This window comes from Salvelinus fontinalis, chromosome 33, assembly GCF_029448725.1.
Source record: "Salvelinus fontinalis isolate EN_2023a chromosome 33, ASM2944872v1, whole genome shotgun sequence".
Taxonomy (NCBI): Eukaryota; Metazoa; Chordata; class Actinopteri; order Salmoniformes; family Salmonidae; genus Salvelinus; species Salvelinus fontinalis.
This window is the reverse complement of record NC_074697.1, coordinates 18,238,997-18,383,175: the sequence shown is the minus strand read 5'-3', so window position 1 is coordinate 18,383,175 and position 144,179 is coordinate 18,238,997. Positions and strand designations below refer to the sequence as shown.

Here is a 144,179-nt window from a genome sequence, read left to right as displayed (position 1 = left end):
TACACTACTGTTCAAAAGTTTGGGGTCACTTATACATTTCCTTGCTTTTGAAAGAAAAGCACATTTTTTGTCTATTAAAATAACATCAAATTGATCAGAAATACAGTGTTGACATTGTTAATGTTGTAAATGACTATTGGAGCTGGAAACAGCTGATTTTTAATGGAATATCTACATAGGCGTACAGAGGCCCATTATCAGCAACTATCACTCCTGTGTTCCAATGGCACGTTGTGTTAGCTAATCCAAATGTATGTTTAAAAGGCTAAATGATCATTAGAAAACCCTTTTGCAATTATGTTAGCACAGCTAAAAACTGTTGTTCTAATTAAAGAAGCAATACAACTAGCCTTTAGACTAGTTGAGTATCTGGAGCATCAACATTTGTGAGTTTGATTACAGGCTCAAAACGTCCAGAAACAAAGACCTTTCTTCTGAAACTCATCAGTCTATTCTTGTTCTGAGAATTGAAGGCTATTCCATGCGAGAAATTGCCAAGAAACTGAAGATCTGGTACAACGCTGTGTTCTACTCCCTTCACAGAACAGTGCAAACTGGGTGTAACCAGAATAGAAAGAGTGGGAGGCCCTGGTGCATAACAGCAATAGGACAAGTACATTAGAGTGTCTAGTTTGAGAAACAGATGCCTCACAAGTCCTCAACTGGCAGCTTCATTAAATAATACCAGTCTCAACGTCAACAGTGAAGAGACAACTCCGGGATGCTGGCCTTCTAATCAACCTACCAGGGTGTTTACAAACATTACAGGAACAAGATCATCCACATGTATCGATCACATTTTTACTAATACTGTAGAACCTAGCTCTAAAGCTGTATCCGTACTCATTGGATGCAGTAATCACAATATAGTTGCTATATCCAGGAAAGCCAAAGTTCCAACAACTGGGCCTAAAATTGTGTATAATACAAAAGATTTTGCTGTGACTTATGTGGATGATGTTAAAAATATTTGTTGGTCTGATGTGATTAATGAGGAGCATCCAGACGCTGCACTTGATGAATTTATGAAATTGCTTCTTCCAATTATTGACAAACATGCACCTGTTAAGAAACTGACTGTTAGAACTGTTATCGATCCATGGATTGATGATGAATTGAAAAACTGTTTAGTTTAAAGAGATGGGGCAAAATGAGTGGCTAATAAGTCTGGTTGCACATCTGACTCGCTTACTTACTGCAAATTGAGAAATGATGTGACTAAACTCAACAAGAAGAAGAGACTGTATTATGAAGCCAAGATCAATGACATGAAGAATGATGTAAAAAAAAAAAAAAAACTTTGGAGTACTTCAAATAAATTATGGGCAGAAAGACAAATTCAACTTCATTTTTTGTTGCCAATTATTTTAATTATTATTTCATTGGCAAAGTGGGCAAACTTAGGCAGAAAATGCAATTGTATTCATGCATAAAAAAAATAATGAAAGAAAAGCAGTGCAAGTGAATTTTGTAAAGTTAGTGTGGGATAATTGGAAAAAATATTGTTATCAATCAATAATGAAAAGCCTCCTGGCATTGGCAACTTAGATGGAAAGCTACTGAGGATGGTAGCTGACTCTATAGCCACTCATATCTGTCATATTTTTTTATCTGAGGAAAGTCTTTGTCCTCAGGCCTGGAGGGAAGCCAAAGTAATTCCGCTACACAAGAGTGGTAAAGCGGCCTTTACTGGTTCTAACAGCAGACCTATAAGCTTTCTGCCAGCTCTTAGTAAACTGTTGGAAAAAATTGTGTTTGACCAAATACAATGCTATTCCGCTGTAAACAAATTAACAACAGAATTTCAGCATGCTTATAGAGAAGGGCACTCAACATGTACTGCACTGACACAAATGACGGATGATTGGTTGAAAGAAATTGATAATAAGAAGATTCTGGGAGCTGTACTGTTAGATTTCAGTGCAGCCTTTGATATTATTGACCATAACCTGTTGTTGAAAAAATGTATGTGTTATGGCTTTTCAACCTCTGCCATATCGTGGATTCAGATTTGTCTATCTAATAAAACTCAAAGTTTTCTTAAATGGAAGCTTCTCAAATATCAAACATGTAAAGTGTGGTGTACCACAGGGCAGCTCTCTAGGATCTCTACTCTTTTCTATTTTTACCAATGACCTGGCACTGGCATTAAACAAAGCATGTGTGTCCATGTATGCTGATGATTCAACCACAGCTAATGAAGTCACTGAAACCCTTAAAGAATTGCAGTCTGGTTTTGGAATGGGTGGCCAGTAATGAACTGGTCCTGAACGTCTCTAAAACTAAGAGCATTGTATTTGGTACAAATAATACTTAAGTTCTAGACCTTAGCTGAATCTGATAATGAATGGTGTGGCTGTTGAACAAGTTGATGAGACTAAATTACTTGGCGTTACCTTAGATTGTAAACTGTCATGGCCAAAATATATAGATCCAATGGTTGTAAAGATGGGGAGAGGTCTGTCCGTAATAAAGAGATGCTCTGCTTTTTTGACACCACACTCCAAAAAGCAAGTTCTGCAGGCTCTAGCTGTCTAATCTTGATTATTGTCCAGTCGTGTGGTCCAGTGCTGCAAGGAAAGACCTAGTTAAGCTGCAGCTGGCCCAGAACAGAGCTGCACATTTTGCTCTTCATTGTAATCAGAGGGCTGATATTAATACTATGCATGCCAGTCTCTCTTGGCTAAGAGTTGAGGAGAGACTGACTGCATCCCTTCTTGTTTTTATAAGAAACATTAATGTGTTGGAAATCCCAAATTGTTTGCTTAGTCAACTTACACACAGCTCTGACACACACACTTATCCCACCATACATGCCACCAGGGGTCTTTTCACAGTCCCCAAATCCAGAACAATTCAAGAAAGCGTATAGTATTATATAGAGCCATTATTGCATGGAACTTCCATCTCATATTGCTCAAACAGCAAACCTGGTTTCAAAAAACAGGTAAAGCAACACCTCACAGCACAACGCCTCACCCCTATTTGACCTAGATAGTTTGTGTGTATTCATTGATATGTAGGCTACGTGTGCCTTTAAAAAAAATGGATGTAGTTCTGTCCTTAAGCTGTTCTTGTCTATTGATGTTCTGCATTATGTCATTCTGTATTGTGTTTCATGTTTTGTGTGGAACCCCAGGAAGAGTAGCTGCTGCTTCTGCAACAGCTAATGGGGATCCCAATAAAATACCAAATACCAAAAAATTATATTGTGACCCATCTCTGTTACATAGCCAATCATGTAGCTTGGTAATTGGATGCCAAGTGGGCAATGCATGCCATCCCTATTAGTGCCTTAGAAAGTGTAGCATAATCAGAGCGTCATTATCAATAGGGTGAGCACACATAAGGAGTTAGGTCATGATAGGTCATGGTTAAAGGACCAGCGCAGTCAAAAACGTGATTTTCTGTGTTTTACAGTGTACATATTTCCACACTATGAGGTTGGAATAATACTGTGAAATTGTGAAAATTATGCCTTTTTAGTGTAAGAGCTGTTTGAAAAGACCACTTGAAATGTCAGCCTGTTTTGGTGGGATGGAGTTTTGGCCTGCCTGGTGGTAAATTAGTTCATAGACCAAACCTCTGTTTTACCCTCCCAACTCAGACCACTCACAGACAGTCCAAGCTAAATTCTTGCTTGAGAAATTGCTATTTTTGTTTCTTTTTGACCATTTTAATTGAAAACAATCACAGTAAGGTACTTAAATGTTACCCAGAAATGATTTGACATTGAGATAAAATCAGCTAAATTGGGCCTTTAAAGGGTGGTTTAGATAAATCAAAAGAGTTTTTACAGTTGTGTGAACAATATGAATAAATGCATTTATCATTTACTAATAATTTCCATATGTGTAGTAAGCCATATGATATGGTTTATAAATATTAATAATGGAAGTTAAGTGGGTATTTCTTTATGATTCACGTATACATGTATCAGACACAGGATAGCACAATACAGACATTTGTTTATATTTAAACAGTTTTTTGGGAGTATTAAACACTTTGATTTTGTGTGAAGTGAGCTATCCTGGGGGATGAATAGAAAGTAAATGTAATGAATAGAAACAGAGTTTTATGAACTAATAATTATATATTTTTATGATACAAATATAATACCCTGGAAAATAAAGTTTATAGTCTGATTTGGAGAGAATAGCTAAGAGCATAAATTATTGATGGGAATCAGGTTTCCAATCCCAAAGCTACCATGGATGAAACAAAAGTGAGAGAAAGAAACGCAACAATGGACCCGAACACTTCTACATCACTAGATTAAAATGCTGTCGGGTGTCTACTGAATACCCTTTGATGGGAGGACAATTCACAGACAAGAGAAAACAACATCATAGAAATCCCTGGCCTTATGTATCTGTGGTGTTGTACTTCTTGGTTGGTTTGGCAACCGTGTGCTTTATCAGAGAACCTAGCTTTACCCAGGTGTGCACACACTGCATTCAGAATTTGAAGGTAGAATTGATTTGTTGACTTTGAGCTCTTGCAAGGAGACCTTGAGGATGTTGTGAGGTAAAAATGTGTCTTCTGGCACCACCTGCTGACTACTACACAACATGACATCTGGTTGGCGCTAGAACTGTAGACAGGAATCACAAGTTTGTTATAATCCAAAGTAAATCATGTTTACTTTTTTCTGATAAGTCAGCTGTTCAGAGAAGAGTGAAAGCATACATAGTGTAGTCCTTATAGATAAGTGTTTGGGACCCCACAAATGTAGTATTTGTAATTGTATCTGCATGCTACAGATGTGGAAGACTGATGTAGAATCCTTTATGCAGATCTGCCTGTTTTATGATACAGTATCAGAGTATCATTAAAATAAGGAAAATATTGTATTAATAATAATAATTAGATTGTTATTATAAGTGTATTGCTGTGCAAATGTGTTGCCTATTTTATATGTAACCTTTATTTAACTAGGCAAGTCAGATTAGAACAAATTCTTATTTACAATGACGGCCTACCGCAGTCAAACCCGGACAACACTGGGCCAATTGTGTGCCGACCCTATGCATTAGGCCGGACTAGGACATCATACCTGATGATCATACACCAGAGGCTAAACATGAGTGAATTCAAAGCCAACAACAGAGACACATTTTGTGACCAGACTACTACCAAGTGCATTGAAAGAATTGAGGAAGGAATTTGTTTCCTTTGTTCATTTGAATATTATGAAGATAACAACAAGAGATTTCGCAGATGCAGGAACACAGAGAGGCAGACTCACCACCAGAATATAATGGTCGGTCCAGATTAGTAGCTCAGTCCTGAGTAAAGTTTGAAGTGATAACTCCCTCTAAAACTCTCAGTCACCAGACAGACAGTCATCTAACTGTTATTAGACCACAGATTCTTCAGCTAGCTAGGCTATAAACCAATACCACATCACATGGATTAGATTAACCTCTAGGTAAATCACCAGGCTACAGGCCTTGATATTATAGATAGTTCTCCCTTATTTTGCTCAAACTGTGTGTGAAAAGATGTGGCCTTTTTACAGTGTCACCTACAATTAAGGACTATATCTATGGACTAGTTCTAAATAGGAAGGTAGCCCTACTATGTGTCCTTTGAGTGAGGGAAGTCCTTAAGTAATTATGTCACTGAGGTTTACTTTATTTGGATAGGACCCCTGAGTGAAGGGACAGACTGATACAAGAGTCCTGCTGACTTGTTTTACAGAATCCTAATTCCTAGTGTCCTACCATGATTAAAGTGTGTTTCACTGTGATGTATTTTCTATGACCACTGCATTCCAACACAAATCTGTTCCAACATATTTGTTGTTTTATAATAGAAACTGCCTTGATATCCCTGCGTTTACCTGTGAAATCATGTACTACGAATCCCCAAATGAAATTGCTCAATTTAATAAAAAGGTAGTCCATTGTGGACATCAAATCTGTCTTCAAATTAAAGTTCTTCTTCTTCTGAGATTTTTATATGGCAGTTGGCAACCAAAAAGTGCATTAACGCCACCAACTGGACTGGATTGTAATTCCATTACACTGTGAACAAAAGGGGAAATAAAATCACCCTTCCATGTCCAACTAACCCTTCACTCATTAACACCCACCAACCCATTCCACTACTTGAACCCTATCTGCTCCTACACCATGCTAATGGCCTGGGAGGACAAGACACGACCACTCAACACACCCTGTAACTGTTCTGAAGTTAAATCTCGTACAATCAAGTAGCCTACTTCTCTGCAGCTGCCACCACAACATCTATTTTCTGTGATTACATTCAACTTCTGCGGTACAGTTGATAACCACTGCTATAAAAGCTAAGCAAACCTTACTGAAGCATATATCACTCATTGGCCTATCCCTCTGCGCTTTTGTACCTTTTTCCTCCAGCATCTTCACAAGGTCCTTTGCTGTTGTTCTGGGATTGATGTGCACTTTCCGCACCAAAGTATGTTCATCTCTAGGAGACAGAACGCGTCTCCTTCCTTAGCGGTATGATGGCTGCGTGGTCCCATGGTGTTTATACTTACGTACTATTGTTTGTACAGATGAATGTGGTACCTTCAGGCATTTGGAAATTGCTCCCAAGGATGAACCAGACTTGTGGAGGTCTACAAAATGTTTTCTGAGGTCTTGGCTTATTTCTTTTGATTTTCCCATGATGTCAAGCAAAGAGGCACTGAGTTTGAAGGTAGGCCTTGAAATACATCCACAGGTACACCTTCAATTGACTCAAATGATGTCAATTAGCCTATCAGAAGCTTCTAAAGCCATGACATAATTTTCTGGAATTTTACAAGTTGTTTATGTATGTAAACTTCTGACCCACTGGAATTGTGATATAGTTAATTATAAGTGAAAAAATCTGTCTGTAAACAATTTTTGGAAAAATTACTTGTGTCATGTGTAACAGTATAACTTTTACGTCGTCCCCTCGCCCCGACACGGGCGCGAACCAGGGACCCTCTGCACACATCAACAACTGACATCCACGAAGCATCGTTACCCATCGCTCCACAAAGGCCGCGGCCCTTGCAGAGCAAGGGGCAACCCTACTTAATGTCTCAGAGCAAGTGACGTAACTGATTGAAATGCTACTAGCGCGTACCCGCTAACTAGCTAGCCATTTCACATCCGTTACACTCACCCCCCTTTCAACCTCCTCCTTTTCCGCAGCAACCAGTGATCCGGGTCACGGCACCAATGTAACAGTATAACTTTTACGTCGTCCCCTCGCCCCGACACGGGCGCGAACCAGGGACCCTCTGCACACATCAACAACGGTTGCCCACGAAGCATCGTTACCCATCGCTCCACAAAGGCCGCGGCCCTTGCAGAGCAAGGGGCAACCCTACTTAATGTCTCAGAGCAAGTGACGTAACTGATTGAAATGCTACTAGCGCGTACCCGCTAACTAGCTAGCCATTTCACATCCGTTACACATGCACAAAGTAGATGTCCTAACCGACTTGCCAAAACTATAGTTTGTTAACAAGACATTTGTGGAGTGGTTGAAACACTTAGGTTGGAGTCATTAAAACTTGTTTATGTAAACTTCAACTGTATCTGCCACTATAAAGCTATAAGTCAGAGACAGACACAAAACTGATAACTAAGCTTAGCTATACCTCATAAGAATGTGTCATGACGTGTTGCCATGCATAAATTACAGTATTGTGATAATCTGATTCCATGTGAGGCTAAGTTATTTACAAGATGCATTCTTTCTCTCACTCTCATACGAGCTAGCTAGCTACTTCTCTCTGTCACTCACACACACATTTACACACAAACACACACAGCTTCAATTTAACAAGCTTAGGAAACACCATCCAGTGGGTTAACATTATTTGTTATATAGCTAGCTAGCTAGAAAAGCGAAGTGGCCCATCTGGTCAGCATCTAAAACAGCTAACCAAGCTAAATCAAACTTCATGATTTGCGATAAACTTGAGTTTAACTTGGCTAGCTAGCTAACGTTAATGAGAGATTTGTTTGAAATGTCTCTATTCTTTTGTAACTTTTGTGAGTGTAATGTTTACTGTTCATTTTTTAATGTTTATGATCTATTTCACTTGCTTTGGCAATGTAAACATATGTTTCCCATGCCAATAAAGCCCCTTAAATTGAAATTGAGAGGGAGTTAGATAGCTAACCACAATGGAACCGAATTGAATGTAATCTATCTAGCTAACTAGTTTGTTTAACTAGCTGCTGTTAGCATATAGCTTGCTACAGTTAACTCGTTAGCTAGCAATACCAACTAATTACAATACTGAACCAACCAACCAAAACAATTAAGCAATTTTAGCAGCAAGTGATCACAACATCAGACCTCATACCTTCCTTTCTGTCCCCTGGACTACACTTGCTAGTCATTCCACGTAACATAAGCTTCCACTCAACATACCATAGCAATCTGAGCTGTTGCTACACATTGTGTCCCCTACCGTCTCCCTCCCTCCACTTCGCCACAACAGTCTTCCAAAGAAGTTTGAACTGAAGTTTGCACTTACAATTGTCCACTCTCCTCCCCTCTGGATGAGGGCAGTAGTCGGGTGAGTTGCTTCTGCCGTTTGTACATTGCACGTTGTTCACTGTTGCAATTTGTAAAAGTTGAAGTGAACTAGGCTACTTGTAAACGTTAGACAGTGTTGTAAAGTACTTAAGTAAAATACTTTAAAGTACAACTTAGGTAGTTTTTTGGGTATCTGTAATTTACTTTATTATTCATATTTTTGACAACTTTTACTTTTACTTCACTACATTCCTAAAGAAAAGTATATACATTTTACTCCATACCTTTTCCCTGATACAAAAAAGTACTTGTTACATTTTGAATGATTAGTAGGACAGGAAAATGGTGAAATTCACACACTTGTTTTTTTTTTTTAAATGTCTTTATTTTTATTTCACCTTTATTTAACCAGGTAAGCTAGTTGAGAACAAGTTCTCATTTACAACTGTGACCTGGCCAAGATAAAGCAAAGCAGTGCGACACAAACAACAACACAGAGTTACACATGGAATAAACAAGCATACAATAGAGAAAAAAGAAAGTATATATACAGTGTGTGCAAATGGCGTGAGGAGGTACAGCAATAAATAGGCCATAGTAGTGAAATAATTACAGTTTAGCAAATTAAACACTGGAGTGATAGATGAGCAGATGATGCTGTGCAAGTAGAAATACTGGTGTGCAAAAGAGCAGAAAAGTAAATAAAAACAATATGGGGAGGAGGTAGGTAGATTGGGTGGGCTATTTACAGATGGGCTATGTACAGCTGCAGCGATCGGTTAGCTGCTCAGATAGCTGATGTTTAAAGTTAGTGAGAGAAATAGAAGTCTCCAGCTTCAGCGATTTTTCCATTGGCAGCAGAGAACTGGCGGTCAAAGGAGGTGTTGGCTTTGGGGACGACCAGTGAGATATACCTGCTGGAGCGTGTGCTACAGGTGGGTGTTGTTATCGTGACCAGTGAGCTGAGATAAGGCGGAGCTTTACCTAGCATAGACTTATAGATGACCTGGAGCCAGTGGGTCTGGCGACGATTATATAGCGAGGGCCAGCCGACTAGAGCATACAGGTCGCAGTGGTGGGTGGTATAAGGGGCTTTGGTGACAAAACGGGTGCCACTGCGATAGACTGCATCCAGTTTGCTGAGTAGAGTATTGGAAGCTATTTTGTAAATGACATCGACAAAGTCGAGGATTGGTAGGACAGTCAGTTTTACGAGGGTATGTTTGGCGGCGTGAGTGAAGGAGGCTTTGTTGTGAAATAGGAAGCCGATTCTAGATTTCATTTTGGATTGGAGATGTTTAATATGAGTCTGGAAGGAGAGTTTACAGTCTACACCTAGGTATTTGTAGTTGTCCACATATATATATACACGTCCAGAGTAGTGATGCAAGTCGGGCAGGCAGGTGCGGGCAGTGAAGGGTTGAAAAGCATGCATTTGGTTTTACTAGCGTTAAAGAGCAGTTGGAAGCCACGGAAGGGGTGTTGTATGGCATTGAAGCTCGTTTGGAGGTTAGTTATTAACACTGTGTCCCAAGGGCCAGATGTATACAGAATGGTGTCGTCTGCATAGAGGTGGATCAGGGAATCACCCGCACTTATCAAGAGAACATTGCTGGTCATCCCATACTGCCTTTGAACTGGTGGACTCACTAAACACTCATGCTTTGTTTGTAAATGATTGTTGGAGTGTGCCCCTGGCTATCTATAAATAAATAAAATAAGGAATTAGAAAATATTTATACTTTTACTTTTGACACACATATATTTTAGCAATTACATTTACTTTTGATACTAAAGCATATTTAAAACCAAATACTTTTAGACTTTTACTTAAGTAGTATTTTACTGAGTGACTTTCACTTTCACTTTATTCATTTTTTATGAAGGTATCTTTACTTTTACTCAAGTCTTGCATGTGCGAACAGCATTTATTCTTTCTATTCCTGTTCCATTCTTCTTTGTTAGAGAGACTATTGGGACTAATCATATGGTAACCATTTCAACAACTTGTTTGTCTAGAAAGGTCTCTGTCCTGTGTGTGGTTGGTGCCCTTTGCTCTCGCACAAACACATGATAGGCTAAGTGCAACTCATTATCAGGAAGGTGTTCCTAATGTTTGGTATACTCTGTGTATATTGTTAGCCATAGAAGCTACAGGCAACCTAAGAGACTGCATGCAAGTTAGCTAAATGCAACTGAATCAAATGGTTTTCCTGCGCATAATGAGAATTCAATTGTTGTAGGTTACTGTTTATCCCTCATTCTCTATGACATAGACAAGAAGAGGAAACTGGTCGCAGCCTGTCGGAACACGTTTTGGAGGACACCATGAATAACAAAAAGAGACGGACCATTGCAAAGACGCTCAATCCAAAGGTTAGTCAATGGCTCTCTGTAATTCTAAAGTTAAAGGAACATTGTATGTATTCTCTTCATTTTGAAAAACCCACATTGACACAGATGTTTTATGAGTTATGTGTATTGCTAATTTAATGTAATCATAATGTAACTTTGTAAAGCGTTCATTGAGCCTATACAGTATATAGCCCATATTACGACTAATGTTGATGATTAAACATGTTTTTTCTGTCTTTGAAATCTACTATTCTTATCAAGTGTCATATAAACAATGATGTCGTCAGTCATCTATCATCGAAAAGATCCGTACATTTGGCAATAGAGCATATTGTTTCTTCTAACAACTTTTTAAACACTACAAATAACACAAACACACATTTTGTGTAGGCCAATTCTTATACGCCATGGTTGGATTTTAGACTAGATGAAACTGTAATAACCTTATTGTTGCAGAAACCTAAGTGGAACAAGAATCTCCTTGGCACCAAGCCATGCATTAGAAAGATTTGGGGCCAATCTTGCCGACTGTCAGCATCTTGTCCCCAGTGTAGGGAGAGGCTTCTGCGTTCCCCCCTCACTGCCACGCCTGGACAGATACTACGAGAACACAACGACCCAACCACAAGCAACAGAGAAACGAGTAAGCCATTTAACAGTCAGATGTTTTTGTAAGTGTCAAATGTGTAGTATCCAACTCTCTCTGTCCTCTCTCTAGGTCTAGGAGATCAACCAACCACTGAGCAGACAGAAGCGTCACTACCACTCCCATCTTCTTATTTTTCATCAAACTGCCAGCTTCTCCATTCCTCCATTTCGCCACACCCCCTACCACCCTGCACTCATCCCCACCTTTTCTCTCTGTCGTCCACAGCTTCACCACACAATCCCTCTCTCCCATCCTCTGTTTTATCTGACCCTCCTTCTCTCTCGTCACCCATTTTACCAGTCTCCCCATCCCTCATGTTACCACCACATGCTCCCAGCCATTCCTACATTGCCCAGTCTGGAGGCACTAACTTTGCACCTCAACTCAGCAACAACTTCTTTGCGGGCCCTGTTAATATTAGCATGCCATCTCAGCAGAGAGGTAGGTGTATCTGCTATGATTCTAATCAGCATCTGAATGGTTTCTAACAGGCATTTTCATGGTTCATGACATTTTAAAATTACTCATATGAATAACATTAGCTCCATTAGGGAGACCTTGTGCTTTTCTTTCTAATTTCTTATAGAATTTGTCCCTCTCAAATACCAAATGATTTGTATCCTAAACAATATTTATGTTTTGTATATTCCAGTAGACTTGTCACAGGCTCCACAAGGCAGTGATCAAGGGTAAGACAAATATCTTTTTTGCTATTTTACACAAATATACTTGATAGATTACAGTATATTATGTAAATTACTAGTGTACCTTTAGTAGCAGTAACAGTATTAATAGTAGCAGTAGTAATAGTAGCAGTAGTAATAGTAGCAGTGTTAATTAGTAATAGTAGCAGTAGTAATAGTAGCAGTAGTAATAGTAGCAGTAGTAGTAATAGTAGCAGTAGTAATAGTAGTAGTATTAGTGGTATTTATTTTTTTATAAATAAAAAATGTAAGTAATTTACAGACATTTTTATTCAGAGCGACTTACAGGAGCATTTAGGGTTACGTAGCGTGCTCAAGGGCACATCGGCAGATTTTTCACCTAGCCTGCTCGGGGATTCGAACCGGCATCCTTTTGGTTACTGTCACAACATTCTTAAACACTAGGCTGCCTGCCCTGAACTGGATCAAAATGGAGTCATCATTTGTATTCTGCATTTAATTGTAGCACCATAAACTGACTGCGTGTTTTTGTTTTCATCCTGTGCCTACAGTAAGTGAAGGTTGGCCTGACATCCTTTTCCTGTATCTGGTGCACATCGAAGCTAAAGCAGAGCAGGCACAAAGAAGACCTTCTACTGCTAAGTAGATATCCATGTTATGCATTACTGGAAGACTTGACAATATGATTATTTGACTTGTGCTATTTGTCATCACCTCATACATACTTCATCTGTGTTTTGTGTCCCTGTAACTTCCTCCTTGCAGAGGATGGTGTCCTACAGAGAGTCAAAGCGAATCTTAAAGCCAGAATGAAAAGTTGCTGTGAACACCTGTTTGAAGGCAACTCCAGAAATGAAACTCCTCTCAAAAATATTTACACAGAACTCTACATCACAGCAGGAGAGACTGAAGGGGTCTGTAATGAACATGAGGTGTTGCAGATCGAGACAGCATCCAGAACATGCACATCAGACGACACTCCTATCAATTGCAATGACATCTTTAAACCTTTACCTGGACAGAACAGAATAATCACAACTGTGATGACCAAGGGCATTGCTGGGATCGGAAAAACAGTCACAGTCCAGAAGTTCATCCTTGACTGGGCAGAAGGAAAAGCCAATCAGCATCTGGATTTTATATTTCTGCTTCCATTCCGGGAATTGAATTTGTTCAAAAAGCAGTCCAGTCTTCATAGCCTTCTGTGTGGCTTCTACCATGAACTTGGAGATATAGAGGATGCAAATACAATTGCAGGTTGTCAAGTTCTGTTCATCTTCGATGGTCTGGATGAAAGCCGATTTGCACTTGATTTTAATCAAAACGAAACATTGTTTGACATAGCAGAAGAAGCGCCCATTGATGTCCTATTGACAAATCTCATTAAGGGGAATCTGTCACCCAGAGCTAGCCTCTGGATAACCTCCCGACCAGCAGCAGCCTATAAAATCCCCAGGAAGAACATTACAAAGATGACAGAAGTGCGTGGGTTCAATGAATTGCAGGAGGAGGAGTACTTCAGGAAGAGATTCTGTTCGGATGCAAAGCTGGCCAACAGAATCATCTCACACATAAAGACAACAAGGAGCCTCAACATCATGTGCCACATTCCTGTCTTCTGCTGGATCACTGCTACAGTTCTATGGGAGAAGTTCAGAGATGACTGCAAAGAAATCCCTAAAACCCTTTCTGAGATGTACACACACTTCGTGCTCATTCAGACAAACCTGAAGAACCAGAAGTACCATAACATCGAAGAGACAGATGCGCGGAGGATCTTGAAATCAGATAAAGAAATCATTCTAAAGCTGGCCAAGCTAGCTTTTGAACACCTGACGAAAAGCAATTTCATATTTTATGAGAAGGATCTGAGAGAGTGTGGCATTGACATCAAAAAAGTTTCAGTGCAATCTGGATTGTGCACAGAAATCTTCAAACAAGAGGTTGGGCTCTACAGCAAGACAGTCTACTGCTTTTTGCATTTGACCATCCAGGAGTACTTTGCCGCACTGTATTTGCTTTACTGCTACACAACTGATAACATGGAGGTGCTGAAGTCTTTCCTCAATGACACGTTGGTTGAGGAAGACTCTCTGTTGAGCAAACACATTGGATACCATTTAGATGCTTCACAGAGAGATGGGCCTGGAGAAAGTCTGGAGTCTGACCAATTGGAATACTGTGAAGAAATCTCCACTCTGGAGGAAGAGCCTGAGGAACATTGTCTTTTGGATGATGAGGCTGTAGAAGGGTCTGACTCTGAGTCTTCAGAGCTGGTTCTACATGAAAAACCAGCCTTTCATGTGTTACTGAAGAGCGCAGTGCTCAATGCCTTGGAGAGTGAAAATGGACATCTGGACATTATGCTCCGCTTCCTTCTTGGCCTCTCACTGGACTCCAATCAGATACTCCTACAAGACCTACTGCCAGAGATGGAGAGCTGTGCACAGAGTGTTGAGGAAACAAAAAAATACATAAAGGAGATGCTGAGGTATTACAAATCGCCTGAGAGATGCATCAACCTTTTATTCTGCTTGGCTGAAATCAATGACAATACCCTTCTTGAAGAGGTTCAAGCATACTTGAGGCCAGGAAATCATGGAGGAAAAAAGCTCTCACCTGAACAATGCACAGCTCTGGCTTATGTACTAATGTCAGCTGGGATTCTGCATGAGTTTGATCCAAAGAAGTACAACACTTCTGAGGAGGGCCAATGGAGGATGATTCCAGTTGTGAAGTGCTGTATAAATGCCCTGTGAGTGTTAAGTAACTTTCACACATACCTGTACATTTGTACAGGAAGTAAGTTTGAATGTATACTCACTCTGTATTTACCCTGCCATTATAGACTTTCTAACTGGAACATCACAGAGAAATTGTGTGGAGTAGTGGCTTCAGCTCTCAAGGCATCAAACTCCCCACTGCAAAAGCTGGACCTGAGTTACAATTACCTGCAGAACTCCAGTATGGATCTAATCTGTGCCGGGTTGAGTAGTCAACACTGTAAACTGAAGATATTGAGGTGAGGAATTTTGTTTGTTACACTTTTTGGTGTAATTATATGTAGTCTATTACTCATAATCTGACCATGATTTATTGTCTCCATTTCCAAAGGCTAAATCGATGCAATCTAACAGCGGAATGCTGTTCAGCTTTGGAGTCTGCTCTTAGCTCAGACTCGTCACACCTGAGAGACCTGGACCTGAGTGACAATGATCTCCAGGATTCTGGTGTGAAACTGCTCTCTGCTGGACTGCAGAAATTGGAAACATTGAGGTAGGCCCTTTTGTTTTCAAAATTAGAAAGGAAAATAGATACGTTTTGAAAATCAGTGGAATCATCACAGTTATATTAGCAAATACCAGTCCAATTTTACTACACAGAAAGGAATCTCACAAATGGTTTGTGTCACGATCGTCTTGCTGAGAGAGAGTGGACCAAGGCGCAGCGTGTGCAAAATACATTCTCTTTTATTTTTAGAGAAAGGAAAAAAACACGCAACGAACACTTTAACAAACTGAAACAAAACAACAAACGATCGTGAAGCTATAGACGTAAGTGCACACACAAGCTACAAACGTACAACATAGACAATTACCCACATTAACCTAGTGCCTATGGCTGTCTTAAATATGGCTCCCAATCAAAGACAATTAATGACATCTGTCTCTGATTGAGAATCATTCAGGCAACCATAGACACAGCTAGACACCTACACTAAACACAAACCCATCTACTCTACTTAACCCCCTAAACCATACAACCACCCTAGACAATACAAAAACACATACCTTCCCAGTGTCACACCCTGACCTAACTAAAATAATAAAGGAAACAAAGAGTACTAAGGCCAGGGCGTGACAGTTTGGTACTTAAACATTTGGCCATTTCAAGATTTCTCTGACCTCTTCTTGCAGGTTGTCATCCTGTGGCGTGACAAAGGAAGGTTGTACCTCTTTGGCTTCAGCTCTACGTTCAAATATCTCAAACCTGAGAGAGCTGGACCTCAGTGACAATGACCTGTATGATTCAGGCGTGAAGCTGCTGTCTGCTGTACTGGGGAATCCACATTGTAAACTGGAGACACTGAGGTAGTTAACTTATCACCCAATAAGAGATTATGAAATTACCATACACAGCACATTTCATTAGGTTATATTTAGAAATAAGTTATCCATTCACATATGTCAAATATGCAGGTAGATGTCTTCTTTTGAAATAGTGATGTCTTCTCTTTGGAGGCTGTCTGGCTGTATTGTCTCAGAGGAAGGATGTGCTTCTCTGACCTCAGCTCTGAGGTCAAACGCCTCAAACCTGAGGGAGCTGGATCTGAGCTACAATCACCCAGGAGACACAGGAGTGAGACTGCTCTCTGCAGCACGGGAGGATCCACATTTCATACTAAAGTAAATCAAGTAACTTGAAAGTTCTCCTTAGTCCACGGCTAGGCTTAATCTGTGTGTGCAGGTTTCACTGAGTTACAGGTCACTAAATCACTGTTCCTCGGCTTCCCTTACAGTGTGGAACACAATGAAGAGTGCTACTTAAAATCAGGCCTGAAGAAGTGTACGTTTGACATTGTTAACTTATCCTCCTGTCTCCTATATGCATAAATTAATCTTGGCACGTCTACCCTCCTTCCTAACCTCAGTTCTTTCCTGCAGATGCCTGTGCACTCACACTGGACCCTAACACAACACACAGAAAGCTGTCTCTGTCCAACAGCGGAAGAACTGTGATATGTGAGGCTGATGATCATCCGTACTGTCCTCACATCGAGAGATTTGATGACTGTCCTCAGGTGCTGTGTAGAGAGGTTCTGACTGGGCGCTGTTACTGGGAGGCTGAGTGGAGTGGGAGAGCGGTTAGTGTAGGTGTGGCATATAAAGACATGAGCAGGGTTGGAAAAGGACATGACTGTTTGCTCGGTTACAATGACAAATCCTGGAGCCTGAGACTCCTCAAACGCAGACTATATATCTGTCACAATAATACGAACAAGGTCATACCTGCACCCTCTTCCTGCGCTGACAGAGTTGGGGTATATCTGAACTCTTCACAAGGCACTCTATCCTTCTACCTAGTCTCCTCTGACACACTGACCCACCTGCACACATTCCACTCCACCTTCACTGAACCCCTCTATCCAGCATTTTCAGTCAATGACTATTCATCAGTGTCCCTGTGCTAGGTCTAGAATGAGGAGTAAAGGAGGGTGATGTTGAATGTTTACTAATAAACTGCTGTTCGTCTGAGTCCATGACAGAGTCAAGACCATATCCTGTTCAAGGGTGATCAGTTGGCCCGAGAAAATACATGGAAATACTCAGTTCATATTTTCTATAATGGTTTGATATTTTTTGAGTTTATTAAAAAAATTACAAACATTTCAGTGTTTTGAACGACCTCCATTCCTGAAGTGTTCGTATCTCTGAGGTCCTACTGTATTTATACTGTATATTTCTTATTCAATATAGGAAAGAGGAAGACTTTGTTTTACAGCGTTACGCTAGTTCTGTGAAAGTATGACCTATTCTGTATAATATGTCGTTGCGTTCAGATACAAGGGGAACTTCTCCTTTGTTTTGTTTCTTTACATTGTTATCAGTGTTCGAGGTGTTTTTATTTTTGAATAATGAAAATGGAAATTAAATCTATTAATTCTACTGTATGCATGATTGTGGTCTTATGTGTTATAATACACAATAAATATGATTTTTAACCAATAAAAAGTTATTTAATTTCTTAATCTCGTTACCTCAACATGTTTTGTACTTTCATCTCACCAACCGTTAGGAAAACATACTCGCCCTCGGGGCTAGAGTGAGAAAGAGGGAGAAGAGCGTCAAAGGCTGGGCTCAGCAGGTCTTTTTCAGAGCTGATCTGATAGGTCAAAATACCAATTAGTGAAAAAAAATATCAGAATTGGGCTGCCTGTCTGAACACAGCCTAAGAGTTACACGAAACAGCTCACACAGAGATAGAAGCCGACATATGAAGTCAGCCATGCTTGACTTGCACAGCACCATCTGTCTCCCTCCAACTTTTAATGAGATATGAGGAGACTAGAGCATAGGGAAGAGGCTGGATTCATTCAAGAAGACATCTTGTTTTTAGACTAGAGCCCATCTCATTGCCTACTGGGTAGTTTTACCACATAGCGGAAAGATAGAGGAAGGAAGCAGATATATCCCCAACACACCCTTTGATAACAGACAAGAGGAAACAAAGTAATAGAAATCCCTGGCCTTTTGTATCTGTTGTATTATACTTATTGGTTGGTTTGGCAACCTGTGCTTTAGCAGGGAACTTCGTTTGACCCAGGGGTGCACACACTGCATTCAGAATTTGAAGGTTAAAATTGATTTGTTCACTTTGAGCTCTTGCAAAGAGGCCTTGAAATGTAAGGTAAAAATGTGTCTTCTAGCGCCCTCTGCTGACCACTATACACAATGACATATAGCTGATGGCAACAACTCAAGACAATACTCACTAATTTGCAATTAAGAAAGTCATGTTTACTTTTTTGTGGTTAAATCAGCTGTTCAGAGAAGAGTAAAAGCAGCCATGTTGTAGTATTGTCAGTGCTATCTGGGATCCTTGACGTCCCTACCCTAAACTTAACCATCTTAATGTTTTATTTTTTAAATATTAAAACATACAATCTACCTGCAGTGAAGCCGCTCAACATTTACACTACATTCAGTCATCTAGCAGACTCCCATCCAGAACGACCTACAGGAGCAACCAGGGTGAAGCGCCCCGGCCAAGGGCACGTTGACAGATCTCCCACCAAGTCAAAACGGACCCGAACCAGAGACCTATCGGCCACCGGCCCAAGTTCCCAACCGCCATCTTAAATTTAAACTTCAATGTGGTTGGGATGTCCCAAGGGTCCCAGATAGCATGGACTGTTGTAGTACCCACATGCTATGACTGTAGCCTCCTTTTGCAGATCTGCCAATTTTATAATACAGTATCAGGGTATTGTTAAAATAAGGAAAATATAATATAATAATTACATTATTAACATTGTATTGGATATAAAAAATATTAACAAAGTATCGTGCAGATGCAGAAAAACAGACCGGCAGACTCACCACCAGAACAAATTGATAGGTCCAGGTTAGTAGCCTAGTCCTGACTGAGGTGATAACTCCCTCCAAAACTCATTCACCAGACAGACAGACAGACAGTCATTTGAGTGCTATTAGCTTCTGCAGCTAGCTAGGCTTTAAACCAAAACCACGTCACATGGATTAGATTAACCTCAAGGTCAAGTAACCAGGCTACAGGCCTTGATATTATGCAGATACAGTAGCTACCACTTATTTTGCTGCTGTAAACTTTGTGTGGAAACATATGGCTTTTTTTACAATGCCACTTAAAAGTGGAGGACACGTCTAGGCTGTGACCATATTGTGAGGGGAAGTCCTTTACAACAATGTCAAATGGATTGACTTTGTATAGGACCTTCATGGTAGACAGGGGTCCCCTGAGTGAAGGGATAGACTGACAATAGAGCCCCTTCTGGGCTGGTTTTACAGAATTCGAATTCCTACTGTCCGACTATGATTAAATGTGTTTCACCATGATAATATCTTCTCTGACTACTGCACTCAAAAACAAAAACATCTTGCTTTATAATAGAACCTGCCTTGCTATCACAGTGGTTGCCTGTGAAATTGTGCAATATAACACAAATCCCCAAATAAGTATTCTCAATAGAAAATAAACAAATATTTGTTATTATTAAATTAAAATCTAAATGTATATGTATGCTGGAACATTGTTACATTGTGGGAGGCAACCCATCTACCTGGAGCAGCTATTCCCAAAACCGGGGAACACAATGCCGTCGGGAGTACGCCAAATAAAAAAGTGATTCACATTTTTTTTAAATAATAATAATAATACTAATAAAAATATATATTTTTAAATCTTCATATTTTCACAGTCCATTTATATTTTCCAACGGGGCTATACATTTGGGGGAGTTTTTTTTCTCTCGCCCGAGTAGCCTCATTTCACTGCCAAAAATAAAATGAAACCATCTAGCGTGTTCAGCGGAATAACAACACAATGTCAAATACAGGTAGCCTAGTCAAATAATTAACATCCAATCACATGAACTGTTATTCTCTTGGGGGAATTCCACTAACAGTCAGTATGTAGCCAAACGTAGCTGCTGCTCATTCCGTTTGCTCGAAAATTGATAAATGGTTATAAAAAAGTAAGGCCCTACTCTACTGCTACTGCTACTACCAGCAGTACTACACCTGCACCTGTCGACGACACAAGTTCTTCTGCTTCCACGAGCACATCCAATGTAAGCATCAGATATTCTACATTTGTTGTTAGCCCAGCTAGCATGGACACTGAGTTGTGAATCTGATGCAGCCGAAGAGCTACTGCCCCCTGTAAGAAATTGTAATAGATACTGGAAACTTGTAATAACAACTTCTCAACATAAGCCATCTTTTATACAAAATACACACACCCCCGTTTTCCCTTGGACATATGCTGGTCTCATTAGACACCAACCACAGACACACACAACTCCCCTCCCCCATGAACAAGTCTCTGTTAAAACAACTCCACACACACAACCACACACACACACTATATTCGAAGTTGGAACTCAAGACAAAGAACTATGTTAAAAGCCAATGGAACGTCGACACCAGGTCCGCACAGGACTACCCACGACCCAGATCGACCAATCGGAAGGCCAGACTACAAGATCAACCTACTTTGCTTGTTGCCTATATAACCTGTACAAACTGTTTAGAGCGGCCTCTTTTCCGACGATTCCATACGAATCAGACAGAAGGGGCCGTGCTGCACGATTTACTAAGATATTTTTACATGTGATTAAACGGCTTTATTATACAAATATCCACCTCGTCCTATGTCTCCACTTGATCTCCTGTCTCCAGTAAACGTTTTATCAACACCCCTTACCCGGGAAAGCACCGAACAACAGACAGGGAGGTTGGACCATCGAAGAAGCGCAAATATGATGAGAACTACATTGACTTGGGGTTCACTTATATTGGGAGTAGTGCCTTTCCTCAGCCACAGTGTGTTATAAACTCAGCAAAAAAAGAAATGTCCTCTTACTGTCAACTGCGTTTATTTTCAGCAAACTTGTGTAAATATTTGTATGAATATAACAAGACTCAACAACTGAGACATAAACTGAACAAGTTCCACAGACATGTGACTAACAGAAATGGAATAATGTGTCCCTGAACAAAGGGGGGGTCAAAATCAAAAGTAACAGTCAGTATCTGGTGTGGCCATTAAGTACTGCAGTGCATCTCCTCCTCATGGACTGCACCAGATTTGCCAGTTCTTGCTGTGAGATGTTACCCCACTCTTCCACCAAGGCACCTGCAAGTTCCCGGACATTTCTGGGGGGAATGGCCCTAGCCCTCACCCTCCGATCCTACAGGTCCCAGATGTGCTCAATGGGATTGAGATCCGGGCTCTTCGATGGCCATGGCAGAACACTGACATTCCTGTCTTGCAGGAATTCACGCACAGAACGAGCAGTATGGCTGGTGGCATTGTCATGCTGGAGGGTCATGTCAGGATGAGCCTGCAGGAAGGGTACCACATGAGGGAGGAGGATGTCTTCCCTGTAATGCACAGCATTGAGATTGCCTGCAATGACAACAAGCTCAATCCGATGATGCTGTGACACACCGCCCCAGGCCATGACGGACCCTCCACCTCCAAATCGATCCCGCTCCAGAGTACAGGCCTTAGTGTAATGCTCATTCCTTCGACGATAAACATGAATCCGACCATCACCCCTGGTGGGACAAAACCACGACTCGTCAGTGAAGAGCACTTTTTGCTATTCCTGTCTGGTCCAGCGACGGTGGGTTTGTGCCCATAGGAGACGTTATTGCCGGTGATGTCTGGTGAGGATCTACCTTACAACAGGCCTACAAGCCCTCAGTCCAGCCTCTCTCAGCCTATTGCGGACAATCTGAGCACTGATGGAGGAATTGGAATCTTGCGCAGACATTTTGAAACAAAACAAGCCAATTTGAAAAATTAGCCACAGAAGTTTTTAAGACAACTTTCGAGTAGTAAGACATACAGTATATGAAAGCAACAGATACTGTACCATTAATAAGAAGGGGCTAGAATCATCATATGGACAGGCAAGCCCCATACTATTGTGGAGGACTTAATTCTTCTTGCTGCAACAAATATGGCTGGGACAATGCTGAGGGGAAAAGTAAAAAAATAAAACAGACAATGACTTCATCAAACAACACTGTTTCACGACGCATCAGTGACATGGCAACAGATGTTTTGAAACAATTACTGCTTCGCATACAAGCCAGTGAACTCTATGCGTTACAGCTGTATGAGTCAAAAGACATGGCAGGCCTGGCACAGCTCCTTGTATATGTCTGTTACGTTTATGGGGGGTCAATTAAGGAAGACATCCTCTTCTGCAAACCACTGGAAACCAGGACCACATGAGAGGATATTTTTTAAGTACTGTACAGCTTTGTGACATCAAATGGACTTTGGTAGTCAAGATGTGTTGGTATCTGTACTGATGGTGAAATGCGCATGTGTAACAGTATAACTTTAGTCCGTCCCCTCGCCCATACCCGGGCTCGAACCAGGGACCCTCTGCACACATCAACAACAGTCACCCACGAAGCGTCGTTACCCATCGCTCCACAAAAGCCGCGAGGGGCAACACTACTTCTAGGTTTCAGAGCAAGTGACGTAACTGATTGAGACGCTATTAGCGCGTACCCGCTAACTAGCTAGCCATTTCACATCCGTTACACATGCAAGCAGTTGCTCCCGACGCCCTTTGGGTACACTGCAGCATCCACCAAGAGGCTCTTGCTGCCAAGGGAATGCCTGAGAGCTTGAAAGACATTTGACACTTTAGTGAAAATGGTTAACTTTGTTAAAGCAAGGCCCCTGAACTCTCGTGTATTTTCTGCATTATGCAATGATATGGGCAGCGACCATGTAATGCTTTTACAACATACAGAAGTGCGCTGGTTATCAAGGGGCAAAGTATTGACACGTTTTTTTAATTGAGAGATGAGCTTAAAGTTTTCTTTACTGACCATAATTTTCACTTGTCTGACCGCTTGCATGATGACGAGTTTCTCACACGACTGGCCTTTCTGGGTGATGTTTTTTCTCACCTGAATGATCTGAATCTAGGATTACAGGGACTCTCCGCAACTATATTCAATGTGCGGGACAAAATTGAGGCTTTGATTAAGAAGTTGGAGCTTTTTTTCTGTCTGCATTAACAAGGACAACACACAGGTCTTTCCATCGTTGTATGATTTTTTTGTGTGCAAATGAACTCAAGCTTACGGACAATGTCAAATGTGATATAGCGAAGCACCTGAGTGAGCTGGGTGCGTAATTACACAGGTACTTTCTCGAAACGGACGACACAAACAACTGGATTCGTTATCCCTTTCCTGCCCTGCCTCCAGTCCACTTACCGATATCTGAACAAGAGAGCCTCATCGAAATTTAATCAGAAGCCACTGGCAGATTTCTGGATAGGGCTGTGCTCAGAGTTTCTTGCCTTGGCAAATCGCGCTGTTAAGACACTGATGCCCTTTGTAACCATGTACCTATGTGAGAGTGGATTCTCGGCCCTCAATAGCATGAAAAATAAATATAGCCACAGACTGTGTGTGGAAAATGATTTAAGACTGAGACTCTCTCCAATACAACTCGAAATTGTAGAGTTATTTGCATCCTTTCAATCACACCATTCTCATTAACCTGTGGTGAGTAATTCACAATTTTTGATGAACAAATAAGGTGTTATATGTAAGATGGCTAAATAAAGTGCAAAATTAAGAGCTCTTTGTCACTTCCCACTAGCCGGGTGGTGACAAAAACTCACACTCATTATTATGTTTAATAAATGTATCGTAAAGTGTGTGTGTGGCAGGCTTACAATGATGGCAAAAAACATTTGAGAGTGCGCTGACCATGGTGCTAGAGGGGGTACGCAGCTGGAGGTTGAATGTTTGAAGGGGTACGGGACTGTAAAAAGTTTGGGAACCACTGTTCTAGAAAATACATGGAAATACTCATTCTTTTCGATAATATTTTGAATCCCCACCCCTTCCTGTACATTTAAAAATTACAAATATTTCAGTGTTTTCAAACGACCACCATTCCCGAAGTATTAATATCTCTGAGGTCCAAATGTATTTGTACTGTATATTTCTTATTCAATAAAGGAAAGAGGAAGACTTTGTTTTACAGCTTCGTGCTAGTTCTGTGAAAGTATTCAGACCCTTTGACTTTTCCCACATTTTGTCACGTTACAGCCTTATTCTAAAAATGGATGAAATCGTTTTTTCCCCCTCATCAATCTACACACAATACCCCATAATGACGAAGCAAAAACGTTATTTATTTTAGCAAATGTATAAAAAATAAATGTAATTTATAACATTTACATAAGAATTCAGACCCTTTACTCAATACTTTGTTGTAGCACCTTTGGCAGCGATTACAGCCTTGAGTCTTCTTGGGTATGACGCTACAAGCTTGGCACACCTGTATTTGAGGAGTTTCTCAAATTCTTCTCTGAAGATTCTCTCAAGCGCTATCAGGTTGGGTGGGGAGCGTGACCCAGGGGCGAAAATCTGATATCAACCTTGGAGGGGACAATTACATTACATTTTCTCAAGAGCAATTCCTGAGGGGGACAACAAAAGTAGTGCTGTAACACATAGCCTACGTTGTAATATGTTAAATGTATATTGAGGGACCATAATTCCTACAACTGAATAATTGATAGGTACAGTAGTTAACTGAAGGGTTTAACCAACTTGTTCAAATGTTTAAATCATTATAATACTACTACTAATAATAGTTATAGCAGTGCTCCTTACCAGTCCAGTATGTATGCAGGTATTTGTACTTACAAACAGCAATATCAAGAAAGGCCAGTAGGTGACAATGGTACTGTACACTGTATGGGTGCAGTTTTCATAAATACAATGAACATGGTGTGATCTCATCTAAAAGAGTCTCCATTGAGAACCATCACAAAGTTAGTCTCCGTATTGAATTGACCTTTTAATTAGACTTTTTCTGATACATTTATATAGTCATTAAATGTGCCACTGGCCTGAGTCTAATACAATATCTTTACAAGAACAAAAAGCTTAAAATAAGTACAGTTCTAAAAGCAAAATAACTACTTCAATGAAAAACCCAAATAAATCAAACAAAATATCCTTCAGTCAGTGTCTCAACTCTTCAAACAGCAGCTATGGACAAGTATGTCGCACAAAGTATGCAATTTTAAATAAAATAACATGAAATAAATAATTTGTAAGTGTACTGTCGTGTACTGTCATGTACTAAAAACTACTCTCCTCTAGGCTGCTTAGTACCCGCTCATACTGCCCTAGCACAGCTCTAATAGCAGTATTCCGCACAGTCCACCTTGTTGGACATAGGGGTTTCCGGGTGGGCAGATGTGTTTCTTTGGACGTGGCAATTGATTCAAACATGCTCTTAAACTTTCCTGACTGGCCATAGAGGACACCTAACTGATGGACCCAAGAAAGGGGATCCCGGATCAGTGGGGAGGCTGAGCAGCCAGCCTGTGTAATCAGATTTACACAGTGTGCTCCACAATGGACATATAGGGCTAATGGCTGCTGCCTTCTCACAATTGCCTGTGCACCTGTGTATTTTCCTGCCATGTTTGAGGCACCATCGTAACTCTGCCCACGTAAGCCAGACATGGGCAAATTGAGCCTCAACAACACTTCAGTTGCCACTTTCGCAATGCCCTCGCCTGTTGTCTCCGACACCCTGTATAGCCCAATGCCCTCGCCTGTTGTCTCCGACACCCTGTATAGCCCAATGCCCTCGCCTGTTGTCTCCGACACCCTGTACAGCCCAATGCCCTCGCCTGTTGTCTCCGACACCCTGTACAGCCCAATGCCCTCGCCTGTTGTCTCCGACACCCTGTATAGCCCAATGCCCTCGCCTGTTGTCTCCGACACCCTGTATATCCCAATGCCCTCGCCTGTTGTCTCCGACACCCTGTATAGCCCAATGCCCTCGCCTGTTGTCTCCGACACCCTGTATAGCCCAATGCCCTCGCCTGTTGTCTCCGACACCCTGTACAGCCCAATGCCCTCGCCTGTTGTCTCCGACACCCTGTATAGCCCAATGCCCTCGCCTGTTGTCTCCGACACCCTGTATAGCCCAATGCCCTCGCCTGTTGTCTCCGACACCCTGTACAGCCCAATGCCCTCGCCTGTTGTCTCCGACACCCTGTATAGCCCAATGCCCTCGCCTGTTGTCTCCGACACCCTGTACAGCCCAATGCCCTCGCCTGTTGTCTCCGACACCCTGTACAGCCCAATGCCCTCGCCTGTTGTCTCCGACACCCTGTATAGCCCAATAAACTCCTCGTGAGGGACAAGGTCATGGTCAACATAACGCAGACAGACACTCTCCTGTTCAGCACCAGAGACATCTTGAGTACCATCAACAATTAATGAAAATTGTACAATCGGAAGAGACCTAATCTCAGCTGCAATGCCTCGAATGATTGTATTGGCCATGATGTTCAGAATTTCATTCTGTGCTTTGGGGCCTCTTGAAACGTCAGCACTCTGTTGGCAAGAGTTTGCGGTTCAAAAATTGTGGGTGTGGCTGATATGGTTTTGTGCCATCACTGAGGTAACTGGACAATGCTGTGCCACTGTCCCCTATACTGGTGCTGCTGGCAACAAGGGTGACACCTGGTCCTGCCGTGGCTGTGACATTGTTCTCTGAAGTCTCTCTCCCTGGCTCTTTCCCTTTCACCACCCTCACAGACTCAGTCTGTCTCCTAGAAAAGAAATAAGGTGTTTGCCGTACTCCTAACTACCGGTACCCAAAACTACACAATTAATCACAACAGCAATACCATAGTCATAAACAAATCTTAGTTTAGTCATCAGTTTAAGTTGAGAGCGGGGGTATCCATGGCATTTTCCAATTATGTCCCTATTTTACAAGTAAAAAAAATTGAGAACCTTTCATAATGTTGCCAAACAAAGACTCAACAAACTTACCTGAGACTCCCTGTCTCTGCCAGTCTGTCCCTGCATATCTGTCCCCAGCTCTGCTGTCTGTGTGCCATCTGTTGCCTCCTCTGCCTAATGACATCATTGTGAAACATTCCATTAGCATTTCACTTCTTTCTTATGAACATTTTATCAACTCGTCTTTGAGATATTAGGCTACTAGAGTTCTTACTTTGCGTTTTGGTGTACTGAAAAATACTCTGATGTCCGTCTTTTTACTTTTTTCTGCGATTTTTCTACCTGGCTGGCTGGTCGGTCTAGCTGCACACACACACATTTACACAACATATGCTACAACCTTTTCTAATTTTAATATAGTTTGTTTCATATTGGCTGGCTTCCAACAATAGCTGAATTTGTAAAGCTAGCGAGCACCAACTCCGTTTCTGTGGTGTTTGCTATAATCTTAAAAAAAAAAAGGTGAAATAAAATAAATGTAAAAAAGTTCACTAGCGACAATTTAGCTTTTGCAACGAGACCATTAAATATATTTAAGACAATGGTATAAGAGAGTGTAGTTCTGTTCAGTTTGGACTTCAGTTTATCGCTAACCTTATCACAGGGACTTTGAAGCACTACAGCTGCATGCTGATCTTGGAATAAACTGACGATAGCAAAGATTCCATCTTTGACGACGCCACATTAATGGAATAGGTACTAGCTAGCTTGCTAGTTAATGTTTGCTTTAGTTTGCGCGCTAGCTCTGCAAATTCAGCTAGTGTGTGAACCCTGCCAACATAAAAATGTAAACATTGCTATGGCGCGATTGACTGGATTAACCTCACGTCAGTTATGTACATGTGCCTTTCGGACAGTAGATACGAACCCTCTATTACCTTGCCAGCTAAAGAACTGGCAGTGGATCAAACCATTGTGAGGCAAAGGGCGGGGTGGTCGCAATCTTTTGAAACTTAAAAAGGCGCTATTAAGTGTCTATAATCAGCACAACTGCTTTCATTGCGTATTATTAATATTATTGAAATTACATAGTTATGTTTACAGTGATAGATTGGGGGGGACAAATCATATTTCTCCCAGGATGGGGGGGGGGTCGTGTCCCCCCCGTCCCCCCTGGGATTTCCGCCTATGGGAGCGTCACTGCACAGCTATTTTCAGGTCTCCAGAGATGTTCGATCGGGTTCAAGTCCAGTCACTTGCTGGGCCACTCAAGGTCATTGAGAGTTGTCCCCAAGCCACTCCTGCGCTGTCTTGGTTGTGTGCTTAGGGTCGTTGTCCTGTTGGAAGCTCAGCCTTCGCCCCAGTCTGTGGTCCTGAGCGCTCTGGAGCAGGTTTTCATCAAGGATCTCTCTGTACTTTGCTTTGTTCACCTTTCCCTTGATCCTGACTAGACTCCCAGTTTCTGCTGCTGAAAAGCATCCCCACAGCATGATACTGCCACCACCATAGTAATGGTGCGTGAAACGTATGAATACTTATGTAAAGGCGTAAGGCATCTGTTCTTTATTGTTAATAAATGTGCAAAAAATTAAAAAACTGTTTTCGCTTAGTCATTGTGTTATTGTGTGTAGATTGAGTTTAAACAATTATTTTATCAATTTTAGAATAAGGCTGTAATGTAACAAAATGTGGAAAAAGTCAAGGGGCCTGAACTTTCCAAATGCTCTGTTCTGTATGCTATGTTGTTGCGTTCAGGTACAAGGGGAGCTTCTTCTTAGCTTTTTTCTTTATATTGTTCTCAGGGTTATTTTTATTTTGGAATATTAATGACAATGGAAATCCTATTAAAACTGTTATCAAACTCAATGTATACTGAACAAAAATAAAGCAACATGTAAAGTCTTTTCCCCATGTTTCATGAGCTGAAATAAAAGATCCCAGATGCATATCTGTATTCCCAGTCACGTGAAACCCATAGATTAGGGTCTAATGAATTTATTTAATTGACTGATTTCCTTATGAGTTCCTTCTGCAGTCAGCACACTGTCTAATTAGCATCAAAATCATTAGCATCAAAAATTAATTGGCATCAAAATCCATCTGTTTAAGCTAGACTTGTTTTTTCCCCCCATGGCCTGCGTCTCACTCCACCGCATCTGCCGATGTCGGCCGTCCACACCTGAGGTGGAAGGTGGCCTAGCTACAACCCGGAAATTGGTCTTCTCATGAAAACGCTTTGGGCAATGAACTACTAGTAAATATGGAACAAAAATATAAAATGTAACATGTCAAATCAAATTTTATTGGTCACACATATGGTTAGCAGATGTCAATGCGAGTGTAGCGAAATGCTTGTCGTAAAGTGCTAGTCCCAAATTTCATGAGATTAAATAAAAGATGGAAAACAGAAAGGAAAATGCCACACACTGCTGCTCATGCTCCCAGATGGTTTTATTTATAACAAACGTGTCGACCCTTTGGTCTTCATCAGGCACCCCAAAAATGTTCCATATGCACAAAAAGCTTATTCTCTCAAATGTTGTGCACAAATTTGTTTACCTCCCTTTTAGTGGATCTGGATCAAACGGAAGGACCCTTGCTGGGCTATAATTTCATGACCCGCCCCACCCCCACCTGAGAACCCAATTCAGATCCCTCCAACTTGAGGGCATATGAGGTATGTGGTCAGCTGTAGGGCTGGCTCAGGGAAGAGGACGCCCCTTCCTTGCATAGTCCCGTGGGAAATCTTAATTGGGCATGGGACACAAGCTAAGGCTTGATCACCCTTTAGCTGGCCACCTTTGATGAGGGTGTTTAGTGATTAAAGGCCGAAACACCCACTGATTCGAAGGCACACTACTGAGGATGTGTCCCAAAATTGACATCTTAACCCAGTCTAAGAAATAAACCTCCCATGCCACTGTCAACATTATGGCAAATATCATGTGAGTGCATACCATCTATTGGCACAATGGACAGCTTTAATATCTCGTCCCGTGTTTTATGATTCTAGTGAGCATTTCTCCTTTGCCAAGATAATCCATCCACCTGACTGACTGGTGTGACATATCAAGAAGCTGATTAAACAGCATGATCATGACACAGGTGCACCTTGTGCTGGGGACAATAAAAGGCCACTAAAATATGCAGTTGTGTCAACACAATGCCACAAATGTCTCAAGTTGAGGAAGTGTGTAATTGACATGCTGACTGCAGGAATGTCCTTCAGAGATGTTGCCAGAGAAGTATGTTAATTTCTCTACCATAAGTCACCTCCATTTTAGAGAATTTGGCAGTATGTCCAACCCGCCTCACAACCGTAGACCACGTATAACCACGCCAGCCCAGGACCACCACATCCGGCTTCTTCACCTGCGGGATCGTCTGAGACCAGCCACCAGGACAGCTGAGGAAACTGAGGAGTATTTCTGTCTAATAAAGCTCTTTGGTGGGGAAAAACAAATTCTAATTTGCTGGACCTGGCTACCCAGTGTGTGGGCCTATGCCCTCCCAGGCCCACCCATGACTGCACCCCTGCCCAGTTATGTGAAATCCATAGATCAGGGCCTAATTATTTTATTTGAATTGACTGATTTCTTTATTTGAACTGTAACTCAATAAAATCTATGAAATTGTTGCATGTTGCGTTTATATTCTTGTTCGGTATAATTGCTCACCCTTTTGTAAAGGAACACAGTTCAGGTTGAGTTTGTTCCTCACTCAAGCTATGCTGCTCTCACTTCACCACCTGGATCAGTTGGAATAAAAGGAAAAAACAAATACAAACAGTGATAGAATGGGACCGAAGATGTTTGCTCTGAGCATTTCTCTGTGAAAATACAGAAGGGCTTGAGGGGTCATTGCTACAGCGACAAGACAAACGATTAGCACCACTGACATTACTTATGATAATTTGCTAATAACTTTTTAACCCTTTGGAGAATCTTGGTGTGTAATAGCAAATCACTGAGTAGATTTTTTGAGTGGAGGTGAGTTGCAGCTGATCCAGGGCCTTCAGGGAAGTGGAATGTATTTGCATTCTTGGTTGTTCTGGTCTTCCAGTTTAATCCAACGTAAAAGATTAAGGTAAAAAAATCTGCATTGTTGTACAAACAAGCTGATTTGGTGTTACCAGATCATAAGTGGCATTTCCTGAATAAAGAAATATATTTAAAAAAATCGTTAAAATGTTTTTATTCAGTCATTCATACATTGTTTGTGCGCTGTCATAAATTATTTTGGTATTTGACAATTGAAATTTGGTCTCTTGATTTATTCCATGAGCAAAAAGCTGAGAAAATCTTGTTCCAAATGTGAAATTTGAGATAGATTTAGGAATAGACTAAATACTGAATGACACCATAGAATTTGATGGTATCTGACAATTGAATAAAACAATTTTATTGAAACGGAATAAACATAAAAAGTTATGAATACAAACAGAGAAACTGCTATGGCTTCCCAAAGAAAACATAGGAAGTTATTGTACCAGCAAAAAAAAGGATAATTTACCTCTAGAAATGCTAGACACACTTTTAGGTAAAAGTGATTTGTGAGTTAAAACATACGTCCCATGTAACAGTGAGAAAGGATTCAGAAAAACAGTTACATTCACATCTAGAGGCCAAAATACAATTCCAGCAGATTCTGGGGGTCTGACCACTTTTCTCTCTCAGTGATGTTTATTTTCTTCGTGAGGGATGGAGAATAAAAAGTCAAAAGAATTGCAGCCAAATGTTTTTTTTCGGGGGGTATTTCTGTTGTTGTACTTTTGTCAAATGCCTTTTTCATGTGTCTTCTTCATTACCTTAACCATAGTTACCGGAATAGTCGCCACCTTGCTGCTGGGCGATGGGCTGAGACCCCCAGTTCTACTAGTTGGTCTGCCGGCGCTTTGAGTCAGGCTGGACGAAGACGTCTGCCTTCCTCTTCCCGCCCCCATGGTTCCCCCTGGCTTTTCGGTTACCGCGGCCCCTCTGTGGCTGGAAGGGTCCCCCACGGGCCCTTACTCTGCCATCCCTGGGCCCTCCAATGGGTGGACCCCTCTGCGCATAGCCCTGTGTGGGTGGTGGTCTGCGGGCCCTGGGTGGGGGTAGGCCTTCCCTGCTGGGCAGTCTGCCATGGCCCCTCATGCTGTACAAGTCCTCGTAACCGTAGTGGGGGTCCTCATAACTGTAGTAAGGGTCCTCGTAACCGTAGTAGGGGTCCTCGTAACCGTAGTAGGGGTCCTCGTAACCGTAGTAGGGGTCCTCGTAACCTCTGCGGGGGTCGTGATAGTCAAAGCCGTAGTAGTCATCGTAGCTGTTGTAGTCTGGGGGATAGGCGGCATAGACCCTGCTCCCTCGGCCACGGACCCTATCTGCTGGAGGTATGCGTGGCGGTGGGTGGTTGTAATCAGCATCATTCCTGCAGAAAACATATCAGCTTCAATGTAATCCCATGATGGGAGATCTACTCAATCAGATAATAGATTAGTAATTCCCAGTCTCTCTGTAGCCTCACCTTCGGTTTCTGGTGGCCTGGCGCTGAGCATTTCGTGCTTTCTTCCTCTTTGCCATTCTTATCTCAATCTCCCCTCCCCCCAGCTCCTTCCCATTCATTTCTGCCATTGCCTAAGACAAACAGGAAAATTGTTACATAGCCGAAGCAAGGCAAACCCCCTCCCACAAAAAACTGAAAACAATATGTTTTAACCCACCTTCACAGCTGCGTCCTTGTCTTCAAAGTGGACAAAGGCGTAGTCTTCTATCTTATTCAACCGGTCCACTTTGCCAAAGGCAGAGAAGGTCTTCTCCAGTAGCTCCTCTGTGACTGAGGCGGCCAGCTTCCTGACAAACAAGACCTTCACCTGCTGACTCACACAGACATCAAAGTTCAACTCAGTTTAGAAAAGTATAAATAAAAGCACAAGTTGAATAAAAGACAACAGAAGTGGAACACAGAGGGGGTAAAACAAAAACAAGAGATGGGGAGAGAAAGAAAGAAGTGTGAGAGCGAGTGAGATCCACAAAGTGAGAGAGAGAGAGATGAGACTCACCTGGGCCAAGGCACCCGCATTGCGCTCAGTGACCGGGTTAGCCCACTCCACAGTGACCGGGTTCCCCCACACTGTCACCGTGTCACTCATTAGGCAGAGGCGGGCCTCGGCTGCAGACTTGTGGTCCTCGTACTCCAGGAAACAGAAGCCACGGTTCTTCTCCTTGTCATCCGTCTGGGGGTAGAGGATCACTTCCTGAAGCCCCTCTGGAGGAAGAAGGAGAGTCCCATCACTGATATCTGACCAATGATGACCCAAAGAATATAAAACAGTGTAAACAAAATTGGTCTGCACTTAACTGACCTGTGACTTTGCTGAAGTCCTCCAATATATTCTCTCTGGTCTTGTTCTTTGGGATTGATCCGACAAACAGGCGGTTGTTTGCTACGGATTTGCATACTCCAAGGTATTTCCTAGACCGGATTTCATAGTTGTCACACTGAAAACAAGAGTAGAGGAAAGATGGCTTTGTAGGGTTGAAAAGGTAGCTGAAAGTGGTCCGACAACTGCTCCAATGAAATATGTATCACATCTTGGGTCGGTTTCTCAGACACAAATTAACTCTGGCCCTAGACTAAAAAGCACACCCAATGAAGATTCCCTATTGAAAGCGATTTTTAGTGCAGGACCAGGCTTGATCGGTGTCTGGGAAACAGCCCCTTGGTTCTTAGAAGATAAACTAAGACTATAGACTGGCTGCAGGGACTTACAAGTTTCACTGCCTCAGTTGCTGCATCCTTGCCGCAGAAGGTGATGAAGGCGTAGCCCCGGTTCTGACCTGACAGGGGGTCCATCATTAACCTCAGGTCCCAGATTGGGCCCGCCTTCTCAAACAAAGGCACCAGCTCATCTTCATACAGGTCCCTGGGGATCTTTCCCACAAACACCTAAAGGCAGAAAACAGAGCCTGAGTGAGGGTTACACAATGTGATCGGGGAAGACTGCTGTAGTGTTGCTATCAACTTTTCTGTTGACATTCTTCCAAAGTCTTGCAAACTCATTTATCTTCCCTATATCAGTCAATGGCTTGCCACGATGACCATGACCCTTTCAAATAATGTTACTTGAAAACGAAGCAACTCCGGCAGCTTTACCTCAGTTCCAATCCCAGGCTGTTCACCTTTAAACACTTCCTCTGGGGGGGGCCCTCCGTATTTCCTCTGTTCGGTGGTGACGTCCAGGGTGTATCCTGTCCGCTCCAGCAGTGCCTGGGGAACACGTAGACATCAGCATAACCACTACATAACTACACAACCTGAGCAGGTGTACAGACACACACAGGAAGTTCTATTGACGCAACTGAATGAACTTTCAAACTGCTGCATTTTACCTTGATCTTGGACTCAGCAGGAACCTTAGTGGATTCTTGTACTTTACTTCCTTGCTTTTCCCTCTGTCTGTACGTCTTCATAGCTGCACAAAGAAAAGCACTTTTGTTCTGGAAATTAAACCACAGCAGAATTGATTTATGTATTGGTGTTATGAGCAGAGGAAAAATGATAGACCTCAATGTCAACTTCTTAGACTCTAATGCATCATCGTTTAAACTGACTTCCATTCATTCTCGTTCATTCAGCTCCCCCTGTAACTCACCTGCACATGAGATAGGTCACTTTCTTTGAATTGTGAGAGTACAGACAGCGCTCCCTCTTCATTGAATGCCCGCAGAGCATCGATGACCCCCTCTTCTAGGTCAGCGTACGCCAGCAACCCTGTGGGTACAAGACAGATTACTACTATTACAAACTGGCCTTTCATGGATCCTCGAGCAACATCACGTATCTTTAGAAAATAGATTAGACTCAGCCATTTTATGACCGATGCCCCACCGGTTGAGAATATGTTGTCGAGACTCTCAGCCACGTTCTGCCGCAGTCCAGCATCGATGAGTGTCTGGTAGTTCTCTGTGTGCTCGCCTTCGGCCGCGACTTCCATAGGCTCATTTTCCTCCTTCATTGGGGCAGAACTCTCGTTCACCTCGGCAGCAGCCATTCTCCTGGGAGAAAGGGGAATAGAGATATGATAAAAAACAGAATTTCAGTTAAAATGTTGCTTATTAGAACATAATATTTGACATTCTAATCTAAAACACAATCATATTGTTTCAACTGCTTTTTACAGATCATGACACAAGTAACTTGTAGAGAACACAAACGCCGCCATTTCTAACATGCATATTTGCAAATGCTGTCCTGTTGCAATAGTTACTCCCATTACCTATCCCCCCGAAAGTACTCAACAGTTCGCAAGAATATACCGTTATGCTTGTTAACGCTGCAGCTCAGTGTAAACAAGCGTAACGGTTGGTATCTTCTGGCAATCTTAACAGTTTGTATCTTTCAGATGGTAGCTAAAGATGTTGTAAATGCATCAGAAATGCTTAAACATTCATTTCAATGCGAACAACCGTGGTCTGCAATAACAAATACCTGGATACAAGTTAAAGGTACGTTTATATCGGGGGCATGCTAGCTACAGTACCTAGTCAACTAGTCAAGCCAAAGTACTGTATATAAAATGTTGCGCTAAAGATGGCTTTGCGGTGTTTTTCTTGACTTAGCACCGTCCCGCCCCCTTCCAACAGCCAATGTTAGCTAGCTAAAAGACTCGATTGCCACAATTTGGAACTTTCACAAACAACCAAATAATCGTTTTAGCGTTAGAAATACCAACATTAAAAAAACATAACCTAGTATCAAGATTCATAAGCTTGGCTACGCAAATAGCTAGTTAGCAGGGCTAACGTTAGCTAGTTAAAGCCAAGGCCTGTTAGCTTGCTAGACACCTTTCAGAATTCGAATAAACCATCTGCCAAAAGAGGTGAACAATTAATAGTTAACAAACACTTACCTATCTTTTCCAGGAAAATAACAGTATCGTAAAATATATTTTTTCAGCGGTTACCCAGAAGAGTGATCCAATATGGCAAATATGAATAAGATGTTTGAGAAGAGTCGAAGCGAGAGGGATTACTTCTTCTTCGATAGGGTTTAACGGCGGTTGGCATCCAATGTTAATGGTGCATTACCGCCACCAGCTGGACGGGGTATTGAATAAGCAACTTTTTAAAAAACATTCCGGGAAAGATGGAAAACGACATCATACAAAATAAAACATCCCTACACAGGCTACATTCACCAACAGGATTTATTGCACCGCCTTGGCTGTGAAATCATGAAGACCCAAAAAACGTTCAGCGGCATTCACAATGAATCCAATTTTCGTAGACTTCTTCTCCAATTGTGCTGTACAGTTTGACCATAGCAATAAATAATACAAAGTCCACCTTTTTAACATGTAGCATTTCACTATCCCTTGGTTGATGAGAAACATTCACAGGTCGTGGTGGCTCTACTATCATTACTTCTTCCCCGCCACTGGTTCCTTCCAATTTTCTCACTGCCTCCAGATAGGAGACACCCTTGCAACCTCATTCTCCTTCACCCTAACAAGGCACACCAAAAATTCAGGCGCATTCAGGCGCAATTCAGGCTCCACAGTTGCAGCATTTCCCTTCATCTGGCATATACTCTTCCCTTCTGCACACACTTGACACAAGACAAAATCTTTTACATTAATGACACTGAAGGGGCTTGTGCACAAAAGCTCTTACAGGATATCTCATGAATCCTAACTTCATGTGTTCATCAAAGAACAGTAGCATGGATGAAGTGAACTTCTTTTCTCCATCCACCATGCAGGTGCATCACTCCATCGATGTCTTCAGTTATATCCTCTGCTTTTATTTCTTACACCACCCCAGAAATAACCCCATTGATAGGCGCCCTGCTACGAAAATCCATGCAGGAAACATTCCACTCCACAGACCCACAAAAAATCGAAATGAGACCACTTCTTGTGACTCTCACCGACTCCACACTTTCTTCCAACACATTCCAGATTTTCCTGGAGATGTTAAACGGATTTCCAAGTCGCATTGATTCAAAACCCTGACTCCAACTAAAAACAGGTCTAGCAGTTCCCTATTTTCCAACATAGCTTTACTACTAGTTTCCCTTTTTCTTCGCCACTGTAACCTACTCATTTTCACTTTCTGTACCATTAGCTTCACTTGACTCACTAGCAGTTTCAAACAAAACCTCAATTTCCACCATCTTCCCGGGCCCCCAAAATCTGTCAGCGAAAGATTTCGTCTTCTATGATATAATGGCGGTCCACAAACAATCGTTTAAGTAAATGCCGCCACCTACTGTGCTGGAATGCACGATCAATCATGATCTGCCCAATTCTGTACTACCATGAAAATAAAATAAAAACAAATAAATCCCTACTGAGGTATACTACACCGTCCCCCTCCCCAATGCCATGAAACATTATCATGCTGAAACACTCCACCATTAGGATTGTTCAGCATGCCAACAACCATTTCAACAGTAACATCTGTTACCCCAATCTCTCTTTTGCAGTCTCCACAATAACCTTCAACCTGGCATTTCTGCTTTCCACAAACCGAGTCGTATTGATAACCTTACCAATAAAAGCTATTCAGTCAACTTTACTCATTATCAAAGTGTCCTTTGACACTGCACATTCATGAGGACACGATTTCTGAACAGACCACCAAATCTTGCCAGGACCAGCAGAAACACAAGCCCCAACATTAGGTCCACTTACTACAGGAGCAGCCATGGAAGCTCCATCAATCCACACTGTTGTTTCACTAATCTGTCTTACAGCCTCTGCATACGATAGATCATGATTAATTATATATCTCTGAACCTCTCTCTGCACCTGGAATCCACCAAATGCTGCACCATGTCCCCCCCACAATTACAAGACTTAACCTTCACATTGCTCCCATATTCACCGTAAGCATGTTCCCCTCCACATCTCTTCCTTCCTTTACAATAAACAGTTACATGTCCCATTCTTTGGCATTTAAAACACCGCAATGGGGATGGGACACATTCTCTGACATTGAAACTAAAGAATCTTATCTGTACTTTCACAGGCATAACCTTCTCAAACTTCAGAAGCACTGATAGGATTTCACTTCTTTGAACTATTCACTTCCTGTACTCCGTGTTCACACATGACTGCGTGACCAAGCACGCCTCCAACACCATCCTTAAGTTTGCTGACGACACAACAGTGGTAGGCCTGATCACCAACAACGATGAGAGAACTGGCAGTGTGGTGCCAGGAGCAAGACGAAGGAGCTGATCGTGGAAGACAGGAAAAGGTCTGAACAGGCCCGGGGCTGTAGTGGAGCGGTTCGAGAGTTTCAAGTTCCTTGGTGTCCACATCACCAACAAACTATCATGGTCAAAACACACCAAGACAGTCGTGAAGAGGGCACAACAACACCTTTTCCCCCTCAGGAGACTGAAAAGATTTGGCATGGGTCCCCAGATCCTCAAAAAGTTCTACAGCTGCACCATCGAGAGCATCCTGACCGGTTGCATCACCGCCCAGTATGGCAACTGCTCGGCATCTGACCGTAAGACGCTACAGAGGGTAGTGTGTACGGCCCAGTACATCACTGGGGCCTACTGTATATAGTAGGTAGTGTCGGAGGAAGGCCCCAAAAAATTTCAAAACCAGTCACCCAAGTCATAGACTGTTCTCTCTGCTACCGCACGGCAAACGGTACCAGAACGCTAAGTCTAGGTCCAAAAGGCTCCTTAACAAGCTTCTACCCCCAAGCCATAAGACTGCTGAACAATTAATCAAATGGTCACCCAGACTATTTACATTGACATCCCACCCCACCATTTGTTTTTAGACTGCTGCTACTCACTGTTTATCTATGCATAGTCACTTTACCCCTACCTACATGTACAAATTACCACAACTAACCACTACCCCCGCACATTGACTCAGTACAGGTACCCCGTGTATATGGCCTCGTTATAGTTATTTTATTGTGTTACTTGTTATTTAAAAAAATGTCTGTAGTATATTTTGTAAATATTTTCTTAACTCTAGTCCTTGAACTGCGTTGTTGTTTAAGGGCTTGTAAGTAAGCATTTCATGGTAAGTTCTACACCTGTTGTATTGGGTGCATGTGACAAATAACATTTGATTTGACATATTGTTTCAGCACAGCTGTTGCTACACCAACTTCTCCATTTCGTCAACACTTTTTATTTTTTTATTTCACCTTTATTTAACCAGGTAGGCCAGTTGAGAACAAGTTCCCATTTACCACTGTGACCTGGTCAAGATAAAGCAAAGCAGTGTGACAAAAACAACAACACAGTTACATTTAAACAAAAGTACAGTCAATAACACAATAGAAAAGAAAAATGGAAAAATATATGTACCCTGTGCAAATGTAGAAGAGTAGGGAGGTAGGCAATAAATAGGCCATGGAGGCGAAATAATTACAATTTAGCATTAATACTGGAGTGATAGATGTGTAGATGACGATGTGCAAGTAGAAATACTGGGGTGCAAAAGAGCAAGAGGGTAAGTAATAATATTTCGGATGAGGTAGTCAGGTGTGCTATTTACAGATTGGCTGTGTACAGGTCCAGTGATCGGTAAGCTGCTCTGACAGCTGATGCTTAAAGTTAGAGAGGGAGATATAAGACTCCAGCTTCAGTGATTTTTGCAATTAGTTCCCGTCATTGGCAGCAGAGAATTGTAAGGAAAGGTGGCCAAAGTAAGTGTTGGCTTTGGGGATGACCAGTGAAATATACCTGCTGGAGCGCATGCTATGAGTGTTGCTATGGTGACCAGTGAGCTGAGATAAGGCGGGGCTTTACCTAGCAAAGACTTCTAGATGACCTGGAGCCAGTTGGTTTTTATTTAAATTTAACCTTTATTTAACTAGGCAAGTCAGTTAAGAACAAATTCTTCTTTTCAATGACGGCCTAGGAACAGTGGGTTAACTGCCTTGTTCAGGGGCAGAACGACAGAATTTTACCTTGTCAGCTCAGAATTCGATCTTGCAACCTTTCGGTTACAAGTCCAACGCTCTAACCACTAGGCTACCTGCCGTCCGTTTGGCGACGGACATGTAGTGAGGGCCAGCCAACGAGAGCATACAGGTCACAGTGGTGGGTAGTATATGGGGCTTTGGTGACAAAACAGATGGCACTGTGATAGTCAGTTTTACAATGGTATGTTTGGCAGAATGAGTGAAGGAGGCTTTGTTGCGAAATAGGAAACCGATTCTAGATTTCATTTTGGATTGGAGATGCTTAATGTGAGTCTGGAAGGAGAGTTTACAGTCTAACCAGACACCTAGGTATTTGTAGTTGTCCACATATTCTAGGTCAGAACCGTCCAGAGTAGTGATGCTAGTCGGGCGGGAGGGTACGGGCAGCAATCGGTTGAAGAGCATGCACTTAGTTTTACTAGCATTTAAAAGCAGTGGGAGGCCACGGAAATAATGTTGTATGGCGTTGCAGCTCGTTTAGCACAGTGTCCAAAGAAGGGCCAGATGTATACAGAATAGTGTCGTCTGCGTAGAGGTGGATCAGGAAATCACCAGCAGCTAGAGCGGCATTATTGATATATACAGAGAAAAGAGTCGGCCCAAGAATTGAACCCTGTGGCACCCCCATAGAGACTGCCAGAGGTCCGGACAACAGGCTATCCAATCTGACACACTGAACTCTATCTGAGAAATCGTTGGTGAACCAGGCAAGGCAGTCATTTGAGAAGCCAAGGCTATTGAGTCCGCCGATAAGAATGCGGTGATTGACAGAGTCGAAAGCCTTGGCCAGGTCGATAAAGACGGCTGCACAGTACTGTCTTTTATCGATGGCGGCTTCTCACCGCCATTTCCGACTCCTCGGCTTGAGCAATCACCCAGCTCAGGATCGAACCCAGATCTGTAGCTACGCCTCTAACACAACTCTGACCCTTGTCACCTCGACCTGCCTCTCTCGCACCGAATAATTCCGATTCCCAGCAACATGGGCACCCCTACAGTTGACACACGCAACTTGTTCCAACGAAACGACACATTCCTCTGTCCCATGCCGTCCTGCACACTTCTCACATCTTGGAATCTCCCTCCTACACACTGCTGCAACATGATCATAAATGTGCCACCTGAAACACAGCAGTGGGTTCAGCACAAAAACTCTAACAGGATAACTGATACTGTATATCCTAACATGACTTTGTCAGGTAAAGACTGATTAAAAACTCAAAAGTACAGACAGTGTCTCCTTTGTTTCACCCACTCGCCACCGGGTCTGCCTCGCTCCAAACGATGGGCGTCACAAACACTGGGAATCTTGAACGTCAACTGATCCACACTTAACACTCCCCAAGAAACCATTCCTTTCAATGGTGCCCTGTTTCTAAGAGCAACGCAAGAAACAGATGTTGACCTGAGCTGTGTGGCATAGAGCACCAGCTCTATCTTGGCAAAAGAAATACAAAAAAAAACATCACAAGTCTATCTTGGGTTACCGATTTAACAGTACCCAACTTCTTTCCCACCCAACGTGATACCACATATGAATCAGCCAATAGGCAAGGATCCACTTTCTCCAAGAATCTTACTCCCACTGGGCCAAAATAATCTTTATCATAACCATCGGGACAAGACTCTGGGATTTTCAGCACACTTGCCACTTAGGTAATTCCCCCTCACTCTCATCAACTTCACCATCTGCACAATAGGACCATGCCTTACTTAGCGCTTTTTTTTACGCTTTATGGTCGCCATCTTCTTCTGTGTGTCAAACATACTCATAATGCCGTCCTCATGGACATTGCCCATAGCCTCGGCTCCGACCTCAGTCAAAAAAAATGCACCTAGCTCACGAAAATAAGACCACAAAGTAAATCATTTTTTGTATGGATGTCAATGAGAATCGTTGTTTTCTTCTTCTGTATAATAGCGGACTGCAAACAAGCATTAGAGGTGCATGCCGCCACCTGCTGCACAGTGGTAAACTATAGAAAAAAATATCCAGTCTAGGAAAGGGGGAAAAACATAATACAAAATACTAAAATAGACACACAAAAAAGCACCCCACTCCTTCAATCATATTCCAAAACAAGTCCCATCCCTGTGCAGAAGCAGGGGCCGTGAGGACAGAAACATCCTTTGACAGGATTTCTTCTTAGTTTGTGAAGTGCAGTTCATGACCATAGTAATTAATTATACAAATTCCACCTCTTTCACATGTTATATATCAGGATCCATTGATTGCCGAAAAACCTTCACTGGTGCAGTCTCCTCTTCACTGGTGCAGTCTCCACTCTTCTCAACACTTCCAGATAGGAAACAAACTGCACAGTCCTTATTATCGCAACCTCTGTCTCCTTCACCCTAACATGAAAATCCAGGGACTCGGCGCATGTTCGCCACCACAGTTGCAGCATATGACGTCAGCTGGCATAGGATATTCTTCCTGTCTGCGTACACTTGATACATGCCCAAATCTTTTGCATGTATTAACACTGGAGGGGCTTGTGCAAAAAGCCTAGCTTTACATGAAAAGGGAGATTTAGCAAAAAAAAACTATAATATGGACAAAGTGGGTCAGGCAATGTGCACCAATCATTTCACCTACTTCCTCAGGTATATCATCTGCATCCATTTCATGCAAAACCCCACAGATAAACCCCATGCTTCAGGAAATCCATGCACAAGGCATTCCATTCAAAAATCTTTTTGGAGGCATAATGCACACTTCTGTTCCGCGGACACAACAATTCTGAATAAGACCAGCTTGTGACTCTCACCGACCCCACCTCACCCAACGCATCTATGACACTCCTCGTGACTTGCTCAAAACCCTCACTCCGACTAAACGAATCTAGGGATTTCTTAGTTTCCATCACAACTTTACTTATTTTGTTTCCTTTTAGTTTTTCACGACTGTAGCCCCCTCGTTCTCGCTGTCTGGTGAGTGTCAATTTGCAACTTGAGACATATTTGATAGAATTAAGCACTGCACGTTTAAGACCACATTTACCCATTGTTCTCCCTTTTTACATCTGGTCTCAACAAGAGATGGGTTACCGTTGTTTGATACTGTTTTCCTTCGTTTATTTGGCGTGGGTTACGGCCAAACAGTAGCCTGTGTTGAGTTTGGTTAATAAACCGGGAATTCATATACACAATCCTCTGTCTGGACATTTGTTCATTTATGCTCTAGCCAGGTCATTACAGTATGTTTATGTAGCGCCATAATACCATAGAAGTAGGAGAATGGCCCCACCTAATCGGTCATGGCTAAAAGGGATACAGCATTTGTTGTTGCATCAGAGCTAACCCTAACCCTTTTCCTAAATGTACCTAATTCTCCTAACCTGCTACGTTAGTTCTCTAACCTGCTCCAAAATTCAAATCTGACAAAAGATGTAGCCCATCTAGTCAAAAGCCACATGATCTCACATCCTCCAGCCTGCCTTCCATCTTTGAAGACAGAAAATCTGTGCAAAAATCAGAATCTATATCACAAAGAGATTTGATGAGTGTCCACAGGTGCTGCGTAGAGATGGTCTGACTGGGCGCTGTTCCTGGGAAGCTGAGCGTAGTGGGAAAGAGTTTCATGTAAGTGTGGCATATAAAAACATGAGCAGGGTTGGTAAAGGCCGTAACTGTTTGCTTGCTTACGATAATAAATTCTGGCGCCTGAGACTCACCCATTTCTCCTTCTCCCAAATCCAGTCAGCTGATGTTCTGAAAGAGCTGCAAAATCTGGACCCCTACAAATCAGCCCGGCTAGACAATCTGGACCCTTTCTTTCTAAAATTATCTGCCGAAATTGTTGCAACCCCTATTACTAGCCTGTTCACCCTCTCTTTCGTGTCGTCTGAGATTCCCAAAGATTGGAAAGCAGCTGCGGTCATCCCCCTCTTCAAAAGGGGGGGGGGAGACACTCTTGACCCAAACTGCTACAGACCTATATCTATCCTACCCTGCCTTTCTAAGGTCTTCGAAAGCCAAGTCAACAAACAGATTACCGACCATTTCGAATCCCACCATACCTTCTCCGCTATGCAATCTGGTTTCAGAGCTGGTCATTGATGCACCTCAGCCACGCTCAAGGTCCTAAACGATATCCTAACCGATAAGGTAAGAAACAATACTGTGCAGCCGTATTCATTGACCTGGCCAAGGCTTTCGACTCTGTCAATCACCACATCCTCATCGGCACTCGATAGCCTTGGTTTCTCAAATGATTGCCTCGCCTGGTTCACCAACTACTTCTCTGATAGAGTTCAGTGTGTCAAATCGGAGGGCCTGTTGTCCGGGCCTCTGGCAGTCTCTATGGGGGTGCCACAGGGTTCAATTCTTGGACTCTCTTCTCTGTATACATCAATGATGTCGCTCTTGCTGCTGGTGAGTCTCTGATCCACCTCTACGCAGACGACACTATTCTGTATACTTCTGGCCCTTCTTTGGACACTGTGTTAACAACCCTCCAGACGAGCTTCAATGCCATACAACTCTCCTTCCCTGGCCGTCAACTGCTCTTAAATACAAGTAAAACTAAATGCATGCTCTTCAACCGATCGCTGCCTGCACCTGCCCGCCCGTCCAACATCACTACTCTGGACGGTTCTGACTTAAAATATGTGGACAACTACAAATACCTAGGTGTCTGGTTAGACTGTAAACTCTCCTTCCAGACTCACATCAAACATCTCCAATCCAAAGTTAAATCTAAAATTGGCTTCGTATTTCGCAACAAAGCATCCTTCACTCATGCTGCCAAACATAGCCTTGTAAAACAGACCATCCTACCGATCCTCGACTTCGGCGATGTCATTTACAAAATAGCCTCCAATACCCTACTCAATAAATTGGATGCAGTCTATCACAGTGCCATCCGTTTTGGTCACCAAAGCCCCATATACTACCCACCACTGCGACCTGTACGCTCTCGTTGGCAGGCCCTCGCTTCATACTCGTCGCCAAACCCACTGGCTCCAGGTCATCTACAAGACCCTGCTAGGTAAAGTCCCCCCTTATCTCAGCTCGCTGGTCACCATAGCAGCACCCACCTGTAACACTCGCTACAGCAGGTATATCTCTCTGGTCACCCCCAAAACCAATTCTTCCTTTGGCCGCCTCTCCTTCCAGTTCTTTGCTACCAATGACTGGAATGAACTACAAAAATCTCTGAAACTGGAAACACTTATCTCCCTCACTAGCTTTAAGCACCAGCTGTCAGAGCAGCTCACAGATTACTGCACCTGTACATAGCCCATCTATAATTTAGCCCACACAACTACCTCTCCCCCTACTGTATTTATTTATTTTGCTCCTTTGCACCCCATTATTTCTATCTCTACTTTGCACATTCTTCCACTGCAAATCTACCATTCCAGTGTTTTACTTGCTATATTGTATTTACTTTACCACTATGGCCTTTTTTTTGCCTTTACCTCCCTTATCTCACCTCATTTGCTCACATTGTATATAGACTTACTTTTCTACTGTATTATTGACTGTATGTTTGTTTTACTCCATGTGTAACTCTGTGTTGTTGTATGTGTCAAACTGCTTTGTTTTATCTTGGCCAGGTCGCAATTGTAAATGAGAACTTGTTCTCAACTTACCTACCTGGTTAAATAAAGGTGAAATAAAAAATAAAAAAATCAAACTGGCCCAATAATGAGAGCATGGTCATACCTGCACCCTCTTCCTGCGCTGACAGAGTTGGGGTGTATCTGAACTCTTCACAAGGCACTCTATCCTTCTACCTAGTCTCCTCTGACACACTGACACACCTGCACACATTCCACTCCACCCCTCTATCCAGCATTTTCAGTCAATGACTATTCATCAGTGCCCCTGTGCTAGGTCTAGAATGAGGAGTAAAGGAGGGTGATGTTGAATGTTTACTAATAAACTGCTGTTCATCTGAGTCCATTACAGAGATGGAGTCTAGACCATATCCTGTTCAAGGGGATCAGTTGACCTAGAAGATACGGAAAATAATGCGCATTTCCATGTAATGGTTGAACATTTCAGCGTTCTGAATGACCTCCATTCTCAACATGCTTGTGTCTCTGAGGTCAAGTTTTTAATCCCAAACCACCACCCCTCTAACCCCAGCAGGTATTGGGATAGAGAGATATTAGTCGATATACGAAGTCAGCCATGCTTGACTTGCGTCGCACCATCTGTCTCCCTCCAACTTTTAATGAGACACCAGGAAGAGAAACGAGACTTCAGCATAGGGAAGAGGCTGGATTAATTCAAACAGACATCTTATTAGACTACAGCTCTTCTCCAAGGTAATGTTCTGCTGTGTATTTTTGCCACATAGTGGATAGATAAAAGGGGCATGGTGTGAGGTGCTGGAGTAGCTCTGCTTAACCTTCTATATTTCCCACTGCAACGCCGGTGTGATTTGTACTTCTAACCCCTTTTAAACATTGTGTGTTTGAGCTACATACTTCTGGGTTGTACCATTGGATTCATCCATTTCTTCTGCACCAGCTTTGTCAGTGTGATTAACGGGGGCCGGGCTAGAGCGGTGTTTGTGAGACAAAGGCGGATCCCGATGCCCCCCCCTGTCTTTTTTTACAAAAAATGTCCGTAGTTATCTAAAAGCTATCTATGAAAAGCTGACTCTCACGAACATGTCTTTGACGCTCAAGTGTCGTTAGAAGGGGTTCAACTACATAGTAGATCATAGGAAATCCAAGGACATATGTCTATAATAGTGTAATAGGATCATAGTTCCTGTAATAAAACTCCAGTGGTCCTTGACTAGTTGGATATTAATTTACCACTGAGCAATTTCTGTACGTACAACAGTCATCATTTTTAAAACAGGTTTTTGCTTTCTCTGACATTAGTAACAAAAAAACAAATGAATGCAACTGTATGTCAAATTGTTTTGTTCTACTTTGTTTTCGTGACAATAGAATGGTAAACCATTGAGGCCAAATATAAAGGGCTGGACATTCACATAAATGAAAGTCAGATAAATTAAAAGCAATTTTTTGTTGGGGTCTCAGGTTAATAACCCTTTCGATGCTCTTACAATTATGGAGATAGCTGCTCATAAAAAAAAACACCAATCTACACAGAGGATTTACCAGTCTCAGCTTTAATGTGCTCCGTCTTACGCAGCTTCTAAGCTTTTTAAGAAGCACATATTCTTAGATCACATTCTTTCCCTTATTATCCTTGCCTACTCTGGGATTATTACAGGGCAGAGTAAAAACCAATTGATAGATTGTGACAGGAGGCCAATTTAGCATGTCTAATGATAAGGAATGGGTGATATTTTCAAAGGATTTTCCTGAGGCTGTTTCACATGAGCCCTATGCATTCAATCACTGCTGGATAACAAACTCATAGATATAACTCCTCTGTTATATATAAAATAGGCTAGGTCTGTTCCATGTTAAGTCAGATACTATCAAATTCAAGCACAACATGTTAAGGATAACTTCACAACTTTTCTTTCAGACTCAAATGTACAATCTCTTGTACCTCACTGAAGGACACATCCATAGCACCAGTCTCTCAATGTAAATATCTGCATAGCACCACAGAGACAATGACCAAGGAGAGAGCACACAAATGGGTTTCCTAAAACCACTCCTCATGCAAAGCAAGTCAGACCTTGTGCAACAGGGACATACAGTACACTTAGGGGACAGTAGGGACTCTGTGCTGTTCAGTGTTCCTAGAGGATGCTAGGTGACTCCTGCTCCATCTGCATATGTGTAAAGGTATACAATGCCAGCAAATAGAGTAGAGCAAGGGTATTCAACTCTTACCCTACAAGGTCCAGAGCCTGCTGGTTTTCTGTTTTACCCGAATTAGTTGCACCCACCTGGTGTCCCAGGCCAAAAGCAGTCCCTGAGTAGAGGGGAACAGTGTGGAAAAAAGCAGTGGAACTGGCTTCGAGGTATAGAATAGTTTGAGGGGACTGGAACAGCAAACAAGTCTTTCAGTTTTCTTTATTAACTGAAAAGGCTCATTGTCAAACATTATAAGGCACATATTTTCCTCATCTGCACAGATGTCATACTGAGCAACTCAAAAGTACAAGTTGTCAGTAGCTTAAAAAGGTACGAAGTGTGTAGCGCTGGGATTGTACATGGAATACAGTGTCATTATGTTCTCCTGTGACATATTCACAATCTGTCCAGTACAAACACCACATTCAATCAGGACAAAATCCTGAGTTGCATTCAACTATTCGAACAGACAAGACCAATTGCTGGCATGTTAAAATACGTTTCTTTTTCTTCAAATCACACATTTGTGGATGTATACATTCTACAGACATAGCTTGGACTGCTGGCCTTTGTCATATGACTTTAATCTTAAAACACATTGCTCAACAATGCCAGTAGATTAATTAAGTCACACTTCCTCAACCTTTCGCCTGATTAAAACATCCCCAGGTCAAACTTTGCAAGCTATGCCCTAAATGTCCTTTTGTAAACAGGAAATTGAAACTCTTTAAGACAGCACCAGAGCCAAAATGAATCCTACCGTCGTTACAGAGCAATTGATAGACATGTAATGCAGTGTTTCCCAAACCTGGTCCTCCAGTACCCCCAACAGTACACTTTTGTTGTTGCCCTGGTCAAACCCACCTCATTCAGCTCATTGAGGCTTGATGATCAGTTGCATCAGGTGTGTTTGTCCAAGGTTACAATAAAAATGTGTACTGTTGGGGGTACTCGAAGACCAGGGTTGGCGAACACTGATGTAATGGATATAAGTTCCGCCCTTGAGACAACATGGCTGCCTTAGTTGCCACACATCTTCAGCCATCAAAAGGCACCTATGAAGCCACTACCGTAATACTTCATTAAATCTGAATGTTTTGCAGCTCAATTATCTCGTGGCCAAACAGCATTTGGGAGGAAGCATCAATTAAGACAAATGGCAGGTCCCTGAGGACCACAGACAGATTGATATGAGAGAAAGAGGGACGAGAGCGAAAAGGTGGAATGGGGTGAGGATGGGATGAGTGACCAGAAAATGTCTATATGCATGCTAAGCTGGCAGTCAGGGGGAGGGGTGGTTGGGGTCATCCTTTGGGTGCAGCAAGTCTCTGGGTAAATTGGGACCCAGTCCATAGTGGCAGGGCAGGGGCATGCATCCCCATTGGGGCCCAGCCATCTTAGAGCCGGTCCCTACCCTTCCCCTTGGCCCAGATCTATTAGATATTGCTCCTATGGTGGAATTACTACTACACTGCTAAGGGCTCTCCAACACTGTTCCTGGAGAGCTACCATCCTGTAGGTTTAAGTTCTCCAGGAACAGGTGGAGTGAAGACCTACAGGACAGTAGCTCTCCAGGAACAGCGTTCGAGAACCCTGACACTGCTTATACCTATTAAGAACCTACAGACATACTAATATTGAGTTGTTAGGGCCAAGGTGAGGGGTTAGGGCCAAGGTGAGGGGTGTGGAACTGGTCACTACTCTATGGCTCTGGGCATGGTGGCCACGTAGACAAAGACTACGATGAGCAGCACCACCACAGCCAGCGTGGGTAGAACCACTGTGGCCACCTGCGACCGGGCCTCCTGCATGGCCGCCTTACGCTCCTTCTTGTCCCTGGACGTCTCCTTCTTGGGTTTCCCCTTCAGCTGCCTCATGGTGGTTCCCTCCCTGGGTGGACACACTGCAGCACTCAGCTAGGCTCTGCCAAATCTATCAGACAAATCCTGCAGGTGCAGTGACTGCCTCCACAGTTCTGGAGGTGCAGTCGGTGGCAGTCCACTTGCTTGCCAACACCACTGGCACACACCTGTGAGCAGGAGGAGAACATGCATTAATGAACATGTTGTTTTCTATCAGACAGTCTGTCAATCACACTATGAACTAATAATGGGGTTGGTTACTATACTTAACTAAATCAGGCTAGGACTATGTATTAAGATTAATTTATTGCCATCTTGGGTTAAGTCTGACTTGGACTTAAGTGAGACAAGAGAAGTACATATCTATATTACACAGTTGGCCAAATCCACAAAAGTGGTCAAAATGACCACTCCTAAAAATGCTACTAATTGACCGTTATACAGTTCATCCTTCTGTGCCCCGCCCAGCACGTCGGTCACACCGACAGTCATTGCACAAAATAGTACGCAGCATCATCTGGATATGTGTGCAACAAAAAGTTCAACATTCACCTTCTGCTACCATTTCTGTCAAGCCATCTGTACATACAGTTTGATGCATATGTTCGATAAATCGAACATATGCGCCACACTGAAGCCACTGCAACTGCCTCCGCAATGCAATGCTGCAAGTCAAACGCAACATTTCATTGGAAATTAATGTAATTCTGGCATACCAAAATGCAATGTGATCGAAGCGTAATGGCAACGCTTTCACGCAAGATCTCAGAAGAGAAATGACACCCGTCGCTATGGCAACCACACACAGGGCAGCAGAACTGCTGCACATTGTTGTTGTTACTTAACGTACAAAAAAGAAAAGGGTCACTTCAGACATCTTGGATGCTGCAGTCCAAGCTACATAAAGTGATGCAGTGTAAATTTCCTCATTGTATAGGCAAGGCCTTCATGTCATATTCTCCTTTAGCTAATATACTGTGGATTCTGGGAAACTGGTGAAGGCCAAGGCCCATTCTCAATATTCTGCAGTGTTGTAGTGCCTGAAACATTCTAGGAGGTTGCTGCAGACAACCTCCATCGGACTCCTTTGGGATGAATTGGAACGCAGACTGCGAGCCAGGCCTAATCATCCAACATCAGTGCCCGACCTCACTAATGCTCCTGTGGCTGAATGGAAGCAAGTCGCCGGAACAATGTCCCAACATCTAGTGAACCGCATTTCCCAAAAGAGAGGAGTAGTAAGAGGGGTAGCAAGAGGGGGGCAACTCCATATGAATGCCCATGATTTTGGAGTGAGATGTTCGACGAGCAGGTGTCCACATACTTTTGGTCATGTAGTGTATGTGTAACAGGTAGATACCAAACCACCTGGTGTTCAGCAAGATATAAAGCTTAATTTACAGCGGTTGTCCACACGGGTAGATAATATGTGCACAGCATGTTGTTAATATGAAGCCACTTAGTTACCACTTATGTTCATGTAGACCGTAAGTATTTAGCTAGTTCGCCTTGTCTTTGGTTCTCGACGAGAAAGGTCCACAAGTAGTCGACAGGAATGCCACCATAAAAAAGTGTAATGTCACGTAATTAGTTGATAGTTTTCCCCCTTACCTTCCTCGTAGTTCAACAACTCCTCTACATGTGACCGACTAATATAGGCGATAATGTAATAATTCATCGTCAGCGTATATTTCACAAATCATTAGCCTGATAGCAACTAACTACGTTAAGAACTTCAACGCCGAAAACATGGTTTCGATTTTCGTGTAGCCTAACGGTAGCTAACTAGCTTATCCCCTAATGTTAGCTAGCTGGAATCCTGTAGCCAGCCATAACGTTATTGACGTTGGCTCATACTTGCTCCACCTCTCCCAGTCGAAAATATAACGAGATTGCTAGCCAAGTAGCGTTACTTCAAGATACTTTTACTTACCTACTCAATTAACAATATCCACGTGTCAATGTTTTGTTTTCACAAAAGAAAGGAAAATAACATCCACCTTGAATTTGTAACGTTATGCACTTCGGTTTTGCCCGTGTGATCTCGTCCAGTTTCACCAGGCTTCTGTTGCTCTGCTACTCACTCCGCAGACTGCCCCTTGTACCTATGTCTATTGCCGCGTTCTTTACTGGTCGGGACTGGGAAACTCGGACATTTCCGACTTGCTATAACTGCTTAAACGCGACACGTGTATACAGCAACTACAACCAGTTAGCAAGTCTGAAGTTTCCTAGTTCTGACTAGCAAGTGAACGCGGCATGTGCTCTGAACTCGGGCGATTACGTGGCAAACTGCAATAGAGCTCAGACAGAGGATGAGGCTAAATAGACTCACCAGTGCGCCCTATAGGGCAGGAGCGACATAGAAACTGTAGTACATATATGTTTTCCTGTTTCGCACCTCTAGATGGGGTTAAATGTCCAGTGTTACTAAGCAAAAGTTAGATTAATAAAATGGCGCGAACACTTCGCGTTCTTAGGAAACTATGCAGTATTTTTTTTTAATGTATTGCAACGACCCTGGGTTTATAATCACGGAAATCGACCCTGCAGCACAAGCATGCTTTTCCGGCACAGTCGATAGCGCGCCGGACTTCGGGCTAGAAGGTCGAGGATTCGAGACCTGCTCCCTGCCTGTTTCATTACAGTATTATTTCTTACATTGTTACCCCATGAATTCTTAAGTCTTATTACATACAGCCGGGAAGAACTACTGGATATAAGAGCAACGTCAATTTACCAACATTGCGACCAGGAATATGACTTTCCCCAAGCAGATCCTCTCTTCGGACCACCACCCAGGACAATGGATCTAATCCCAGCAGCTGACCGAAAACAACAGTGACGCAGAAGAGGCAGACTGAGCGGTCTTCTGGTCAGGCTTCGAAAACGGGCACATCGCTCTACACTCCCAAGTATACTACTCGCCAATGTCCAGTCTCTTGACATCTGAGATTGTAACATTGTTTGTTTCACGGAAACATGGCTCTCTCGGGATATGTTGTCAGAATCGGTTCAGCCACCGGGCTTCTCCATGCATCGCGCCGACAGAGATAAACACCTCTCTGGGAAGAGGAAGAGGAAGGGGTGTATGCTTTATGATTAACAACTCTTGGTGTAATCATAACAACATACAGGAACTCAAGTCCTTCTGCTCACCCGACCTAGAATTCCTTACAATCAAATGTCGGCCATTCTACCTACCAAGAGAATTCTCCTCAGTTATTAGTCACAGCTGTGTACACCCCCACCCTCCCCTCCCTCAAGCGATCACCAAGACGGCCCTCAAGGAACTTCACTGACTCTATGTAAACTGGAAACGATATATCCGGAGGCTGCATTTATTGTAGCTGGGGAATTTAACAAAGCAAATTTGAGAACAATGCTACCTACATTTTATCAGCTAATTGATTGTATGTGTAGAAAAGGCCCATGGAGTTGGTGGAATAATCCTTTAATTCATGGCCACTTGCTCAGCTGGGCCAGAGCGCTTTAATTAGGTCAGGTGGCAATGACCGACAGATCTCATCCCCATAAAAGGAGGAAAACGCCATCGCCTGATCTCGCTGCTTAACTCCGTCTGCTCCAGAAGTTCTGTGCGTCCATGAATCCACGTAAGTCCACCGACTCTGTTACCTTTCATCTGAACTATCTGTTGCGATCGGGAGTGTGGGCCATCAGTTATTGTTTATAGTTATTACCGCGCAGCTTGGAGGGCATGCTTCAAACATATTGTGTAATGTGAATTGTCAAGGATCACGGCCCTACGGATCCTCATAGGCCAATTATGCAATCGATATGGTTAACATGTAATGAAATTAATTACATGTACACATGAAGACAATTGAAAGGGTGAAATGAGAAACGTCATTGTTTGCTAACTGATCGACTTTGATATCAAACTAATTGGGATTATAGATTGAATCACCATTCACGGTTTGTATTCTTTCATGATTTATGATAAATAGTTACGAGCCTAAATGACTCACGGATGATTACTATTGACTTCTTAATGAACTGGATTGTTGAATTCCATAATTATGTTAATCATGAATGCTTGTTATGATTTGATCTTTGTGATTATGAATTTGATTGGATACATGGTTTTGTTTCCTTTGTTATGCAGCACAGGCTTCTCAGTAAATATACCACTTTATGGTTAAAGGAATTCCTGCCTCAGTCTCATCCATTCCTCTGTCACCTGACACGTGACCACTTGTTCACCTTCACTGTCAGTCATCCTACCTGTCCAGCTACCCACACAGATTCCACTAATCTTTCAGTATGACACGTAGGGCTAATACTCTCGACCCCTACTACTCTAACTTCCGCAATGCATACAAAGCCCTCCCTTTGGAAAATCCGACCACGACGCCATCTTGCTCGTCCCGGCTTATAGGCAGAAACTCAAACAGGATGTACCAGTGACGAGAACCATTTGACGCTGGCCTGACCAATCGGAAGCCACTCTCCAAGATTGTTTTGATCACGCGGACTGGAATATGTTCCGATCAGCCTCAGAGGACAATATTGACCTATACACTGACTTGGTGAGTGCGTTTTATAAATAAGTGTATTGGAGACGTTGTACCCACTGTGACCATTAAAACCTACCCTAACCAGAAACCGTGGATGGATGGTGGCATTCACGTAAAACTGAAACTGAGATCCACTGCAAAAGAGAGGTCTGGAGATATGGCTGAATATAAACAGTGTAGTTATTCGCTCTGCAAGGTAATCAAACAAGCAAAATGCCGGTACAGGGACAAGGTGGAGTTGTAATTCAACGGCTCAGACATGAGACGTATGTGGCAGGGTCTACAGGTAATCACAGACTACGAAAACAAACACAGCCACGTCACGGACACCGACGTCACGCTTCCAGACAAACTAAACACCTTCTTTGTCCGCTTTGAGGATAATACAGTGCCACCGTCGCGGAACGCTAACAAAGACTGCGGCCCCCCCTCTCCTTCTCAGTGGCTGACATGAGTAAAACATTTAAACATGTTAGCCCACGCAAAGCTGCAAGCCCAGATGGCATCCTTAGTCGCTTCCTCAGAGCATGCGCAGACCAGCTGGCTGGTGTGTTTACAGACATATTTAATCACTCCCTATCCCAGTCTGTTGCCTCCACATGCTTCAAGATGGCTACCATTGTTCCTGTACCCGAGAAGGCAAAGATAACTGAGCTAAATGACTACCGCCCCAAGCACTCACTTCTGTCATCATGAAGTGCTTTGAGAGGCTAATCAAGGATCATATCACCACCACTTTACCGGCCACCCTAGATCCACTTCAGTTTGTATACCGCCCCAACCGGTCCACAGATGACGCAATCGCCATCACACTGCACACTGCCCTATCCCATCTGGACAAAAATTATACCTATGTAAGAATGCTGTTCATTGACTACAGCTCAGCATTCAACACCATAGTACCCTCCAAGCTCATCATCAAGCTGGAGGTCCTGGGTCTCAACCCCTCCCTGTGCAACTGGGTCCTGGGCTTTCTGAAGGGCTGCCCCCAGGTGGTGAAGGTAGGAAACAACCTCTCCACTTCGCTGACCCTCAACACTGGGGCCCCACAAGGGTGTGTGCTTAGCCCTCTCCTGTACTCCCTGTTCACCCATGACTGCGTGGCCCCGCATGCCTCCAACTCAATCATCAAGTTTGCAGACTACACAACAGTAGCAGGCCTGATAACCAACAATGATGAGACAGCCTACAGGGAGGTGATGGCCCTGGTGGAGTGGTGCCAAGAAAATAACCTCAACGTCAACAAAACCAAGGAGCTGATCGTGGACTTCAGGCAAAAGCAGAGGGAGCATGCCCCGATCGACAGGACCGCAGAGGAGAAGGTGAAAAGCTTTGAGTTCCTCAGTATATACATCACTGACAATCTGAAATGGTGCACACAGTGTGGTGAAGAAAACGCAACAACGCCTCTTCAACTTCAGGAGGCTGAAGAAATTCAGCTTGGCCCTCAAGACCCCCACAAACCTTTACAGATGCACAACAGAGCATCCTGTCGGGCTGTATCACCGCCTGGTATGGCATCTGCATCGCCCGCAACCGCAGGGCTCTCCAGAGGGTAGTGCGGTCTGCCCAACGCACACTGCCTGCCTTTCAGGACACCTACGGCACCAGATGTCACAGGAAGGCCAAAAAGATCATCAAGGACATCAACCACCCGAATCACGGCCTGTTCACCCCGTTATCATCCAGAAGGCGAGGTCAGTACAGGTGCATCAAAGCTGGGACAGAGACTGAAAAACATCTATCTTAACCCTGCACCTTAGAGGCTGCTGCACTGTATACATGGACATGGAATCACTGGTCACTTTAATAATGGAACACTATTCACTTTATTCATGTTTACATACGGCTTCACTCATTTCATATGAAATATATTGTATTCTATTCATTCTACTGTATTTTAGTCAATGCCACTCCGACATTGCACATCCTAATATTTATATATTTCTTAATTCCATTACTTTACTTTTAGACGTGTGTATTGTGAATTGTTAGATATTACTGCACTGTTGGAACTAGGAACACAAGCATTTCGCTACACCCACAGTAACATCTGCTAAATATGTATAAATATACAATAAAATGTGATTTGAGAGACATGCAGCGAGGGAATGGCTGGAGCGACACATTCACTGTAGTACAGAGATGTTCTCCTGTCTTGTGCCTGTAGATGGGGTAAAAGGTCCAGCGTTACTAAGCAACAAGTAGGAATGGTTGGTGAGCTTCTCAGGATACGGTAAAGGAACTGGGTAGTAAACATAGTATATGTCTGTGAATAATTCTGCCTTCAAGTATCATAACACACTGACCTATATTCAACGTGGTCTTCTAGCCTCCCTACTCTTCTTCATCAGGAGTTACCGAACACTACTGGAGAGCTACTGGAGGTGCAGGTTTCTGTTCCAGCCCAGATTAAACCCCTTAGAGCAGGGCGGAAACAAAAGCCTGCACACCCAGTGGCTCTCCAGGAGGGGTTGGCCACTCCTGATCTAGGTTCCATGAAGAAGGAACAGAGGTTGGTGTCATTAATAAAATAGATAAAATTACCAATAAAGATATAGAATATCATTGAGTTCCATGCAGAAGGAACAGAGTGGAGTCATTAATAAAATAGATGAAATGACCAATCAACATGTAGAATATCATTGATTTTATCATATGATTTAAGTACAGTGGTAAAATATGAGGAAATACATGAATATAGACAGTGTTACATGATCACACAGTAAAGGCACTAGGAAAGGCACTCATCTTGCTTTCCATTTTACCAAGCATTTTGGTTAGTGATGACAAGTACTGTTAACACATTGTTTCCAGTAGGCTTTATGGAATTGATAACCAAAGCAAAGTCTAACAAGTATAGCTGTATATGTAATACATAGATTCATGTTGATATGTTAATAACAACCAATACATTGAGATACATAAGTGCCCCTACATTAAATGACAGTAGGCTAATATAGGTAAGAGGTTGATAATTAGGCTTGTTCAGACCAGTACAGTAGCTAGTTCCACCATGTTGCTTTGAGGAGGGGACCAGGAGCAGGTGGGTTTGCATGTATATCTTACCCCAGGTAGAGTAGCAGGAATGTGGGGGACAGCCAGGGTGAACGTCTCAGAATCCCAGGGTTTCTTTCTGCACCTGGCAACCCAGAAGGGTGTTCCCAGCCTGGACACACTCGGACACACTGGCTGCTGAAACACACATTACCAGGACAGGGATCATTTTATTTTATTTATTTTATTTTACCGTTATTTTACCAGGTAAGTTGACTGAGAACACGTTCTCATTTGCAGCAACGACCTGGGGAATAGTTACAGGGGAGAGGAGGGGGATGAATGAGCCAATTGTAAACTGGGGATTATTAGGTGACCGTGATGGTTGAGGGCCAGATTGGGAATTTAGCCAGGACACCGGGGTTAACACCCCTACTCTTACGATAAGTGCCATGGGATCTTTAATGACCTCAGAGAGTCAGGACACCCGTTTAACGTCCCATCCGAAAGACGGCACCCTACACAGAGCAGTGTCCCCAATCACTGCCCTGGGGCATTGGGATCTTTGTTTAGACCAGAGGAAAGAGTGCCTCCTACTGGCCCTCCAACACCACTTCCAGCAGCACCTGGTCTCCCATCCAGGGACTGACCAGGACCAACCCTGCTTAGCTTCAGAAGCAAGCCAGCAGTGGTAAGCAGGGTGGTATGCTGCTGGCACAATTATCATTATACTGTGGCATTATGGGGACAAGGGTGGACAAAATGCATCTTCAAACACTTGTTAGAAGACAAAATACCACAAACATTGTATTGTGAATGATTATACTCAAAATACAAATATTTGTAATTTAAGTAATACAGTGGATCCCAACCAGGAAATTGCTTTCACCTAAACAATTTATTTCCAATCAGGTGAGACGAAGGCCAAGAGTTTAGATGCCAGGTCTATGAGAGTGAGCTATAGCTACCTTTCTGAGCCTGGATCCATGATACTGCCTTCATGGCCAGAAACTGCCACTCCTCCTGAGCCTCCATCTTGAACCCATAGAGCCATACCAGGGCTAGAACCGTGGCCCACACCTCCTGGTCCACCTGAGTGAGTGAGAGAGAGAGAGACCGCGAGAGAGACAGAACCACACACAAAGACAGATGGAGTGAGAGAGTAAAGGAAAGAGAAAGAGAGATGATGAGAAAGCGAGGAAGGAGGCAGAAGATAAGGATACTGAATCATGGGAATCATGGTGAGATTCAGTTCAATGGTCATCATGCCTTTGTCCAGAGCTGATGGCCTTTCTACAGAGCATACATGCAGATACTCTGTGTGAGTGCAGAGTCTTGCAGCACGCTCATATTGCTGAGTCTCAGTTTATTTCTGTGGACCTACCGGTGCAGGCTTTGGCTTGGCCACCTCCTCCTCAGTCTTCCCCAGCACCTCAGCCAACGCTGCCTCCAGGACCCAGGAACCAGAGGCCTTCTGGAGGGAGATCAGCTGGAGGAGAGGGTCCATTGCAGGATCAGAGGCTGGGGCTGGACAGTCAGAGTCTGATGGGTCAACAAATGGTCAGAATGGTTACAACTGATCGAAACGGTTACATACCTAATACCTTAACTGTTCTATTATAGCACCAGTGGCTAACTGGGTCACCCTAACCCTATGTCACGCCCTGACCGTAGAGAGCTTTTTATGTCTCTATTTTGGTTTGGTCAAGGTGTGGTTCTCAATCAGAGGCAGCTGTCTATCGTTGTCTCTGATTGAGAACCATACTTAGGTAGCTTTTTCCCACATGGTTTTTGTGGGTAGTTGATCTTCTGTTTAGTGTTTTGCACCTGACAGGACTGTTTCAGTTTCGGTTATTCACTTTGTTGTTTTTGTTTAGTGTTCAGTTTAAATAAAAAGTAATGAACACTTACCACGCTGCACTTTCGTCCCATTCCTCTTCCTCGGACGACGAAAACCCATATACCCTAAAAACAGTGCTAAAGTCCTTATACTGGGCTTAAGTAATACAATCACAATAAATAGATACGCTTTGGGGAGTATCAAACTGTGTTACAATTCCCATGTGAATAACAGGTACTTGAAATGAGGTTAACACAGACATGAACCTTTAAAATTACCTCTGTAGTTTATGTCAGAGTCTGATACATCATCACCAGAGTCTGATGGGACAACAAATGGTCAGAATGGTTACAAATGACCGAAACGGTCACATACCTAGTACCTTAACTGTTCCGTTATAGCACCAGTGGTTAACTGGGTCACCCTAACCCTAACTGTAAAAACAGTGGTAAAGTCCTTGTGCTGTAAAGTACCACAGACCTTTTCCCAGTAAAGCTCCCTTTAGACCCCTGTACATCCTCTGGTGCATAGCCATACTACCCTGCATCCTCCCTGGCATAGCCGAGCTACGCAGCAAGGACATGGTCCTGGATCTCTGACACAACACTGAGAAAGAAGGAAAAAAACAACACACAGGTCACTGGGTACAAACGTATAGGAACACACACAGAACACATTTATGAATTAGCTCGCACCTATAACACATTCCACACTATACATCAAATCTGAATTAAATCATTTATTTGCACAGCCTCTGTCACACACACACACTCACTCACTCACTTGGCGTGGGGACTTGTCTGCGTAGCATCGGTCCTTGCACAGCCTCTCCATCTACTTTGTGGACAGCGATGAAGGCAGTAAAGGCACTGCTCACTCCTGATTGAACACTGAGCTCTACCACCTTCTCTTTCACTCCCTTCTCCCCATCCCCCTGTCTCTCTTCCATCTCCAGGAAGCGGATCAGGGTTCGAGCCCCCAGCCTGTGGACGGTCAGTCTGGAGAGGAGGGATAGAGAGATTAAGATGGTGGAGTGGGGGGATAGAGAGGTATAGATGGTGGGGTGAGGGAGAGGAGAGATAAAGATTAAGATGTTGGAGTGGGGGAGAGGAGGGATAGAGAGATTAAGATGTTGGAGTGGGGGAGAGGAGGGATAGAGAGATTAAGATGTTGGGGTGAGGGAGAGGAGGGATAGAGAGGTATAGATGGTGGGGTGAGGGAGAGGAGGGATAGAGAGATTAAGATGTTGGAGTGGGGGAGAGGAGGGGTAGAGATTAAGATGGTGGGGTGAGGGAGAGGAGGGATAGAGAGGTATAGATGGTGGGGTGAGGGAGAGGAGGGATAGAGAGGTATAGATGGTGGGGTGAGGGAGAGGAGGGATAGAGAGGTATAGATGGTGGGGTGAGGGAGAGGAGGGATGGAGAGATTAAGATGTTGGAGTGGGGGAGAGGAGGGATAGAGAGATTAAGATGTTGGAGTGGGGGAGAGCAGGGATAGAGAGGTATAGTTGGTGGGGTGAAGGAGAGGAGGGATAGAGAGATTAAGATGGAGTGGGGGAGAGGAGGGATAGAGAGGTATAGATGGTGGGGTGAAGGAGAGGAGGGATAGAGAGATTAAGATGGAGTGGGGGAGAGGAGGGATAGAGAGATTAAGATGGAGTGGGGAAGAGGAGGGATAGAGAGGTATAGATGGTGGGGTGAGGGAGAGGAGGGATAGAGAGATTAAGATGGAGTGGGGGAGAGGAGGGATAGAGAGATTAAGATGGAGTGGGGGAGAGGAGGGATGGAGAGGTATAGATGGTGGGGTGAAGGAGATGAGGGATAGAGAGATTAAGATGTTGGAGTGGGGGAGAGGAGGGATAGAGAGATTAAGATGTTGGAGTGGGGGAGAGGGGGAGAGGAGGGATAGAGAGATAAAGATGTTGGAGTGGGGGAGAGGAGGGATAGAGAGCTTAAGAGAGGAGGGTTGATGATGGGATGGGGGTATCAAATCATACTACATAGCTGAAATGCATTAGTAGTGCTGGCACTGTTTCTGTTAATGGAGGGTCATGGCAGTCTTGTCTGTAAGTGGTGGCACATTCCCTTAATGTATCTGACCAAGGCCTGCACACTGTAAATAGTATAAACAGTGTTGTTTTTACCCAGTGTCCTCTGTAGGCTTGAGACTGAAGCTCAGCTGGTTCTCAACAGGCTGCTCAGCTAGGCTGTACTTCACTGTCACTGAGCCCTCTGTGTCCCCTGAGCTCTGAGATAAGGAGATAGAGAAAGACAGAGAGGCAGAACGATATAGAGAGAAAACAAGGAAATATGGGGTTGAGTGAAACACGTGGACCGTGACCAAACAAATAGTTATGACCTTTCCAGTGCCCTTTGAACATTGACATACTGTATGTTAAACAATATTAACACTCATAACAGGAGAAGGCAGAGCCCTCACCTTCCCAGTGAGCTGGGCATACAGCAGTGCCCTTTGACCCTGGAAGAGCACTCTGATTGGTGGAGACAGAGGGGTGACAGACACCCCCTTTGGGACATTCCACTTGACTGAGATGTCCACCACAGCCGGCGGCAGGGCAAACCGGAGGGAGGGAGGGAGGGAGGGAGGGAGGGAGGGAGGGAGGGGAAGAGGGAGAGAGAAGAAGCGGTAGAGAGAACAAGGCAGGTGATGAAATCATTTCTAACCAATACAGCCCTCTTTACGTATGCACACACACACTTTCCCACCCTCTTACCCTCTCACCCTCTCACTCTCTTACTTTGGGCTGCATCCTGTCCTGTCCTGTGATAAACTGTGCGTGCCCTCCGCCCTGCTTGGCCACCCCAGAGATGAGAGCAGAGCTGGCCCCCTCTCCAATCCCAAAGGAGAAGCACCTAGCAGGGGCACACCCAGGAAACAGTATTATTGTTGTTGTCAAATACCAAAATAAGGCTATCAAACAAATCACTGGTATCGTTTTCTTGTGCTTGTGGGCTGACTGAATTAAAACATAACTGTACAGGAAGAATCATCAATACAGAAGCTTTTGTATTCTCACAGGGGTGAAAAACCCCTAACCTACATAATCTCCCACACTGCTGCCCACAACCAGGTTGGATAGGTTTACATTAGATTAAGTTTAACAATGAATCTTTTGAGTCAAAAAGACCAGTGGTTAGAACGTTGTAAACAAAGATTCCACTGGCTTTACTTTCCAGACAGGTGCAATGGCCTCTGTAACAAAGTCTATTGAAACCAGTTAGGGACAGTTCCCAATGTTTGAAAATATTTTCACATGACCATCCCCTTTTATATTTTTCCACATGTACACATTTTCAGTATTAATGCAAAAAGAATGATTTCCACCACAAATACCAGTAGCGACCCTGTGTTTCTAAAGGTGGATATCATCTTTACTACTGCAGCATGTTTTGTGGCACAGTGGATGCCACGCAGGGCTACGGGCCAGAAAGGTGAGCTGCGCTCCCTCTCCCTGCCCGTCTCATTACACTACGATCAGACCCGGGTGCAGACAATGATCAGCAAGGGGAAATCTGATTATCACGCGCAGCTTGGAAGGGACATTACTTACAACCCTCCCCTGCGCCCAATAAAAACACCACTACCCTCCCCTGCGCCCAATAAAAACACCACTACCCTCCCCTGCGCCCAATAAAAACACCACTACCCTCCCCTGCGCCCAATAAAAACACCACTACCCTCCCCTGCGCCCAATAAAAACACCACTACCCTCCCCTGCGCCCAATAAAAACACCACTACCCTCCCGTGCGCCCAATAAAAACACCACTACCCTCCCCTGCGCCCAATAAAAACACCACTACCCTCCCCTGCGCCCAATAAAAACACCACTACCCTCCCGTGCGCCCAATAAAAACACCACTACCCTCCCGTGCGCCCAATAAAAACACCACTACCCTCCCGTGCGCCCAATAAAAACACCACTACCCTCCCGTGCGCCCAATAAAAACACCACTACCCTCCCGTGCGCCCAATAAAAACACCACTACCCTCCCGTGCGCCCAATAAAAACACCACTACCCTCCCGTGCGCCCAATAAAAACACCACTACCCTCCCCTGCGCCCAATAAAAACACCACAACACTCCCCTATTGTGGACAACTCCCCAATAACAGTAATTTTAGAACTGTCCCTTACCTTTCAGGTGGGAGGTAACAGAGTTAGTTAAAGCAGGGCTCCCATAGCTAGGTAATGATAGGGGAAACAGTGCTTGTGGGCCCACCTGTGAGAGCCAGCATTTGCCTTCACCAGATCCAGGACTTCCTTGGTGTTCCCCACCTCACCATCAGTGAACAAGAAGAGCTGAGGACGACAAAGAGGATATGTTCATCATGTGTTAATGTTAAATAATGTACATGCAGCCTTGAAGTATACAGAGAATGTTTCTTCAGTAACCAAAAACACAAGTCTATTTGCTGTCCCAGTAAGAAATGCATGGTACTGTAAATACCACACACTCAAAAGATACTGTTTGGTTGGATGTAACTAAACATGCCATTGTAGTGGAGTGTAGCGGACATGAGTCAGTCATTGTCATGTGATGAGGTAGCCCCGCCTGCAAACTTCAAAAAAATAACCTGTGTGTGCGCTCACTCTTGGACTAAGACCTTGGTTGCCCCCGTGGGAGACACGTGTTACATTGGTGCATAACATGGGGCAAGTATGGGTAGCTGCAGCCCAATATGACAACCAGAGTATGGGCGAGTGGGTGTTTCGAGAGAGGGTGTATGGAAACCGAATCAGCTAATTGGGCAGATTTGCTTCCAATTGAGATAGTTTTGCGTGGTTGATTGGGCTACAAGTCGATAGTAAGCCTGCGATTAATGCTCCTGTGTTGTGCCTGCCGACTTGAAGTGATTCCTGTTGTGTATCACGATTGTGTGGCTGGCAGTAGCTACGTGGCCATTTTGTTTTGCTTACATTATTTTATTTCAAGTAAAAAAAGCAGCCTACACATTAAATAACTAATATTGATAACCATTTACACTTCCGGTCAAAAGATTTACAACACTTACTCATTCAAGGGTTTTTCTTTGTTTTTACTATTTTCTACATTGTAGAATAATAGTGAAGACATCAAAACTATGAAAAAAACACATGGAATCCTGTAGTGTTTTATATTTTAGATTCTTCAAAGTAGCCACCCTTTGCCTTATTGACAGCTTTGCACACTCTTGGCATTCTCTCAACCAGCTTCACCTGGAATGCTTTTCCAACAGTCTTGAAGGGGTTCCCACATATGCTGAGCACTTGTTGGCTGCTTTTCCTTCACTCTGCAGGCTGACTCATCCCAAACCATCTCAATTGGGTTGAGGTCGGGTGATTGTGGAGGCCAGGTCATCTGATTCAGCACTCCATCACTCTCCTTCTTGGTCAAATAGCCCTTACACAGCTTGGAGGTGTGTTCGGTCATTGTCCTGGTTAAGTGTGCCTTGAACTCTAAATAAAATCACTGACAGTGTCACCAGCAAAGCACCCCCACACCTCCTGCATGCTTCACGGTGGGAACCACACATGCAGAGATCATCCGTTCACCTACTCTGCATCTCACAAAGACACGGCAGTTGGAACCCAAAATCTCAAATTTGGACTCAGACTAAAGGACAGGTTTTGCTCGCATGAGGTGGAGTATCTAAATGATAAGCTGTAGACCACACTATCTACCTAGAGGGTTATCTGTATTTTTCGTAGCTGTCTACATACCACCACAGACCGATGCTGGCACTAAGACTGCACTCAATGAGCTGTATTCCGCCATAAGCAAAAAGGAAAACGCAAATCCAGAGGCGGCACTCCTAGTGGCCGAGGACTTTATTGCAGGGAAACTGTTAGGAATTTTGTTAATAAATAGTTAAAACAAATTCTAGCTTTAGATAAAACTATAACTAATTGAACTCTGCATGCCTGGGGAAAAGAGATTTGTGTTGTGGGTCATAAAATAAGCAGAAAGGGTCGTTAAACTATGGGTGAACTGACCCAACTTAGCCTGAGGTGTTTAGATAAACTTTTTAGGTATTCCATTATCTTGAGTTGTCTGCTAAAGTGGTAATCAATTATAGTGAGCCTTCAGGATAAATGATTATATGGTGTTTCATGTGAGTGCCCTGTGAGGTTAGAATGAACTTTTGAACCTGTTTTCTATTTGTCAGGACAATGAGACTCATTCTGTAATCTATGACGTCATATATTGTATATAAACCTGTGTTTATGATCAAATGGGAGCGTGCTCCGAGAATAAACACTATTATCTAATTTTAATATGACTGTATCCTGTCTATTTTATGGTAATAAGTATCTTACAAATTCTTATAAATAGACAGATTGAATAATTAATGAGTATATTGTAGGAATTATTTAATTCCACTAACAGAAACTTAAATCCATTTTACCAAATTTCTATCAGCATGTTAAATATGCAACCAGAGGGGGAGAAAAACTCTAGACCACTTTTCCTCCACACACAGAGAAGCGTAACAAAGCTCTCCCTCGCCCTCCATTTGGCAAATCTGACCATCATTCTATCCTCCTGATTCCTGCTTAAAAGCTCAAATTTAAGCAGGAAGCACCAGTGACTCAGTCAATAAAAAAGTGGTCAGATGAAGCAGATGCAAAGCTACAGGACTGTTTTGCTAGCACAGACTGGATTATGTTCCAGGATTCTTCCGATGGCATTGAGGAGTATACCACATCAGTCAATGGCTTCATCAATAAGTGCATCGATGATGCCTAGTCAAAAGGAACACCTATGTGAGAATGCTATTCATTGACTACAGCTCAGCGTTCAACACTCAAAGCTCATCAATAAGCTAAAGACCCTGGGACTAAACAACTCCCTCTGCAACTGGATCCTGGACTTCCTGACAGGCCGCCCACAGGTGGTAAGGGTAGGTAACAAGACATCCGCCACGCTGATCCTCAACACAGGGGTCCCTCAGGGGTGCGTACTCAGTCCCCTCCTGTACTCCCTGTTCACTCATGACTGCACGGCCAGGCACGACTCCAACACAACAGTGGTAGGCCTGATCACAGACAATGACGAAACAGCCTATAGGGAGATCAGAGACCTGTCCGTGTGGTGCCAGGACCACAACCTCTCCCTCAATGTGATCAAGACTAAGGAGATGATTTTGGACTACAGGAAAAGGAGGACCGAACACGCCCTCATTCTCATCGATGGGGCTGCAGTGGAGCAGGTTGAGAGCTTCAAGTTCCTTGGTGTCCACATCAACAAACTAACATGGTCCAAGCACACCAAGATAGTCGTGAAGAGGGCATGACAGAACCTATTCCCCAGGAGACTGAAAAGATTTGGCATGGGTTCTCAGATCCTCAAAAAGGTTCTACAGCTGCACCATCGAGAGCATCCTGACTGGTTGCATCACTGTCTGCAACCGCAAGGCACTACAGAGGGTAGTGCGTATGGCCCTGTACATCACTGGGGCCAAGCTTCCTGCCATCCAGGATCTCTATACCAGGCATTGACAAAGACTCCAACTACCCTAGTCATGGACTGTTCTCTCTGCTACTACATGGCAAGCGGTACCGGGGCGCCAAGTCTCGGTCCAAGAGGCTTCTAAACAGCTTCTAACCCCAAGCCTTAAGACACATGAACATCTAATCAAATGGCTACCCAGACTATTTGCATTGCCCCCCCCTCTTTTACACCGCTCCTACTCTCTTATTATCTATGCATAGTCACTTTAATAACTCTAGCTACATGTATATGTTACCTCAATTATCTCGACTAACCTGTATATAGTCTTGCTATTGTTATTTTACTGCTGCTCTTTAATTACTTGTTTGTTTTATTTCTTATTCGTATTTTTTTAACTGCATTGTTGGTTAGGGGCTTGTAATTAAGTATTTCACCAGATGTATTCTGCGCATGTGACTAATACAATTATTTGATTTCCACTGGTCTAATGTCCATTGCTCGTGTTTCTTGGCCCAAGAAAGTATTTCTTATTGGTGTCCATTAGTAGTGGTTTCTTTGCAGCAATTTGATCATGAAGGCCTGATTCGGAAAACAGTTGATGTTGAAATGTGTCTGTTACTTGAACTCTGTGAAGCATTTATTTGGGTTGCAATCTGAGGAGTAGTTAACTCTAATGAACTTATCCTCTGCAGCAGAGGTAACTCTGGGTCTTCCTTTCCTGTGGTGGTCCTCATGTATACCACCCCTGGGGGGGAGGGGGGCAGTGCATCAACTGACGAAGTGCTCGGAGCAGGTGCAATTCAACAACAAGCAAACGTATAACCCCAGCTTGTCATGCAGAATTCAAAGTTGGCCTGTACAACATGCAAAAAGGTAAGGAGCCTCGGTCTAGAAATGACGGAAGGGATTAAACTAGAAAAAGAGTGCGTGGCATGTACAGTAAATTAACATCCTATGTTGTGTCTGGTAAGCCCCACAGCGGAGACGTAAAAAAACAAGAGCCCTCAGAAAGAAGGTTTTTGAACATGCCTGAACCAAGGCGCATTTGGTGGCAGCAAGCCTTGTAGACAAGGCTAAAGAGGACACCTAGGTTAACACTCAAAATAAAAATAAAAAATAGACACTACAGCCAGAGTCTTCAGAACAGCCTTAGAAGGTTAAATATCACAGCCACATGCCCGCTCATGGCTTCGAGCAAGAAGTTGACTCTCAGGAGTTAAATGGACTTGACATGGGGAGAGTCATTGTGAGAGGTCTTGAAAACTCAAGGTAGGACATTTTTTTCCCTTCACCTTCACAGCATAGAACAAGAATATGTGCTTCATATTACCACAGGCAGGAGGCCTATATATTCTCATGTGTGTGTTCTGCAGTATTTTTATTTATTTAACTAGGCAAGTCAGTTAAGAACAAATTCTTATTTACAATGACGGCCTACACCGGCCAAACCCAGATGACGCTGGGCCAATTGTGCGCCGCCCTATGGGACTCCCAATCACGGCCGGTTGTAATACAGCCTGGATTCGAACCAGGGTGTCTGCAGTGCCTTAGACCGCTGCACCACTTTGGAAGCCTACATTGATTTATTTTATTGTGATATTTGTTCTGCTACATTGTCTTGAAAATGATGTAAAATGTGTGTCTGGTAAGCCCCACAGCGGAGTATGTGTGCATATGGGAGGTGTTCTGCAGTGTTGTCTAAAAATGTTGCTGTACATTGAGGTCTAGAAAATTAGGCTATAAGAAATTCGGACTTGCGTAAGCTCCGCAGCTATACTCAAGTATAGTATATACCTACCCTCAGTTTTATAACTGGAAATGTACAGTTATTTGTGTAAAACTAACATGGAAATAGGACTCAGACTCATCCTCTGGCTTCAAAACAGAAGTCCAAACTCTCATGGTATTGTAGCTCAATGTACAATATTTGTATGTTAAGAAACACAGCTCAATAAAAACCAAACACAGCTCAATAAAAACCACCCAACCTCTAGTAGAGTTTGACACACCCGTTCCTTTCCACACGCCCACTACTTTCCTTTAGACACACCCACTCGCCCATACTCTGGTCACCATATTGGGATGCAGCTACCTCACGTGGTACGGTCTCTTGTGGGGGAGGGGGTGAATGTAGCAGACATTAGGTCATGGTCACGTGATGATGTACCCCCACCTGCGAACTTCAAAACCCTCGGCCCAAGAGGGAATTTCTTCATGATCGAAGACATTGGTTGCTCTCGTGGGAGACCCGGGTTCATATGCCAGGTGTTACATATGGAAAGGTGGGAGGAGTTAAAGGTGTTTCCGGAGGAAACTGTATGACTCACATTGTGTGTAAGGCATTTAAAAGACCGAAGAGTGAGGTGATTGGAAAAAAAGATTTAAAAAAAATCTCCACAATGATACAGTAATTGACATATTTTAAAAAACTACATTGTGGACCACTCAGAGTTTAGATATTAGGAAACAAACTTAGTCAAACGTGGTACAATGGTTCCTTTGGCGTCAACTATAATACATTACATCAACTACATTATTGGTAACAGTTATTTAAACAATAAGGCCCGAGGTGGTGTGTAACGACGCACGCGGAGTGCGTGGACACAGTCCTTAGCCGTGGTATATTGGCCATATATCACAAAGGTGCCTTATTGCTATTACAAATACATGTTATCATACCCGTGATATACAGTCTGATACCACGGCTGTCAGCCAATCATTCAGGTCTCGAACCACCCAGTTTATAATATACTATACGTCATGTATGCATAAACCAAACTAAATACAGTCAATAAAAAGGACATGCAGGCATTTATAAAGAAATGTCTCCGTTGGAGGATAAGGTGGCAGGCTTTGGCAGAGGCATTTATACTGAACAAAAATATAACATGTAAAGTGTTGGTCCCATGGTTCATGAGCTGAAATAATAGATCCCAGGAATGTTCCATTTGCACAAAAAGCTTATTGGTCTCAAATTGTGGCCAAATTTCTTTACTTCCCCTGTTAGTGAGCATTTCTCCTTTGCCAAGATAATCCATCCACCTGACAGGTGTGGCATACCAAGAAGCTGATTAAACAGCATGATCATTACACAAGTGCTGGGGTCAACAAAAGGCCACATTAAAATGTGCAGTTTTGTCAAACACCACAATTCCATAGATGTCTTTGAGGGAGCGTGCAATTGGCGTGCTGACTGCAGGAATGTCCACCAGAGCTGTTGCCAGAGAATTGAATAGCTCTACCATAAACCACCTCCAATGTTGTTTTAGAGAATTTGGCAGTACGTCCAACCGGCCTCACAACCGCAGACCACGTGTAACCACGCCAGCCCAGGACCTCCACATCCGCCTTCTTCACCGTCAGGATCATCTGAGACCAGCCACCTGGACAGCTGATGAAACTGAGGGGTATTTCTGTCAGTAATAATGCCCTTTTGTGGGGAGAAACTCAATCTGATTGGCTGGGCTTGGATCCCCAGTGGGTGTGCTTGGCTCCAAAATGGGTGGGGTTATGGCTGCACCCCTACCCAGTCATGTGAAACCTAAGATTAGGGCCTTATCAATGTATTTCAATTGACTGATTTCCTTTTATGAACCGTCAGTGGTGGAAAAGGTACACAATTGTCATACATGAGTAAAAATATAGATACTTGAGTAACTTTCTATTAAAGTAAAAGTGAATGTCACCCTGTAAAATACTACTTGAGTAAAAGTATTCGGTTTTAAATATACTTAAAACTTCTTGGAAATAGGGGGCACCCTTTTCACTTTTGGATAAAAATGTGCCCAATTTAAACGGCCTCGTACTCTGTCCTAGATCATATGATATGCATATTATTATTACTATTGGATAGAAAAGACTGAAGTTTCTAAAACTGTTTGAATTATATCTGTGAGTAAAACAGAACTCATTTGGCAGGCAAACTTCCAAACAGGAAGTGAAAATTCTGAAATGGGTCTCTGAAAGGCATCGCCTATTCAATTGCCTTGTATTTATGGATCTGTATGCACTTCATACGCCTTCCACTAGATGTCAACAGGCAGTAGAACGTGGAATGAAGTGTCTAGCCTTATGTGGGACCGGATGAGAGTCTTTGGAGTGAGAGGTCAGCCATATTGGCAGTATTTGGCTACGCACTTGGGTGTGTCATATCTGCAATGCGTTAGGTAGACACGAAGAAATGCTCCGTCTGGGACGTTATTGGATATATATGAGAAAAACATCCTAAAGATGGATTCTCAACTGAGTTTGACCAGTTTATTCGACTTTCATTATCACTTTTTGAATTTTTCGTTCATGCGTCAAATCTTCATGGACACGTGAGCTACACATGCTAGCCAAAGTTGCTAATTCGACAGAAGAAATGGACATTCTAAAACAAAACAACGATTTATTGTGGAACTAGGATTCCTGGCACTGCATTCTGATGAAAGTTCATCAAAGGTAAGGGAATATTTATGATGTTATTTCGTATTTTTGTTGACTCTGTTGACTCCAACATGGCGGAGAATGGCTGAGCGCTGTCTCAGATTATTGCATGCTGTGCTTTTTACTAAAGTTATATTTTGAAATCTAACACAGCGGTTGCATTAAGAACCAGTGAATCTTTAATTATATGTACAACATGTATTTTTCAGCAAAGTTTATGATGAGTTTTTCTGTTAGATTACGTGACTCTCTAAAATTTCTCCGGACATTTTGGAGCCATTTGTGACCATGTTGCCAAACCACGATTTGTAGCTATAAATATGCACATTTTCGAACAAAACATAAATGTATTGTATAACATGATGTCATAAGACTGTCATCTGATGAAGTTGTTCAAAGGTTAGTGATTAATTTTATCTCTATTTGTGGGCTTTGTGAAAGCTATCTTTGGGGTGAAAAAATGGCGTGTGTTGGGCTATTGTGGTGAGCTAACATAAATATATGTTGTGTTTTCGCTGTAAAACATTTTAAAAATCGGACATGTTGGCTGGATTCAAAAGATGTTTATCTTTCATTTGCTGTATTGGACTTGTGATTTCATGAAATTATATTATATTCCCTGTGGCGCTAGGCTAGGCTATGCTAGTCAGCGTTTCTGATGAGAATGATCCCGGATCCGGGATGGGTAGTCCAGAAAGGTATGAAAAGTAAATGTAAATGCTAAAATATACTTAAGTATCAAAAGTAGAAGTCACTTATTATGCAAAGCACCAGTTTCTTGTTTTTAAAATGTATGGATATCCAGGGGCACACTCCAAAATTATTTACAAAAGATGCATGTGTGTTGATAAGTGCGTGAATTTCACAATTTTCCTGTCCTGCTAAGCATTCAACATGTAATGAGTACTTTGGGTTGTCAGGGAAAATGTATGGAGTAAAAATGACAATGTGTGTGTTAGGAATATAGTGAAGAAAAAGTAGTCAAAAATACAAATAGTAAAGTAAAGTTACCCCAAAAAACTACATAAGGACTTTACACCACTGAACTGTAAACCTTAGAAATTGTTATATGTTGCATTTATATTTGTGTTCAGTAGAAATTATTTTCACTGTAGCTGGACAGCTGATGAAAAAGGATCATCCCTAATGTCACTGTTTAACCAACAGTAAAGATCATCACTACTGTCAGTGTATAACCCACAGTAAAGATCATCCCTACCATCACTGTATAACCCACAGTAAAGATCATCCCTACTGTCACTGTATAACCCACAGTAAAGATCATCCCCACTGTCACTGTATAACCCACAGTAAAGATCATCCCTACTGTCACTGTATAACCAACAGTAAAGATCATCCCTACTGTCACTGTATAACCCACAGTAAAGATCATCCCCACTGTCACTGTATAACCCACAGTAAAGATCATCCCTACTGTCACTGTATAACCCACAGTAAAGATCATCCCCACTGTCACTGTATAACCCACAGTAAAGATCATCCCTACTGTCACTGTATAACCAACAGTAAAGATCATCACTACTGTCAGTGTATAACCAACAGTAAAGATCATCACTACTGTCAGTGTATAACCCACAGTAAAGATCATCCCTACCATCACTGTATAATCCACAGTAAAGATCATCCCTAATGTCCCTGTATAACCCACAGTAAAGATCATCCCTAATGTCACTGTATAAGCCACAGTAAAGATCATCCCTACTGTCACTGTATATAACCAACAGTAAAGATCATCCCTACTGTCAGTGTATAACCCACAGTAAAGATCATCCCTACTGTCAGTGTATAACACACAGTAAAGATCATCCCTACGGTCACTGTATAACCAACAATAAAGATCATCCCTACGGTCACTGTATAACCCACAGTAAAGATCATCCCTACTGTCAGTGTATAACCCACAGTAAAGATCATCCCTAATGTCACTGTATAACCCACAGTAAAGATCATCCCTAATGTCACTGTATAACCCACAGTAAAGATCATCCCAACTGTCAGTGTATAACCCACAGTAAAGATAATCCCTACTGTCACTCTATAACCCACAGTAAAGATAATCCCTACTGTCACTGTATAACCCACAGTAAAGATCATCCCTACTGTCACTGTATAACCCACAGTAAAGATCATCCCCACTGTCACTGTATAACCCACAGTAAAGATCATCCCCACTGTCACTGTATAACCCACAGTAAAGATCATCCCCACTGTCACTGTATAACCCACAGTAAAGATCATCCCCACTGTCACTGTATAACCCACAGTAAAGATCATCCCCACTGTCACTGTATAACCCACAGTAAAGATCATCCCTACTGTCACTGTATAACCCACAGTAAAGATCATCCCTACTGTCACTGTATAACCCACAGTAAAGATCATCCCTACGGTCACTGTATAACCCACAGTAAAGATCATCCCTACTGTCAGTGTAAAGATCATCCCTAATGTCACTGTATAACCCACAGTAAAGATCATCCCTATGGTCACTGTATAACCCACAGTAAAGATCATCCCTACGGTCACTGTATAACCAACAGTAAAGATCATCCCTACTGTCACTGTATAACCCACAGTAAAGATCATCACTATTGTCAGTGTATAACCCACAGTAAAGATCATCCCTACTGTCAGTGTATAACCCACAGTAAAGATCATCCCTACTGTCAGTGTATAACACATAGTAAAGATCATCCCTACTGTCAGTGTATAACCAACAGTAAAGATCATCCCTACGGTCACTGTATAACCCACAGTAAAGATCATCCCTACTGTCAGTGTATAACCCACAGTAAAGATCATCCCTACGGTCACTGTATAACCCACAGTAAAGATCATCCCTAATGTCACCGTATAACCCACAGTAAAGATCATCCCTAATGTCAGTGTATAACCCACAGTAAAGATCATCCCTACGGTCATTGTATAACCCCACAGTAAAGAGCATCCCTAATATCACTGTATAACCCACAGTAAAGTAATGCCTGAGCTTCTCAATGGAACCATCGTTTCAGAAAGTGCAGACACATTTGTCTATGGGGTGTTTGTTTATGTAAGGTGTGTAAGTTACCTGTCTGGGCTGGTCGGGGAGGCAGGGCTGGCTGTAGATATGTTTTAAAGGCTGGAGGATCTCTGTACCTCCCAGGTCAGCCCTCATTGCCTTCACCTTCTGCAGAGCCTCATCCATGGTCTTCTGGCTGTACTCCACACTCTTACTGATGTCCAGATAGACACAAACACAGAAGGTCAAAGGGTCATCACCACAACATATTATAGGACATGTACATTTTAATATTTCCCCTACCTAGGGCTGTGGCAGTCATGAAATTTTGTCAGCCAAGTAATTGTCAGCAAATAACTGCTGGTCTCATGGTAATTGACCGCTATTAGTATAAGCATGTGTAGCATCTCCTGGCTTCCAAGCATAGCCTAAACAAGCATAGCCTAAACAAGCATAGCCTAAACAAGCCTAGCCTAAACAAGCCACCATCACAATATATCCATTACTTATTTTTGACAGGTCTAAAGAAACACGATATGAAGAAAATGTAGTCTATTTCAGAAGAACAGAATAGCACTCTGAGGCTATGCCATATGGCTGTGGGCTACACTAGTTAATTTAGCAGACAAGATGTGCTTGGAATTCCATGATAGGATATTTTCTCCAAACGATTTCAAAAGAAGTGCGCACATGCAGCTATTCTGTGTTGAGCGGTTAACAAAGAAACTGGTCCTCCTATATGCTTCATTTCGAGATATTTATGCGACTTTAGTTGTGATACAAACATTAGGATATATGTAAGATAAATAAAACATTTAAAAATAAACAGGCCGGTTAATCGGTATCGGCTTTTTTGGTCCTCCAATAATCGGTATCGGCGTTGAGAAATCATAATCGGTCGACCTCTAATACAAACCTTATCAAAACATATAGGCCTATGGGCTAGGATACATGAGGTATGCAACTATGATTTGAAAGTCGCGAAAAAAGAAAAAAAAAGGTATGCGAGGTTTCTGGCCTTAATGCACAAGCTGGGCATTAGTGATAGCACTCAGCGGCGACGAGTCATTTAGGGCAGGGTTTTGAGCCCCACCTGTTAACCTTAAAGAGTAATGCAGCTCCAAAATACAGGTGTTTCAGCCTAGCTCAGTGCTTTCTGTAGTGGTGGGGCAGCCAGCGGAAAATACGGAGTGTAGGGGTTGGTAATGTTCTCTGGTTGTTCTGTGATTGGCTCAGTGTTCACTCATGCGGACACTACTTCAACGCAAAACTGGTAGCTCTACTGGTAAAGCTCAAAAATTCAAGCCCCTTGGGTGCTGCCATAGACTTACATTAGGTCATTGGCCACAGACAAAATTATGTCAAATTACATAGCTTTGATTGGACTTTGATACTTTAAAAAATCTTAGGTAGAAAGCTAGACAAGCAGTCATTGATCATCATGAATCAAGTTGGCAATCTACTGGCAAATCCTTTTCAATCCTTGTGTTATGACTTGCCCTCCTGGATGGAGATCAAAGGTGCCGGCTAACCAAAGGTTTCAAGAGAAGACCCCCCCCCCCCCTCCTGGGGGAGTTGGCCAGTTTTATGACGGTTCCTTGCAGGAACTCTCTCTTCCACTATGCAGAAATGGAAGTTAAAAATCCCTTTGTTACAAAAGAGATTGATTTTGCAGTACTGTAACATCAAAAGTTTGGACATTGAAACAATATTTCTAATGTAAATAATGTTTGAAATAGTTGGTGGAACTTAAACAATAATCATATAAAATCAGTTGTTGTTATGTGATATCGTTAAGGACGGTATAACTAAATAGCTTTATCTCTGAAAGTGTACACATTCAAGGGGTCAGGTTTACATCTAAATATTGTAAAACGTATATGATTAAATTTGAAACTATTTGTGAGAAGATTAAATGTGATTTTAACCTTCTAACTGAGGTAACATTTTTTCATAGAGACTTTTGCCAAGTCAGTAACCACGCCCACGTGAGCACAAACATTATGCCAAAGGAGGGAATGCCCCTTTTTCCCCTAAAGAATTACTAGACCAGCATGATCGACACGAGATGGTTAGAAACTCTGAAACGTTCAACAGAGAAGAACAACATCTCAAGAGACCAGTACATTGCCAGGTTGCTACTGGCGTGTAAATAGGTTCTAACTGTACCCTGAATAATCAAACATTGAGACCAGTATACGGACGGTGTTGAGCCGGACATCAGGAATGGTTAGACTCTACCAGACCAGAAAATGGTAAGACTCACTTTGAGTTAAGATAAAGACTACATCGGAACATTCAGTCTGCAGCTGTTTAAGTACTTTAGTCTAGTAAACTCGGCCGAGGGCCACTACGTGTGTACCTTTTGAAGGATCCAGTCTAACAGGGATGAGAAGGGAAGAACATTTCCCTCCCACCACCGTGTGGTACTCTGATGTATCCATTTGAACGGACACTTCCAGAACAAAGAAGAAGATTGCTACTGCGGACATGGGGACCTCTGGTGGACAACAAGAGACTTACACATCCAGAGACTTTCTGATGAACTACTCTCCACAGGCTGATCGGGCAATTTCAACAGAGAGAGACGACAAAGACATACAAGCGTAAATATGTACATTGCATTTCTAAATCCGAATGAGTGGTTGTTAGGGTGCTAAATGTCCCGTGTAGCTCAGTTGGTAGAGCATGGCGCTTGCAATGCCAGGGTTGTGGGTTCGATTCCCACGGGGGGCCAGTACAAAAAAGTTTGAATATATGTACTTGTAAGTCGCTCTGGATAAGAGCGTCTGCTAAATGACTTAAATGTTAAATGTAAATGTCCATATTTACAAGAGCGTATTATTCAACTGCATGTACGATAGTTGAATTCCTTTGTCTCCCCTTCTCCCGCTCTTTCTTTCCCCACCCTTTTTCATTGTGTAACAAGCCGTCATATCGGGTTAGTCCACGAGGGACTTTTTATTACATTTAGTTGGTAATCAATGTATAATCTATCCTGTGTGTGTGTTTATGTAATTCTGTGTGATTATTTAGTAAGTAAATAAATAATTAAGACAATTTATGTATTCCTGAGTCATCATGTAGACTAGCGTTCCTGCAGATTTAACGGATCATGGAATTTTCAGAATGAGACTGATATGAGGAAATGCTATGATATCGAGATTCAGATTTTCTTGAGTTAATTTGGGAAACGGTAACTCGTTAAACAAACTTTTCCTGTGGTGCACCAGGTTACTAATGAGGTAATTGTTACATGATTAATTTAAATCACATAATAACTACACAATGAATTATTCGATAAATAGCATGTCATCATATTACTAATAGCTACATCACGACACTTGTCATATGAGAAATTATTAGATAAAACATATCGGTGCTCATCGGACACACATTACACAACAAGTTGGAAATTGCAAATTCAACAATGAGGGCTGAGGCGCGACCGCAGCCTCAGCCCTCATTGGCCCAGTGTCGTCCGGATTAGGGGAGGGCTTGGCCGGCCGGGATTTCCTTGTCTCATTGTGCTCTAGCGACTCCTTGTGCCGGGCGCCTGCAAGCTGACTGCAGTCGTCAGTTCAACAGTGTTTCCCATGACACATTGGTGCAGCTGGCTTCCGGGTTAAGCGAGCAGTGTGTCAAGAAGCAGTGAGGCTTTCGACCTTCGCCGAGTCCATAGGGGAGTTGCAGCAATGAGACAAGATCGTAACTTCTGGCCCATGGCATTGCGTGTGAATGTTTATCCTTAAATTAAATACCCCCTTTTCTCACCAATTTTGTGTGATATCCAATTGGTAAAATTTTTATACATTGGCCATGCGGTCAATCCAGCATGACTTCTGCCGCGTTCAAGACAACTGGGAACTCTGGGGGAAAACAGTATCTCCGACTGGGAAAATAACTGAACGGTTATTCCAAGTCGGGAACTCGGGCCTCTTTCTAGAGCCCACAAGAAGGACCGCCGCGCCACCTTCCTGTTCAAGTGAGCACAGCACAATAAGGTGAGTCCAAAAATGTCTTGTATGCTGCTACGTAAATGATGTAATATGCCAGGGAGATATGTATACTGTAGCCAAGAAAGTAATACTAAGTGTATGTTGTGTAGTAAGCAGTTAGTAGCCCATGTGCCTCACCCTAATAATTTGGTCCCTTTCCTCCCATTTAGCCAATAGCCTGTTTTCAAGAAATGTAATCATTGAATATTGTAAGAGCTTTCATTGTCTGCTTATAAGCCCCCTTTATTTAACCTACGGTTCTGACTTGGTGTACAGGGAGAATACTGTAAGAACGGCCCATGTTCTGAATTCTGCTGCTGTACATTTCAAAAGCGCTGAACAAATAGTTATATTGACTACATCCGACCTAGCTTGGATTGCCTCTTATCCGCTCGTCGTTCCCTTATGCCATAGTTTGTACATCTCAATTGTTAGTATAAACCACATTTGTTTAAGCAAGTCTTTGTTTTTTTTGAGGCTGAATGAACTGTTTCGCTGCCAGACAAGGCTCGCTGATAACCAGGTGTAGCGGTGGTAAGGATTCACTCCATGGTGCTGAAAAGGGCGCTCTGCTTTTGGGACAGCTTTATGTAGGCCCTAACAGTTTGTGGGCACCATTTGTCACCGTTATAGTGCATTGAATGTATGTTTAGTGTTGTGTTGTGGCTTTGCTGGCATGCATCAACATTTGTTATTGTTGTTTGACCCACCAAGATTTACATGCTAAAATCGCCACTGATAAAACATCAATCTACTTGCACATCATCATCTGCACATCTATCACTCCAGTGTTAATGCTACATTGTAATTACTTCGCCACTATGGCATTTTTATTGCCTTACCTCCTTACTTCATTTGCACACACTGTATACAGATTTTTTTCCATTGTGTTATTGACTGTACGTTTGTTTATTCCATGTGTAACTGCGTTGTAATTTGTCGCACTGCTTTGCTTTATCTTGGCCAGGTCGCAGTTGTAAATGAGAACTTGTTCCCAACTGGCCTACCTGGTTAAATAAAGGTGAAATTAAAATAGATTTTTTTTTAAATCATAAGAGATATTCTAACGTTGTCACCCATCAGACTATTCTTAATTGAATGTTGTCTTTACATTTAATAAATGAGTGATATTTATTTTGACTTAGAATGGACCATTATCATGCACCTGTCTCAGAACAGGGGCATGAGAAAATAGCACTTCAATAGCAAATGGAGGACTATGCACATAAATAGCGAATGGAGGACACTTTTGCTATGGTTCATATTCATGACAGCCAGGTAGGCTATACTCCTGTTGTAAAGCAAATCAATGTGCTTAATATTAGGAAAGTTGATGAATAAAGATTAATAAATACAGTAGGCCTAGCCTATAGAGGCCATCAAAACTCTGTTTTCTCACGCAATTGCATAGCCTACAGAAATGTTGCACAACATGAGCTCATGGGCTCTCATGAAGTGTTTGATGACATTTGCATATATGTCAGAGTGATTAGAGGGACAATAGAGTGCTGAGTACCAGGCAGTTAGAAAGTTTGGTGGGCTACTAATGACCATCAGCAGCATCAGAGCTTGGAGAAGCCTAATTACCGTGACTAAATGGTCATGTGGAATTTGACTGCCTTCATGACTCGTGACAGTTGGTGTGGCGGTAATACCGTCACCGTGAGGGCTCTACCCCTACCTGCTGCAAATGATTAGCTCATCGTTCTGCCCCTGAACAAGGTAGTTAACCCACTGTTCCTAGGCAGTCATTGAAAATAAGAATTTGTTCTTAACTGACTTGCCTAGTTAAATAAAGGTCAAATTTAAAAAAAGATGTAAACATTAACTGTCAAACACTGTCACCGATTATCTTTGGATTTGGACTACCTGGTACAACATACATGATAAAACCCTCGAATGACACAGCTAAATGTGTTTGTAAAAAACGTAAGTCCTCAGACACTGACTTGACCTGACTGAGACGAGGGTTGAAAGTAGAGAACACTCACGGAAAGAAGGACTCATAACTGGACCCAAAGCCGATGATGTTGAAGTAGCACCCCATTGGCAGGCTTTTCAGCAAGAGCAGCAGAGTATCCTGCAAGAGAGAAATTCAAGTGTTTTTACTATTCAATAAACCATATAGGACATGCTTAAAGAATGGAAGACTACAGAGTAACCACTGTGTACTGGATTTCACTCTAAACCATCTCTTGGTGAATCCTGTGCAGATTGAGATGTTAATTTACTAGTGCAGGGCTGTGTGTGTGTGTGTGTGTGTGTGTGTGTGTGTGTGTGTGTGTGTGTGTGTGTGTGTGTGTGTGTGTGTGTGTGTGTGTGTGTGTGTGTGTGTGTGTGTGTGTGTGTGTGTGTGTGTGTGTGTGTGTGTGTGTGTGTGTGTGTGTGTGTGTGTGTGTGTGTGTGTGTGTGTGTGTGTGTGTGTGTGTGTGTGTGTGTGTATACCCTGGCACTGCCAATGCGGTCCTGAGCCCCAGACCCATTGTGCATGGAGAATGACATGCTGCCAGAGCGATCCACAACAAAAAGGAATTCCCCGAGTGAGGTCATCGATGACATCACATCGTTGGGGAACTCTGGGTACAGGCTCAGCATGACCACTGGGTCGCCCATCAGAGAGCCTGGGAGCGATAAAGAGAGAGAGAGACAGAAGTGTTCAACAGCCTTTGTCCTCTTTCTCCATCTCTACACTACATCTACTGTATCTTCTGTCTCACCATGTTCCTCTATGTAAACATGGATTAAGGTAGGAGACTAGACTACTCATTGATCTCATCTCCACACATCTACAACAGAGTAAACCCACCCCCCCCTCACCTGGCATGGCAGAAGTCTGTGCTGCCTCTACTATAGCAGTAGGCTGATGGGTGTCTTGGTAATACAACAACAGCTCAACGTCCCGGTCAAATTGATGACCTGCAGCCAGACTGACCTGCAGTTAGAACAACATTCACATGAAGACAGAGCAGTCTGAGAGGGAATTTAACAACTATGAATGATTCGGATGGTTCATGGTGCTAGTGAGAGTGTACGCACACAGACATACTGTACACTCAGACATTCATACGTACGTACAGTACCAGTCAAAAGTTTGGACACACCTACTCATTCAAGGGGTTTTTCTTAATTTTTACATTGTAGAATAATAGTGAAGACATCAAAACTATGAAATAACATATATGGAATCATGTATTAACCCCAAAAAAGTGTTAAACAAATCAAAATATATTTTATATTATACATTCTTCAAAGTTGCCACCCTTGGCCTTAATGACAGCTTCGCACACTCTTGGCATTCTCTCAACCAGCTTCACCTGGAATGCTTTTCCAACAGTCTTGAAGGAGATCCCACAGATGCTGAGCACATGTTGGCTGCTTTTCCTTCACTCTGCGGTCCAACTCATTCCAAACCATCTAAAATGGGTTAAGGTCGGGTGATTGTGGAGGCCAGGTCATCTGATGCAGCACTCAATCACTATCTTTCTTGGTCAAATTGCACTTACACAGCCTGGAGGTGTTCTCCTTTTGATAAACAAATAATAGTTCCACTAAGTGCAAACCAGATGGGATGGGGTATCGCTGCAGAATGCTGTGGTAGACCTGCTGGTTAATTGTGCCTTAAATTCTAAATAAATCCCCGACAGTGTTACCATCAAAGCACCCCCCACACCATCACACCTCCTCCATGCTTCACAGTGGGAACCACACATGCAGAGATCATCCGTTCACCTATTTTCTCTCAAATTTGGACTCATCAGACCAAAGGACAGATTTCCACCGGTCTAATGTCCATTGCTCGTGTTTTTTGGCCCAAGCAAGTCTCTTCTTCTTGTTGGTGTCCTTAGTAGTGGTTCATTTGCAATTCGACCATGAAGGCCTGATTCACGCAGTCTCCTCTCAACAGTTGATGTTGAGATGTGTCTGTTACTTAAACTCTGAAGAATTTATTTGGGCTGCAATTTCTGAGGCTGGTAACTCTAATGAACTCATCTTCTGCAGCAGAGGTAACTCTGGGTCTTCCTTTCCTGTGGCGGTCCTCATGAGAGCCAGTTTCATCATAGCGCTTTTGCAACTGCACTTGAAGAAACTTTCAAAGTTCCAGATTGACTTAAAGTAATGGACTATTGTTTCTCTTTGCTTATTTGAGCTGTTCTTGACATAATATGGTTTTGGTCTTTTACCAAATATGGATTTCTTCTGTATACCACCCCTACCTTGTCACAACACAACTGATTGGCTAAAACGCAGTAAAGAAATTCCACAAATTAACTTTTAACAAGGCACATTTGATAATTGAAATGCATTCCAGGTGACTACCTCATTAAGCTGGTTGAGAGAATGCCAAGAGTGTGCAAAGCTGTCATCAAGGCAAAGGGTGGCTACTTTGAAGAATCTCTAATATATTTTGATTTGTTAAAAAAAAAATTGGGATACTACATGATTCCATGTGTTATTTCATAGTTTTGATGTCTTCACTATTGTTCTACAAAGTAGAAAAAAGTTAAAATAAAGAAAAACGCTGGAATGAGTAGGTGTGTCTCAAGTAGAATGGGACTGGTACATATCTTACATTACTTATATCACATGTATATCCTGTATTTTATACCATCTACTGCACCTTGCCTATGCCGCTCGGCCATCGCTCATCCATGTACTTATTTGTACAGTTGAAGTCGGAAGTTTACATACACTTAGGTTGGAGTCATTAAAACTTGTTTTTCAACAACTCCACAAATGTCTTATTAACGAACTATAGTTTTGGCAAGTCGGTTAGAACATCTACTCTGTGCATGTGTAACAGTTTAACTTTAGTCCGTCCCCTCGCCTCGACCTCGGGCGCGAACCAGGGACCCTCTGCACACATCAACAACAGTCACCGACGAAGCATCGTTACCCATCGCTCCACAAAAGCCGCGGCCCTTGCAGAGCAAGGGGAACCACTACTTCAAGGTCTCAGAGCAAGTGACGTCACCGATTGAAAGGCAACTGGCGCGCACCACCGCTAACTAGCTAGCCATTTCACATCCGTTACACTCACCCCCCTTTCGACCTCCTCCTTTTCCGCAGCAACCAGTGATCTGGGTCAACAGCATCAATGTAACAGTTTTACTTTAGTCCGTCCCCTCGCCCCGACCTCGGGCGCGAACCAGGGACCCTCTGCACACATCAACAACAGTCACCCACGAAGCATTGTTACCCATCGCTCCACAAAAGCCGCGACCCTTGCAGAGCAAGAGGAACCACTACTTCAAGGTCTCAGAGCAAGTGACGTCACCGATTGAAAGGCAACTGGCGCGCACCACCGCTCTAACTAGCTAGCCATTTCACATCCGTTACACATGACACAAGTAATTTTTCCAACAATTGTTTACAGACAGATTATTTCACTTATAATTCACTGTATCACAATTCCAGTGGGTCAGAAGTTTACATACACTAAGTTGACTGTGCCTTTAAACAGCTTGGAAAATTCCAGAAAATGATGTCATGGCTTTAGAAGCTTCTGATAGGCTAATTGACATCATTTGAGTCAATTGGAGGTGTACCTGTGGATGCATTTCAAGGCCTACCTTCAAACTCAGTGTCTCTTTGCTTGACATCATGGGAATATCAGAAGAAATCAGCCAAGAAAAATTGTAGACCTCCACAAGTCTAGTTCATCCTTGGGAGCAATTTCCAAAATGCCTGAAGGTATCACGTTCATCTGTACAAACAATAGTACGCAAGTATAAACACCATGGGACCACGCAGCCGTCATTCTGCTCAGGAAGGAGACGCGTTCTGTCTCCTTGAGATTAACGTACTTTGGTGCGAAAAGTGCAAATCAATCCCAGAACAGCAGCAAAGGACCTTGTGAAGATGCTGGAGGAAACAGGTACAAAAGTATCTATATCCACTGTCATGACGCTGGCCTGTGGGTAAGGTTTATGACCCCCCCATGAATACCTTTCTCCCTTCCCTCTCTCTCTGACTCTACTGAAGGACTCTTGAATAGTCTTTGTTAAACATAGAGAGTCTGGGAACATCAAACAAGTGGAGGGAGAGGAACCATATTTCGGTAATAGAACCAGTTGAAAATATGTGTTGGTACTTAATGAATATGATGTCAGTTCGGTTGTCATCTGAGACATTATGAGTGATGACAGGATGACATTAACTGTATCTGGGAAAGTCTACACATTCTAGTTATCAGATTCACATGGAATTGTTGTGCAATTTAAATGTTTAAATATGAAACTATTTGTGAAAAGATTTAATGTAATTTTAATGTAAGTTTCCAAATGAGAGAATTGGGTTTTCATAAGGTTAGAGCTTTGCTCAATCAGTGGCCCGCCCCTGTGAAGAGACATTGGTTATAAACTATGAAACACACTCCTCTCTACCTCCACTATTTACAGTAAGCCCTTGACGAAAATGTAACCTCCTGTCCCGGGTACATTAGGGCGACGGTCCGATGTCAGAAGGATTCAGATAATAACTACAGAACTAAGCCAACCTCAGCGTGAGCTTTGGTGGCGAATGGTATGAACTTTGCACTCTTATTCACTACAGAAGTGATACCTCCGAGCCGTTGAGTTAGTAGCGGACGCTGTAAACGTGGGCTAGGAAAGGACGGACGACGTATCCAATCTAACACACAACAACGATACTACAACGTATCCCATTTACCACCAGAGACATTCTTCCGAGGACAGCAAGATCTCTGTTGGGCAACACGGTAGGCATCTACGAACAACCTACAAAAGCGCAGCTCAGAGTAAATATTTATTGCATTTCCCTTTTCCAAATGGGCGGTAATTTAGAATGCATAAGATACTGTATTTACGATAGCATAGCTTCTCCCTTTGTTCCTCAGTCTTCCCGCTCTTTCACTCAAACCCAACCCCCTTTCCTTTGTGTAACCAGCTGTCATGTCGGCTCCGTCCACCAGGGACGTTTTCTGTATGACATAATTTGCATTCTGTGTATATGTAATTCTGTGTGATCAGTTAGGTATTTAGTAAATAAGTAATTAAACCCAATTTTGTATTGCTGATTCAACTTGTTAGCCAGGGTTCGTGAAGATAACCAAGAATTTACAACTTTCAGAGGAGACTGAAATAAGGTGACGATAAATATTGACTGCTATTGATGTAAAATATTACTAGGTTTTTAAGAGTTTATTCGGAAGATAACAGCTCCATAAATACTCTTTCGTGGTGCCCCGACTTTCTAGTTAATTACATTTACATGATTAGCTCAATCAGGTAATATTAATTACAGAGAAAGGATTTTATAGAATAGCATGTCATATCACTTAATCCGGCATAGCAAAAGACACGACACCACAGTAAAACGAGTCCTATATCAACATAATCTGAGAGGCCGCTCAGCAAGGAAGCCACTGCTCCAAAACCGACATAAAAAAGCCTGACTACGGTTTGCAAATGCACATGTACTTTTTGTACTTTTTGGAGAAATGTCCCCTAGTCTTATGAAACAAAAATAGAACTGTTTAGCCATAATGAACATTGTTATGTTTGGAGGAAAAAGGGGGAGGCTTGCAAGAAAAAGAACACCATCCCAACCATGAAGCACAGGGGTGGGAGCATCATGTTGTGTGGATGGGCTGGTGCACTTCACAAAATAGATGGCATCATGAGGGAGGAAAATTATGTGGATATATTGAAGCAACATCAAGACATCAGTCAAGAAGTTAAAGCTTGGTCGCAAACGGGTCTTCCAAATGGACAATGACCCCAAGCATACTTCCAAATTTGTGGCAAAATGGCTTAAGGACAACAAAGTCAAGGTATTGGAGTGGCCATCACAAAGCCCTGACCTCAATCCTAAAGAAAATTTGTGGGCAGAACTGAAAAGCGGGTGCGAGCAAGGAGGTCTACAAACCTGACTCAGTTACACCAGCTCTGTCAGGAGGAATGGGACAAAATTCACCCAACTTATTGTGGGCAGCTGGTGGAAGGCTACCCGAAACGTTTGACCCAAGTTAAATAATTTAAAGGCAATGCTACCAAATACTAATGAGTGTATGTAAACTTCTGACCCACTGGGAAAGTGATGAAAGAAATAAAAGCTGAAATAAATCACTCTACTATTATTCTGATATTTCACATTCTTAAAATAAAGTGGTGATCCTAACTGACCTAAGACAGGGAATTTTTACTAGGATTAAATGTCAGGAATTGTGAAAAACTGAGTTTAAATGCATTTGGCTAAGGTGTATGTAAACTTCCGACTTCAACTGTACATATTCTCATTCACCCCTTTAGATGTGTGTATTAGGTAGTTGTTGGGGAATTGTTAGATTACTTGTTATATAATTACTGCACTGCCGGAACTAGAAGCACAAGCATTTCGCTACACTCACATTAACAGCTGCTAACCATGTGTATGTGACCAATACAATTTGATTTGACTGTGTATAAAATAAACACACTTAAACATGCATATGAACACACACACACACACACACACACTCACACACACAAGGTACCGTGGCTTGGGTTTTCTCTGTGTTGAGGTAGTTGAGTGGGTCCAGGGGACAGTTGGACTCTACTCTACAGATGGGATGAGGGGACGACACACGGGCACTGAGGGACAGACTGTAGGGCACAGAAGCAGCAGGCACCGAGGACACCAGGGCACTGCCACCACTACCACTGTCTGACCCTTAGAGAGAGATGGGGTCAGGGAGGGAGGAGGAGGTAGAGAGACAGAGAGAAGACCAGAGAGGAAAGAGATGAACAGAAACATGCTAATTTGTGGGTGATTGGACTGGACCTAAAGCCTGCACCACTTCCTGTGGGTCTCCAAGAGCAGGACTGAAGTCCACCACCCTATGTGACCAGTTGCTGGTTCCTAGTCACACTGCTGCCCACAAGGTTTTACACTGCACTATGATGTATTAGTGGTTTGTGTCTCTCCATACAGGGGCACATGTTCTTACCCTGGGGTTGATAGCGGGGGTTGAGCACGGCGGGCAGGCAGAGCCTCAGGCCATCGTCAGCCTGTACAGCCAGCTCTGTCACATAGTCTAGGCTGACAGAGGCCTTCTCCCCTGGAGGCAGACTACCTACACTCAGCTTGAACACATCCGGGCTCTCATCACTCTCCTCCAATAGGAAGGCCTGCTGGCCCGAGCTCAACGAATCATCATACTGCTCCCGCGCCTGAGAGGGGGACAGAGGAACACAAGGATGCATCATCAGCCTGAGACAATAGTGATATGAGAGTGGTCAAAAGGATAATACTGATTCTTGAAGCTCTGCAAGTCATAGACTGCTTTGTTAACCAATTGGGTATAGTTGCCCAGTAAGACTTTACACCAAGTTGTTCTTAAACCTGTGTAGTAACTATGTAACTACACTAGTAACAACATTTGTACAAACATGTTATTGATTGTTATAAACATGAAATGAATCCTGAAAAAAAAGAAAAGAAATGTAGATCTGCATTGTTGCTTTTGTCTCATTGTTGACTTGTCATTTCCCCTCACCTTTTGTTTCTCCTGAACCTCAGCCACCACCTCAGTCTGTCCTATCTTGGCGCTGAACCTGCAGACAGCAGCCTCTCCTGGCAGAGGGAAAACAAAGATGGCCTCCAGAGGGCTCTCCTCCTGGTTCTCATACTGCAGAGTGGAGCTCACAGTGGCCACATGCCCCTGGACACTCACTTCCACAGCAATACTCTTCAGAGGCACTGAGAGAGGGAGGGATGGATGGAGAGAGGATAAACAAGATACTGATGAGAGCTCATGTCTGGGAGAATGAAAATCCACACAGACATGGAAGTAAACAATAATTTCTGCTTTCAAACAGTACCTGGTTCATTCTTGACAGTTATCAATCCACAGCAGTTCACCATTTCGGCACCTGAATGGGGAAGTCAGGTGTGATATTATTGTCCTCTTAACTTGAATTAGGCACTGTTCACATCACTTCAATTAAGTTAATTGGCATGCAACAATAAATCGTAATATGCCAAGCGTTTATGATAAATTGTTTTATAAAAGGCAGCCACAGAATGCCACTACTGACAGTAAGATAAGGGCCATTGGAGAGGTTTATCTAACCATGATGGTCATGCACCATAACTGCTGGTTGCTGATAAAGAATATTGCTTTGTAAGGTAATACAGTATTGGTCTTCCCAGAACACATTTCCTCATACAACAGTTGCTTTGTGTAAAAAGGACATAACCAAGCCTGAATTTCTTGTGAACAATAAACAATGAAATGATCACAGCAGCTTGACGCAATAATGTCAATCTCTGTCCAGTGTCCATCCTGTGTAACCTCTGGTTGAACTAGTCATAGAGATCCTATTCAATTGTTCCATTTAGGTTCTCTCCCTGTTTCAAAAGTTTCATACTAATTACACGTTTATGGGCAAGGGGTGAATGTAGTTCATCTACCGGCTGTATTTTTCTTGTTTTTCCCAGAGCATTAATGTCTAAGAACTTAAACTAGCATCATTTTGATCACTGTCGGTTGGCAAAACATTGACATGATAGACATGTCACAATTGTTGTCTCTTGCTGTAGGCACATTAGGTTTAGTCATGGCTGCTAGAGTTGGGGGCAACTGTAGCACAGTATTAAAATGATCCTGAGCCAAGCAGCCAAATTATGAAAACAACAAGTGACTTAAACTTTAAGATGGTATGAATTAAACAAATAATAACTTTAAATAGCCTTGGGGTCCTGTGGAGTAGGTTACTGTACCACCAAGTACATTTTGCTCTGTCTAGAGTATCCCTGAAGTACCCGCTCATGTGCATGTAACCAGTTAGCCTATAGTCTCATGACTCTTCTCAAGTACCCCCTGTGGATAGGTCAAATACCCTCAGGGGTCCTAGTACCCCAGGTTGGGAAACACTACTGTAGACTGCCAAATAAATTGCAAACAGATATAATCTGGGAAGCATCAGATAACTCTAAATGTTTTAAGGGCCTCCCGGGTGGTGCAGTGGTCTAGGGCACTGCATCGCAGGGCTAGCTGTGCCACCAGAGACTCTGGGTCGGCCGCGACCGGGAGGTCCGTGGGGCGACGCACAATTGGCCTAGCGTCGTCTGGGTTAGGGAGGGTTTGGCCGGTAGGGATATCCTTGTCTCATCGCACACCAGCGACTCCTGTGGCGGGCTGGGCGCAGTGCACGCTAACCAAGGTCGCCAGGTGCACGGTGTTTCCTCCGACACATTGGTGCGGCTGGCTTCCGGGTTGGATGCGCGCTGTGTTAAGAAGCAGTGCGGCTTGGTTGGGTTGTGTTTCGGAGGACGCATGGCTTTCAACCTTCGTCTCTCCTGAGCCCGTACGGGAGTTGTAGCGATGAGACAAGATAGTAACTACTAACAATTGGATACCACGAAAAGGGGGTAAAATTGAAAAAAAAAAAAAAAAAAAAAAAAAACATGTTTTGAGAGGAACAAAACAGCCATGCAGAAACAGGGGTGTAACTGTAAATATTGGTTACGTACATAACTATCTCTTTACTGAACAAAAATATAAACACGGGCTCCCGAGTGGCACAGCTGTCTAAGGCACTACATTGCATGCAGTAGTGCTAGAGGCGTTACTACAGTCGCAGGTTCATAAACCTGGCTGTGATTGAACAGCGCACAATTGGCCCAGCGTTGTCTGGGTTAGGGGAGGGTTTGGCCGGTGGGGCTTTACTTGACTCATCGCGCTCTACTGACTCCTTGTGGTGGGCCGGGTGCCTGCACGCTGACCCTGGATGCCAGTTGAACAGTGTTTCCTCCGAAACATTGGTGCAGCTGGCTTCTGGGTTAAGCTGGTGGGTGTTAAGGAGCACAGTTAGGTGGGTCATGTTTTGGAGGACGCATGACTTCACCTTCCTCTCCCAAGCCCGTTGGGGAGTTGCAGCGATGAGCCAAGATCTAAAAAAATTGGGGAGAAAAGGGGTAAAAGTAATTTAAAATAATAATTTAATAAATACAAAAGAAAAATAAATAAATAACTACAATATAAATGCAAAATGTTTAGTGATACTGAGCTGAAATAAAAGATCCCAGAAATGTTCCATACGCACCAAAAGCTGATTTCTCTTAAATGTTACGCACAAATTTCTTTACATCCCTGTTAGTGAGCATATCTCCTATCTCCGCCAATATAATTCATTCACATGACAGGTGTAGCATATCAAGAAGCGTGGGGTATTTCTGTCTGTAATAAAGCCCTTGTGGGGAAAAGAAAGTATTAACCCGTGGCTGCACCCCAGCCCACAAATTAGGGCCTATTGAATATTTTTAATTTCACTGATTTCCGTTGATGAATTGTAACTCAGTAAAATGTATAAAAAAGTTGTGTTAATATTCTTGTTCTAATATACAGTACCAGTCAAAAGTTTGGACACACCTACTCATTCAAGGGTTTCTACATTTTTACTATTTTCTACATTGTAGAATAATAGTGAAGACATCAAAACTATGAAATAACACATATGGAATCAAGTAGTAACCAAAAAAAGTGTTAAACAAATCAAAATATATTTTAGATCCTTCATAGTAGCCACCCTTTGCCTTAATGACAGTTTTGCACACTCTTGGGATTCTCTCAACCAGCTTCATGAGGTAGTCACATGGAATGCTTTTCAATTAACATGAGTGCCTTGATAAAAGTTCATAAGTCAAATTTATTTTCTTCTTAATGCGTTTGAGACATGACAAGGTAGGGGTGGTGTACAGAAGACAGCCCTATTTGGTGAAGGAAAAAGGAAACCGCACACCCTTATGTAGACCTGGCCCCACCCACATCCGTTCTACACATCGAAGGGGGTTGGAGGCAAAGGAAAAACAAATAAGTGCTACCAAATATAACAATATGCATTTCATAAATATTACAAAAGTGTATAAATAAGGCGTATTGAACACGTCTGTAAAATGTCAATGAGGACATAGCAAGTTTTCATTAGTCATTGTGTACATCGTACGAAAAACGTCAGAATAATCTACAATAGACACATATTTCATGTTCAAATTCACAACATAACATACATAGGCATTTCATCATTAAGTCCTTTAGGAAATAATGTCTGGAGGGTGAAAATCCAAAAACATTTTCTTTTACTCAGAGTATTATTAATATCTCCTCCCCTGTCTGATATCTTAACTTTCTCTATGCCACAAAATCTAAAAGGTGGAAATGTAATGCTTCAGGTCATTGAAATGTACAGCGACTGGATAATCCCTCTCGTTTCTGCTGATTGAATTTATGTTCACTAATTCTCTGTTTGAGAGAGCGGGTGGTTTTACCGACATAACAGAGCCCACATGGACATTTAATAATGTAAATAACATGGGTGGTGGAACACGTAATAATGTCATTTATTTGGAACCGTTTTCCTGTGTGTGGGTGGCAGAAATATTCACACTTCATCATATTGTTGCACTGTGCGCATCCTCTGCATTTATAGCTACCATTTGGTAGAGGGCGTAAAAGAGCTTGGCTAATTTTCTTTTGTGGCTGGCAGTTGGCATGAACCAATTTATTGCGTAAATTGCGACCTCTCCTATACACAATACGTGGTGGATATTTAAATTCAGCCGGCAAAGCTGGGTCCGATGATAAAATATGCCAGTGTTTCTTGACCACATCTCCCACTTTTCGCGAATTCAAAGTATATGTAGTTGTGAACATTACGGAGTGTTCTTTAGCTTTAGCGGGTCTTTTTTGTAGCAGTTCATCTCGTGTTTGTTCCAATGCCAAATTATGAGCTTCATCCACACATTGTGACGAATAGCCTCTTCTTAGAAACCTCATGCTCATCTCCGCTGCTTTTTCTAGATAATCCTCTGTGAAGTGGCATATACGGCGCAGTCTAAAAAATTGGCTTCTTGGAAGTCCTCTTTTTAATGGCTCAGGATGGAAGCTGTCCCCCTGTAATAGAGTATTTCTGTCCGTTTCTTTTCTATACAGAGTTGTAAACAGGGTTCCATTTGATTTCTCAATCCACATATCGAGATAATGAACACGTTTGAATTTTGTATAGCCCTATTTGGTAAAAGACCATGTCCACATTATGGCAGGAACAGCTCAAATAAGCAAAGAGAAATGACAGTCCATCACTTTAAGACATGAAGGTCAGTCAAAATTAAGAACTTTGAGAGTTTCTTCAAGTGCAGTCGCAAAAACCATCAAGCGCTACGATGAAACTGGCTCTCACGAGGACCGCCACAGGAAAGGAAGACCCAGTTACCTCTACTGCAGAGGGTCATTACAGTTACCAGCCTCAGAAATTGCAGCCCAAATAAATGCTTCACAGAGTTCAAGTAACAGACACATCTCAACATCAACTGTTCAAAGACTGCGTGAATCAGGCCTTCATAGTTGAATTGCTACTAAAGGACACCAATAATAAGAAGAGTCTTGCTTGGGCCAAGAAACACAAGCAATGGACATAAGACCAGTGGAAATCTGTCCTTTGGTCTGATGAGTCTAAATTTGAGGTTCCAACCACCTTTGTGAGACACAGAGTAGGTGAACGGATGATCTCCGCATGTGTGGTTCCCACCGTGAAGATGGAGGAAGAGGTGTGATGGTGCTTTGCTGGTGACACTGTGATTTATTTAGAATTCAAGGCACACTTAACCAGAATGGCTACCAAAGCATTCTGCAGCGATACGCCATCCCATCTGGTTTGCTCTTAGTGGAACTATCATTTGTTTTTCAACACAACTCCCGAGTGTTCTCCCGAGTGGCGCAGTGGTCTAAGACACTACATCCCAGTGCAAGAGGAATCACTGCAGTACCTGGTTTGTATCCAGGCTGCATCACATCTGGCTGTGATTGGGAGTCTCATAAGGCGGCACAAACTGACTTGCCTAGTTAAATAAAGTTTAAATAAAAACACACTTAAAAAAAGGACAATGATCTAACACACCTCCAGGCTGTTTAAGGTCTATTTGACCAAGAAGGAGTGATTGAGTGCTGCATCAGATGACCTGCCCTCCACAATCACCTGACCTCAACCCAATTGAGATGGTTTGGGATGAGTTGGACCGCAGAGTGAAGGAAAAGCAGCCAACAAGTGCTCAGCATATGTGGTAACTCCTTCAAGCATTCCAGGTGAAGCTGGTTGAGAGAATGCCAAGTGTGTTCAAGGCAAAGTGTGGCAACTGTGAAGAATATAAAATATATTTTGATTTGTTTAACAGATTTTTTACATGAGTTACATGAGTATTATTTCATAGTTTTGATGTCTTCACTATTATTCTATGTAGAAAATAGTAAAAACAAAGAAAAACCCTTGAATGAGTAGGTGTCCAAACTTTTGACTGGTACTGTATATTTCTCGCAAAACCATTATCATAACCTATTTAATATGTAGCCTATAGTGGGTGCTATATCTGCACTACCTAGGCTAGATAATATGCTAATTCATAAACATTCATGATTCAGGAGTTTACATGTTTTATTTTTTAGGTGTTATATTTGACCCCAGCTACTATTTCAATCACGTGTAACGTTCTGACTATTCGGATTAAAATGAATATTGTTAACAGGTCCTGCTGTATGCTAAATGTAGAGTTATTTATGCAACTTCTGGTTGTGAGAGTCTTATATACAGACCTAAATAGCATGAATAATTAGTAGACAGATGTCAGTGTCCTATATCATAAAATTACTGGTCTAGTTCAAGTGGTCTCTGAACAGTAGAATAGAAGACTAAACAAAATTCACTATTGTCTCCGGTCTCCCCAACATTATGCATTTCTGAACGTTCTGTAACGATGCACACTCTTGAACAGACCCTGAGCTGCAGTCACTTTGCTTGTTGCTCTGGCACAGTCATATCGAGCCCAGCCAATACGTACTCTAAAACAACCTTAACGTTACTCCTAAAGGTCCAAGGACCTTACATGTTATTTTCACCGTTAGACTGGCTCTGGCAGCCAAAACAGCCAAATACTCCATCTAAAAATGAATCGTTTCTCAATTGCGATACGGTTCTAGAAACATAAAGTCCTTTATTTTCATATCACATGAAAACAATTTTTTTAAATGCAAAATACACACTTACTGTACACCACAGGAGGCTGGGGTCACCTTAATTTGGGAGGACGGGCTCGTGGTAATGCCTGGCGCGGAATCAGTGGAATGGTATCAAATACATCATGGTTTCCATGTGTTTGATGCCCTTCCATTCTCTGTCCAGCCATTATTATTATCCTCCCCTCAGCAGCCTCTTGTGCTATACACAGTTTTAACCTGCTTTATCACAGTTGCAGCCGACAGTATTTTTCAGTGACAACACATTTCTGGTGGCCTTCTTCCATTACACACAGGTGTTCAGAGCATGCTAGATGGCTAATTAGCACGTGGTCCCTCTCTCTGTGTCTACACTTGACACTAACATGTGACTTCTGCTATCAGAATAGGAAAAGTCGCATTGTGGCTGTATTGTGTTCAGATCTGTCTGACCTCTTCAGGTGGTCAGGGACGCATTGTGTGCGGATGTCTCCTCAGTCTTGACACAATCCGGCTACGGAAATGCAAGGTGCTCCAGAGTGGCGCAGCAGTCTAAGGCACTGCATCTCAGTGCTAGAGATGTCACTACAGACACTAGTTCGACTCCAGGCTGAATCACAACAGGCTGTGTTTGGGAGTCCCATAGGGCTGTGCACAATTGGCCCAGGATCGTTAAGGTTTGGCCCGGGGTAGGCCGTCATTGTAAATAAGAATTTGTTCTTAACTGACTTGCCTAGTTAAATAAAGGTTACATTATTATTATTTTTTATATAAAATGCTAGAATGTGGTAATCCCACTAGTTCGTGCTTGGCTCTGCCCACCTTGCTTGTTCTGCCCACTATGATTAATTTGTTCCTATTGAAAACGACAGGCTCTATCTTGGGTTAGTTATACAAATCTTTGGCATTCACTGTCAAGTCTATAGACAGCCTTTGTCTTCTGTAACATGGAGATGATTATGGCCGTGTAGGAACACTAACCTATGAAAAGATGTGTATCAATTAAAAGTTTTATAAAATATATATATATATATTTCACGCTGATCTGAAAGATAAGTTCCCTATGCTTCTATAACCGTCCCACAAGCGATGTGTGATAATGATCAAAATGATCGTCGGGCCTCTTTAATAACAAAACACCCCATCCAGAAGACGCTGCCTTCCAATGACTTACGTGTCATGTAATGGAACGGAGCTTCATGATCAAGGTCTTGTCACACCCTGACTGCGCCTATTCTAGCAAGCTAAACTAAACCTCCATAAAATAAGGATAGTGTGATACTGTATGTTGATGAGATCGAATTGAATGGCTATTTATAACGTATATTGGCCACCAACAATAATAAGCAAAGGAGGCTCAGTGCCATTTCAGTGATGTCTGATTATTTTATATTTTTTTACAACTCAACGCTTTCACATAATAGACTAGTCATCCCCAAACGAAGCTACTCTGTAACATATTACCTTAAAATGTGTGATAGGCTGGTTTTCAATGATTGCGTTTCACTGTTCCTCGTGATAATATCCCTCCGTTTCTACTTTCGTTTAGAATTAATATACGAAGAGGCTACTTCTTCCTGGTTTATAAAGGCAAACGTCAATAGTAATCGTTGTGCATTCAATCCATTGGCCAGAGTTCATTGTCACGCCTACTATCTTCCTTGCTATTGGTGATCTGACAGGGTGAACAATATTAACATCGGGGAAGTTTCCCAGGGGAAGTTTCCCAGCATCTCCAGGGGGGTTCAGGGGCCTAAATAAAACAACATCCAGAGTGTGTGTTCCTGAAAACATAACCATCCTGTGTGTGTGTGTGTGTGTGTGTGTGTGTGTGTGTGTGTGTGTGTGTGTGTGTGTGTGTGTGTGTGTGTGTGTGTGTGTGTGTGTGTGTGTGTGTGTGTGTGTGTGTGTGTGTGTTGACAGGGGCTGTTGCCTGGGTGGCAGGTGCAGACTGACTAACCACTGCAGGAAAGACTGTCAGCAGGCTATATTTAGAGTCTACAACACAGAGCCAATTAAAGTCCTGAAGTAAAGTCCTGAAGTAGCAGTAAATAAACTACACAAGAAGATGCTGTGTGTGATCAATTAAATATTTGGTGAGTTGGGAACGAGAGCATGACTCAGACGGACACATAGACGGGTGGTCTGAGAATATCCAGTCTGTCCGCTGGCGCCTGGCTGCTTGAACAAGATCATATGATTAACTGACTGGGCTAAGTTACTAGAGAGACATGTAGCGAGGGAATGGCTGGAATGCCATAACCACTGTAGTACAGAGATGTTCTCCTGTCTTGTGCCTGTAGATGGGGTAAAAGGTCCAGCGTTACTAAGCAACAAGTAGGAATGGTTGGTGAGCTTCTCAGGATACGGTAAAGGAACTGGGTAGTAAACATAGTATATGTCTGTGAATAATTCTGCCTTCAAGTATCATAACACACTGACCTATATTCAACGTGGTCTTCTAGCCTCCCTACTCTTCTTCATCAGGAGTTACCGAACACTACTGGAGAGCTACTGGAGGTGCAGGTTTCTGTTCCAGCCCAGATTAAACCCCTTAGAGCAGGGCTGAAACAAAAGCCTGCACACCCAGTGGCTCTCCTGGAGGGGTGGCCCCTCCTGATCTAGGTTCCATGAAGAAGGAACAGAGGTTGGTGTCATTAATAAAATAGATAAAATTACCGATAAAGATGTAGAATATCATTGAGTTCCATGCAGAAGGAACAGAGTGGAGTCATTAATAAAATAGATGAAATGACCAATAAAGATGTAGAATATCATGGATTTTATCATATGATTTTAAAGTACAGTGGTAAAATATGAGGAAATACATGAATATAGACAGTGTTACATGATCACACAGTAAAGGCACTCATCTAGCTTTCCATTTTACCAAGCATTTTGGTTAGTGATGACAAGTACTGTTAACACATTGTTTCCAGTAGGCTTTATGGAATTGATAACCAAAGCAAAGTCTAACAAGTATAGCGGTATTGGTAATACATAGATTCATGTTGATATGTTAATAACAACCGATACATAAGTGCCCCTACATTAAATGACAGTAGGCTAATATAGGTAAGAGGTTGATAATTGGGCTTGTTCAGACCGGTACAGTAGCTAGTTCCACCATGTTGCTTTAAGGAGGGGACCAGGAGCAGGTGGGTTTGCGTGTATATCTGACCCCGAGTAGAGTAGCAGGAGTGTGGGGGACAGCCAGGGTGAACGTCTCAGAGCCCCAATGTGTCTTTCTGCACCTGGCAACCCAGAAGGGTGTTCCCAGCCTGGACACACTCGGACACACTGGCTGCTGAAACACATCACCGGGACAGGGATCATTATACTGTGGCATTATGGGGACAAGGGTGGACAAAATGCATCTTCAAACACTTGTTAGAAGACAAAATACCACAAACATTGTATTGTGAATGATTATACTCAAAATACAAATATTTGTAATTTAAGTAATACAGTGGATCCCAACCAGGAAATTGCTTTCACCTAAACAATTTATTTCCAATCAGGTGAGACGAAGGCCAAGAGTTTAGATGCCAGGTCTATGAGAGTGAGCTATAGCTACCTTTCTGAGCCTGGATCCATGATACTGCCTTCGTGGCCAGAAACTGCCACTCCTCCTGAGCCTCCATCTTGAACCCATAGAGCCATACCAGGGCTAGAACCGTGGCCCACACCTCCTGGTCCACCTGAGTGAGTGAGAGAGAAAGAGAGGGACAGAAAGACAGACGGGGAGAGAGAGAGAAAGAAAGACAGACAGACAGACAGACAGACAGACAGACAGACAGAGACAGACAGACAGCGACAGACAGAGACAGACAGACAGCGACAGAGACAGACAGACACAGAGACAGACAGACAGACAGACACAGAGACAGACAGACAGACAGACAGACAGACAGACAGACAGACAGACAGCGACAGACAGACAGACAGACAGACAGACAGACAGACAGACAGACAGACAGACAGACAGAGAGAGAGAGACAGAGTGAGATAGAAAAAGTGAGTAAGGGAAAGAGAACGAGAGAAAGCAAGGAAAGAGGCAGAAGATAAGGATACTGAGACATGGGAATCATGGTGAGATCCAGTTGAATGGTCATCATGCCTTTGTCCAGAGCTGATGGTCTTTCTACAGAGCATACATGCAGATACTCTGTGTGAGTACAGAGTCTTGCAGCACGCTCATATTGCTGAGTCTCAGTTTATTTCTGTGGACCTACCGGTGCAGGCTTTGGCTTGGCCACCTCCTCCTCAGTCTTCCCCAGCACCTCAGCCAACGCTGCCTCCAGGACCCAGGAACCAGAGGCCTTCTGGAGGGAGATCAACTGGAGGAGAGGGTCCTTCACAGGATTAGAGGCTGGGGCTGGACAGTCAGAGTCTGATGGGTCAACAAATGGTCAGAATGGTTACAACTGATCGAAACGGTTACATACCTAATACCTTAACTGTAGGTATTATAGCACCAGTGGCTAACTGGGTCACCCTAACCCTATGTGACGCCCTGACTGTAGAGAGCTTTTTATGTCTCTATTTTGGTTTGGTCAGGGTGTGATTTGGGTGGGCATTCTATGTTCATTTTCTATGTTTTGTATTTCGTTGTGTTTGGCCGGGTGTGGTTCTCAATCAGAGGCAGCTGTCTATCGTTGTCTCTGATTGAGAACCATACTTAGGTAGCTTTTTCCCACATGGTTTTTGTGGGTAGTTGTTTTCTGTTTAGTGTTTTGCACCTGACAGGACTGTTTTAGTTTCGGTTATTCACTTTGTTGTTTTTGTTTAGTGTTCAGTTTAAATAAAAAGTAATGAACACTTACCACGCTGCACTTTGGTCCCATTCCTCTTCCTCGGACGACGACAACCCATATACTCTAAAAACAGTGCTAAAGTCCTTATACTGGGCTTAAGTAATACAATCACAATAAATAGATACGCTTTGGGGAGTATCAAACTGTGTTACAATTCCCATGTAAATAACAGGTACTTGAAATGAGGTTAACACAGGATTAGAGGCTGGGGCTGGACAGTCAGAGTCTGATGGGTCAACAAATGGTCAGAATGGTTACAACTGATCGAAACGGTTACATACCTAATACCTTAACTGTTCCATTTTGGCACCAGTGGCTAACTGGGTCACCCTAACCCTATGTGACGCCCTGACTGTAGAGAGCTTTTTATGTCTCTATTTTGGTTTGGTCAGGGTGTGATTTGGGTGGGCATTCTATGTTCATTTTCTATGTTTTGTATTTCGTTGTGTTTGGCCGGGTGTGGTTCTCAATCAGAGGCAGCTGTCTATCGTTGTCTCTGATTGAGAACCATACTTAGGTAGCTTTTTCCCACATGGATTTTGTGGGTAGTTGTTTTCTGTTTAGTGTTTTGCACCTGACAGGACTATTTTAGTTTCGGTTATTCACTTTGTTGTTTTTGTTTAGTGTTCAGTTTAAATAAAAAGTAATGAACACTTACCACGCTGCACTTTGGTCCCATTCCTCTTCCTCGGACGACGAAAACCCATATACCCTAAAAACAGTGCTAAAGTCCTTATACTGGGCTTAAGTAATACAATCACAATAAATAGATACGCTTTGGGGAGTATCAAACTGTGTTACAATTCCCATGTGAATAACAGGTACTTGAAATGAGGTTAACACAGACATGAACCTTTAAAATTACCTCTGTAGTTTATGTCAGAGTCTGATACATCATCACCAGAGTCTGATGGGACAACAAATGGTCAGAATGGTTACAAATGACCGAAACGGTCACATACCTAGTACCTTAACTGTTCCGTTATAGCACCAGTGGTTAACTGGGTCACCCTAACCCTAACTGTAAAAACAGTGGTAAAGTCCTTGTGCTGTAAAGTACCACACACCTTTTGCCAGTAAAGCTCCCTTTAGACCCCTGTCCATCCTCTGGTGCATAGCCATACTACCCTGCATCCTCCTGGGCATAGCCGAGCTACCCAGCACAGGGGCGAAAATCTGATATCAACCTTGGAGGGGACAATTACATTACATTTTCTCAAGAGCAATTCCTGAGGGGGGACACCAAAAGTAGTGCTGTAACACATAGCCTACGTTGTAATATGTTAAATGTATATTGAGGAACCATAATCACTACTACTGGATAATTGATAGGTACAGTAGTTAACTGAAGGGTTTTCCCAACTTGTTCAAATGTTTAAATCATTATAATACTACTACTAATAATAGTTATAGCAGTGCTCCTTACCAGTCCAGTATGTATGCAGGTATTTGTACTTACAAACAGCAATATCAAGAAAGGCCAGTAGGTGACAATGGTACTGTACACTGTATGGGTGCAGTTTTCATAAATACAATGAACATGGTGCGATCACATCTAAAAGAGTCTCCATTGAGAACCATCACAAAGTTGGTCTCCGTATTGAAATTACCTTTTAATTTGACTTTTTCTGATACATTTATATAGTCATTAAATATCTGCCACTGGCCTGAGTCTACTACAATATCTTTACAAGAACAAAAAGCTTACAATAAGTACAGTTCTAAAAGCAAAATAACTACTTCAATGAAAAACCCAAATAATCAAACAAAATATCCTTCAGTCAGTGTCTCAACTCTTCAAACAGCAGCTATGGACAAGTATGTCGCACAAAGAATGCAATTTTAAATAAAATAACAGGAAATAAATAATTTGTAAGTGTACTGTCATGTACTAAAAACTGAAAACTACTAAACAAAAGAACAAATATCAATTACACCAGGGGTTCTCAAACAGGGGTCCACGGACTAATTGGGTTTCCAGTAAGTTTACATATAATATAGAGCGGAGGTCCCTGAGGACCACTCAAAACCTTGCCTGCCTTGCCTCAAAATATGCAGGGGTTCAAGTACCCAAAAAAGGTTGAGAACCACTGCTATACACACTACTGAACAAAAGAACCAAACATATGTTTGCGGGTTTCAATGGATCCAACAAATTGATGGCAGATATTTTCCCTCTTGAGACTGTCCAGCCTGTCTTTATGTACATTACAGACAACTACGCCGTTCAGTCTCTCTTGGCCCATGCTAGCCCGTAGCCAAGTCTTTAACCTGCGGAGTGCACTGAAACTCCTCTCAGCCTCACATGAAGACACTGGCACCACAAACAAAATTCTGATCAGCACCTCAACTTGGTCAACCAACCCCTGCACCTCCACTAGAAGCCTCCTGAGGACCTCTGCTGCCTCTCCACTGCTGCTACAGGGGTATTTGTTGTGAAAGAGAGGGATCTGCACTGAAAGAGAATCTATGTTCACCTCTGGGTACTGATCTAGAGACTCATCCAACTCCCCCGTGAGAAGCGCTCTTTCCAACTTTTGCAGGACGTTTAGAATGTCCTGGTCAAAACGGTCGCCAAACTGAACCTCTACACCATCCAACACTTAAAAGAATTCTGCCCTATAGTGATCCACTGCTTTGCCAGCAAATTGTCTTGAGTGTCACTCAATGGATTCAATGGAGTCAATAAATGTTGTTGCTTTCTCATACAGTGCAAGATAGCTTTCGTCATTTCTCTTGCCCCTAAGAGATGACCGCAAACACTCGACTGCAGCCTGCATACCAGAGACAGCCTGAGTTTTCTTCTGCAGTGAAATGTTTAGACATTCAAGCTCTCCAAGAACAGCAGAGGCAAGTGTGAGGCCCAACACAGTCTTGCCTTTGCTGAAGTGCTCGAATAAGCCACTGGCAGTTGAAGCTGTCTTGGATGCAGATTTTGCTATCTCCTTTAGGCTGCTTAGTACCCGCTCATGCTGCCCTAGCACAGCTCTAATAGCAGTATTCCGCACAGTCCACCTTGTTGGACATAGGGGTTTCAGGGTGGTCAGATTTGTATTTTTGGACGTGGAAATTGATTCAAACATGCTCTTAAACTTTCCTGACTGGCCATAGAGGACACCTAACTGATGGACCCAGGAAAGGGAATCCCGGATCAGTGGGGAGGCGGAGCAGCCAGCCTGTGTAATCAGATTTACTGTGTGCTCCACAATGTACATAGAGGGCTAATGGCTGCTGCCTCCTCACAATTGCCTGTGCACCTGTGTATTTTCCTGCCATGTTTGAGGCACCATCGTAACTCTGCCCACGTAAGACAGACATGGTCAAATTGAGCCTCAACAACACTTCAGTTGCCACTTTCGCAATGCCCTCGCCTGTTGTCTCCGACACCCTGTATAGCCCAATAAACTCCTCGTGAGGGACAAGGTCATGGTCAACATAACGCAGACAGACACTCTCCTGTTCAGCACCAGAGACATCTTGAGCACCATCAACAATTACTGAAAATTGTACAATCGGAAGAGACCTAATCTCAGCTGCAATGACTCGAATGACTATATTGGCCATGATGTTCAGAATTTCATTGTGCTTTGGGGCCTGTGTACATTGTGGTACGCTCTGTTAACCACTTCAGTAAAATGGGATCCTCTTCTGCCCTAAGTTTCAAAAGCTGGTATAAATTCCCAGTCAGCCGTGTGGCCTCTAAAGGCTTGTCCCTGTCTTACTACATGCCGCACCGAACTAACAATTTTCATCAAGCAATGCCTTGCGTCCTCCTGCTGTTTACCCCACGCGCTGGATAACTGGACACTGATTGGATTTAGCTGGTGTGCTGTTAGTTACAAAGTGGTGGTGGGTTTGGCAGTTTTGATGTGCTGTGAATTTTTCAAAGGCTTTTCTCCAGTTCCTAAATCCTGCACTAATGAAGGCAGCATCTGCTCTTTGGCCAAAAGATGGCTGGCTTGAAAACCCTTGGTTACAGTGAAAACACAACACTCCTTTTATTGATGGATTATAATGTAGCAAGGAAAATCGCAAAACCATCTCTCTTGAAACGTCAACACTCTGTTGGCAAGAGTTTGCGGTTCTGCAAATTGTGGGTGTGGCTGATATGGTTTTGTGCCATCACTGAGGTAACTGGACAATGCTGTGCCACTGTCCCCTATACTGGTGCTGCTGGCAACATGGGTGACACCTGGTCCTGCCATGGCTGTGACACTGTCCTCTGAAGTCTCTCTCTTTGGCTCTTTCCCTTTCACCACCCTCACTGACTCAGTCTGTCTCCTAGAAAAGAAATAAGGTGTTTGCCGTACTCCTAACTACCGGTAACCAAAACTACACAATTAATCACAACAGCAATAACATTGCCTTAAACTAATCTTGGTTCAGTCACCAGTTTAAGTTGAGAGTGGGGGTATCCATGGCATTTTCCAATTGTGTCCCTATTTTACAAGTCAAGAAAATTGAGAACCTTTCATAAAGTTGCCAAACAAAGACTCAATAAACTTACCTGAGACTCCCTGTCTCTCCAAGTCTGTCCCTGCATATCTGTCCACAGCTCTGCTGTCTGTGTGCCATCTGTTGCCTGCTCTGCCTAATGACATCATTGTGAAACATTTTCATTAGCATTTCACTTCTTTCTTATGAACATTTTATCAGCTAGTCTTTGAGATATTAGGCTGCTAGGGTTCTTACTTTGCGTTTTGGTGTACTGAAAAATACTCTGATGTCCGTCTTTTTACTTTTTTTCTGCCATTTTTCTACCTGGCTGGCTGGCCGGTCTAGCAGCACACACACACATTTACACAACATATGCTGCAACCTTTTGGACTTTTAATATAGTTTGTTTCATATTGGCTGGCTTCCAACAATAGCTGAATTTGTAAAGCTAGCGAGCAAAAATTCAGTTTCTGTGGTGTTTGCTATAATCTTTGCTACCTGGTTAAATAAAGGTAAAATACAATTTAAAAAAGTTCACTAGCGACAATTTAGCTTTTGCAACGAGACCATTAAATATATTTAAGACAATGGTATAAGAGAGTGTAGTTCTGTTCAGTTTGGACTTCAGTTTATCGCTAAACTTATCACAGGGACTTTGAAGCACTACAGCTGCAAGCTGATCTTGGAATAAACTGACGATAGCAAAGATTCCATCTTTGACGACGCCACATAAATGGAATAGGTACTAGCTAGCTTGATAGTTAATGTTTGCTTTAGTTTGCGCGCTAGCTCTGCAAATTCAGCTATAGTGTGTGTGAATCCTGCCAACATAAAACATCGCTATGGTGCGATTGACTGGATTACCCTCACGTTAATTACCTGCATTTAGTGCCTTTCGGACAGTAGATACGAACCCTCTATTACCTTGCTAGCTAAAAAACTGGCAGTGGATCAAACCATTGTGAGGCAAAGGGCGGGGGGGTCGCAATCTTTTGAAACTTAAAACGCGCTATTAAGTGTCTATAATCAGCACAAGTGCTTTCATTAAGTATTATTAATATTATTGAAATTACATAGTTATGTTTACAGTGATAGATTGGGGGGGACAAATCATATTTCTCCCAGGATGGGGGGGGTCGTGTCCCCCCCGTCCCCCCTGGGATTTCCGCCTATGACCCAGCATGGTCGTGAGCATGGAGCTCTGACACAACACTGAGAAAGATGGAAAAAAAACAACACACAAGTCACTGGGTTACAAACGTATAGGAACACACACAGAACATATTTATGAATTAGCTCGCACCTATAACACATTCCACACTCTATACATCAAATCTGAATTAAATCATTTCTTTGCACAGCCTCTGTCACACACACACACACACACACTCACTCACTCACTTGGCGTGGGGACTTGTCTGCGTAGCATCGGTCCTTGCACAGCCTCTCCATCTACTTTGTGGACAGCGATGAAGGCAGTAAAGGCACTGCTCACTCCTGATTGGACACTGAGCTCTACCACCTTCTCTTTCACTCCCTTCTTCTCCCCATCCCCCTGCCTCTCTTCCATCTCCAGGGAGCGGATCAGGGTTCGAGCCCCCAGCCTGTGGACGGTCAGTCTGGAGAGGAGGGATATAGAGATTAAAGATGGTGGAGTGGGGGGATAGAGAGGTATAGATGGTGGGGTGAGGGAGAGGAGAGATAGAGAGATTAAGATGTTGGAGTGGGGGCGAGGAGGGATAGAGAGATTAAGATGTTGGAGTGGGGGAGAGGAGGGATAGAGAGATTAAGATGTTGGGGTGAGGGAGAGGAGGGATAGAGAGGTATAGATGGTGGGGTGAAGGAGAGGAGGGATAGAGAGATTAAGATGTTGGAGTGGGGGAGAGGAGGGATAGAGAGGTATAGATGGTGGGGTGAGGGAGAGGAGGGATGGAGAGATTAAGATGTTGGAGTGGGGGAGAGGAGGGATAGAGAGATTAAGATGGTGGGGTGAAGGAGAGGAGGGATAGAGAGTTTAAGATGGAGTGGGGGAGAAGAGGGATAGAGAGGTATAGATGGTGGAGTGAGGGAGAGGAGGGATGGAGAGATTAAGATGTTGGAGTGGGGGAGAGGAGGGATAGAGAGTTTAAGATGGAGTGGGGGAGAGGAGGGATAGAGAGGTATAGATGGTGATGTGAAGGAGAGGAGGGATAGAGAGATGAAGATGGTGGAGTGGGGGAGAGGAGGAATAGAGATATTAAGATGGTGGAGTGGGGGAGAGGAGGGATAGAGAGATTAAGATGGAGTGGGGGAGAGGAGGGATAGAGAGGTATAGATGGTGGGGTGAAGGAGAGGAGGGATAGAGAGATGAAGATGGTGGAGTGGGGGAGAGGAGGGATAGAGAGGTATAGATGGTGGGGTGAGGGAGAGGAGGGATGGAGAGATTAAGATGGTGGAGTGGGGGAGAGGAGGGATAGAGAGTTTAAGAGAGGAGGATTGATGATGGGATGGGGGTATCAAATCATACTACATAGCTGAAATGTATTAGTAGTGCTGGCACTGTTTCTGTTAATGGAGGGTCATGGCAGTCTTGTCTGTAAGTGGTGGCACATTCCCTTAATGTATCTGACCAAGGCCTGCACACTGTAAATAGTATAAACAGTGTTGTTTTTACCCAGTGTCCTCTGTAGGCTTGAGACTGAAGCTCAGCTGGTTCTCAACAGGCTGCTCAGCCAGGCTGTACTTCACTGTCACTGAGCCCTCTGTGTCCCCTGAGCTCTGAGATAAGGAGATAGAGAAAGACAGAGAGGCAGAACAATGGTGCCGTGCCGTGTGGCTCAGTTGGTAGAGCATGGCGCTTGCAACGCCAGGGTTGTGGGTTCATTCCCCACGGGGGGACCAGGATGAATATGTATGAACTTTCCAATTTGTAAGTCGCTCTGGATAAGAGCGTCAGCTAAATGACTTAAATGTAAATTTAAATGTAAACAATATAGAGAGAAAACAAGGAAATATGGGGTTGAGTGAAACACGTGGACCGTGACCAAACAAATAGTTATGACCTTTCCAGTGCCCTTTGAACATTGACATACTGTATGTTAAACAATATTAACACTCATAACAGGAGAAGGCAGAGCCCTCACCTTCCCAGTGAGCTGGGCATACAGCAGTGCCCTTTGACCCTGGAAGAGCACTCTGATTGGTGGAGACAGAGGGGTGACAGACACCCCCTTTGGGACATTCCACTTGACGGAGATGTCCACCACAGCCGGCTGCAGGGCAAACCGGAGGGACTGCATCACCTGAGGGGAGGGAGAGAGAAGAAGCGGTAGTGAGAATAAGGCAGGTGATGAAATCATTTCTAACCAATACAGCCCTCTTTACGTATGCACACACACACTTTCCCACCCTCTTACCCTCTCACCCTCTCACTCTCTTACTTTGGGCTGCATTCTGTCCTGTCCTGTGATAAACTGTGCGTGCCCTCCGCCCTGCTTGGCCACCCCAGAGATGAGAGCAGAGCTGGCCCCCTCTCCAATCCCAAAGGAGAAGCACCTGGCAGGGGCACACCCAGGAAACAGTATTATTGTTGTTGTCAAATACCAAAATAAGGCTATCAAACAAATCACTGGTATCATTTTCTTGTGCTTGTGGACTGACTGAATTAAAACATAACTGTACAGGAAGAATAATCAATACAGAAGCTTTTGTTTTCTCACAGGGGTGAAAAACCCCTAACCTACATAATCTCCCACACTGCCGCCCACATCCAGGTTGGATAGGTTTACATTAGATTAAGTTTAACAATGAATCTTTTGAGTCAAAAAGACCAGTGGTTAGAACTTTGTAAACAAAGATTCCACTGGCTTTATTTTCCAGACAGGTGCAATGGCCTCTGTAACAAAGTCTATTGAAACCAGTTAGGGACAGTTCCCAATGTTTGAAAATATTTTCACATGACCATCCCCTTTTATATTTTTCCACATGTACACATTTTCAGTATTAATGCAAAAATAATGATTTCCACCACAAATACCAGTAGCGACCCTGTGTTTCTAAAGGTGGATATCATCTTTACTACTGCAGCATGTTTTGTGGCACAGTGGATGCCACGCAGGGCTACGGGCCAGAAAGGTGAGCTGCGCTCCCTCTCCCTGCCCGTCTCATTACACTACGATCAGACCCGGGTGCAGACAATGATCAGCAAGGGGAAATCTGATTATCGCGCGCAGCTTGGAAGGGACATTGCTTACAACCCTCCCCTGCGCCCAATAAAAACACCACCACCCTCCCCTGCGCCCAATAAAAACACCACTACCCTCCCCTGCGCCCAATAAAAACACCACTACCCTCCCCTGCGCCCAATAAAAACACCACTACCCTCCCCTGCGCCCAATAAAAACACCACTACCCTCCCCTGCGCCCAATAAAAACACCACCACCCTCCGATGCGCCCAATAAAAACACCACCACCCTCCCCTGCGCCCAATAAAAACACCACTACCCTCCCCTGCGCCCAATAAAAACACCACTACCCTCCCCTGCGCCCAATAAAAACACCACCACCCTCCCCTGCGCCCAATAAAAACACCACCACCCTCCCCTGCGCCCAATAAAAACACCACTACCCTCCCGTGCACCAAATAAAAACACCACTACCCTCCCCTGCGCCCAATAAAAACACCACTACCCTCCCCTGCGCCCAATAAAAACACCACCACCCTCCCCTGCGCCCAATAAAAACACCACTACCCTCCCCTGCGCCCAATAAAAACACCACCACCCTCCCCTGCGCCCAATAAAAACACAACCACCCTCCCCTGCGCCCAATAAAAACACCACTACCCTCCCGTGCGCCCAATAAAAACACCACTACCCTCCAGTGCGCCCAATAAAAACACCACTACCCTCCCCTGCGCCCAATAAAAACACCACTACCCTCCCCTGCGCCCAATAAAAACACCACTACCCTCCCCTGCGCCCAATAAAAACACCACCACCCTCCCCTGCGCCCAATAAAAACACCACTACGCTCCCCTGCGCCCAATAAAAACACCACTACCCTCCCCTGCGCCCAATAAAAACACCAATACCCTCCCCTGCGCCCAATAAAAACACCACAACCCTCCCCTGCGCCCAATAAAAACACCACCACCCTCCCCTGCGCCCAATAAAAACACCACTACGCTCCCCTGCGCCGAATAAAAACACCACTACCCTCCCCTGCGCCGAATAAAAACACCACTACCCTCCCCTGCGCCCAATAAAAACACTACTACCCTCCCCTGCGCCCAATAAAAACACCACCACCCTCCCCTGCGCCCAATAAAAACACCACTACCCTCCCCTGCGCCCAATAAAAACACCACTACCCTCCCCTGCGCCCAATAAAAACACCACTACCCTCCCCTGCGCCCAATAAAAACACCACTACCCTCCCCTGCGCCCAATAAAAACACCACTACCCTCCCCTGCGCCCAATAAAAACACCACAACACTCCCCTGCGCCCAATAAAAACACCACTACCCTCCCCTGCGCCCAATAAAAACACCACAACACTCCCCTGCGCCCAATAAAAACACCACAACCCTCCCCTGCGCCCAATAAAAACACCACTACCCTCCCTTGCGCCCAATAAAAACACCACAACCCTCCCCTGCGCCCAATAAAAACACCACTACCCTCCCCTGCGCCCAATAAAAACACCACTACCCTCCCCTGCGCCCAATAAAAACACCACAACCCTCCCCTATTGTGGACAACTCCCCCATAACAGTAATTTTAGAACTGTCCCTTACCTTTCAGGTGGGAGGTAACAAAGTTAGTTAAAGCAGGGCTCCCATAGCTAGGTAATGATAGGGGAAACAGTGCTTGGGCCCACCTGTGAGAGCCGGCATTTGCATTCACCAGATCCAGTACTTCCTTGGTGTTCCCCACCTCACCATCAGTGAACAAGAAGAGCTGAGGACGACAGAGAGGGTATGTTCATTATGTGTTAATGTTAAATAATGTACATGCAGCCTTGAAGTATACAGAGAATGTTTCTTCAGTAACCAAAAACACAAGTAACCAAAAACACTCTATTTGCTGTCCCAGTAAGAAATGCATGGTACTGTAAATACCACACACTCAAAAGATACTGTTTGGTTGGATGTAACTAAACATGCCATTGTAGTGGAGTGCATGTGTAGCGGACATGAGTCAGTCATTGTCATGTGATGAGGTAGCCATAGGCGGAAATCCCAGGGGGGACGGGGGGGACACGACCCCCCCATCCTGGGAGAAATATGATTTGTCCCCCCCAATCTATCACTGTAAACATAACTATGTAATTTCAATAATATTAATAATACTTAATGAAAGCACTTGTGCTGATTATAGACACTTAATAGCGCGTTTTAAGTTTCAAAAGATTGCGACCCCCCCGCCCTTTGCCTCACAATGGTTTGATCCACAATCCACAGGATTCACACACACTATAGCTGAATTTGCAGAGCTAGCGCGCAAACTAAAGCAAACATTAACTATCAAGCTAGCTAGTACCTATTCCATTTATGTGGCGTCGTCAAAGATGGAATCTTTGCTATCGTCAGTTTATTCCAAGATCAGCTTGCAGCTGTAGTGCTTCAAAGTCCCTGTGATAAGGTTAGCGATAAACTGAAGTCCAAACTGAACAGAACTACACTCTCTTATACCATTGTCTTAAATATATTTAATGGTCTCGTTGCAAAAGCTAAATTGTCGCTAGTGAACTTTTAAATGTTTTATTTTACCTTTATTTAACCAGGTAGCAAAGATTATAGCAAACACCACAGAAACAGAATTTTTGCTCGCTAGCTTTACAAATTCAGCTATTGTTTTAAGCCAGAAAAGTCCAAAAGGTTGCAGCATATGTTGTGTAAATGTGTGTGTGTGCTGCTAGACCGGCCAGCCAGCCAGGTAGAAAAATGGCAGAAAAAAAGTAAAAAGACGGACATCAGAGTATTTTTCAGTACACCAAAACGCAAAGTAAGAACCCTAGCAGCCTAATATCTCAAAGACTAGCTGATAAAATGTTCATAAGAAAGAAGTGAAATGCTAATGAAAATGTTTCACAATGATGTCATTAGGCAGAGCAGGCAACAGATGGCACACAGACAGCAGAGCTGTGGACAGATATGCAGGGACAGACTTGGAGAGACAGGGAGTCTCAGGTAAGTTTATTGAGTCTTTGTTTGGCAACTTTATGAAAGGTTCTCAATTTTCTTGACTTGTAAAATAGGGACACAATTGGAAAATGCCATGGATACCCCCACTCTCAACTTAAACTGGTGACTGAACCAAGATTAGTTTAAGGCAATGTTATTGCTGTTGTGATTAATTGTGTAGTTTTGGTTACCGGTAGTTAGGAGTACGGCAAACACCTTATTTCTTTTCTAGGAGACAGACTGAGTCAGTGAGGGTGGTGAAAGGGAAAGAGCCAAAGAGAGAGACTTCAGAGGACAGTGTCACAGCCATGGCAGGACCAGGTGTCACCCATGTTGCCAGCAGCACCAGTATAGGGGACAGTGGCACAGCATTGTCCAGTTACCTCAGTGATGGCACAAAACCATATCAGCCACACCCACAATTTGCAGAACCGCAAACTCTTGCCAACAGAGTGTTGACGTTTCAAGAGAGATGGTTTTGCAATTTTCCTTGCTACATTATAATCCATCAATAAAAGGAGTGTTGTGTTTTCACTGTAACCAAGGGTTTTCAAGCCAGCCATCTTTTGGCCAAAGAGCAGATGCTGCCTTCATTAGTGCAGGATTTAGGAACTGGAGAAAAGCCTTTGAAAAATTCACAGCACATCAAAACTGCCAAACCCACCACCACTTTGTAACTAACAGCACACCAGCTAAATCCAATCAGTGTCCAGTTATCCAGCGCGTGGGGTAAACAGCAGGAGGACGCAAGGCATTGCTTGATGAAAATTGTTAGTTCGGTGCGGCATGTAGTAAGACAGGGACAAGCCTTTAGAGGCCACACGGCTGACTGGGAATTTATACCAGCTTTTGAAACTTAGGGCAGAAGAGGATCCCATTTTACTGAAGTGGTTAACAGAGCGTACCACAATGTACACAGGCCCCAAAGCACAATGAAATTCTGAACATCATGGCCAATATAGTCATTCGAGTCATTGCAGCTGAGATTAGGTCTCTTCCGATTGTACAATTTTCAGTAATTGTTGATGGTGCTCAAGATGTCTCTGGTGCTGAACAGGAGAGTGTCTGTCTGCGTTATGTTGACCATGACCTTGTCCCTCACGAGGAGTTTATTGGGCTATACAGGGTGTCGGAGACAACAGGCGAGGGCATTGCGAAAGTGGCAACTGAAGTGTTGTTGAGGCTCAATTTGACCATGTCTGTCTTACGTGGGCAGAGTTACGATGGTGCCTCAAACATGGCAGGAAAATACACAGGTGCACAGGCAATTGTGAGGAGGCAGCAGCCATTAGCCCTCTATGTACATTGTGGAGCACACAGTAAATCTGATTACACAGGCTGGCTGCTCCGCCTCCCCACTGATCCGGGATTCCCTTTCCTGGGTCCATCAGTTAGGTGTCCTCTATGGCCAGTCAGGAAAGTTTAAGAGCATGTTTGAATCAATTTCCACGTCCAAAAATACAAATCTGACCACCCTGAAACCCCTATGTCCAACAAGGTGGACTGTGCGGAATACTGCTATTAGAGCTGTGCTAGGGCAGCATGAGCGGGTACTAAGCAGCCTAAAGGAGATAGCAAAATCTGCATCCAAGACAGCTTCAACTGCCAGTGGCTTATCCGAGCACTTCAGCAAAGGCAAGACTGTGTTGGGCCTCACACTTGCCTCTGCTGTTCTTGGAGAGCTTGAATGTCTAAACATTTCACTGCAGAAGAAAACTCAGGCTGTCTCTGGTATGCAGGCTGCAGTCGAGTGTGTGCGGTCATCTCTTAGGGGCAAGAGAAATGACGAAAGCTATCTTGCATTGTATGAGAAAGCAACAACATTTATTGACTCCATTGAATCCATTGAGTGACACTCAAGACAATTTGCTGGCAAAGCAGTGGATCACTATAGGGCAGAATTCTTTTAAGTGTTGGATGGTGTAGAGGTTCAGTTTGGCGACCGTTTTGACCAGGACATTCTAAACGTCCTGCAAAAGTTGGAAAGAGCGCTTCTCACGGGGGAGTTGGATGAGTCTCTAGATCAGTACCCAGAGGTGAACATAGATTCTCTTTCAGTGCAGATCCCTCTCTTTCACAACAAATACCCCTGTAGCAGCAGTGGAGAGGCAGCAGAGGTCCTCAGGAGGCTTCCAGTGGAGGTGCAGGGGTTGGTTGACCAAGTTGAGGTGCTGATCAGAATTTTGTTTGTGGTGCCAGTGTCTTCATGTGAGGCTGAGAGGAGTTTCAGTGCACTCCGCAGGTTAAAGACTTGGCTACGGGCTAGCATGGGCCAAGAGAGACTGAACGGCGTAGTTGTCTGTAATGTACATAAAGACAGGCTGGACAGTCTCAAGAGGGAAAATATCTGCCAGCAATTTGTTGGATCCATTGAAACCCGCAAACATATGTTCGGTTCTTTTGTTCAGTAGTGTGTATAGCAGTGGTTCTCAACCTTTTTTGGGTACTTGAACCCCTGCATATTTTGAGGCAAGGCAGGCAAGGTTTTGAGTGGTCCTCAGGGACCTCCGCTCTATATTATATGTAAACTTACTGGAAACCCAATTAGTCCGTGGACCCCTGTTTGAGAACCCCTGGTGTAATTGATATTTGTTCTTTTGTTTAGTAGTTTTCAGTTTTTAGTACATGACAGTACACTTACAAATTATTTATTTCCTGTTATTTTATTTAAAATTGCATTGTGTGACATACTTGTCCATAGCTGCTGTTTGAAGAGTTGAGACACTGACTGAAGGATATTTTGTTTGATTATTTGGGTTTTTCATTGAAGTAGTTATTTTGCTTTTAGAACTGTACTTATTGTAAGCTTTTTGTTCTTGTAAAGATATTGTAGTAGACTCAGGCCAGTGGCAGATATTTAATGACTATATAAATGTATCAGAAAAAGTCAAATTAAAAGGTAATTTCAATACGGAGACCAACTTTGTGATGGTTCTCAATGGAGACTCTTTTAGATGTGATCGCACCATGTTCATTGTATTTATGAAAACTGCACCCATACAGTGTACAGTACCATTGTCACCTACTGGCCTTTCTTGATATTGCTGTTTGTAAGTACAAATACCTGCATACATACTGGACTGGTAAGGAGCACTGCTATAACTATTATTAGTAGTAGTATTATAATGATTTAAACATTTGAACAAGTTGGGAAAACCCTTCAGTTAACTACTGTACCTATCAATTATCCAGTAGTAGTGATTATGGTTCCTCAATATACATTTAACATATTACAACGTAGGCTATGTGTTACAGCACTACTTTTGGTGTCCCCCCTCAGGAATTGCTCTTGAGAAAATTTCATGTAATTGTCCCCTCCAAGGTTGATATCAGATTTTCGCCCCTGCATGTATGCATAAACCAAACTAAATACAGTCAATAAAAAGGACATGCAGGCATTTATAAAGAAACGTCTCCATTGGAGGATAAGGTGGCAGGCTTTGGCAGAGGCATTTATACTGAACAAAAATATAACATTTAAAGTGTTGGTCCCATGTTTCATGAGCTGAAATAATAGATCCCAGGAATGTTCCATTTGCACAAAAAGCTTATTGGTCTCAAATTGTGGCCAAATTTCTTTACTTCCCCTGTTAGTGAGCATTTCTCCTTTGCCAAGATAATCCATCCACCTGACAGGTGTGGCATACCAAGAAGCTGATTAAACAGCATGATCATTACACAAGTGCTGGGGTCAACAAAAGGCCACTTTAAAATGTGCAGTTTTGTCAAACACCACAATTCCATAGATGTCTTTGAGGGAGCGCGCAATTGGCGTGCTGACTGCAGGAATGTCCACCAGAGCTGTTTCCAGAGAATTGAATAGCTCTACCATAAACCTCCTCCAATGTTGTTTTAGAGAATTTGGCAGTATGTTCAACCGGCCTCACAACCGCAGACCACGTGTAACCACGCCAGCCCAGGACCTCCACATCCGCCTTCTTCACCGTCAGGATCATCTGAGACCAGCCAACTGGACAGTTGATGAAACTGAGGGGTATTTTTGTCTGATTGGCTGGGCCTGGATCCCCAGTGGGTTGGCTTGGCTCCAAAATGGTTGGGCCTATGGCTGCGCCCCTACCCAGTCATGTGAAACCTAAGATTAGGGCCTTATCAATGTATTTCAATTGACTGATTTCCTTTTATGAACTGTCAGTGGTGGGAAAGGTACCCAATTGTCATACATGAGTAAAAGTATAGATACTTGAGTAACTTTCTATTAAAGTAAAAGTCACCCTGTAAAATACTACTTGAGTAAAAGTATTCGGTTTTAAATATACTTAAGTATGAAAAGTAAATGTAATTGCTAAAATATACTTAAGTATCAAAAGTAGAAGCCACTTATTATGCAAAGCACCAGTTTCTTGTTTTTAGAATGTATGGATATCCAGGGGCACACTCCAAAATTATTTACAAAAGATGCATGCGTAAGTGCGTGAATTTCACAATTTTCCTGTCCTGCTAAGCAGTCAACATGTAATGAGTACTTTGGGTTGTCAGGGAAAATGTATGGAGTAAAAATGACAATGTGTGTGTTAGGAATATAGTGAAGTAAAAGTAGTCAAAAATATAAATAGTAAAGTAAAGTTACCCCAAAAAACTATTTAAGTACTTTACACCACTGTGAACTGTAAACCTTAGAAATTGTTATATGTTGCATTTATATTTGTGTTCAGTAGAAATTATTTTCACTGTTAGCTGGACAGCTGATGAAAAGGATCATCCCCAATGTCACTGTATAACCCACAGTAAAGATCATCCCCAATGTCACTGTATAACCCACAGTAAAGATCATCACTACTGTCAGTGTATAACCCACAGTAAAGATCCTCCCTACTGTCACTGTATAACCCACAGTAAAGATCATCCCTACCATCACTGTATAACCCACAGTAAAGATCATCCCTACCATCACTGTATAACCCACAGTAAAGATCCTCACTACTGTCACTGTTTAACCAACAGTAAAGATCCTCTCTACGGTCACTGTATAACCCACAGTAAAGATCATCCCTACTGTCACTGTATAACCCACAGTAAAGATCATCCCTACCATCACTGTATAACCCACAGTAAAGATCATCCCTAATGTCACTGTATAACCCACAGTAAAGATCATCCCAACTGTCAGTGTATAACCAACAGTAAAGATCATCCCTACTGTCAGTGTATAACCAACAGTAAAGATCATCCCTACGGTCACTGTATAACCCACAGTAAAGATCATCCCTACCATCACTGTATAACCCACAGTAAAGATCATCCCTACCATCACTGTATAACCCACAGTAAAGATCATCCCTAATGTCAATGTATAACCCACAGTAAAGATCATCCCAACTGTCAGTGTATAAGCAACAGTAAAGATCATCCCTACTGTCAGTGTATAACCCACAGTAAAGATCCTCACTACTGTCAGTGTATAACCCACAGTAAAGATCATCCCTACTGTCACTGTATAACCCACAGTAAAGATCATCCCTACTGTCACTGTATAACCCACAGTAAAGATCATCCCTAATGTCAGTGTATAACCAACAGTAAAGATCATCCCTAATGTCACTGTATAACCAACAGTAAAGATCATCCCTAATGTCACTGTATAACCCACAGTAAAGATCATCCCTAATGTCCCTGTATAACCCACAGTAAAGATCATCCCTAATGTCACTGTATAACCTACAGTAAAGATCATCCCAACTGTCACTGTATAACCCACAGTAAAGATCATCCCAACTGTCACTGTATAACCCACAGTAAAGATCATCCCTAATGTCACTGTATAACCAACAGTAAAGATCATCCCTAATGTCACTGTATAAGCCACAGTAAAGATCATCCCTAATGTCACTGTATAACCCACAGTAAAGATCATCCCTAATGTCACGGTATAACCCACAGTAAAGATCATCCCTACGGTCACTGTATAACCCACAGTAAAGTAATGCCTGAGCTTCTCAATGGAACCATCGTTACAGAAAGTGCAGACACATTTGTCTATGGGGTGTTTGTTTATGTAAGGTGTGTAAGTTACCTGTCTGGGCTGGTCAGGGAGGCAGGGCTGGCGGTAGATATGTTTTAAAGGCTGGAGGATCTCTGTACCTCCGAGATCAGCCCTCATTGCCTTCACCTTCTGCAGAGCCTCATCCATAGTCTTCTGGCTGTACTCCACACTCTTACTGATGTCCAGATAGACACAAACACAGAAGGTCAAAGGGTCATCACCACAACATATTATAGGACATGGACATTTTAATATTTCCCCTACCTAGAGCTGTGGCAGTCATTACATTTTGTCAGCCAAGTAATTGTCACCAAATAACTGCTGGTCTCATGGTAATTGACCGCTATTAGTATAAGCATGTGTAGCATCTCCTGGCTTCCAAGCATAGCCTAAACAAGCATAGCCTAAACAAGCATAGCCTAAACAAGCCACCATCACAATATATCCATTACTTATTTTTGACGGGTCTAAAGAAACACGATATGAAGAAAATGTAGTCTATTTCAGAAGAACAGAATAGCACTCTGAGGCAATGCCATATGGCTGTGGGCTACACTAGTTAATTTAGCAGACAAGATGTGCTTAGAATTCCATGGCATTATGTTTTATAGTATGAAGAATACAATTGAACAAATCTTAATAAAATAGAAAGGATATTTTCTCCAAACGATTTCAAAAGAAGTGCGCACATGCAGCTATTCTATGTTGAGCGGTTAACAAAGAAACTGGTCCTCCTATATGCTTAATTTCGAGAAATTTATGCAACTTTAGTTGTGAAACAAACATTAGGATATATGTAAGATAAAAATAAACAGGCCGGTTAATCGGTATCGGCTTTTTTGGTCCTCCAATAATCGGTATCGGCGTTGAAAAATCATAATCGGTCGACCTCTAATACAAACCTTATCAAAACATATAGGCCTATGGGCTAGGATACATGAGGTATGCAACTATGATTTGAAAGTTGCGAAAAAAGAAGAAAAAAAGGTATGCGAGGTTTCTGGCCTTAATGCACAAGCTGGGCATTAGTGATAGCACTCAGCGGCGACGAGTCATTTAGGGCAGGGTTTTGAGCCCCACCTGTTAAGCTTAAAGAGTAAGGCAGCTCCAAAATACAGGTGTTTCAGCCTAGCTCAGTGCTTTCTGTAGTGGTGGGGCAGCCAGCGGAAAATACGGAGTGTAGGGGTTGGTAATGTTCTCTGGTTGTTCTGTGATTGGCTCAGTGTTCACTCATGCGGACACTACGTCACCGCAAAATCTACGGGTAAAGCTCGAAAATTCAAGCCCCTTGGGTGCTGCCATAGACTTACATTAGGTCATTGGCCACAGACAAAATTATGTCAAATTACATGGCTTTGATTGGACTTTGATACTTTAATAAATCTTAGGTAGAAAGCTAGACAAGCAGTCATTGATCATCATGAATCAAGTTGGCAATCTACTGGCAAATCCTTTTCAATCCTTGTGTTATGACTTGCCCTCCTGGATGGAGATCAAAGGTGCCGGCTAACCAAAGGTTTCAAGACCCCCCCCCCCCCCTCCTGGGGGAGTAGGCCAGTTTTATGACAGTTCCTTGCAGGAACTCTCTCTTCCACTATGCAGAAATGGAAGTTAAAAATCCCTTTGTTACAAAAGAGATTGATTTTGCAGTACTGTAACATCAAAAGTTTGGACATTGAAACAATATTTCTAATGTAAATAATGTTTGAAATAGTTGGTGGGACTTAACAACAACTGATTTTATATGATTATTGTTTATGTGATATTGTTAAGGACGGTATAACTAAATAGCTTTATCTCTGAAAGTGTACACATTCAAGGGGTCAGGTTTACATCTAAATATTGTAAAACGTATATGATTAAATTTGAAACTATTTGTGAGAAGATGAAATGTGATTTTTGCCTTCGAACTGAGGTAACATTTTGTCATAGAGACCTTTGCCAAGTCAGTAACCACGCCCACGTGAGCACAAACATTATGCCAAAGGAGGGAATGCCCCTTTTTCCCCTAAAGAATTACTAGACCAGCATGATCGACACGAGATGGTTAGAAACTCTGAAACGTTCAACAGAGAAGAACAACATCTCAAGAGACCAGTACATTGCCAGGTTGCTACTGGCGTGTAAAATGGTTCTAACTGTACCCTGAATAATCAAACATTGAGACCAGTATACGGACGGTGTTGAGCCGGACATCAGGAATGGTTAGACTCTACCAGACCAGAAAATGGTAAGACTCACTTTGAGTTAAGATAAAGACTACATCGGAACATTCAGTCTGCAGCTGTTTAAGTACTTTAGTCTAGTAAACTCGGCCGAGGGCCACTACGTGTGTACCTTTTGAAGGATCCAGTCTAACAGGGATGAGAAGGGAAGAACATTTCCTTCCCACCACCGTGTGGTAGTCTGATGTATCCATTTGAACGGACACTTCCAGAACAAAGAAGAAGATTGCTACTGCGGGGACCTCTGGTGGACAACAAGAGACTTACAGGGGACCTCTTTTGGACAACAAGAGACTTACACATCCAGAGACTTTCTGATGTACTACTCTCCACAGGCTGATCGGGCAATTTCAACAGAGAGAGACGACAAAGACATAAAAGCGTAAATATGTACATTGCATTTCTAAATCCGAATGAGTGGTTGTTAGGGTGCTAAATGTCCATATTTACATGAGCGTATTATTCAACTGCATGTACGATAGTTGAATTCCTTTGTCTCCCCTTCTCCCGCTCTTTCTTTCCCCACCCTTTTTCATTGTGTAACAAGCCGTCATATTGGGTTAGTCCACGAGGGACTTTTTATTACATTTAGTTGGTAATCAATGTATAATCTATCCTGTGTGTGTGTTTATGTAATTCTGTGTGATTATTTAGTGAGTAAATAAATAATTAAGACAATTTATGTATTCCTGAGTCATCATGTAGACTAGCGTTCCTGCAGATTTAATGGATTATGGAATGTTCAGAATGAGACTGATATGAGGAAATGCTATGATATGGAGATTCTGATTTTCTTGAGTTAATTTGGGAAACGGTAACTCGTTAAACAAACTTTTCCTGTGGTGCACCAGGTTACTAATGAGGTAATTGTTACATGATTAATTTAAATCACATAATAACTACACAATGAATTATTCGATAAATAGCATGTCATCATATTACTAATAGCTACATCACGACACTTGTCATATGAGAAATTATTAGATAAAACATATCGGTGCTCATCGGACACACATTACACAACAAGTTGGAAATTGCAAATTCAACAATGAGGGCTGAGGCGCGACTGCAGCCTCAGCCCTCATTGGCCCAGTGTCGTCCGGATTAGGGGAGGGCTTGGCCGGCCGGGATTTCCTTGTCTCATTGTGCTCTAGCGACTCCTTGTGCCGGGCGCTTGCAAGCTGACTGCAGTTGTCAGTTCAACAGTGTTTCCCATGACACATTGGTGCAGCTGGCTTCCGGGTTAAGCGAGCAGTGTGTCAAGAAGCAGTGAGGCTCTCGAACCTCGCCGAGTCCATAGGGGAGTTGCAGCAATGAGACAAGATCGTAACTTCTGGCCCATGGCATTGCGTGTGAATGTTTATCCTTAAATTAAATACCCCCTTTTCTCACCAATTTTGTGTGATATCCAATTGGTAAAATTTTTATACATTGGCCATGCGGTCAATCCAGCATGACTTCTGCCGCGTTCAAGACAACTGGGAACTCTGGGGAAAAAAGTATCTCCGACTGGGAAAATAACTGAACGGTTATTCCAAGTCGGGAACTCGGGCCTCTTTCTAGAGCCCACAAGAAGGACCGCCGCGCCACCTTCCTGTTCAAGTGAGCACAGCACAATAAGGTGAGTCCAAAAATGTCTTGTATGCTGCTGTAACAGTACTCTTCTTGCGTTGTGTACAATCAATCCTCGACACGAACTCCAAAGTGTAGCACCAGTCATGGAGATTTATTCTGATAGGAACAGCACAAAATTGCACGTCATGCAATGCACGGCTCACCATCCAACTCTGCATTCACGCACGCTGGTTTGGTGCTTGTTCACTGGGCCATATAGTTACCAAAATAATACAATTACAATATACAATATAATATCTTTAACAATGTACCTGATAGGAACAGCACAAAATTGCACGTCATGCAATGCACGGCTCACCATCCAACTCTGCACTCACGCACTGTACAAAATATATGAACCCCCCCCCACCAGACACAGTAAGTTGCTAGCTAGTACTGGCGGGAATTCTTTACAACCAAAATGCACAACCAATATTCTCCAAAAAACACTGCATCTTATGTGTGATGTTCGAATAACATTTACAAACACATTTATATAAATTGTACACTTAAATCATCACTTGGGAGTATAAAAATCACTTTTGATGTACAGTGCTTTGCAACCAACAACTTACCGCTGGTTTGGTGCTTGTTCACTGGGACGATTCTAACTGAAACATCCTCCCTCGTAAGCAAGCTACGCAAACCAGCCAATAAGATGCCATGTTGAGTAGGTGAAGGCAAGACAAAACTAAAAACCCATTGGCTTAACAATAAAGTGGCAAGGGGAATCACCAATATAACCCTGTTACACTGCTACATGAATGATGTAATCTGCCGGGGAGATATGTATACTGTAGCCAAGAAAGTAATACTAAGTGTATGTTGTGTAGTAAGCAGTTAGTAGCCCATGTGCCTCACCCTACTAATTTGGTCCCTTTTCCCCCATTTAGCCAATAGCCTGTTTTCAAGAAATGTAATCATTGAATATTGTAAGAGCTTTCATTGTCTGCTTATAAGCCCCCTTTATTTAACCTACGGTTCTGACTTGGTGTACAGGGAGAATACTGTAAGAACGGCCCAGGGTTCTGAATTCTGCTGCTGTACATTACAAAAGCGCTGAACAAATAGTTATATTGACTACGTCCGACCTAGCTTGGATTGCCTCTTATCCGCTCGTCGTTCCCTTATGCCATAGTTTGTACATCTCAATTGTTAGTTGAAACCACATTTGTTTAAGCAAGTCAGCCATATCAGCTTTGTTTTTTTTTAAAGGCAGTAATGAGGCTGAATGAACTGTTTCCCTACAAGGCTCGCTGATAACCAGGTGTAGCGGTGGTAAGGATTCACTCCATGATGCTGAAAAGGGCGCTCTGCTTTTGGGACAGCTTTATGTAGGCCCTAACAGTTTGTGGGCACCATTTGTCACCGTTATAGTGCAATGAATGTATTTTTAGTGTTGTGTTGTGGCTTTGCTGGCATGCATCAACATTTGTTGTTGTTGTTTGACCCACCAAGATTTACATGCTAAAATCGCCACTGATAAAACATCAATCTACTTGCACATCATCATCTGCACATCTATCACTCCAGTGTTAATGCTACATTGTAATTACTTCGCCACTATGGCCTTTTTATTGCCTTACCTCCTTACTTCATTTGCACACACTGTATACAGATTTGTTTCTATTGTGTTATTGACTGTACGTTTGTTTATTCCATGTGTAACTGCGTTGTAATTTGTCGCACTGCTTTGCTTTATCTTGGCCAGGTCGTAGTTGTAAATGAGAACTTGTTCCAACTGGCCTACCTGGTTAAATAAAGGTGAAATTAAAATAGATTTAAAAAAAATAATAATAATCATAAGTGATATTCTAACGTTGTCACCCATCAGACTATTCTTAATTGAATGTTGTCTTTACATTTAATAAATGAGTGATATTTATTTTGACTTAGATTGGACCAGTATCATGCACCTGTCTCAGAACAGGGGCATGAGAAAATAGCACTTCAATAGCAAATGGAGGACTATGCACATAAATAGCGAATGGAGGACACTTTTGCCATGGTTCATATTAATGACAGCCAGGTAGGCTATACTCCTGTTGATTTGTTTTACAATGTGCTTAATATTAGGAAAGTTGATGAATAAAGATGAATAAATACAGTAGGCCTAGCCTATAGAGGCCATCAAAACTCATGGGCTCTCATTAAGTGTTTGATGACATTTGCATATATGTCAGAGAGATTAGAGGGACAATAGAGTGCTGAGTACCAGGCAGTTAGAAAGTTTGGTGGGCTACTAATGACCATCAGCAGCATCAGAGCTTGGAGAAGCCTAATTACCGTGAGTAAACGGTCATGTGAAATTTGACTGCCTTCATGACTCGTGACAGTTGGTGTGGCGGTAATACCGTCACCGTGAGGGCTCTACCCCTACCTGCTGCAAATGATTAGCTCATCGTTCTGCCCCTGAACAAGGCAGTTAACCCACTGTTCCTAGGCAGTCATTGAAAATAAGAATTTGTTCTTAACTGACTTGCCTAGTTAAATAAAGGTCAAATTTAAAAAAAGATGTAAACATTAACTGTCAAACACTGTCACTGATTATATTTGGATTTGGACTACCTGGTACAACATACATGATAAAACCCTAGAATGACACCGCTAAATATGTTTGTAAAAAACGTAAGTCCTCAGACACTGACTTGACCTGATTGAGACGAGGGTTGAAAGTAGAGAACACTCACGGAAAGAAGGACTCATAACTGGACCCAAAGCCGATGATGTTGAAGTAGCACCCCATTGGCAGGCTTTTCAGCAAGAGCAGCAGAGTATCCTGCAAGAGAGAAATTCAAGTGTTTTTACTATTCAATAAACCATATAGGACATGCTTAAAGAATGGAAGACTACAGAGTAACCACTGTGTACTGGATTTCACTCTAAACCATCTCTTGGTGAATCCTGTTCAGATTGAGATGTTAATTTACTAGTGCAGGGTTGTGTGTGTGTGTGTGTGTGTACCCTGGCACTGCCAATGCGGTCCTGAGCCCCAGACCCATTGTGCATGGAGCATGACATGCTGCCAGAGCGATCCACAACAAAAAGGAATTCCCCGAGTGAGGTCATCGTCGACATCACATCTTTGGGGAACTCTGGGTACAGGCTCAGCATGACCACTGGGTCGCCCATCAGAGAGCCTGGGAGCGATAAAGAGAGAGAGAGACAGAAGTGTTCAACAGCCTTTGTCCTCTTTCTCCATCTCTACACTACATCTACTGTATCTTCTGTCTCACCATGTTCCTCTATGTAAACATGGATTAAGGTAGTAGACTAGACTACTCATTGATCTCATCTCCACACATCTACAACAGAGTAAACCCACCCCCCTCACCTGGCTTGGCAGAAGTCTGTGCTGCCTCTACTATAGCAGTAGGCTGATGGGTGTCTTGGTAATACAACAACAGCTCAACGTCCCGGTCAAATTGATGACCTGCAGCCAGACTGACCTGCAGTTAGAACAACATTCACATGAAGACAGAGCAGTCTGAGAGGGAATTTAACAACTATGAAGTATTCGGATGGTTCATGGTGCTAGTGAGAGTGCACGCACACAGACATACTGTACACGCAGACATTCATACGTACGTACAGTACCAGTCAAAGGTTTGGACACACCTACTCATTCAAGGGGTTTTTCTTAATTTTTACATTGTAGAATAATAGTGAAGACATCAAAACTATGAAATAACACATATGGAATCATGTATTAAAAGTGTTAAACAAATCAAAATATATTTTATACATTTTTCAAAGTTGCCACCCTTGGCCTTAATGACAGCTTCGCACACTCTTGGCATTCTCTCAACCAGCTTCACCTGGAATGCTTTTCCAACAGTCTTGAAGGAGATCCCACAGATGCTGAGCACATGTTGGCTGCTTTTCCTTCACTCTGCGGTCCAACTCATTCCAAACCATCTAAAATGGGTTGAGGTCGGGTGATTGTGGAGGCCAGGTCATCTGATGCAGCACTCAATCACTATCTTTCTTGGTCAAATTGCCCTTACACAGCCTGGAGGTGTTCTCCTTTTGATAAACAAATAATAGTTCCACTAAGTGCAAACCAGATGGGATGGGGTATCGTGCAGAATGCTGTGGTAGACCTGCTGGTTAATTGTGCCTTAAATTCTAAATAAATCCCCGACAGTGTTACCATCAAAGCACCCCCCACACCATCACACCTCCTCCATGCTTCACAGTGGGAACCACACATGCGGAGATCATCCGTTCACCTATTTTTTCTCAAATTTGGACTCATCAGACCAAAGGACAGATTTCCACCGGTCTAATGTCCATTGCTCGTGTTTTTTGGCCCAAGCAAGTCTCTTCTTCTTGTTGTTGTCCTTAGTAGTGGTTCATTTGCAATTCGACCATGAAGGCCTGATTCACGCAGTCTCCTCTCAACAGTTGATGTTGAGATGTGTCTGTTACTTAAACTCTGAAGAATTTATTTGGGCTGCAATTTCTGAGGCTGGTAACTCTAATGAACTCATCGTCTGCAGCAGAGGTAACTCTGGGTCTTCCTTTCCTGTGGCGGTCCTCATGAGAGCCAGTTTCATCATAGCGCTTTTGCAACTGCACTTGAAGAAACTTTCAAAGTTCCAGATTGACTTAAAGTAATGGACTATTGTTTCTCTTTGCTTATTTGAGCTGTTCTTGACATAATATGGTTTTGGTCTTTTACCAAATATGGATTTCTTCTGTATACCACCCCTACCTTGTCACAACACAACTGATTGGCTAAAACGCAGTAAAGAAATTCCACAAATTAACTTTTAACAAGGCACATTTGATAATTGAAATGCATTCCAGGTGACTACCTCATGAAGCTGGTTGAGAGAATGCCAAGAGTGTGCAAAGCTGTCATCAAGGCAAAGGGTGGCTACTTTGAAGAATCTCTAATATATTTTGATTTGTTAAAAAAAAAATTGGGATACTACATGATTCCATGTGTTATTTCATAGTTTTGATGTCTTCACTTTTGTTCTACAAAGTAGAAAAAAGTCAAAATAAAGAAAAACGCTGGAATGAGTAGGTGTGTCTCAAGTAGATTGGGACTGGTACATATCTTACATTACTTATATCACATGTATATCCTGTATTTTATACCATCTACTGCACCTTGCCTATGCCGCTCGGCCATCGCTCATCCATGTACTTATTTGTACAGTTGAAGTCGGATGTTTACATACACTTAGGTTGGAGTCATTAAAACTTGTTTTTCAACAACTCCACAAATGTCTTATTAACGAACTATAGTTTTGGCAAGTCGGTTAGAACATCTACTCTGTGCATGTGAAACAGTTTAACTTTAGTCCGTCCCCTCGATTCGACCTCGGGCGCGAACCAGGGACCCTCTGCACACATCAACAACAGTCACCCACGAAGCATCGTTACCCATCGCTCCACAAAAGCCGCGGCCCTTCGGGAACCACTACTAGCAAGGGGAACCACTACTTCAAAGTCTCAGAGCAAGTGACGTCACCGATTGAAAGGCAACTGGCGCGCACCACCGCTCTAACTAGCTAGCCATTTCACATCCGTTACACATGACACAAGTAATTTTTCCAACAATTGTTTACAGACAGATTATTTCACTTATAATTCATTGTATCACAATTCCAGTGGGTCAGAAGTTTACATACACTAAGTTGACTGTGCCTTTAAACAGCTTGGAAAATTCCAGAAAATGATGTCATGGCTTTAGAAGCTTCTGATAGGCTAATTGACATCATTTGAGTCAATTGTAGGTGTACCTGTGGATGCATTTCAAGGCCTACCTTCAAACTCAGTGTCTCTTTGCTTGACATCATGGGAATATCAGAAGAAATCAGCCAAGAAAAATTGTAGACCTCCACAAGTCTAGTTCATCCTTGGGAGCAATTTCCAAAATGCCTGAAGGTATCACGTTCATCTGTACAAACAATAGTACGCAAGTATAAACACCATGGGACCACGCAGCCGTCATACTGCTCAGGAAGGAGACGCATTCTGTCTCCTAGAGATTAACGTACTTTGGTGCGAAAAGTGCAAATCAATCCCAGAACAGCAGCAAAAGACCTTGTGAAGATGCTGGAGGAAACAGGTACAAAAGTATCTATATCCACTGTCATGACGCTGGCCTGTGGGTAAGGTTTATGACCCCACCATAAATACCTTTCTCCCTTCCCTCTCTCTCTGACTCTACTGAAGGACTCTTGAATAGTCTTTGTTAAACATAGAGAGTCTGGGAACATCAAACAAGTGGAGGGAGAGGAACCATATTTCGGTAATAGAACAAGTTGAAAATATGTGTTGGTACTTAATGAATATGATGTCAGTTCGGTTGTCATCTGAGACATTATGAGTGATTACAGGATGACATTAACTGTATCTGGGAAAGTCTACACATTCTAGTTATCAGATTCACATGGAATTGTTGTGCTATTTAAATGTTTAAATATGAAACTATTTGTGAAAAGATTGAATGTAATTTTAATGTAAGGTTCCAAATGAGAGAATTGGGCTTTCATAAGGTTAGAGCTCTGCTCAATCAGTGGCCCGCCCCTGTGAAGAGACATTGGTTATAAACTATGAAACACACTCCTCTCTACCTCCACTATTTACAGTAAGCCCTTGACGAAAATGTAACCTCCTGTCCCGGGTACATTAGGGCGACGGTCCGATGTCAGAAGGATTCAGATAATAACTACAGAACTAAGCCAACCTCAGCGTGAGCTTTGGTGGCGAATGGTATGAACTTTGAAGTCTTATTCACTACAGAAGTGATACCTCCGAGCCTTTGAGTTAGCAGCGGCCGCTGTAAACGTGGGCTAGGAAAGGACGGACGACGTATCCAATCTAACACACAACAACGATACTACAACATATCCCATTTACCACCAGAGACATTCTTCTGAGGACAGCAAGATCTCTGTTGGGCAACACGGTAGGCATCTACGAACAACCTACAAAAGCGCAGCTCAGAGTAAATATGAATTGCATTTCCCTTTTCCAAATGGGCGGTAATTTAGAATGCATAAGATACTGTATTTACGATAGCATAGCTTCTCCCTTTGTTCCTCAGTCTTCCCGCTCTTTCACTCAAACCCAACCCCCTTTCCTTTGTGTAACCAGCTGTCATGTCGGCTCCGTCCACCAGGGACGTTTTCTGTATGACATAATTTGCATTCTGTGTATATGTAATTCTGTGTGATCAGTTAGGTATTTAGTAAATAAGTAATTAAACCCAATTTTGTATTGCTGATTCAACTTGTTAGCCAGGGTTCGTGAAGATAACCAAGAATTTACAACTTTCAGAGGAGACTGAAATAATAATAATAATAATAATAATAGTAAGGTGACGATAAATATTGACTGCTATTGATGTAAAATATTACTAGGTTTTTAAGAGTTTATTCGGAAGATAACAGCTCCATAAATACTCTTTCGTGGTGCCCCGACTTTCTAGTTAATTACATTTACATGATTAGCTCAATCAGGTAATATTAATTACAGAGAAAGGATTTTATAGAATAGCATGTCATTTCACTTAATCCGGCATAGCAAAAGACACGACACCACAGTAAAACGAGTCCTATATCAACATAATCTGAAAGGCCGCTCAGCAAGGAAGCCACTGCTCCAAAACCGACATAAAAAAGCCTGACTACGGTTTGCAAATGCACATGTACTTTTTGTACTTTTTGGAGAAATGTCCCCTAGTCTTATGAAACAAAAATAGAACTGTTTAGCCATAATGACCATTGTTATGTTTGGAGGACAAAGGGGGAGGCTTGCAAGAAAAAGAACACCATCCCAACCATGAAGCACAGGGGTGGCAGCATCATGTTGTGAGGATGCGTTGCTGCAGGAGGGCTGGTGCACTTCACAAAATAGATGGCATCATGAGGGAGGAATATTATGTGGATATATTGAAGCAACATCAAGACATCAGTCAAGAAGTTAAAGCTTGGTCGCAAACGGGTCTTCCAAATGGACAATGACCCCAAGCATACTTCCAAATTTGTGGCAAAATGGCTTAAGGACAACAAAGTCAACGTATTGGAGTGGCCATCACAAAGCCCTGACCTCAATGCTAAAGAAAATTTGTGGGCAGAACTGAAAAGCGGGTGCGAGCAAGGAGGTCTACAAACCTGACTCAGTTACACCAGCTCTGTCAGGAGGAATGGGCCAAAATTCACCCAACTTATTATGGGAAGCTGGTGGAAGGCTACCCGAAACGTTTGACCCAAGTTAAATAATTTAAAGGCAATGCTACCAAATACTAATGAGTGTATGTAAACTTCTGACCCACTGGGAAAGTGATGAAAGAAATAAAAGCTGAAATAAATCACTCTACTATTATTCTGATATTTCACATTCTTAAAATAAAGTGGTGATCCTAACTGACCTAAGACAGGGAATTTTTACTTGGATTAAATGTCAGGAATTGTGAAAAACTGAGTTTAAATGTATTTGGCTAAGGTGTATGTAAACTTCCGACTTCAACTGTACATATTCTCATTCACCCCTTTAGATTTGTGTGTATTAGGTAGTTGTTGGGGAATTGTTAGATTACTTGTTATATAATTACTGCACTGCCGGAACTAGAAGCACAAGCATTTCGCTACACTCACATTAACAGCTGCTAACCATGTGTATGTGACCAATACAATTTGATTTGACTGTGTATAAAATAAACACAATTAAACATGCATATGAACACACACACACACACTCACACACACAGACACACACAAAGTACCGTGGCTTGGGTTTTCTCTGTGTTGAGGTAGTTGAGTGGGTCCAGGGGACAGTTGGACTCGACTCTACAGATGGGATGAGGGGACGACACACGGGCAGTGAGGGACAGACTGTAGGGCACAGAAGCAGCAGGCACCGAGGACACCAGGGCACTGCCACCACTACCACTGTCTGACCCTTAGAGAGAGATGGGGTCAGGGAGGGAGGAGGAGGTAGAGAGACAGAGAGAAGACAGAAGGCGAGAGAGGAAAGAGATGAACAGAAACATGCTAATTTGTGGGTGATTGGACTGGACCTAAAGCCTGCACCACTTCCTGTGGGTCTCCAAGAGCAGGACTGAAGTCCACCACCCTATGTGACCAGTTGCTGGTTCCTAGTCACACTGCTGCCCACAAGGTTTTACACTGCACTATGATGTATTAGTGGTTTGTGTCTCTCCATGCAGGGGCACATGTTCTTACCCTGGGGTTGATAGCGGGGGTTGAGCACGGCGGGCAGGCAGAGCCTCAGGCCATCGTCAGCCTGTACAGCCAGCTCTGTCACATAGTCTAGGCTGACAGAGGCCTTCTCCCCTGGAGGCAGACTACCTACACTCAGCTTGAACACATCCGGGCTCTCATCACTCTCCTCCAATAGGAAGGCCTGCTGGCCCGAGCTCAATGAATCATCATACTGCTCCCGCGCCTGAGAGGGGGACAGAGGAACACAAGGATGCATCATCAGCCTGAGACAATAGTGATATGAGAGCGGTCAAAAGGATAATACTGATTCTTGAAGCTCCGCAAGTCATAGACTGCTTGGTTAACCAATTGGATATAGTTGCCCAGTAAGACTTTACACCAAGTTGTTCTTAAACCTGTGTAGTAACTATGTAACTACACTAGTAACAACATTTGTACTAACATGTTATTGATTGTTATAAACATGAAATGAATCCTGAAAAAAAATAAAAGAAATGTAGATCTGCATTGTTGCTTTTGTCTCATTGTTGACTTGTCATTTCCCCTCACCTTCTGTTTCTCCTGAACCTCAGCCACCACCTCAGTCTGTCCTATCTTGGCGCTGAACCTGCAGACAGCAGCCTCTCCTGGCAGAGGGAAAACAAAGATGGCCTCCAGAGGGCTCTTCTCCTGGTTCTCATACTGCAGAGTGGAGCTCACAGTGGCCACATGCCCCTGGACACTCACTTCCACAGCAATACTCTTCAGAGGCACTGAGAGAGGGAGGGATGGAAGGAGAGAGGATAAACAAGATACTGATGAGAGCTCATGTCTGGGAGAAGGAAAATACACACAGACATGGGAAGTAAACAATAATTTCTGCTTTCAAACAGTACCTGGTTTATTCTTGACAGTTATCAATCCACAGCAGTTCACCATTTTGGCACCTGAATGGGGAAGTTAGGTGTCATATTATTGTCCTCTTACTGGAAAACAGGCACTGTTGGAATATTGATTTGTACTGTATCAATATTGATAAAACCCTGGCAATCATACAACACTGGTCTTCTTAGGAGAGGGAACATACAGTACTGTATTTCCTCATACAAATCAAATGGGGCGGCAGGGTAGCCTAGTGGTTAGAGCGTTGGACTAGTAACCGAATGGTTGCAAGTTCAAATCCCCAAGCTGACAAGGTACAAATCTGTCGTTCTGCCCCTGAACAGGCAGTTAACCCACTGTTCCTAGGCCGTCATTGAAAATAAGAATTTGTTCTTAACTGACTTGCCTAGTTAAATAAAGGTAAAAAAATAAATAAAAATGTATTCATCACATGATAAATAAACAACCAGTGGTCTCATAGACTAGACGTAACATACTACATGTAAATCCGAGACGTTCAAATTAGTATGATAAGTTATGTTTGGTATGGTTGCATAAGATAGGTTAAGGTAAAAATTAAAGTAGGGTTGTTGGTCGGAGTGGATGTGAAGGCGTGTAACATGAACATCAAGCAATCCAAAGGTTGAATGTTCGAATCTCATCACAGACAACTTTAGGATTTTAGCTAATTAGCAGCTTTAACTACTTACTACTTTACGATTGCTTAGCGTGTTAGCTAACTCTTCCACATAACCCTAACCTTAACCATTTAACCTAACTATAACCTTAACTCCTAACCCCTAGCCTAGCTAGTGTTAGCCACCTAGCCACCCAGCTGACGTTAGCCACAACAAATAAAAATTCGTAACATATCATACATTTTAAAAATTCATAACATATTGTGCTAATTACTAATTCGTAACATATAGAATTGCAATTTGTAGCATAACATACAAATTGTAATTCGTAACATATTCTAAGAAATGTATGATGGACAAATTAACAAACCATAAGAAAAGTAACATCACACTAAATGGAATGTCTCAGATTTACTTACAGAATAATACGAAATGTTCTGAGACCACGTTGAAACAACAGGTGTAGACTATCAGTAAAATGCTTACATATAGGCCCTTTGCAAACAATACAGAGAGAAAGAAAATAGAGAAACGAAAGGGCCTTTGAGCAAAAAGGGAAATTACCGAGCTTGGAGTTCTTGTGAACAATAAACAATGAAATGATCACAGCAGCTTGACGCAATAATGTCAATCTCTGTCCAGTGTCCATCCTGTGTAACCTCTGGTTGAACTAGTCATAGAGATCCTATTCAATGATTCTCATTCCTAATCCTTTCGGACTACTGCAAAAGGATGAAATGCAATAGTCAATAGTGGATGATTTTAAGTCAGGAGGTAAGCTTACCTGCCACCTTGATGGTGTTGGTCAGGTATTTCATCATTTCAGAGTTTTAGGATGGCACAAATTGATACATAGAGGCAAGTAAACATTTCACACTTGTCTGACAATCTGGGTTAGAATAACGTTTAGCAAAAAGCGTCTCAGGACAAACACACACATGGATTTAGGTTACTTTATCCCATCATACCAGCTGTAGAATATTCAAAATATTTATTTTTTTACCCCCTTTTTCTCCCCAATTTCATGTTATCCAATTGCAAACCACTTATGATCTTGTCTCATCTCTGCAACTCCCCAACGTGCTCGGGAGAGGTGAAGGTTGAGTCATGCGTCCTCTGAAACATGACCCGCCAAACCGCGCTCCTTAACACCTGCCCGCTTAACCCGGAAGCCAGCCGCAACAATGTGTCAGAGGAAAAACCAATGTGTGAGAGGAAAAACCGTACAACTGGCGACATGAGTCAGCGTGCATGCTCCCGTCCCGCCACAAGGAGTCGCTAGAGCACGATGGGACAAGAACATCCCGATCAAACCCTCCCCTAACCCGGACGACGCTGGGCCAATTGTGTGCCACCTCATGGGTCTCCCGGTCGGGATGTGGTAGAATAATCAATAACCACAGCAGATTTTTTTTAAATAAGGTAACACTTCATTTTAAGGGGTCCTTATTAAAGTCTAATTACATGTGTAATTACACTGTAACAAGTATTGCAGTTCCCTGTAGCAACCAATAGTTACACTGTAATAACAAGATGTAACTGGTAGTTATTGCCGTCTGTAATTACAAAGGTGTAACAATGAATGCTTGTTACCACGCTTGTTACAAATGGGCAGGTTTCCACTAAATTCACCAACTTAGTCTTTTGTTTCTTCTCAGCTGCATTCGATTTAGTAACAACAGTCAAAAAGTCTGAGACCCCTCGTGATTGCACTGGGTATCTGCACGATTATGCGCGATTACTTACCCATGAATGTGCACTGTTTAAAATATATCTCCACTCAACGTTATTGTTAGCACTTGCAACCAAAATAAAGTGTACCATCTGGGTTAATTTGGTCATTCCAGATTCGGAAAAAACACACTACTTCAAAGCATAGTTGTCACGGCCGTCGTAGGGAGGAGACCAAGGCTCAGCGTGATAAATGTACATACTTCTTTATTTAACGAATGAACACTCAACAAAACGAACAAAATAACAAAACGAACCGTGAAGCTAATATGGCTAGTGCAGACAGGCAACTAAACATAGAATAAGAACCCACAAAACCAAAAGGGAAAATGACAACGATAAACAGCTGCCTCTGATTGGGAACCAATTCAGGCCACCATAGACATACATATACCTAGACTTACCAACACCTCTAGACATACAAAAAAACCTAGACAATACAAAACAAGCATACCCACCCTCGTCACACCCTGACCTAACCAAAATAAAAAAGAAAGTTATCTATGTTAAGGTCAGAGCGTGACAATAGTACATTAAATATTTGTTAAAGTACAATGTAATTACTAGTTGTTACACAGGATTTAGCTAGTTAAAATAAAGTGTTTCCTGAGGGGTACTTAGTTATAATTAATGTGTACTTATACAGTACACAACCCATCCTGACAACCTGGCCCCTCATTTTAAAGCTTCTGTAAGTTTTACTTAATTTCTGTACCTTATTGTGAAATAAAGTGAAACTTCCAGAAGCTTTAAAGCTACAATATCTAACTTTTTGGGCAACCCTACCAAATTCACGTTTGAGTTAATGTGAGTTATTAATCTGTCATTCTCATTGAAAGCAAGTCTAAGAAGCAGAAGATATCTTCTATGTTCCCTATTTCTATACTTCCCGTTCTTAAGTTTTATTTTTTAGTCTTTTACTTTCGGTTTTGTACACAAGATTCAAACAGAAAATACAATATTTTTGGTTATTTGCAAAGATATTTCACAGCAGTTTAGATGGTACGATTATTCTCTACTTTATACATGGCCTGTTTTGTCACATAAACTGAAATCAGGCGAACTATTAGAATTTTAGCAACCAGGAAATGGCGGAGCGATTTCTGCATATTGCACCTTTAAAATGAGGGCCAGGTTGTCAGGATGGGTAATTTACTGAATAAGTACACATTAATTATAATTATACAACAGGTGGGTCTAATCCTGAATGCTGATTGGTTAAAACCACATTCCAGCCAGTGTCCATTCCACAAGTTACCACCGGCTAAATCTATGACATTAACATGAATATTTACTCTGTTCCATCTGACTGCGCAATCCACTGTCTCATCAGCCCAGCCAAGCAATTTATAAACTTGATCTCCGCTATAAAAAGCATCTAGACATTATCTCACATTTCTTTTATACTAACGTTTAGTTTGCAAGGGTGGAGATTTGTATAAACCTTGCTGTCTGTCTCTCTGACATTTTCAACATTATTTCAATATTCAAATTCGGTCTCCAGCTGTCCCATAGTAATACATGTGTTGGGATGAGACAGACAGGCAGGGAGGCAGCATTTCTCAGCCAGTTGAAATCATGAATCAGCTGGCATAATTTTTATGGATATGTACAAAGAAATGTCAGCTAGTTTGCAGTCTTTTCAGCTTCAGTTTGAAGTGATTGTGCTAGCTGTGTTGTTAGCTGTCTTGTTGGCTAGCTCCTCTGAACAACAGTGTCCTGATGAGTGTGCACATTTTGAATGCCAGGTGAAATCGCTCCTCATTAGCTCATTGTTATAGATGTATCCAAATAAATGTCACTAGAAACTACTTAAACAAATGCAAATGTGCCTAGTTTGCTGTTATTCTGGCTGCACTTTTTGACGTGACTGTAAGTTTGCAACAGTATGGCTAGCTAGCAAGCAAGAGATAAGAACGTTGCCAGCCAGTATGGCAAAGGAACATTTAGAATAAACGACTGTGTCGCGTCCATAGATACAGAACAAAAATACTTAATGACTGGGTCGCATCTCTACCAACCCAACCGATAGAAAGAATTACCAGCCGGCTTGGGTAGCAACCTTGGATTTGTGTCGGACTATATCTTGTGGAATAGAAATAGTATGAATAAATTCATCAAAATAATATTTTTAATTAAAATATGTAAATCATTATTTGAATATGTTGGTAACCCGTTGTATAAAAGTGACAATGCCCTCGAAGCTGGTGTTTGCAGGATATATTGACACGGTTTGCCTCCCCTCGACTTCATATCTGGCACAACCGTGCCTCCAAACACCGGCTTCGAGGGCATTGTCACTTAATTAAGTAAGTATGCCTCAACATACACTTATTTTTAATGGGCTAAATCCTGTGTAACATCTTGTATGTACATTATAATCTACTTAGGGAAACATGACATGTACTATGCTTTGAAATAATGTATTTTTCCACATCTGGGATGCCACCCATATTAGATCCCGGTCAGTGAGGTTGAGTTACTGATCTGTTTTTACCAGCTCAACCAAGTTAACCCAGACAGTACACTTTATTTTGGGGGCAAGTGCTAGCAACACAACTGAGTAGAGATATAGTTTGAACAGTTCACATTCAAAGCTAAATAATTAGAGCCTATTGACCATAGGCTATAATCTCTCAGACACCCAGCGCATCCATGAGAGATCACAACCTTTGTGACAGTTGTTACTGTATGCAGCTGAGAAGAAGTGAAACACTAAGTTGGTGAATTTAGTGGAAACCTGCCCATTTGTAACAAGCATGGTAACAAGCATTCATTGTTAAACCTCTGTAATAACAGACCGCAATTACTACCAGTTACATGTTGTTATTACACTGTAACTATGAGTTGTTACAGTTAACTATAATACTTGTTAGTGTAACTACACATGTAATTACACTTCTTATAAGGACCCCTTAAATGGAAGCTTTACCAGAAAGAATTATAGAGCCTGTGATTAATGTCTGTTCAATAAACATGATACATTCTGAACGTTTTGTAACGTTGCGCACTCTTGAACAGACCCTGAGAAGTTGTTACATGTTGCTTGTTGTGCAGCTATTCTAGCAAGCTAGAGCAAACCGCCATAAAATAGGATGTTGTGATATGTGGATCCTATTGAATTGGATGGTTCAAAGTCTATTTATAACAATTTTGGGCCAACAATAATAAACATAGTAAATGTAATTCAAAATGTAGAAAACCTGAATGCGTTAACAAAGTAATCATCCCAAAGAAGACATGTGTGTAACATACCTTAAAATCTGTGATGGTTTTCAAAAACTGCTTTACTGGTCCAGGTGATTAAAAAAACAATACCAAGTTCAGAATGAATATGCATCAGACTACACTACTTCTTCCTGATTTATAAACTCTCTCTCTCTCTCTCTCTCTCTCTCTCTCTCTCTCTCTCTCTCTCTCTCTCTCTCTCTCTCTCTCTCTCTCTCTCTCTCTCTCTCTCTCTCTCTCTCTCTCTCTCTCTCTCTCTCTCTCTCTCTCTCTCTCTCTCTCTCTCTCTCTCTCTCTCTCTCTCTCTCTCTCTCTCTCTCTCTCTCTCTCTCTCTCTCTCTCTCTCTCTCTCTCTCTCTCTCTCTCTCTCTCTCTCAAGGGGCTTTATTGGCATGGGAAACATGTGTTAACATTGCCAAAGCAAGTGAGGTAGATAATATACAAAAGTGAAATAAACAATAAAAATTAACAGTAAACATTACACATACAGAAGTTTCAAAACAATAAAGACATTACAAATGTCATATTATATATATATAGTGTTGTAACAATGTACAAATGGTTAAAGCACACAAGTTAAAATAAATAAACATAAATATGGGTTGTATTTACAATGGTGTTTGTTCTTCACTGGTTGCCCTTTTCTTGTGGCAACAGGTCACAAATCTTGCTGCTGTGATGGCACACTGTGGAATTTCACCCAGTAGATATGGGAGTTTATCAAAATTGGATTTGTTTTCGAATTCTTTGTGGATCTGTGTAATCTGAGGGAAATATGTGTCTCTAACATGGTCATACATTGGGCAGGAGGTTAGGAAGTGCAGCTCAGTTTCCACCTCATTTTGTGGGCAGTGGGCACATAGCCTGTCTTCTCTTGAGAGCCATGTCTGCCCAAGGCGGCCTTTCTCAATAGCAAGGCTATGCTCACTGAGTCTGTACATAGTCAAAGCTTTCCTTAAGTTTGGGTCAGTCACAGTGGTCAGGTATTCTGCCACTGTGTACTCTCTGTTTAGGGCCAAATAGCATTCTAGTTTGCTCTGTTTTTTTGTTAATTCTTTCCAATGTGTCAAGTAATTATCTTTTTGTTTTCTCATGATTTGGTTGGGTCTAATTGTGCTGTTGTCCTGGGGCTCTGTGGGGTGTGTTTGTGTTTGTGAACAGAGCCCTAGGACCAGCTTCTCTCTCTCTTTCACGTTCCTGACCTGTTTTCTCTTGTTTTGTATGTGTTTAGTTGGTCAGGGCGTGAGTTGGGATGGGCAGTCTGTGTTTGTTCTATGTGGGAGTGTGATTGTTAATTAGCCTTATATGGTTCTCAATCAGGGACAGGTGTTATTAATTTCCTCTGATTGAGAATCATATATAGGTAGGCTGTTTTACACTGTTAGTTGGTGGGTGATTGTCTTCCGTGTCTGTATGTTATTTCGTACCACAGGGACTGTTTCGGTTTGTATGTAGTCTGTTCCTGTTCGTGCGTTCTTCGTGTCTATGTAAGTTCTCATGTTTAGGTCAGTCTACGTTGTTTGTTATTTTGTATCATTTCAAGTGTAGTTCGTGTTCGTTTTCGTCTTGTCAATAAATTCATTATGTCAAACTACCTCGATGCGTATTGGTCCGACCCCTGCTTCTCCTCTTCGGATGAAAAGGAGGAGAGCAACCGTTACACTCTCTCATTTCATCCGTGAGTCACCTCAAAGCCTGACTCAGATTCCAATTAATTCACGCTCACTGTTGCTTAAATCATAACAAATAAAATTGTATTTCTCACATGGGCCAAATACACAGGTGTACTGAAGACCTTACAGTGAAATGCTTACTTGCAAGCCATTAACCAACGATGCACTTTTAAGAAAAAAAATAAGTGTTAAGAAAAAAATAGATAAGTGAAAAATAAAAAATAATTAAAAAGCAGCAGTAAAATAACAGTAGCGAGGCTAGAGTTAAAATGACTATGCATAGATAATCCAGTACCGCTTGCCGTGCGGTAGCAGAGAGAACAGTCTAGGGTGACTGGAGTCTTTGACAATTTTCAGGGCCTTCTTTGACATGGTATAGATCATCGCCTGGTATAGAGGTTCTGGATGGCAGGAAGATTGGCCCCAGCGATGTACTCGGCCGTACGCACTACCCTCTGTAGTGCATTGCGGTCAGTGGCCGAGCAGTTGCCATACCAGGCAGTGATGCAACCAGTCAGGATGCTCTCGATGGTGCAGCTGTAGAACCTTTTGAGGATCTGAGGACCCATGCCAAATCATTTCAGTCTCCTGAGGAGGAATAGGCTTTGTCGTTCCCTCTTCACGACTGTCTTGGTGTGTTTGGACCATGTTAGTTTGTTGGTGATGTGGACGCCAAGGACTACTCCTTTCCTGTAGTCCACAATCATCTCCTTTGTCTTGATCATGTTGAGGGAGAGGTTGTTGTCCCTGGCACCACACGGTCAGGTCTATGACCTCCTCCCTATAGGCTGTCTCGTTGTTGTCGGTGATCAGGACTACCACTGTTGTGTCATCTGCAAACTTAATGATGGTGTTGAAGTCGTGCCTGGTTGTGCAGTCATAAGTGAACAAGGAGTACAGGAGGGGACTGAGCACGCACCCCTGAGGGGCCCCTGTGTTGAGGATCAGCGTGGCGGATGTGTTGTTACATACCCTTACTACCTGGGGGCGGCCCGTCAGGAAGTCCAGGATCCAGATGCAGAGGGAGGTGTTTAATCCCAGGGTCCTTAGCTTAGTGATGAGCTTTGTGGGTACTATGGTGTTGAACGCTGAGCTGTAGTCAATGAACAGCATTCTCACATAGGTGTTCCTTTTCTCCAGGTGTGAAATGCAGTGTGGAGTGCAATGGAAATTGCATCATCTGTGGATCTGTTGGGGCGGTACGCAAATTGGACTGGGTCTAGGGTTTTCTGGGATAATGGTGTTGACGTGAGTCATGACCATCCTTTCAAGGCATTTCATGGCTACAGACGTGAGTGCTACGGGTCAGTAGTCATTTAGGCAGGTTACCTTAGTGGTCTTGGGCACAGGGACTATGATGGTCTGCATGAAACATGTTGGTATTACAGACTCAGACAGGGAGAGGTTGAAAATGTCAGTGAAGACACTTGCCAGTTGGTCATGCTCGGAGTACACGTCCTGGTAATCCGTCTGGCCCTGCGGCCTTGTGAATGTTGACCTGTGTCGTGGAATTATTGTAACCAAAAGGAGAGACTTTTACATTTCTTCAAAACAAGTCAACTTTAATATTTCAGGTCACACAGACACAATAGAGTTATAAGAACCCTCTATTCTGTTGCATAAAACAACCATTTGATGCAATGACAGTATTATAACATAATTTTGTAATTTCTCCACCATACCTGTTTAAAGATCTTACATACATCGGCTGCGGAGAGCGTGATCACACAGTCGTCCGGAACAGCTGATGCTCTCATGCGTGTTTCAGTGTTACTTGCCTCGAAGCGAGCACCCCCTGCTATATTGTGGATAAAGAGTTACCTTTCTAATAGAACACAGAGGGTGTTCTTTATTGGAAGCCTCTCCAGGTAGAATCTAAAATTTCCCAAGGCAGCTATCTAGGCCCATTACTTTTTTTCAATCTTTACTAATGAAATGCCACTGGCTTTGAGGAAAGCCAGAGTGTCTATATATGTGGACGACTCAACACTATACATGTCAGCTACTACAGCGACTGAAATGACTGCAACACTTAACAAAGAGTTGCAGTTAGTTTCAGAGTGGGTGGCAAGGAATAAGTTAGTCCTAAATATTTCTAAAACTAAAAGCATTGTATTTGGGACAAATTATTCACTAAACCCTAAACCTCAATTGAATCTTGTAATAAATAATGTGGAAATTGAGCAAGTTGAGGTTACTAAACTGCTCGGAGTTACCCTGGATTGTAAACTGTCATAGTCAAAACATATTGATACAACAGCAGCGAAGATGGAGAGAGGTCTATCCAGATGGAAGATGGAGAGAGGTCTATCCAGATGGAAGATGGAGAGAGGTCTGTCCAGATGGAAGATGGAGAGAGGTCTGTCCAGATGGAAGATGGAGAGAGGTCTGTCCAGATGGAAGATGGAGAGAGGTCTGTCCAGATGGAAGATGGAGGATGGTCTGTCCAGATGGAAAATGGAGTGAGGTCTGTCCAGATGGAAAATGGAGAGAGCTCTGTCCATGATAAGGCACTGCTCATCCTTTTTGACAGCACTGTCAACAGGGCAGGTCATGGAACTCTATTCCACGTCAAGTAACTCATGCAAGCAGTAAAATTTAATTTAATAAACAGATTAAAAAACACTTAATGGAACAGCGGAGACTGTGAAGCATGACAAACATAGGCACAGACACATGCATACACACACACACGATAGCATACGCACTATGCACACATGTACGCATGGATTTTGTACTGTATATATGTGGTAGTGGTGGAGTAGAGGCCTGAGGGAACACAGTCTGTGAATGTATTGTAATGTTTGTAAAATTGTATAAACTGTCTTAATTTTGCTGGACCCCAGGAAGAGTAGCTGCTGCCTTGTCAGCAGTTAATGGGGATTCATAATAAATATAAATAAAAGTTATTTAAGTCATCTGGTAGGCTCGTGTCAATGGGCAGCTCTCGGCTGTGCTTCCCTTTGTCGTCTGTAATAGTTTGCAAGCCATTCCACATCTGACAAGCATCGGAGCCGGTGTAGTACGATTCGATCTTAGTCCTGTATTGACGCTTTGCCTGTTTGATGGTTCATCGGAGGGCATAGCGGTATTTCTTATAAGCTTCTTGGTTAGAGTCCCGCTCCTTGAAAGCGGCAGCTCTACCCTTTAGCTAAGTGCAGATGTTGCCTGTAATCCATGGCTTCTGGTTGGGGTATGTACGTACAGTCACTGTGTGACGACGTCATCGATGCACTTATTGATGAAGCCAGTGACTGATGTGGTGTACTCCTCAATGCCATCGGACGAATCCCGGGAACATATTCCAGTCTGTGCTAGCAAACCAGACCTGTAGTTTAGCATCTGCTTCATCTGACCACCTTTTAATTGACTGAGACACTGGCGCTTCCTGCTTTAATTTTGCTTGTAAGCAGGAATCAGGAGGATATAATATTGGTCTGATTTGCCAAATGGATGGTGAGGGAGAGCTTGTACGCGTCTGTGTGTGTGGAGTAAAGGTGGTCTCGAGTTTTTTTCCTCTGGTTGCACATTTAATATGCTGTTAGAAATTAGGCATTTAAGTTTAAGTTTCCCTGCATTAAAGTCCCCACGATTACGACTCAGGATATGACCCAGATGTGGACACGGGAGGTGGATAGTACCATTCTCAGAAGATTTCTTAGAAACACGGGGCAGGCAAAGGGCAGGTTGAGGGCAGGCAGAGGTTCATGATCAGGTCAGAGTCAGGCAGGTACAGGACGGCAGGCAGGCTCGGGGTCAGGGCAGTCAGAATGGTCAGAACCTGGAAAAACTAGGAAACAGAACTAGAGAAACAGGAAAGCGGGAAAGAACTCTGGTAAGACCTGACAAGACAAGACGAACTGACAACAGACAAACAAAGAACACAGGTATAAATACACAGGGGATAATGGGAAGATGGGCGACACCTGGAGGGGGGAGACAAGCACAAAGACAAGTGAAACAGATCAGGGTGTGACACCCGGCCACTAGGAAGCTCCGCCTCTGGATCAGCATTTTCCTGTTTGCTTATGGCCTTATACAGCTCCTTGAGTGCGGTCTTAATGCCAGCATCGATTTGTGGTGGTAAATAGACAGATATGAAAAATAGATGAAAACTCTCTTGGGAAATAGTGTGGCCTACAGCTTATCATAAGATAGTCTACCTCAGGCGAGCAAAACCTCCTAAATATTAGATTTGATGCACCAGCTGTTGTTTACAAATATAAACAGATCGCCACCCCGTGTCATACCGGAGGCGGCTGTTCTATCTTCCCGATGCAGCATAAAACCCGCCAGCTGTATGTAATTAATGTCGTCGTTCAGCCACGACTCGGTGAAACATAAGATATTACATTTTGTTATGTTCCGTTGGTAGGATATTCGTGATTGTAGCTATTCTATTTTGTTATCCAATAATTTTACGTTGGCTAGAAGGGCTGATGGTAGAGGCAGATTAACCACTCGCCGTCGGATCCTTACAAGGCACCCCAACTTGCGTCCCTGATATCTCTGTCTCTTTCTCATGTGAATCACAGGGATTTGGGCCTTGATGGGTGTCTGAAGTAAATCCTTAACGTCCGACTCGTTAAAGAAAAAATCTTCATCCAGTATGAGGTGAGCAATTGCTGTCCTGATATCTATGAGCTCTTTTCGGGTCATAAGAGACAGTGGGAGAAACATTATGTACAAAATAAGTTACAAATAACATGAAAAAATACACACAATAGCACAATTGGTTAGGAGACCGTAAAACTGCAGCCATCTCCTCCGGTTCCATTTTTCTGAATCATTATTAATCGTCTGTTGAGTCATTCACCCAAACTCTCTAATTCTCTAACCTCATCTACTCCCATGTCTCTCATTTTCATATTTATATTGATGCATGCAAATAAACAATAGTAAATAATTTCCCCTTTTTTCTCTGACATCCCCCTCTCAAGCTCACACACTTCTCAGTCAAAGTCCCAATTCCCTTCTCCTGTGGAAACATACGGGTTTAAGTTATAGAGTCTAGCTCAGCTTCCTCTGGGGGTCAGACTCTGAAGTGCAATGCTGAGCTAAAGTGCAATGCTGAGTCTATCGTTGGTTAGCAACTGACCCCCACACCTCATAAGAAAGGATCTGCTAGGTGGGAGAGGTTGTGGAGAGGTTGTTTTTCATCAGAGGCCGCCCCACCATGTTTCTTCCTAGGAGAAAAGAGAGGGAGTTAGGGATTGAGAGAAGAGGGAGGAGGCCTTCAGTTGAACACCATGGCTGGTAGTATATGCAGCCTTATTGTGGAGAGTCAATGCACCGTGTATTAATGGAAGGGGACAGGAGGATGCCTTCAGCCTTCCGTTTACCCCTTAAGAAAGACTCCGTTTCAACCAGACTCTCATGCAAGCTGCAACAGCGGTGCACATCCCATCCATGACATATTTATGTAGACTCAATAATGGTGTGATATCCTCAACAACTTTTCTCTGGTTACAGACTGTGGTTGAAGGCTCAGCAGAACTCGCATGTAGATTTCCTCTACAGACACCTAGCACACAGCATGTCTGAAACATATGACAATAGTGTCTGACTTATCAAGCAGGAAGTAGAAGGAACAGGAACCAAGACAGGTCATGAACTAAGGTGAAAAAATAACTGTTTCGACTCATACCTACGTACAGTGTCACGTTCTGATCATAGTTCTTTTGTGTTTTCTTTGTTTTAGTGTTGGTCAGGACGTGAGCTGAGTGGGCATTCTATGTTGTGTGTCTAGTTTTCCATTTCTATGTTTGGCCTGATATGGTTCTCAATCAGAGGCAGGTGTTAGTCATTGTCTCTGATTGGGAACCATATTTAGGTATCCTGTTTTGTGTTGGGTTTTGTGGGTGGTTGTTTTCTGTCTGTGTCTATGCACCAGATAGGACTGTTTCGGTTTTTCACATTTGTTGTTTTCTATTTGTAGTGTTCACGTTTATGTTCTTTATTAAACATGATGAACACTAACCACGCTGCGCTTTGGTCCGATCCTTCGTCCACAGAGGAAAGCCGATACATACAGCAATATGTTCAAAATACATTTATTTGGAAAACTTATATAATCAAGTTGAAGATGAGGGCTTTCCTCATCTGATATACACTAAGACATTATGGTAACTATAGAAATTATAAGTAACAACTGTTTATGACATTTAATGGTATTTAATGTTATTCATATAAAACATTGGAGGTTCATGTATCTATTCCTGAAATCCATGGTTGCAATCCAACACATGGCACTAAAATTGTTTATCTAACACAATTTAAATAAGGAAGCACCTCACAAGTTATAATATTACTGAAATACATATACTGTATATACAACTTTGATAACTTTATTACTATGGCGATGATTATACACATTATTAGTTAACTTTAATTAGGGTTCTACATCTATGCAATCTGGTTTCCGAGCTGGTCATGGGTGCACCTCAGCCACGCTCAAGGTCCTAAACGATATCATAACTGCCATCGATAAAAGACAATACTGTGCAGCCATATTCATCAACCTGGCCAAGGCTTTCGACTCTGTCAATCACCACATTCTTAT

At 42.7% G+C, this 144,179-nt stretch overlaps 4 protein-coding genes across 12 annotated transcripts; 1 reads left to right on the top strand and 3 right to left on the bottom strand.

The window, feature by feature from the left end:
* Positions 1–10,572: 10,572 nt before the first annotated feature.
* LOC129831782 (NACHT, LRR and PYD domains-containing protein 3-like) lies at positions 10,573–17,929 on the top strand. Of its 8 annotated transcripts, none has more exons than XM_055895222.1 (11): positions 10,574–10,887; positions 11,323–11,509; positions 11,585–11,956; positions 12,168–12,203; positions 12,946–14,935; positions 15,029–15,202; positions 15,295–15,456; positions 16,098–16,271; positions 16,403–16,586; positions 16,700–16,746; positions 16,845–16,934. In XM_055895222.1, the coding sequence occupies exons 1-10, from the start codon at positions 10,840–10,842 to the stop codon at positions 16,712–16,714; spliced, it is 3,342 nt and encodes a 1,113-aa protein (XP_055751197.1). In that variant the 5' UTR covers positions 10,574–10,839; the 3' UTR covers positions 16,715–16,746; positions 16,845–16,934. The 8 variants fall into 8 exon arrangements, with proteins under 8 accessions (XP_055751202.1, XP_055751197.1, XP_055751201.1 ...); XM_055895221.1 differs by having other exon boundaries at positions 10,579–10,887; positions 11,416–11,509; positions 16,422–16,586; positions 16,845–17,929; XM_055895220.1 differs by having other exon boundaries at positions 10,579–10,887; positions 12,171–12,203; positions 16,422–16,586; positions 16,845–17,929.
* Positions 17,930–31,383: 13,454 nt separating this feature from the next.
* Positions 31,384–36,263, bottom strand: LOC129831779 (heterogeneous nuclear ribonucleoprotein R-like). The gene is made up of 11 exons (XM_055895217.1): positions 36,094–36,263; positions 35,073–35,239; positions 34,837–34,955; positions 34,574–34,681; positions 34,338–34,451; positions 33,954–34,130; positions 33,547–33,682; positions 33,244–33,449; positions 32,905–33,057; positions 32,709–32,818; positions 31,384–32,612 (listed from the first exon to the last, which is right to left on the bottom strand). The coding sequence occupies exons 2-11, from the start codon at positions 35,233–35,235 to the stop codon at positions 32,081–32,083; spliced, it is 1,818 nt and encodes a 605-aa protein (XP_055751192.1). The 5' UTR covers positions 35,236–35,239; positions 36,094–36,263; the 3' UTR covers positions 31,384–32,080.
* Positions 36,264–56,930: 20,667 nt separating this feature from the next.
* Positions 56,931–95,624, bottom strand: LOC129831780 (von Willebrand factor A domain-containing protein 5A-like). Its single transcript, XM_055895218.1, has 20 exons — positions 95,484–95,624; positions 87,856–87,906; positions 87,531–87,733; positions 86,982–87,204; positions 86,529–86,704; positions 80,852–80,966; positions 80,480–80,655; positions 80,026–80,114; positions 74,106–74,250; positions 63,374–63,453; positions 61,882–62,005; positions 61,572–61,721; positions 61,276–61,379; positions 59,916–60,130; positions 59,613–59,738; positions 59,411–59,452; positions 59,204–59,257; positions 58,677–58,834; positions 58,261–58,384; positions 56,931–57,490 (listed from the first exon to the last, which is right to left on the bottom strand). The coding sequence occupies exons 2-20, from the start codon at positions 87,896–87,898 to the stop codon at positions 57,411–57,413; spliced, it is 2,427 nt and encodes an 808-aa protein (XP_055751193.1). The 5' UTR covers positions 87,899–87,906; positions 95,484–95,624; the 3' UTR covers positions 56,931–57,410.
* A 1,160-nt stretch (positions 95,625–96,784) lies between these two features.
* LOC129831778 (von Willebrand factor A domain-containing protein 5A-like) lies at positions 96,785–136,050 on the bottom strand. 2 transcript variants are annotated; one of them, XM_055895215.1, is made up of 21 exons: positions 135,972–136,050; positions 130,362–130,412; positions 130,036–130,238; positions 129,487–129,709; positions 129,027–129,202; positions 123,615–123,729; positions 123,245–123,420; positions 122,971–123,059; positions 116,472–116,616; positions 109,135–109,214; positions 106,693–106,807; positions 106,396–106,554; positions 105,927–106,030; positions 104,675–104,892; positions 103,344–103,427; positions 99,702–99,743; positions 99,495–99,548; positions 98,846–98,899; positions 98,255–98,412; positions 97,597–97,720; positions 96,785–97,326 (listed from the first exon to the last, which is right to left on the bottom strand). In XM_055895215.1, the coding sequence occupies exons 2-21, from the start codon at positions 130,402–130,404 to the stop codon at positions 97,247–97,249; spliced, it is 2,442 nt and encodes an 813-aa protein (XP_055751190.1). In that variant the 5' UTR covers positions 130,405–130,412; positions 135,972–136,050; the 3' UTR covers positions 96,785–97,246. The 2 variants fall into 2 exon arrangements, with proteins under 2 accessions (XP_055751190.1, XP_055751191.1); XM_055895216.1 differs by having other exon boundaries at positions 96,785–97,323.
* Between the last annotated feature and the right edge of the window lie 8,129 nt (positions 136,051–144,179).

Excerpts from the sequence above, each read along its gene's own strand:
- LOC129831780 (XM_055895218.1), bottom strand. The coding sequence starts at position 87,898 with ATGGTGAACTGCTGTGGATTGATAACTGTCAAGAATGAACCAG. Across the intron at positions 87,205-87,530 it reads AGGTTCAGGAGAAACAAAAG|GCGCGGGAGCAGTATGATGA; the intron begins GTGAGGGGAAAT and ends TCCCCCTCTCAG. Across the intron at positions 62,006-63,373 it reads GCAAATGCTGGCTCTCACAG|GTGCTTCTCCTTTGGGATTG; the intron begins GTGGGCCCACAA and ends TGCCCCTGCTAG.
- LOC129831782 (XM_055895219.1), top strand. The coding sequence starts at position 10,840 with ATGAATAACAAAAAGAGACGGACCATTGCAAAGACGCTCAATCCAAAG. Across the intron at positions 11,510-11,584 it reads CACAAGCAACAGAGAAACGA|GTCTAGGAGATCAACCAACC; the intron begins GTAAGCCATTTA and ends TCCTCTCTCTAG. Across the intron at positions 16,272-16,421 it reads TGTAAACTGGAGACACTGAG|GCTGTCTGGCTGTATTGTCT; the intron begins GTAGTTAACTTA and ends TTCTCTTTGGAG.
- LOC129831779 (XM_055895217.1), bottom strand. The coding sequence starts at position 35,235 with ATGGCTGCTGCCGAGGTGAACGAGAGTTCTGCCCCAATGAAGGAGGAA. Across the intron at positions 34,956-35,072 it reads CGACAACATATTCTCAACCG|GGTTGCTGGCGTACGCTGAC; the intron begins GTGGGGCATCGG and ends TTGTACCCACAG. Across the intron at positions 34,682-34,836 it reads GTGACCTATCTCATGTGCAG|AACAAAAGTGCTTTTCTTTG; the intron begins GTGAGTTACAGG and ends TTTAATTTCCAG.
- LOC129831778 (XM_055895215.1), bottom strand. The coding sequence starts at position 130,404 with ATGGTGAACTGCTGTGGATTGATAACTGTCAAGAATAAACCAG. Across the intron at positions 106,555-106,692 it reads AGGACAGAATGCAGCCCAAA|GTGATGCAGTCCCTCCGGTT; the intron begins GTAAGAGAGTGA and ends CCCTCCCCTCAG. Across the intron at positions 99,549-99,701 it reads CTCTGACATAAACTACAGAG|GGTATATGGGTTTTCGTCGT; the intron begins GTAATTTTAAAG and ends CACTGTTTTTAG.